We start from the raw sequence: 143,208 nt of genomic DNA on the forward strand, positions 1-143,208 counted from the left end.
CTTTTCCATCTTACTGCCAAACAACCAGGATAACACATTTCTTTCTACTCCCACAAATCACTCAGCCTCAAGGGCACTGGGCAAGGCAAACTAGATCAAAGTAGGATACCACTTGGCGAAAACTCCCTTCACATCTCTGTTTCAAAACCCCCTAGTAACTTTTGTGCATCTATCTCTAGTCCACCCTTCCCCCTCACACACACACACACACACACACACACACACACACACACACACACACACACAAAGCTTGGAAACCAACTATTTAAAGTTTAAAAGTCATTTAGTCCAAGATTTGAATCTAGGTGTTCCAACATCAAATTAAGGATTTATTTAATTTCTTTGGAGAATAGATGATGTTTAAATGTATTATCTGTGTCTATTCCAACCCTTCTGTTTGACAAGTTCTTTGCAAAAGACCCCAACCAAAATCCCACCCAATCTATCAGCTTCCTTATGCCTCAAAGGGCTCTGAACCAGTCTCTCAACTCTAGAACCCTGAGATTTAGAACACCCATCTTTAGCCCTTGCCATTATTCTGCATAAAAACTCATCATTCTGATTCTATTCTTCATTCTGAATGTAGAAGCATTTAGTAGAAAAAAACTATTGGAAATGTGGTCCTGATACGGGTCTAATGGTAGTGGAGAGGCGTGAGAATATGAGTTCGAATCCTAGCACTATCACTTCTTAGCAAAGTGACTACAGAAAATCATAAGATTCAATACCTGAATTAGAATCCTGGCTCTGTACCTGTGTAATTCCCAGCCAGCCTTTTTTCTACTCTGCACTTTAATTTCCTGATGGATTCCAAATCACTATTGATCAGAGAAATGCAAATTAAGACAACTCTGAGATACCACTATACACCTGTCAGATTGGCTAAGATGACAGGAACAAATAATGATGAATGTTGGAGGGGATGTGGGAAAACTGGGACACTGATACATTGTTGGTGGAGTTGTGAAAGAATCCAGCCATTCTGGAGAGCAATCTGGAATTATGCCCAAAAAGTTATCAAAATGTGCATACCCTTTGACCCAGCCAGTGCTACTACTGGGCTTATATCCCAAGGAAATACTAAAGAGGGGAAAGGGACCTGTATGTGCCAAAATGTTTGTGGCAGCCCTTTTTGTAGTGGCTAGAAACTGGAAAATGAACAAATGCCCATCAATTGGAGAATGGTTGGGTAAATTATGGTATATGAAGGTTATGGAATACTATTGCTCTGTAAGAAATGACCAGCAGGAGGAATACAGAGAGGCCTGGAGAGACTTACATCAACTGATGCTGAGTGAAATGAATAGAACCAGAAGATCTCTGTACACTTCAATGTTGTATGAAGATGTATTCTGATGGAAGTGGATATCTTCAACATAAAGAAGATCCAACTCACTTCCAGTTGATCAATGATGGACAGAAACAACTACACCCAGAGAAGGAACACTGGGAAGTGAATGTAAATTGTTAGCACTACTGTCTGTCTATCTACCCAAGTTACTTATACCTTCGGAATCTAATACTTAATGTGCAACAAAAAAATGGTATTTACACACATATATTGTATCTAGGTTATATTGTAACATATGTAAAATGTATGGGATTGCCTGTCATCTAGGGGAGGGAGTAGAGGGAGGGAGGGGATAATTTGGAAAAATGAATACAAGGGATAATGTTATTTTTAAAAATTACTCATGCATATATAATGTCAAAAAATTTATAAATAAAAAAAATTTTAAATAAAATAAAATAATTTCCTGATGGATAAAATGAGGCAATCCTTAAGGTCTCTTCTAACTCCAGATTTTATAATCTTACGACTTTCTAGGGCCTCAGTTTTGATGGAGTTAACCTAAAGGATTTCCAAAGACCCCTTCTATGGATGTAATTCTGTGAACCTTGAGAAAAGCACAATGAAGTTTCTCCCCAAAGTCTCCTGCTGAAATTCACCCTTCTGTGTCTAGAACTTTACTCTCCAAAGAAACCTTGTGACTGCAAGAACCTGGGCAATGTCCAGTTCTTGTCCTTTAAGCCTCCTGCCATCCTCCTGGCCAAGGTGACTCTGATTAATAATAGTGTCAGTCATCATAGCTAATCATTCTCACTTAGAAGCTAAGACAGAGGGAGCCTGTGAAGCAGAACAGAGGGACCTCAGAGAGAAAGACACAGGAACAGACAAGAAAAGGAAGCAAAGACATGGAGATAAGGGCAACTGTAGTCTTCCCAGCAAACCTAGTAGGGAAAGGGGGAAAGGGGTATCGGGGGTATCGGGAGTCAGGAGACCTGGATCCTAATTCTGAATCAGTCACTACTTAATTTCATTGCTTAACCTTGGGCCTTAGGCAGCCTACAAGCATTTATTAAGTATCTGCTGCATGCCAATCACTGTGCTAAGAGGAGGAAATATAAAGAAAGGTAAAAGAGGGTTCCTGATCTCAAGCAGGTCTCAAGCAGATACAGACCAGATTAATAGAGAGAAGGCACTAGACTTGATGGAGGGAAGATCAGGAAAGGCTTCTCATGAAGTTGGGATTGAGCTCATTTCCCTTATCTACTAAAAGCACATTTAAGGCTTGATGACTTCCAGCTCTGATAGTTTCTGATTTAAGAGAAAGCTTCCTTGCCTGCCTTTCTGAGCTAGCTCCGAATCTTGTGAAGGAGGCACATAAGTTACCCCATTGAAGAAGAAGCTCTCCGAGCAGATAGAGAAGTCTAGGAGCAGAGAAAGGGAGAGCAGGGCCGGGCTCAAGGGAGGGGAAGCAGGAGGTGTTAGGGCCACAGGGAGAGGACTTATAAGGGCAGAGAGAGCCAAGAGAGGAGGGATATTGGGAAAAGGAACAGAGGCCAGCCAGGGGATGACTAAGGGGCTCCTGGTATAAACAGGAGCAGAGAAAGGGCAGAGAGTGAAGGCTGTTTGGCTTGGCTTGGCTGGGGGGGGGGGAGGGTAGGAGGACCTGGACAGAACATTGTGTCCACTCCCCCCAGACTCCTGGGAAGAGTTGAGTCACATTCTCATTCCCTCTCTCCATCCACTGCACACACCCCAGCTCCCAAATCCTGGGAAAATCCAAAGAACCTACCTAAACTGGAGATTCAGAAAGGAACTGATCATTTGCATGTCTTTTGCATATCGTTTATATGCTTACTGAAATGCAGGGTCTCCATAATGTTCATCCCTCCTCCAGCCTAAATCCCAATACTTGGGTAAGACTGAAACTTCCAAAGTTCTTACTGGGACTACTTCAGAGCCATTTCTCTGGTGGGCAACCTCAGTTTATACTTCTAACAAGGGGTGTTGGTGATTGCAGATTTGGGGTTGAGAATGGAATATCCCCTTTACCTGGCAAACTGGCCCCTCTCTTGGGGTATAGCTGGCACAGGGAGGGATTCAGGCAGTGGCTATCTGATAGAGCTGCCCTGTTTGGGATAAGAAGTAGAATTTCAGTAGTTAGTAGAGGAGGAGTGTGATGGAAGAGATCAGTTCCCTGACCATATTAGTTCTGGGACCCCAACAGGGGGAATCTGTTGAACAAAAAATGGATCCACTTCCATCTGGGGGGGGTAGTTTCTGAAACAGAGGGGCCCCGAAGAGAGGGATAAATAGGGGTGAGGTTGTTTTCTGGTCTCTATGGTCCCTGCCCCCTCCCCCAGGTTGAGATAAAGTCCTAAATCCTGGGAGGTGACATCATCGCCAAAAGCTGTGGGGGGTGAGGAGGAGGGGGCCTCTACTTTCTACCCTATGTGTTTCTCTTTCTGTTTCCACAGGGGGCTAAGGGATAGTATCTATATCCAAAGCGTTTAAGAATCAGAAGATGGTGGGGAAAAGAGTCCCAGGGATACTTTTGGTTCTTTAGAAAAACTGCCTACAGAACCCCCTTCCCAGGATGGAAGTTTTAAAGGGCATCGTACTACAAGGAATGAAAGGTCACTCCCTGCCCCAACCTATTCACAGTTCAACTTAAGTCAATTCAGTATGTTAAATACAGCTACTGTGTTCTAAGCACTGAGTCCACAAAGAAAATTTATAACAATAACTAGCATTTATATAGCACTTTAAGATGGGTAAAACAAAATATATAATCTCTCTGGAAACATATATACATGTACACATACGTGTGTGTACACACATTATATAGTAAAAATTAATATAGAATTAATCTCAAATGAAACAATCTCTTCTTTCCCTCAATAGTTCATTCATTACCCTACAAGGAAGAGAGAAATCTCAGATGGCCAGATGTAAAGTCATCAGTCCTCAACTCTTGATTAGGGGCATTGGGTTTATAAAGAAAAAAGAAATACTAATAGCTAGCACTTATATTGCACTTTTAAGATGGACCACACATAATAAATAGACAGACTCACTTGGTGTAAATGTGTATATGTATATATATATATATATATACATATATACATATATATACACACATATGTACATACACACATATAAAGAGAAAGATAAGTTCAAATGAAACAGTCCCTGATCTCCTTCAAAAGTCCATTCCCCTGCTAGAAAAGGAGAAATCGGAAATTCTCCAATGATACCTGGACCTCGGCTCTTGTGGGGCTCTGGCCTGATAGCAGCCTCAGATTTAGAAAAACCGGATCTCTTTGCCAGACCTGGGCCAGAAAGCTTGGCACCTAGAATGCCTGGGTTCCAGCCCCAGCTGGCGCGGACCCAGGCATCTGGTGGCCCCGGAAGGCAAGGAGGGAATCCCAGCTGGCTGCATGCCAGGGGTTCCCCTTCTCTCTACAGCCCAAGGACTTGTCCTGAGGGAGATGGGAAGGGAGGCCCCACAAATCGAGATGAAGAGATTAGAGGGGGGCCCTCGTCCCCACCCCTCTCCACCCTGGCTCCCCCTACCCTCCAGAGGTGGTTTCTTTCCTCATTAGGAAATTCTCCTCTCCTTTTTTCCTACTCCTTTTCCTGTGCGTTTACGTTCTACTTCTGGAGGGGAGGGGAGGAGGAGAAAGAGGAGGAGGAGGAGGGAGTAAAGGAGAAAGCAAAAAAGGGGAGGGGGAAGAGCTCCAACGTACCCGGTCTAACCCGGTCCAGACCAGGCCAGTTCCACCGGGTGACTAGAGAACAGGGGAGCAGAGAAGAACCCCAGCTCTCCGGGGTGCGGGGCGTGGGTTCTGCGTTCCAGAGACCCAGGAATGCCCCCCTACCCGCCCCACCGGCCGCGGGGGGGAGGGCTCAGCCGGGAGTTTGGCAAACTCCTCCCCGAGTTGAGTCATTCGTCTCTGGGAGGTTTAGGAAGCGACTCCGGGTCGGTGGCCCCAGGACAGGGAAGACTGGGCGCTATGGGGAGCTGGACTCCTGGGCTCCTGTGGCTTACTCGGCTGCTGCGCTCCAGCCCGCGGGCCCGGCACCGGCCCCGGCAGCAGCTGCCGCTCCGCCCGCGGTTGCTGCTGCTCTCGCTGCTGTCGCTGCTGCCGCTGCAGTCTGGAGTCAGGGGCTTCAACTTGGACGGGGAGGCCCCGGCCGTGCTCACGGGGCCCGCGGGATCCTTGTTCGGCTTTTCGGTGGAGTTCTATCGGCCGGGGGCCGAAGGGTGAGTGCGGCTGCGAATTGGCGCCTGCTCCACTTGGAAAAGGGAGTGGAAGGAGTTCGGAGAGGCCAGAACTGGAGACCGGAGGGGCTCCGGCTGCAGGCTGAGGATGGAGGGAGGGACTCGGTTTGTTTGAAAGGACGAGGGCTGGAATTTGGAAGCAAAGGGGTCTGGGACCAGGGGAGCTGGGGCTGGGGAAGAGGATCTGAGGCTCAACTTTGGAGAGATCGCTATCAGAGGCGAGGCTCGAATCTGAATGGGGGGGCAGGGTTCCAATTTAAGAAACGGGAGCCAAATGAGCAAGAACCGGGGCGGATTTTGGAGAGCTGCGGCTGGAGTATGTGCGTGTGCGTGCGTGTGTGAGTGTGTGCTGGGGGGAGGGGCAGCACTTGGGTTTGGGGGGGTACCTCCGTTGGAATTGAATGGAAGGAGCAAGTTTGGAGGAACCGAGAAGTTTGAAAATGTGGGGCTAGAGCTGGGAATCCCCCGGGGCTGCGATGGGATGGGAAGAGGGGGAAGGGATGCAAGGAGACGGGGCTGAAGTGGAGCAGACTTAGGTCCAGAGAGTGTCCAAAGAGCCTGGAACTTGGGGGGGGGGGGTGAGGAAGCGGGGTGGGCGTCTGACGGGGTCTGGGCTAGGTGATCGGGGCTGGGCCACTAATGGTGGGTGGGGAGAGAAGCGGAGCCGAGGGACTGGTGTTTGGGACGGCTAGGAAGGGTGGTGACCAGGCTGGGCCACCGGAGACCGAGTTGTGGCGGGGCCGGGGGAGCGGGAGTGAGACGGGGCCATTGTGCTTGGGGGTTGGGGTGGAGGGGGCGACGGTCCGAGCCCGAGAGTGGGGAAAACTCCCAGGGGGCAGTCAGGAAGTGGCGGCTCGGACAGGGAAGGGGAGTGGTGGCTACGGCATGGGGCGAGGATAGAGGAGGCAGTCGGGCCGAGGGGCTCCCTGACTCCCCTTCTCCCCCCTCGCCCGGTCTGCCGGCAGATATCAGGCGAGTGCCGCCTGCTCCCGCCCTGTCCCCCAGAGCGTCCTCCGCTTTCCTCCAGCCGGGGCCGCTGGAGTCTTAGGGCTGCCGTTAAAGGACGTGGGTAGAAGTGGGGGTGTCCACAGGAGACTTGGGGCTCTGGGAGGCGCCGGGACCGGAGGCGGGCTCAGTCCCGGGCGGGTGTGTGTATGTGAGTGTGTATGTGTCGGCAGGCGGGGCGGGGGAGGCAGCTTCCCTTTTCCTCTCACTTTCCGGTGGAAGAAAGAAGCTGATTTCCTGTAAGCAAACAGTGGGAGCTGGACTGGAGGCGAGGATTCCTGGGTCCTTGTTGGAAAGCTGGGGCTCCAGACAACTGTCTTCCCAGGAAACCTAGACGGGAGGGGGGCTGCTAGAAGGCAGGGTCGGGGAAATAGGGCTTGGGGAGAACTACTAATTAAGATGACATGAAGTCCCCAGACCCTGGCTATCCAAAGAGCACTTTATCTTTCCCCAAACACGTTTCCATTGTGTTCCCTCCTGCCTCCCACCTGAGATGCGTGTGGAGAAGTCGGCATTCTTATCTTGTCTGCCAATGTGGATCCCAGCATGGTTTCTCAGGGACAGAGACACAGGAGTCTGGGATTTCCTATCCAGATTCAGAGAAAGGGCGTTATTTGAAGACACGTGCCCTCCTTCGGTAGACTCTTCTTCTGACTCAATTTGTGAGAGAATTGTTCCCCATTGAGTATAGCATGGAGTCCACCCAGCACACACTCACACACACCCGGGAAAGAAAGGGTTAATCCCATTTGGTGTCCTAAGTGGGGGCTTCCCTGGTGTCCATGGGAAAGGAGAGAGGGGAGGGGGAGAAAGAAGAGGGGATGCTTAGGCCCCAGCTGTTAGCTCTGGGCTAGTAGAGGTCCACACCCACCCCACCTCCCCTCTGGCCTCTTGCCCAAACCCCATTGCATCACCCTGGCCTGGGACCTCTGCCAGACCTGACTTCCCCCAGGCCCTCCATCCCCCCATCTCCAGTGGGGCAGGGAGATAGGGAGCCACTTTTCTGTGGCCAGGATTTTGCTGGGAGGGAAGAAGGCAATGGAGGAACTGGGAAGTTGTGTCTGAAGCTGTAGGGAGGAAATAAGGGAAGAGAGATGGTTTCCTGGGTTCTTCTAGGAGGCAAAAGATGGGGATGAGCTACATAATTCCCAGGTGTGTTTTTAAAAGGCCGAGAAGAGAAAAGGCTGAACTAGAAATCGGCATTCTTTGGTTCCTGTTGGGGTCAGGGGAGAAAGGAAGGGGAGGAGATCTCACACCCAGATGGCTTGACCCCCCAAGGAAATGACTTTTTGCTTCTCCACCTCTGTCATTCTTTAAAACCCTTTCTCAAAGCATGACAACATAGCCTACTTTCCTGTGAGCTTCCAGCCCAGGTACATACGCTCTCATGAAGAGCCAGATGGCTTCTGCCCTCTCAGGAGAGGGGAAAGTACCTCTCAGCCATACCCTCCCCTTCCCATAATCCTCTAGGCTCTTCTTTCCTATTGGACCTTAAGGAAGATCCCAGAGCTAGAGTTTGGGGACAAAGATTCTGACCCCATCCTCTCTGGGTAACTATCGGACCTGAGCTAGGGCACCTTTATTCTTTGCCGCAATCATCTCCCTGCTTAGATTATTAGGCTAAGTTGTGGAGAGTTCTGCTCCGAACCCCTACCTCCAGGGATTAGAGGAATGAAGTCCCAAATGCAACCAGGTGCTGGTTAGTATAACTCATGGATCCTCTGGGAGGGGGACATGCCCATTCTCTGGACACTGCCCAATCCCCTGACCTTGTTAAGGCCAATGGAGGTAAACAAAAAATAACTTTGTATTGAACAAGCTTGTTAATCAATAGCTTGGCTGGGGAGAGAGGAGAGATATGGTTTTGTGTTAAAGTGGAAGGAGAATTGGATTGGAAGTCTGAAGCCCTGGGTTTTAGCCTAAAAGCTCTACCACTAACTTAGGGGACCTGGAGCAGGTTTCTAAGATCTCTCTTAAGTGTGGGATTCTAAATTATGATCCTGAGAATTTAGGAGTTCTAGGGCCCTGGCATATAAGAAGCAGGATCTAGAGTAAGAAAGCAGTTGGGGAGTAGGGATAGGAAGACAAGAAAGCACCCGGGACCACCCAGCAACTCCATACTTGAGTCATTATGTGCAGGCTTGCCTGCCAATGACCTCGGGAGTCCATCCAAACCTAGGTCTTTCGTCCCTGAGTGTCACAGACTTTGCTGTAGAAAAAACCCTGGTTAGGGAGCCCACCCACCTCTCTCCTGCCTTGTCCTAAATTGTCTTCTCCAGTACATCTGAAGCTCTCTCTGATGGGGCTGCTTTACATAGTATGGAGGCTGAATGAATTGGTGGTGGAGATTATGAGACCTCATTACTCACTCTTTAACTTCAGTGGGGCTATGGGTCCAGACCTTATGTCCTGGTATTGCTCAGGCCTGACTTCCCAGCCCAGCTCATGCTGTTCTTTGGCCAGAATCAGGTGCCAGTTCTGTGGGAATCAGAGCCTGAACTCATGCCAAGACCAACACTCATCTCAGAGGGCAGGGCTCCAGGGTTCTCCTGAAAGACACTTTAAATTGCCCTTTAGTCAACCACCCTAGCAGCAGAGCCCAGGAGATCCAGACAGAGGAGAGAGGAAGGCTAGAAGACAAATGGAATAGTGAGAAATTGGAAACAAACAGGAAACAACCAGTAGTAAATATTTTCTCTCCTCGAAATAACCTGGCCCATCCCCTTCCTCCATTACCCTCCTTTGCTCCACCCCTTCTTCTGTCCCTCTCAGCAGTAATTCTAGTTACCTCATCCTCTTCTATATGTTCATTAAACTCTTGACCCAACTCTTAGACCCTTCCATGAGCAATGCTGTCCCTGGCATTCCTTTCGTCTCTATTTACCTTTGTGGTTGTGGTACACCTTTGAACTCATGCTTTTCTCCCTGGACCCCTCAGGACTAGAGATCTGAGCACTAGGATCTTGTCCCTCAGAGGGACTTTGGTTGAAGAAAGTGTGGAACTAGTCACTTATTGCCTAGGACAGAATGGGCAACTGGACCTCAAGGGAAAAGGTGAGCCAGGGAGAATTCCAGGAAGCCAGAGTGAGGAAATAGAGGTACAAGTGATAACAGGAACAAAGGTGGAGGGATGGAGATACAGCAGGCATAGAAGAGGAGACAAAGGTGCAATGACAGAAACCAAGAGAAATGGGGAAAAAATGGTAATGGGGGGGGGATGGTGGGATTACAAAGCCAAATGCCATATGGTGACAGATAAGAAAGGACAGGCAGGATAGGAGACGGAGAGCAAAGACACATGAGGAAAGACAGGCAGGGAGACAAGACAGAGAAGCAGGCAGGCAGGCAGGCCAAGCAGGACAGACAAAGGCAGGCAGGCAGGGCAGGGATTGGAGAGACAAAGGCACATGAGGAGAAAGGACAAGAAGGCAGGCAAGACAGACTGGCAGGCAGGCAGGACAGAAAGACACAGACAGGCAGAACAGACAGTAAAGTAGGCAGGATGGGGAGGGAGAAAAAGAGATACAAAAGTAGGAAAAGACAGAAACTGGCAAACGGGCAGGACAGACAGAGGCAGGCAAGCAGACCAATTGATACAGATAGACAAGAAGAGAAGGAGGGCAGAAGAATCAGCTTCAGAAAGGATTAAAAAAAAAAAACTGACAGAAAAACCACTTTGGTATAGAAAGAGACTAGAAAAATTCCTCTTTTCTCTGACCACAACTACTGTCCCTTGTCATCCACTTCACTAATAGATGGGAGCAAACTACAGTATAATTTATAGCCCCTTGGGAACACAAAAGGGCAGGAGCTGGACATAGACTCAACGATAGTAGAGTGTGAAGATAGAAATATAGCCCACAGATGAGATGGGAAAGAAGCCTTTGGAATTCTGAGCTCCCAAATCCAGAAGCTCAATGAGGAGTAAAATTGGGCAAGGAAGAAGCAGCTCTTTGCCCCTTTCCCTTCCCCTTCTTCCCTAGCTCCTCTCTCTGTATTCCCTCCTTTCCTATTTTCAGGACTCACATTTTCCTCCCAGTCCCCCTAGGCTGAGAAGCTGGATGAATCCAGGCTTGGGAGGGGTTTTGGCTTCAGGAGGGTGAGCAGAGGTGTCAGTGTATTTATACCAGTCATGGCTGGCTGAGGCCAGAGAGTTGGGTGTCCTGTAGGTTGAGAGACAACAATTCACAAGGGATAGTGGGTCCTGCCGCCCTGATCCCCAAAGCACTTTCCCTTCTTTTCAGGATTGAATTTTTGATTTCCTCTGGGAATTCTGGAGGAGGGAGTGAGTGCTGCAGGGACTGACCGGGTTGGGGAATAGGGAGGTATGTTTGTTGGTGGGGGAGAGGAGGAGAGGTTAGTGACAGCGGCACATGGGGACTGCCTGGCTCCATCCAGCTTGTGCCTCTGGCATCTGTGGTATCTCTCAAGATATAAATACCCCCAGTGGGTACCTGCCCCTCCCCAGCCCTAGGGTCTGAACCCCTGGGTTCTTGCCTTAGAAGACCATGAAGTCTAGAATTCTAAGAGATGGCTCAAGGAGCAGGGAGCCTAGGATAGGGAGACGTGGGGAGGGGGAAGGGAGATAAGATGGGAGAAGATAGGATAAGAATAGATAGAGACCAGGAAGCAGAGTGGGATTAGGAGTCAGAAAGCCTGGGTTTGTTCCTAGCTTTACCAGTAACTAATTCTTTCCCTTAGCAAAGAATTTCTTTTCTCTGGGACTTGGTTTCCTCTTCTGTAAAATGGGGATAATTAAAAAAAATTTTTGTAAATGACAAAACATTCATAGAAACGAGTCATCCATTTAAAAGAAGAAAGTCAGATTATAGCCCCCTTATTTCAACAATCTCTAAAGTCTGTTCAGCGCTAACGTTCTTAGACCTAGAGATGATAAGGGGAAAGACACAGGAAGTGGGAGGGATAAGGGTGAAGAAGAGGGGAATGCGGAGGGGCGCCACGGCCAGGGAACTGACCCACCCCCTGATTAGCCCCTTCCCACAGGGTCAGTGTTCTGGTGGGTGCTCCCAAAGCCAACACAAGCCAGCCAGGAGTCCTGCAGGGCGGCGCCGTCTACCTCTGCCCTTGGGGCCCCAACTCAGTCCAATGTACCCCCATTGAGTTCGACAGTAAAGGTAATGGGCTGGGCCCGGGCGAAGGGGGCGGGGCTTGGGTGGAGTTTGGGAGGGGAGGATGAGGCTGTAGAATGGGGCCTGAGGGAAGGGGTGGGGCCAGCCCAGCTTAGGGAGCTGTGCGGGTGGAAGGGGAGCGCCCCGAGGATGCCCCAGCTTGGCCCGGGTCAGACTGGGAGAAAGCATCTCCTTTCCGCCCCTCATCCTTCCCCTGGTTCCCTGTGTGGCTTCTGCCAGTGGCACTGACGATATGTTCCCAGCCCAGCCTTGGCGAGGCGGGGCGGGCATGATTCAGAAACATGTGGCTCTCATTTCCCCTGAATCACCCACAACTCAGGGAGGCCGGGGGAGAGACAGAGACCCAGACAGTGAGAGGGACCGGAACAAGGAGAGCCATGGAGGCAGGGTTAGCTGGGAAGAGAGTCAGCAAGAACATTGGGGAACGCTAAAGGAGCTGCTAATGATAAGGGAAAAGATGTGTGGAAAGGGAGATGTTGAGAGTGAGACAGAAACGGAAATGAGAACAGGAAGGCGGCAGATACAGAGATGCAAATTTAGGAGGGATCCAAAAAGAGCTGAAAGAGCTGGAGATGCTAGTTAGGAATCCGAGGCAGGAGAGAGATAGTGGAGAGAGATAGCGATGGCAGAAAGAGGTAAAAGAGACAACACACAAGCTAGAGAGTCAGAGGAAAAAGTAGAGATGTTGAATGAGTTCATGTTAAGAAATTCTGCCTGAAAATGTTTGCATCCACTCCCTTCTTTCATTATTTCTCACTCAGCCCCTTAATTGGTTTTCCTGCCTTCACATTCTCCCCATGCTAACCCTTCTCAGGAACCTTGCATATATTTGCAAAATATTGTTTTGATCATATTACTCTCCTTCTCAGAAACTCTTAATGGCTCCCATTTCCCTTTATGATATGAATAGAAAACTCACCTGTCCAGGTTTGTGTCCTGTGACTTGCCTTTATCTCCTTTATGTTTCAGCCTTCTCTCCCTTGAAGGTACTTTCCCTAAGGCATCCTGTGCTTTCCTTTCTCCCTATCTTTACTCAATATAGTGTTTGTTTCTCTTTTCTCTCCTCACCTTTTAACTTGTGTTCCCATTTCTTGCTGAGCATTAAAATCCTCCTCATCCTTTATGGCTTAGCTTAAATGCCACTTGAAGACTTTCACAAGTTACCCTAGCTTAACTATCTCTTTTCAACATTCCTATGGTTATTTGCAAATATGTTATCTTCACAATAAACAGTAAGCTCCTAAAGAGCAGAGAGTGACTTATTCACCTTCATATCCCCCACAGGGTGTATATATATGAATATGCAATACATATAACATGGCCTATAAATAAAAATAAATAAACAGACTTAAGAATGTATGAATATATAACATATGTATAATATATATAATATAAATTAAAGATAAATTGGCACAGATAGTTGGCAACAAATCCAATCGCACAGATCCCTGAGGGACTTTTAAATTGTCTATAAATTCTCACACTCTCTCAACCCTAACCCTAGACAGCTTGGCTGAATCAAGGCATCTTGATCCCTACTTAGTGGAGAGGTCATAGAAGCATGGAGGGCAATTCTGGAAACCCTTTCTGAATGAAGAGGGATGAGTCAGAGTAGGAAACTGTCTCTCAAAGATCCTTTTCCTCCAGGCTGTCTGCCAGTGACTCAGAAAGGGTCAAGGCTAGAAAGTACTTGGGGTTCCCCAGCCAGAAGGGATCTAGTGGGGAAAGAGAGGAGGGTTGAAATTATGGGCCCCAAACTTTTTACCTTTATGTCCATCTTCCCTTTAACTCTCAGGCTCTCGGCCTCTGGAGTCATCCTTGTCCAGTCCTGAAGGGGAGGAGCCTGTGGAATATAAGTCCCTTCAGTGGTTTGGGGCCACAGTCCGAGCCCATGGCTCCAGCATCCTGGTGAGGGGCACAGTGGGCATGTCAGGGAGGTAGGGTGGGAGCCACGATTGGTAAGAAGGGAGTTGAATCTTGGCTGAGCAGTGCCTATTGGTGTCTGCAGGCCTGTGCCCCTTTGTATAGCTGGCGCACAGAGAAGGAACCCATGAGTGATCCAGTAGGCACCTGCTACCTCTCTACTGACAACTTCACCCGATTCCTGGAGTACTCACCTTGCCGCTCAGGTATGGGGGGAAGGGAAAACCAGAGAATGACTTGAGGAGGGTGAAGTAGAAAGGGTGGGGACAGACCTGGGCCACTGGTATCCTCAAAACCTTGCAATGACTAGGAAGCAGTGGAAAAAATATTGTTCTGGATTCAAAAGCTCTGAAACCTTGAACAATTTTTTTCCCCTGTCTGGACCTTAGTATCTTGTTTTATACAATGAAGGAGTTGAACTAGATGGTCTTCAAGTCCCTTCTTTGTTATAAATACCTTGATTGTGCCATCTCTGGCCCCCCAAGCCCACTCCCTGCCTCCTCACCATCTTCATGTGTACGTTCTCTACTTGCCACACCTGCTTCTTTCTGCCCCTTCCCTTGTTGGCTAATCTATCTATATTATGTCTCTTTTCTCCCTGAAGATTTTAGCTCCGCCACAGGGCAGGGTTACTGCCAAGGAGGTTTCAGTGCAGAATTTACCAAGGTAAGGAAGATGTGAGAAGAAAGGGCACAACCAGGGTGGGAGCAGGTGTTGAGTTCATTTCACAACCTCTGTTCCCCATCCCTCTGCCCACACAGACAGGACGAGTGTTACTAGGAGGACCTGGGAGCTACTACTGGCAAGGTGAGCCCCAGTGCCTAACTCAAAGCTTTGCCCAATGTCTTTTTGGCCCCTTTGTCTAACTGTGTCCTGTCCCTGGTACTGAACTCCCTCTAGCTTTTTCCCCCCTCTCCCCTCTCTGATCCATCCTGCCCCTGCCCACCTTCCCCTTACCATCCAGGGCAGATCCTGTCGGCTACTCAGGAGCAAATTGCAGAGTCTTACTACCCAGAGTATCTGATTACTGAAGTTCGGGGGCAGTTACAGACCCGACAAGCCAGCTCTACCTATGATGACAGCTACCTAGGTGAGTGCAGAAGGTGGCTTGGGCTTGGACATAAGGAAAGGAAAAGAGAGGAGACACTCAAAAAACTGCATCTTCTCCAACCCTGGGGCTCTGATTCTCCCTTTCTATCTCTTCCATTCCCAAGAATGGCTGATTGTGGAGAGCTAACTCTTGAGACAGTTGGGTATCTAAGTGAATAGATTAGATTAGAATTAGAAAGACCATCTCAGACACTGTATAACTCTGGGCAATTCCATTTTCATCTCTACAACAGGAATGATAAAAACACCTACCACTCATATTAAAGATATGTGAAAAAACATATTAAACACTTCACAAGTCCCAACTATATAAATGCCAGCTATTATTCTTATCCAGTAGCTAGAGAAACACCTTGGTATAGTATAAAGAATGCTGGATTCAGGAGAGACCTGGGATCATCACCTAACTCCAAAATTTACTATGAACAAATAACTTTTTGGGTCTTAGTTCTCCCAACTTTAAAATGGACATTGTATTCACTACCATTGTACAAGCCTATAAGGAAAGTATTATTCAAAACTTAAAAAAAGAACACTCTAGTGGGGAAATCAATACCCAGGTGGGAATTAGGGAGCAATGGGGAGCTAGAGGAGACTTCTCAGAATAAAAACTCTAATCACTCTGACCATTGTACTCCCCAGGATATGCAGTGGCTGTGGGTGAATTCAATGGAGATGCCACAGAGGGTAAGGATGTCACCAGACTCAGGATTGAGGGAGGTGAATGGGATGGGAGTTAGAGACCTCATACCTAGAAGAGGTACTCCCTCTGCTTATCTCAAATGTTTCTTTTCTGCTTACAGATTTCGTGGCTGGAGTACCTAAAGGGAACCTCACCTATGGCTATGTAAGACTGGCCTTCACCCCATACTGTCCAATTTTTTTTATTCATTCATTCATTCATTCATTCATTTCCCTAACATTTATTATGTGCCTTCTGTGTGCAAGATACCATGCCATGGGCTGAAGAGGATATAAAGGCATATTCTCTGCACTCAAAGACCTAACAGTCCAGTAACAGGAAAATTGATAATGCATATAAATAGATATCAAAAGAATCAGGGTATGATTAGTGCCATGTTTATTTAAAAAAAAAAGATAGCAAGGGGAGAAATCATTTCTCTGTGTGGGAAGTTTAGTTATGTTCATGAGGGGTTTCTGGACTGGGCTCTGAAGGGTGGGTAGGAGTTCAGAAGATATGTGAAAAGATGAACAAGGGTCTGGATGTCTTGTTATTTTCTGTAAATAGTTACTAAGTAGGTTGCTTTCATTAATGTTTAATGTTCTTTCTAATAAAACATTTTTTAAAAAGAGACAGAAAAAGTCAATAGTCCTATTTAACCAGAATATAGAGTATGAGAATGAGAGTAGTATGAAATAAAATCCCAGAGATAAATGAGGAGTCTGAATTTTTTCCTGTAGGTAGTGGGGATTTCTTGAAGAAGTGGGAAATGAGGGAGTGAAATGATTACTTATGTTTTAAGAAGATTAATTTTATGGACATGTTTAACTAATGTCAGACTACTCCCCATAATGGAGAAGGCAGCACAGAAGAAACAGAGGAGGAAAAAAAAAGCAAATCAGAATCTTATAAAAGTACAGGTTGAAAACTGTCTTTACATGTAATTGGAAAAGATAAAATACTATTAAGTGGGAGTGGGGAAGAAAGAAGATTAATCTTAAAGGCAACATGAATCGAGTTGATTGAATCTAGACTTGGAGACAGAAACCTGAGTTCAAGTCCTGCCTCAGATACTTACTAAGCTATAGAATCCAGAGCACATCACTTGATATCTCTGATTTTTGGTTTCATTAATTGAAAAAGGAGTTGAATGAGCTCTAAGATCTTCTGGCTCTAAAGTCTACAATCCTATGATTTATGATGCTATAATCTGGCAATGAGGGGGTGAGATAAGTTGTTAAAATAATATAGGTGAACAGTCACAAGGATTTGAACTGGTGTGGCAGTTGCCGGAAGAAAAAGTCAATTTCCTTATCTGTAAAATGATGAGATTGGACCACATGATCTCTGACATTTGGTGATCCAATAATTGCCCTAGAGGCAGAATTACCAGAACTTGGTGACTAGATTGATGCAAGGCTAAAATATGACCTAGGTTTCAAGTCTGTTTACTAAAAAGAACGGGGATGCTATTAGCAGAAATAGACATTAGAACGAGAAATAGGTTTCAAGAAGGGAATGATTCCTGCTTTGGATGCACTGAAATCAATGGTCTAGTGGGACCCCTTGGTGGAATTGTCCAGCAGACAGTTGGAAATACTGATCTCAGCCTGGGAAAGATGCCAGGCTTAGATCTATTTTTGTCAGTCACTCCCGCCAACATTTGGGTGCCTGTCCCATGAGTCTTCTCCAATCTTTCCAGGGAACTTTGGATGTGTTAGAAGTCCCAATATGTATATGTTGAGACCAATGCAACTATTTCATTGTATCACCCAGGTCACCATCCTCGATGGTTCGGATGTCCAGTCCCTCTACAATTTCTCAGGGGAACAGGTGAGGGCAACTTTCTAATCATTTGCTTGCATCCCTAACTTCTGCTCTCCTTCCCCTAGTCCCTATTGTCCCCTATCTCTCCTTTTGGTGTTCTAGAAAAAATATATTTATTACCCAGTCTTATCCCCTTCCCCAGATGGCCTCCTATTTTGGCTATGCTGTTGCTGCCACAGACATCAATGGGGACGGGTAAGTGAAGGGGAAGAACCTTCATTAATATTTCTGGTTGTTGTCCTTTGTTTTTGAAAAGGACCAAAATGACATTACTGTGTTAGAGTCGAGTTACAGTGTGTCTGACGATTTCTGGGTCTGGGTAAGCACCATAAAAGTGGGTGGGAAATAGAAACTGTGGGATGCTGGCCTTTACTGTCTATGACTCTGGCGTAAATACTGGTCCAGCAGCATGGAGAATTGGGGTGCAGAAGGGAGCACATTTACAGATCAGCTTAAGGTTGGGGTAAAGGAGGTCATTCTGTAATAGCTTCTGACCAGATGAAAAGTGGATAATAATTAATCTGCCACTGAATTTCAGTACTCCGGAGCATCAACCCAGTTATCCTGACTTAGTTATGGCTGGGGCATAGGGTTGGAGTTGAGAGGGAGTAGGGATTGCTGCTTTCTTCCTGTCTTGGGATTTACAAAGGGTGGGTAAGGATTTGAGAACAAGCCTCTGAGTTCATCTGATTCAGCCATAGCTTCTTCTGACTCTGCCAGAAGAGGAGGGCTAGGAATTAAATATCACGGAGTTCGGATTTTTTTTCCCCTGGCCAGGTTGGACGACCTTCTAGTAGGAGCCCACTGCTAATGGAGAGGACAGCTGATGGACAAGCTCAGGAAGTGGGCAGAGTATATGTCTACCTCCAGCACCCATCAGGCATGGAGCCTACGCCGGATTTGACCCTCACAGGACTTGATGAGTTTGGACGGTTTGGTAGCTCCTTATCCCCCCTGGGAGACTTGGACCAGGATGGCTACAATGGTGAGAGCCTTGGGGCAAAGAGAGCCCACACACTTAGATTTGAGGAAGATGAGAGAACTTAGTAGGGGAGACTAAGAGTTAGATACCTGAATCTGGTGGAAAAGCAGGAATCAAGGGGCCCGAGGAGCCTGGCATTTGGATGGTGGAATTCTGCTTCTTTGAGTGGCAATATATGTGGATAGATGAGTATAGACCTATTCTAAGGGCAGTGAAGAAGAGGGAAGAAGGATGGAATATGGACACTTTTATTTGAGAAGTTATAGTGTCTGAATTCAAAGGAAGTGGAGAGAGAGAGAGAGAGAGAGAGAGAGAGAGAGAGAGAGAGAGAGAGAGAGAGAGAGAGAGAGATTTAAAAGTTTAAGCATGTGAGTCTGAGGGTCTGGATGGAGCTGGGGGCCAGATGCGCAGGACTTAAGGGAACAGAAGAGAAGGGATTTAGATCTAAAGGATACTGCTGAGGGCTAGTGTGGGCAGCAATGTTCAGTGGTAATAGGGCATGTCGTATGTATTTCAGATGTGGCCATTGGAGCCCCATTTGGGGGGCAGACCCAGCAAGGAGTGGTGTTCGTGTATCCAGGAGGTCCCAAAGGGCTGGGCTCAAAACCCTCCCAGGTGCTGTTACCCCTCTGGCAACCGGGGCATAGCCCTGATTTTTTCGGCTTTGCTCTCAGAGGGGCTCGAGACCTGGATAACAATGGATATCCAGGTGAATGCAAATATATCCCCTTTTCTAAACATCTGGATCCCCCCCATCTGAATTCAAACACCTAATGAAGAGCGCTTAAATTCTTTGTCAAAGAGCCAATATTACATCCTCATCTCCCAGATCACCTCTCCCCCTTGAGGAAATCCACCTCTCAAGTGCAATTTTCAACTATGGCCACCAGGTGGCCACATCCCCCAGCCAGAGCTCCATTATATTTAGGAAACAATTTCAGATTAGGGGGAACACTAAATCCCCTCAGTGAGGACCTCTTTATAAAAAGCTTAATGGTGCACGTTTTTTTTTTTTTGGTTACTTGCACATCTCACTGATCTTCCTGTATAATCCTCATCCTAACAAGCAAGCATAGAAAAACAAAATAAGGCAGATGCTTTGGGGTCACACATTCAGATCGTAACTCTGATGATGCTGTCTATATTGCTTAACCTGAAGGCCGCTTAGTAAGATTCAGTTAAGGTGGGATTCTCCCATTGGTCAAGGGGAGGCTCCTGTTCCCTGTCTCCATCCCAAGCAAGACAAATTAGTGCATTGTTCATATTTGAAAATGCATGCTATGTTTCCCACCCAAATTGTGCTACCCCTCTGCTGAAAAGTGGAAAGCATGCATCCCAGCTTCTGAATTCATAATTGGTCCAAGTGTTGAGCTATATTCTGATTCCTTCTTTGTTATTTTCCATTATGTGATTTTGTAAATAGCAAATTGTTGTATTCAGAAGCTCAGGGTTCACTCACTCTTTGTGTGTATGTGTGTGTGTGTGGTTTTTTTTTTTCCAGACCTGATTGTGGGGGCCTTTGGTGTGGACAAAGCAGTTGTATACAGGTATAGTAGGGAGATGGGGGACATCAGAAAATTGGGGGAGATGGGAGTCCAGGTGACTGGCTGGAGTACAAAGAGCCTAAAGTCCAGGATTCTGAACCCCTGATTTCAGGGGGCTGGAGAGCAAGGTAGAGATCTGAACATCCTTTTTTTTCTCCCTCATCCTGAAACTCCAATCAGGGGTCGTCCGATCATCTCTGCCAGTGCTTCCCTCACCATCTTCCCTAACATGTTCAATCCTGAAGAACGAAGCTGCAACTTGGAAGGAAACCCCATGTCCTGGTATAGTGCTGGGGGAGCGGATCCCACTTGGGCCTAGTTGAGAGGAGAAGCAGTTCTGGGGAGCAGATCCTTGGGTCTATGCTTTGGGGTGAGGTTGGATAGAATTCGTGACCAGTGTTGTGCCTTTGGGGACTGAGGAGACAAGCTGGCTTGGGGGGAGGGAAGTGTGAAGTAATTGGGAGGACTGTGGACCGGTAGGGCTGAGTCCATCAATCTACTTCTATCTCTCTACAGCATCAACCTGAGTTTCTGCCTCAATGCTTCTGGAAAACACGTCCCAGACTCCATTGGTGAGAATCCCTTAGGGCCCTAGAAGGCTGCTCAGTCAATAGGCGTTTGTTAACACTGACTGTGTGACAGACATTGTGATAAGTTCTGGGATACAAAGAAAGATAAAACACAGTTCCTGCTCTTGAAAAGCTCATGTCTAAATGGGGGAGACAACATGTAAATACTATTAATCTACAAGATGGATGCAACGTAAATTGGAAGTAAAACTAGAAGGAAGGTGATGGCTATGAAGGGATCAGGAAAGACCTCCTCTAGAAGGTAGATTTGAGGTGATCCTAGAAGGAAGCCAGGAGACAGACTTGAGGAGGAAGAACATTCCAGGCCTGGGGGACTGTCAGGGCACAGAAATGGAATAAGGAGAGGAGAGGAATAGAAGAAGCTCCTTTAGGGCAGAGACTGACTTTTGCCTTTTTTTGTATCCCCAGCATTTAGCACAATGCTAACACATAGTAGATAATTAATAAATGTTTAATGATTGGTTGAAAAGCCCATTGTTTTACTGGATTATGATCCAGAATATCTAGAGAGAAGTAAAACATTAAAAGGTAGGAATGTTGTAAAAGGCTTTAGAAGCTAAGCAAAAGATTTTATAGTTGATCTTGAAGATAATGGGGAACTGTTAGAGTTTAATGAGTGAGAGAGTGATGGGATCATTAGACCTGCACTTTAAGATCACTTTGGCCACTGAATAGCGAATAGGCTGCAGTGGAAAGCAATTTGAGACAGGGAAAACAACCTTTAAGTTATTGTACTAGTCCAGGTGTGAGGTGATAGGAGTTGTGCTAATTAGAGAGAAAGGGGGGCTTAGATGAGAGATATTGTGAGGTAGAAGTGATGAGACTCAGTGACAATTTGGGTATGTAGAATGAGTGCATGGGAGAAACAGGTGATGATGCAAAGGTTGTGAGGCAGAGTGACTTCAGGAATCACAGGGGCACCAGGGAGCATAAAATGCTTGGAGGAAAGAGGAATTCTGATTTGGGCATGTGAGTTGGAGGTGGCTACGGGACATTCAGTTCAGGAGATCCAATAAGCAGTTGGTAATGCAAGACTGGAAGTCAAGAGAAATTTGGGACTAATTAAGACTGAGAATAAGTCTTGATGATCATTGAATCTATGGGATTTGATGAAATCACTAAGTGAGATTGGATACAGGGACCCCAAATCATGCTTTGAAGGAACACTCCCTGTGAGGAGGTGTGACTCAGGGTAAAATCCAGAGAAAAAGACGGAGAAGGAAAAGCCAGAGACAGGGAAGAACTAGGAGAGCAGTGTCACAAAAACCAAGGGAAGAAGGGAAGAGAGAATATCCATCTTACAATTGAGGAAACTAAGGCAGATAATAGTTAAGTAACTTGCCCAGAATCATACACCAGCTACCTCTGGTGAGCCAATGGGATAGATACCACCTCCCTCTTTAAGAAAAGCAGCTAGGTGATGGACTTGGCTCTTTTCAACAATGAGGTGATTCAGGCCAATTCCAATAATCTTGTGATGAAGAGAGCCATCCTCATCCAGAAAGAGAATATGGAGACTGAATGTGGATCACAATATAGTATTTTTACGGTTTTTGTTGTTGTCATTTGCTTGCTTATTTTTTCCTTTCTCATTTTTTTTTCTGTTTTGATTTTTCTTGTGCAGCATGATACATGTGGAAATAGGTTTGGAAGAATTGCACATGTTTAGCTTATATTGAATTACTTGCTGTCAAGGGGAGGAGGGGAGGAAGAAAAATATAAAACATAAGGTTTTGCAAGGATGAATGTTGAAAACTCTCTTCACATGTATTTTGAAAAATAAAAAAGCTATTATTTAAAAAAAGAAAGAAAGAAAATCAGCTAAAGAAATTAGTAGATAGAAGGATCTGAATTCAAATGTGGCTTCAGACACTTATTTAGATACTGTGTGACTCTGGGCAAATCACTTAACTTCAATTGACTCCCTCCAAAAGCCCCCAACAATATAACAAAAAGAAAAAGGGAAATCAGCTAGCAAAGATGAAGAGGAGGAAATGACCCTCCCTTCCTCTACCTTCTTTAGGTTTCACCGTAGAGCTCCAGCTGGACTGGCAGAAGCAGAAAGGGGGCATTCGTCGGGCACTGTTTTTGGCCTCACAACAGGCATCCTACACCAAGACCCTCCTCATCCAAAACGGGGCCCATGAGGATTGTCAGGAAATGAAAATCTACCTTCGGGTATGGCCACCATCCAGAGTCCAATTCATAGGGGGTAATTAGAGAAGAAGGATGCCCTAGAGCTCTCCTTCTGAGGGCAGGACAAAAATTTTACAATCACAAAAATTGGCAGAGTGGATGCAAAAAAATAAATAAATAATCCTGTACATGAAGAAGGAAAGAAAATGACCAGAAGGCACTTAGGGCCGTTGGTGGGGATGGGAAGTGACTACTATAGTGGGAAGGAGTTAGGGAAATGAGATTGGTGTCTGGATTCTGAAGAAGAAATATCCTTCAATTGGAATAGACCTCTGGCTAATGTTACAGTAGGCTAGATAAGTTGGTTATGCTTAAGGAAAATACCCTAAGGATCTAGTGACTAAAACTGGAACCGATCCTATACTGACTCAGGCCTCCAGTGTCCCATCCCACAACAGGCTGCATGGGGAGGGAAAGGGAAGGAAGGTGCTATTCTTCATAACTAGGAGCTGAGGCCAGAATTCACATATCCTTATTCAATCCCCCACACTCTGGTCCCTAGAACGAATCAGAATTTCGAGACAAACTTTCCCCGATCCACATTGCACTCAATTTTTCACTGGACTCCAAAGCACCTCCTGACACCCATGGCCTTCGTCCGGTGCTGCACTACCAGAGCAAGAGCCGAATTGAAGACAAGGTATGAGGGGATTAGAGGCCTTCACAGAGAGCAAGTGGGAAGAAGAGGGCAGAAAATGGAGGAATTCAGTCATAAAGGTCTAGGTTCAAATTCCGACCCTATTACTTACTAACTAGGTGATTTTTGGTTTCCCCGTTTGTAAAATGAAGATAATAATATCTATAGCACCTAACTCATAGGATTGTTGTGAGACTCAAATGATCTCATATAGGGTGGCCCACAAGGCTCAGTGCAATTGTAAGCTGTTAAAGCTTTAAGCACTATGCTTTATGGGATGCCCTGTTTATATAAAACATTTTATAATTACATTACTCTATAGTATATATAATTATATCTATTTATAATTTATACATTACATATAAATTATATATTTTATATACATGTTATTGTTATATATGTTATATATCTAATGTATGATATATTACTATAATAAATAATGTTAATATGGTAAGTTTTATAACTATATAATAGCAGCATTATAATATATAACATAATTATAATTGTTATGGTATGATGTCAGGTGATATTATGATATATGCTTAATATAAATTATATGAAGTACTTTTATGATGATGGTGTTGGTGATGAAGATGATGATGAGGATGACATGGAAGAGGAAGGAAGGAAGAAGTGGAGTTTAGGAGCACGGCACACTAGAAAGGGAGAGAGCTTACAGTTAGCCTGTGGGAGGATGGGGCTGGGTTTTTCAGGGGAGAAATTCAATTAGAAGGGCCCATCCTAAACTTTCCCTCTTCCTTCCTCTTCCTTGTCCTCCTTAGGCCCAGATTCTTCTGGACTGTGGAGAAGACAACATCTGTGTACCTGACCTACAACTAGAAGTGTACGGGTAAGTGAGGCAGGAATGTCCCAACACCCGAGGCTCTCCGTGCTCTTTGGGGCTTTGGAAGCCAGAGGATAGAGCAACACCTTGGGGCTGGGGCTGGAGAAGGTGATGTTGACAGGCTTAGAAGGCCTTGGAGGCAGGATGCTTGGGTCCTTGCAGTCCAGGGTTTGGGAGGAGAGAGGATGGTGTGGATGCCGTTCTGGGGTTTAGAAGTTTTCGTTTCTGCCATTTGTGAGACAAGGCAGGCTCTTGTGACCTCAGTTCCCTTGTCTGTAAAATGACATCCAAGGTCCCTTCCAGCTCTAAATGTTTGGTGCCTTGTAAGATCCCAGTCCCAGCAGAGCCATAAGTAGGAGTTCTGGCCCCACTGGGAAGTGGGCTGGTGTTCCTTACACAGAAGGAAGTCATTGCAGTAGTGCTGGGAGAAGAGAAAGGAAAGGGAAATGTCCCCTTACAACAGCAGTTTCAAAAGTGTTCAAGTCTGGAGTTCACAAGGTCTCAAAACTATATTAATATTATTACATAGAGCTCTTTGGAATCCTCAATAATTTTTAAGAATATAAAGGAGTCCTGAGGGTGGAAAGTATGAGAACTGTTGTCTTATACTCCAGAGGCACTGCCCATAATCCCTGGCTTCCTCCTGACTCTTGAGGGGAGTAGAGGGAGCATGTCATTGGGGGAAGGAACAGAGATAGAAGTGGGATCCTTGAGGGTGACATTGGAAGAGAAAGCAGATCTGCCCTAGGTGGGTCTCTGAGTTCCAGATCTGTTGATAGATTGGACAGGCCATTTTCCCATCATGGAATCCAATTTTCCTCATTTGTGTAAAGATGGAGCTGGCTTAATTTGATTCTGCTCTGGAGTTGATTTCATGCCACCAGGAAGGACTATGAGTCAAGGCCTGGGTCTCTTGCCAAAATTTGGGGGATTTCCACTTGACACCCAAACCCTAATATGTTGCACTGCCATCTTCCCTTCTTCCAGGGAGCAGAATCAAGTGTTCCTGGGGGACAAGAATGCCTTGAACTTGACCTTCCATGCGCAGAACCTGGGAGAAGGAGGGGCCTATGAGGCTGAGCTTCGTGTCATCGCCCCCCCAGAGGCTGAGTACTCAGGACTGGTCCGACACCCCGGGGTGAGCAGGGCTCAAGGCAAGGGATCTGTGCGATGACCAAATGGGAAAACCAGAGCTGGGATGGAGCTGGAGGGACAGGATGGGGACCCCCCAGGGTAACTGGAGACGGTACTAGTGCTACGACTCTTTCCCCCCTAGAATTTCTCCAGCCTAAGTTGTGACTACTTTGCTGTGAATCAGAGCCGTCAGCTTGTTTGTGATCTGGGGAACCCCATGAAGGCCGGAGCCAGTGTAAGTGGGAAGGGGCAGGGACAAGGTCAAAGGTGACAAGAGCCAGGACCAGGGAGAGGTATACTGGGGAATGAGAGAGCTCAAGGGAAGAGCTCCAGCACAGTATTCTTCAGACAGGCCTCCTTTAATAAATGTTTGTTGATTGATTAGTTGGAAGTGGGACAAGGCCTGAGAGAGGGAGGGGATTAGAAATGGGAGTGACAGGCCTGACAGGAGGAGGAAAGGAGGAAGAAAAGGGACTGGAAGGAGAGTGGGATGATGAAAAAAAGGGATTGGGCTGGACATCTTTCTTTATTTTCTATGCATTGGACAAATGCATTGACATTTATGCAGTACTTTGAATTTTGCAAAAGGTTTTACGTGCATTCTCTCATTTGAGCCTGACCAATCTGACCCCTCCTTCTTTCTCTATGGTTACAGTTGTGGGGGGGCCTTCGATTCACTGTCCCTCATCTCCGGGACAACAAGAAAAATATCCAGTTTGATTTCCAGATTCACAGGTAGGATGGGGTCAGGGCCTGAGGATGTGAGGAAAGGAGTGGACTGAGCAGGGAAAGAGGGCTTCTGCTGGACCAAAGGCCTCTCTGTCTCCAGTTCACAATCTTCTGTTTTCTTTCCCCTCCCTTCTTTGTTCTTTGTTCTGCCCTCCTGCAGCAAGAATCTCAATAACTCTCAGAGTGAAATGGTTTCCTTCCTGCTTTCTGTGGAGGCTCAGGCCCAGGTCTCCCTGAACTGGTAAGTCACAGGTTAGAGATCCAGCTTGGTGACTGGGCTGAACCTTCCAAAAGTATCTGGGATTCATACTGACCTTCTTTCTCTTCTCAGGGTGTCCAAGCCAGAGGCAGTGCTATTCCCATTAAGTGGCTGGCAACCCCAAGATCTACCCGAAGAAGAGAATAACATTGGCCCTGAGGTCCAACATGTCTATGAAGTAAGAAAAGTAGCCGGGGGGCTGGAGTGGTGGAAGAGGTGGGGAGAAGCCTGGGGAAGAGCTGAAATCAAGAGTTCAAAGAGATCATTTAGTCCAAATATCTTCATTTTTTTTTCCTTTATTAAAATTTCTTTTCATTTTGACCTTAAACACCAAATCAAATGGGTATTTCCATATGTGCAGTAGAACTGAAAAAGATGAGTATGTGTGAAACTGCAGGTGTCTTATGAAGTACTTCTTATTCTTCTTTTTAAATATAAAAGTTCAACCCATAGCATACAGAACTGTTTTGCTTGACTGGGCTTCTTCCTGGCCTTCCTTCTCTGCATTAAAAAAAAAAAAAAAAAAAAAAAAGAATGACCTTTTATATGTGCAATCATTTTTAAATATCTCCTTATTAGTCTTATTGTGAAAGAAAAAACAAAACAAAAGGAAAAAACCCCGAGAAAGAAAAAACAACCCCCCCAAAAAAGGTGAAAATAGTATGCTTTCATACACATCAAAATATATATATTGAACCTACCCTCTTTCTGTCAGGTGACAGAAAGTCTCCTGCACTCATAAGTAGTCTTTAAAATGAAGGTTTGGAACTTGAGATGATCTCTATGGACTCTGATAGCTCTAAACTCCGTGGTCTTATAAATGGCACACAGAAGAGTGGTGGGGGTGACCTAGGGGGCCATGTGGATGACAGATGAGATTCAGCTCAATTCTACAGGCTACCCATGGGGGTTTAAGGGAGGTCAGTGCTCCTAGGAGTGGAGAGGAAGGGACAATGCCAGGAATGTCATGGATTTGAAGAACAGTGATGATAAAGTGCTGGAACAGGGGCATCAGAGAGAAGGAAACAAAGTTAATAGGAGTTATTTACATGATACTTTATAGTTACAGTTTTTAAAAAATGGAAATATTGTGTCATCTGAGCTAGAAGCAGTTGTGAGAAATCAGTTTTATCCCCATTTTATGGTTGAGGAAATTGAGACTCAGAGATGTTATAGGTAAATGTTCAATGATGTGAGGGCTTGCTGAGGTGTTTTCAAGACTGCTCGTCCACCCATTACTCAACTCTCACCTGTGGTTCCAAGAACCTGTAGCGTGCACGGTGACCACTCCAAGTAAATCTTTTTGGCAGACAGGCTAAACCAGGTTGAGAGTAACTGACCATCCTCAGATCCCTTGGTGAGTTAGCATCCTAACTACCCTAAGCATGTGAAGACATCCCCCTGGTGGAATGGACAGATGAGAACGATTCGTTTCAAACGCTATGACACTAACTGAAGCAGGCTCTGTGAAGCACTTAGAGCTTGAAGGTGAACACGACAAGGTCATCCAATGCGTCCCAGGCCATCCCCAGTCACCCTGATTTGGGACTTTTGTTTTATCACTGGACAGTGGTGACTCCAAAAGCAGCAGTGAGGCTGATGACTTCATGCAACTCTTCCTCACTTCAATTCAGCAGCTAATCAAGATATCACTGGTAATGACATTGATCCTTTTTGAAAACAAAGGACGACAAACAATATCACATAGGACAAAGAACATAGCCTCATCCAGTAGCAAGAGCATTAATTCATTGGATTTGGGCTCAAGAGACCTGGCTACAAATGCTGGCTTAGCCACTTACTGCCTGTATGGCCTTGGACAAGTATCTCATCTCTCTAGACCTTTCTTAGTTTCCTTGGCTGTAAAGTTTGGAGATTAGATGAGGGGCAGCTAGATGGTGCAGTGGATAGAGCACCAGCCTTGAATTCAGGAGGACGGGAGTTCAAATCTGACCTTCAGACACTTAACACTTCCTGGCTGTGTGACCCTGGCAAGTCACTTAACCCCAGCCTCAGGAAAAAAAAAAAAAAAGAGAGAGAGATTAGATTAAATGATCTCTAAGCTCCCTTCTAGCTCTAATTCTATGATCCTGTAACCATTGAAGTTGCAAAAATGGGAATCGAGTCTTATTGTTTATTCCACCAGTTGAATTTACACAGACCCCTAATGGATCTATTTCCATCACTAAACATTGGCATGGAAGCATTGACCTGCTCCATTTTTATATTTTTTACATCTATCCTGGCTTGGTTTATCCTTCCTTAGCCATGTTGATGCCCCCCCACTCTCCTGAGGGTCACCATTTTTGATGTCAGACGTGGTGGAAGCACCCTACCAGCTTGGCTCATTTCAGTTCATATTTCTTAAGCTCAACCACTAGCCTCATTTTCCTAGCTACCTTGGGCTACTTTGCACAGCAGAAATAAGAATGTGTAGGGGCCAGGTCTCTTTAGGAGGGAAGTCCTTTGGATTTGCTGAGTTTGAGCCAAAAGGCCATCTAACTGTCAGGCAACTAATGATGTGGAATTTGGACATAGACATACATACATACATACATGTGTGTATATATACATATATGTGTGAGTTGTCTTTGTAGAAATGAGACATGAACTTTTCTAGAAGGAGATGAATTTACTAGGGGAAAGAATGTTAAAAAAATGAATCGAAAGGAGTTCAGACCAAATCATTAGAGGAAACCTAAGTTTCAGAAGGAGATAAAAGATGCACCATCAAAGGAGGCTAAAAAGACCAGTCACAGAGGTAGATGAAAAATCAAAAGGAGCAGTGTCCCAGATGATAAAGAAGAGTGTGTTTTGTGCTGAGAGATGCTCAACAGTATTAAAATCTGCAGAGGTCAAGGTGGATGAGTCCTGAGAAAAGGCCATTGGATTTAGTCATGAAAAACTTGTTTTGTTGTTGTTGTTGATGATCTTAGAGTAAACAGTTTCAATACAGTGTGACGAAATTAGGCTGCAAGAAGTTGAGAAATAATAAGTAATCATGGGGTGAGGGAAAGAGAGACTTCAAAATATGTATGGGGCAGTGGTATCAAGATCAAGGGCTGAGACAGGATGATTTCAGAAAGGCCTGGAGAGACTTACACGAACTGATGCTTAGTGAAATGAGCAGGACCAGGAGATCGTTGTATACTTCAACAACAATAATGTATGATGATCAATTCTGATGGATGTGGCCCTCTCCAATAATAAGATGAACCAAATTAGTTCCAATAGAGCTGTAATGAACTGAACCAGCTACACCCAGCACAAGAACTCTGGGAGTTGACTATGAACCACTACAGAGAATTCCCCATCCCTCTATTTTTGTCTGCCTGCATTTTTGATTTTCTTCACAGGCTACTTGTACACTATTTCAAAATCTGATTCTTTTTGCGCAGCAAAATAACTGTATGGACATGTATACATATATTGTATTTAACTTATGTTTTAACATGTTTAACATGTATTGGTCAACCTGCCTTGGGGGGGAGGGAGGGGAAAAGTTGGAACAAAAGGTTTTGCAATTGTCAAAGCTGAAAATTGCCCATGCATATATCTTGTAAATAAAAAACTATTAAAAAAAAAAAAAAGATCAAGATCTAAGGTCAGTACCAGAACTGAAGTGTCCCCCACTAATAACTCCATTCTTCCTTTCCTCAGCTTATCAACCATGGGCCCAGCTCCATCAGCAAAGGGATATTGAAGCTTAGCTGCCCGCTGGCCCTGGATGGTCAACAGCTCATCAATGTCACAAGTATTTCAGGGCTTAGCAATTGCACAACTAGTCACACTCCCAACCCGCAAGACCTGAAGGTGAGGAGATAAGTGGGAGATGGGTGGTGGGGAGGGAACTGGAATCTGGACTCTGGGGAAGAGATTTAGGCCAGAGAACACCAAACCATTCATTCAGTTCACTTTGTGTTCATTTATTATTCTGCCTGCAGTATGTAAAACACAGTGATGGCTGTTGAGGAACATGCAAAGTTTAGGGAAAATGTCCTTGCAGGCTTGAGATGAGATCATGTAGATAAAGGATTATAGAATCACAGAATTTGAGACTTGGAAAGGACCTCAGGAATCATCTGTTATACACAAAGGAATTCCCACTCTATTTCCACTCTAACATACCAGATCTTGTTTCAGAAAAAGGGATCACAACCTGTTGAAGGAACTTATCCCAGTCTTGGGATATTGTGAGGAAATCATTCTCATCATCAAATCTAAAATTGCTTTTGTACAACTAAATAATACTAATGCCTAGCATTTATAGGGTGCCTATTATAGTCCGAGTATTTTATGAATATTATTTCATTTGCTCTTCATAACCCTAATTTCTACTTACATTGTGAATTAGGTGCCATTTTTATCTTCATTTGACAATTGAGAAAACTGAGCTAAATTGGGTTAAATGACTTGTCCAGGGTACCACAGCTAATAAATGCCTGAAATCAGATGTAAATTCAGGAAGATAAGTCACATTGACCGTCCTTCAAACATTTGAGCACAACTGTCATATAACTTCTTCAAACTAAATTTGTCCAGGGCCATCTATCCTGACTCAGACAGGTTGCTCTGGAAAGGATCAGACCCCAGGATCCTTTCCAGAGCAACCTCTGTTCTATCTATCTGTACCTCCCTCATCTTCTACTTGGGAAGGCCATACTTTATATTTATCTGCATAGAATTTCATCTTGTTAGATTCAATCTGCCAAGATTCCTTTGGATCCTAACTCTGTCATCTACGTGAGCTCTCCCTCCCAGCTTCAAGTCATCTACAGAGTTGATAGGCGTACCATCTATGCCTTTATCCAAGTTACGATGGGTTTGGAAGCACATGCTTAAAATCTTTGCTATTGAGGGAATCTGAGAGGGTGATGGAACTCTTGAGTTCTGGGGTCTGAATTAAACTGGCCTAGAAGTGGAAAGTCAGCTAAAGATAATAAATAAATAAATAGATAGATAATTTAATTAATTAATAAAGGACCAAGTGTAGAACTTTGGGGTCCTTCACTGGAGGCCTTCTGGCATGTTGACAGCAAACCATCAACAACTATTCTTGGAGTCTGACCATCCAACTAGCCCTAAGTCCATCCAGTTGTATTATCTCTAATCCAGACTTTTTCATGTTTTCCAAAAAAAAAAAAAAAAAGAGTATTGAGACATTTTATTAAATGATTTACTAAAATTGAGGTAACTATATCCATAGTATTCCCCTGATTAACTAGTTTAGTAATCTTATTTTTAAAAAAAATACATGAGATGAGACTGCCATGACCTTTTTTTTTTTTTTATTCTGGGTCTCCCTGTGTCACCTTGAGTTGGAAGTACAGCATTTATTTATGGATCCAATCCCACTGCTGTTCAATAATGAAGATTTAGCCTACTTTCCAATCTAGGCTAGTTGAGCCAGGTCAGGTTAACTCAGACCTTAGAACTTAAGAGTTTCCCCAGCCTCAGACTCCCCAGTATTAGAAATTTTAAGCATATACTAATACACTTATTGTGACTTGTTCTCAATGAAGTGATGTTGGTTCTTTGTCACTGTCACTTCCCTTTCTATATATTAGTCAATTTCTTTTAATATTCTTTCTAAAATCTCCCCAAGAATTAACATCAAGACCATTGGCCTATAATTTGTAGACTATTCTCTTCCCTTTATGAAATATTAGAATAAAGTTTGTCCTTCTGCAAAGTTGTGAGACATCCTTGTTGTCCATGATCTTCCATATATTATTGACAGTGGCTCCCGGTTCATCTGCCCATTGTTTTCCTCCCCTGTTGTCTATGATCTTACATATATTGTTGATAGTGGCTCCTAATCCATCTGTCCATTGTTTTAGGACCTGAAATTGTTTTTCATCCAAATCAGTTGATTTTAATTCATTAAAGGCTCTTAAAAGGCATTAAAGCGCTCTCTTGGGTATCAAATCCCTGTTTCACATTTTAATTCTGTCATTTCCAGTGAAAAGGTTCTCCTTTGCTGAAAAATCTGAAACAAAACAAATATTGAGTTGTTCTGCATTCTCCTAATCCTCAGTTATTGTCATCCCTCCCAGAAAAAAAAAAAAAAAAAAAAAAAAAAGAATTGAGCAGCTCTGTTTTCCTTCTGGTGTCAGTTATCACCCCACCTCCCATCCCTCTTTTGATCTTCCTTTTTCTCCCCAGATAACTTTAAAAGTTATTTTTATCATCCTCAGCTTCCCTCAACAGCCTTAGCTCACTCTAATACTTTTTACAGGTCTTATTTTACTTAATTTTTTTTTTACTTACATTTACACTCTTACATTTGTTGTCCATTTCCTGGCCTTAATTCCATTTTCTGTACATTTCTTTTCAAAGTCTCAGTCAATTGGTGAGTTTCCTGTGCATCCACATTGCTCTCTAGAGAAGTTTCATTTCTGTTCCTCATTGGAATTATTTCCGCTTATGTCTTTAAGATTTCCTTCCTGAGCATCTCTCAGGCCTCCTGGGCTAACTTTTGAAATATTTTAGTCTATGAGATCATCCTTGTTTTTTCTCTGAACCCAAAAAAGGCTTCTTTCCCAAATTCCCCTCTCATCTATCATTATTTCTAGGGTTAAGTGGTCACTTGCTCCCAAGTTTCCCAACCCCACCCTAACTATTATTTCCTCCCTGTCAGTAACACTCATATCCAAATTAGGATTTCCTTTTGATAGCTTCCCCACCTTTTGAAGGATGAAATTATTGCCAAAACCAGTCAAGAAAATAATAGATAAAAAATTATGTGGATTTCATGTTTTATTTTGTTCTATAGTTAAGCACATAACAGAAATACAAGCAAAGTGCATTATATGGGGATGGGGGTAAGGGAGTGTCTCTCAGGATGGGAGAGGAGAATCAAGGAAGGCTTCCTGCAGGAAGTAATGGTTGACTTTAAAAGGTAAATTCAGAAAGAAGGGAGAAAGAGAGGATATTCCAGGAAAAGACACTATGGGGAGGCTGGTAAGAAAACTGGAAAGAAGGAAGACATTGTTGAGGATCCTAGAAGGAATCAACAAAAGTAGTTAAGTGAATTATGCTCAATAAGATGCTCAACTCAAACAAGGCTCCTCTAGAACAAAGAACCAGACCTGAAAACTGGGTCCCTTCTATAGGGAAGGAGAATAGAATCTAACCTGAGGTTATCTCCCTCCAGCTGGATCCTGAGGAGCCCCAACACCGGATGCAGAGATGGGAAGCCTTAACTCGGGGACCTGCCCCTGGGCCCCGAGTTCTGGTAAGTTTGGAATTCTGGGAACCCTGGCACTTGGGAGCTTTGGAGGTGACTGGGAAAGTAGACTTGGGACTTGAGAACTGCTAGAGAACATGGAACCAGGGGTTAGATTAAGAGCTAAATGTTAAGACTCCTAAGTTCTGGACACCTTCCTCTTCTGAACCTTCCTCAGAAATGTCCCGAAGCAGAGTGTTTCGAGTTACGCTGTGAACTAGACCAGTTACACAGGCAGGAAAGCCGAAGTTTACAGTTGAACTTCCGAGTATGGTCAAAGACCTTCCAGCAGGTGAGAGCCGGATGCTTGACCTTTTTCTCCCTCCTTCTCTGTCCTTGCTTCTTCCTCTCCCCTTGCCCTTTCCTCTCTGTCCCTGACCCTCCTTTGCTTCCCCTCTTCTCCTTCCTCTCTATCCCTATCTCCCCTTCTCCTCCCTCACTCTTCCCCTCTCCCTCTTTATCCCTCTCTGTCCCTGATCCTTCCTCCCTTCCCCCTTATCCTTCCTCTCTATCCCTCTCTTCCCTTCTCCTCCCTCACTCCTTCCCTCTCCCTCTTTGTCCCTCTCTGTCCCTGACCCTCCCTCCCTCCCTCCTTCTCCTTCCTCTTCCCTTCCCCCTGCCTTTCTTCCTGTGATTTCACAGGTCCAGCTCCCAGTCAGGAACTTTCTCTCCCAATTACATCCTGGTACCTTCTCTGCAACTTACAGTGCCAGAGATTTGCCTGGGGCCCAGAGATGTCAAAGGGCCTGGGTCTCAGGTCTCCTAAGGCCAGCTCTCTGTGCACCACCACCTGCTGACCTGTATCATTACTTTAAAAAGTTTTATTGATGCACTGGCACAGTGGCTAGGAAATAGCCTTAGGGTCAGGAGGAACCAGCTTCAGGTCCTGCTGCCTGATTGTGGCCAGATCATTTAGCCCCAGAGTGCCACAGACTAGTCCCTAATACAATGACTTACAGACAAGTTGCCAGGATAAAGGAACATTTGGCATTTCTTAACCTGATGAAATAAAGGGTCCAAAGCAAATGCTCAAAGTTGATTATCTTTTTCCTTGTGTCACAGTGTTTTCCCATTGTGCTTCTCCCTGTATCACCTTCCTGTTGTAGTCCCCCAAAAGGTCAGGTAGTCAAAGTGGCAAGGTCCCATCTCTCTAGTAAAAGGAAATATAGTCCAAGATTCCAACTCATGACCTTTCACCTTCAACTAACCCCACCTCCCTAACCTCCAGCATTATCTTCTATCTCCAACCCCCATCTCTCCCTCCTTCTACTTCCCAGACCCAATCTGTATCTCCCCCCTTCTCCTGCCTATTGTCCGAGCTGTAAGCCCATGCTGCCACCTGGTGGGTACGATCGGCATGGCAGCCTCTTTCCTAATCTCTTCAGTGACAAAGAGCTAGGAGGGGACATAGAAACACAGAAATTCAGAGCAATGAGAGGGGGAGGGGCAGACCCTCCCCCAATTGGACAAAAAGACGCAGGCACAAGAGAAGCAGACTTGCTTTGGGAGACAATGCAATACAAATCTATTTTTACTGAACACCTACTGTGCATACGGTCCTGGAGGGCAGCCTTGAATATGTAAAGCATCTGAGATTCTGTCAGTGTGAGTGCTTCGGGACCCACTTGGCAGCAGCCCTCAGTAGATGGCCTTTTTTTGCCCAAAACATCATCACCTGTTGGCCAGCCAGGTCCCTGGATGAAGTCCCTCCATCGGAAGCTTTTCAGGTTTCCAGCTTGCTCTCTCTCCACTGGCACGATCTTCAGGGGCCCATGCTTACCTCCATGCCATAATAAGGTGCCAGGAGGAGACTTGAGGTGCTTTGGGGAGATGGAGGGGTCACCTGCAGCTTCGGTAAGAGAGGATCTTGCACTCTTGCTGAGGTTAAACTCTAATAGAAGGCACAGCTAGAGGTATAGAGCATCATCCCTGAAATCAGGAGATGTAGATTCAAACTTGGCCTGGGTGATCCTGGGCAAGTCACTTAATTCTGATTGCCTCCAAAGAAAAATATCTAATAGAGAAGGAGAATGCAGGTACAAGTAAGCAATTGTAGTACAAGATACAGATTAAAATGCCTGAGACTGAGTGAGGCAAGTTCTGAAGGAAGCCAGAGATGAGGAAAGACTCTCAGTAATAACTGAGAGTATTAAATAAGACTCTAGGGATAATATAGTGTGGATTTGAAGGATAGATTGATTGACAGAGATATTGTGAAGAAGGCTGGAAAGACAAATAGTTACTCAGTTTCCTCATCCACAAAATAATTTGTCCCTTTCATCTTGGGATATGATGATGCTAAGAGATTCACAAAACTACAGAGGAAAAAAAAAAAAACTATTAAAAAGCAAGAGATCTCTCTTCCTAGCCCCTGGAGGACTGAACTTACTGGGTAGGGGAAGAGCAATGGCCCTGACTTTCTCTTCTTATGCTGCAGTGGGAACATCAGCCAGCCACTCTGCAATGCAAGGCAGTATATGAGGCTCTGAAGATGCCATATCGAATCCCACCTCGACAGTTGCCTCGCAAGGAGCTCCAGGCAAGTCAGGAATCCCGTCCTCAGGTTGGGAAGCGCAGGGAGGACATCAGACAAGGCGGGCTTGACTCAGGACATCCAGGAGTTGGGTCGGCTTGCATCCCAGGCCTAGGGCCCAGCTGAGGGCTTGGGGGTCCTGATTTAAAATAATCCTGCATCGGGGCAGCTAGGTAGCGAAGTGGATAGAGCACTAGCCCTGAATTCAGTAGGACCCGAGTTCAAATCTGGTCTCAGACACTTAACACTTCCTAGCTGTGTGACCCTGGGCAAGTCACTTAACCCCAGCCTCAGGAAAATAAATAAAATAATCCTGCATCCCCTTGAGACTTTCTTCTCCCTTCCAGGTGGCAACTGCAGTACAGTGGATCAAGGCAGAAGGCAACCAGGGGGTCCCACTCTGGATCATCATCCTCGCTGTGCTTCTCGGCCTCCTGCTCCTTGGCCTCCTGATCTATGTCCTCTATAAGGTCAGTGGCAAGCTCACACAAAGTCCCTACGTCTCTCCGGCAGAGCCTCCCAGCCCCCAGGAGTAGTCTAACAGCACCAGTGGTGGTTATTCCCCCCCTAACAACCCTGCTCTCATCCTCTGTGGTGGGTTTCAGTTTCAGCCCCAACATCTGGAAGAAACCTGTCAAAAGGGCACTGACTTTGAAGTAGAATCTTGGATTCAAATCCTGACTCAGTGACTTGCTACCTTAATATTTTGGGGCCTCAGTTCCTTATCTGGAAAATGAGGGTACTAGGCTAGAAAGATGCTGCTGAGATCCCTTTTGGACTTAAATTTAAGATCTAGGATTGCAATCAACAATGAAATCATCGGGTAGTGGGTTAGCTCACATGTTGTGTCTTATCCTGGAACAGGTACTACTTCCACAGAGTATATAGGTGGGGACTTGGGGGGAGGGCCCTTGAAGCTGAGGGTGGGGGACAGGGACTTTGTACAACACTCACAAAATGAAGATCAGGAGGATCAGAAGGATAGACTAGAGTTTCACCAATTTTGTTATGGCTGCCTCCCCTGTCCCTCTGCCCATGAGATATTTCTGCCCACTTACCAGAAACCAAAGTGACTCCCCTAGGTAATTCTGCCATCTAATACAGGCAAGAGGAAGGGGAGCCATGCCGAGGAGAGATCCTGAGGGATTTAATTCATTGCTTTCAATACTCAATCTAAGATCTTTCCCCAAAATCCAGCTATCTTATCCCCCCAGCCTCAAATAGCTTATTGATGTGTTCCCTGTGACCCTATACAATTACCAAGGTCATCTCATCTTCATGATCTTCATTATAGGTTCCCAACTCTCCCTCCCCCATATCTTCCATCCCACCAGGCTGATGGGGCCCTTCCTAATTTCCATAGGCAGTCAATTGGGGGAAGAGGGAGAGAAGCTAAGGGTCCGTTGAAAGAGGGCTAGGAGGGAGATGACTGGATCCTCACTTCTTTCTCCTCCTATGTCCCCAGCTCGGATTCTTCAAACGTTCCCTCCCATACGGCACCGCCATGGAGAAGGCTCAACTCAAGCCCCCCGCCACCTCGGATGCCTAAGATCTCCCTGCCCCGGACTCCTTATCCCAAAAGCCCTGTCCTTCCTCAGCTGACTGGGGTGGAGGAAGGGAGCAGGTGCTTCCTAAAGGTGCTTAGCAAGGAGGGGGGATTTGGTCTTCCCTCATCCCAGCTCAGAGACATACTTGAAGAGTCAGAGCTGGGAGTGGGAGAGCAGGGATCCCTCTCCCCAATGCACTGTGAAGGACCCAGATTATGGGGACATAGGACCCTGCAACCCTAAACCCTTGGAGACTTGGGACAGAAAGTTCTTCGGAAATGGCTCCAGAACCAGAGCTGGGAAATCCAGTGCCAGATTCCTGGGGGCCAGCTGTAATTCTCCAGCTTCAAGTCCCCTAACAGGGGAGTCCTGTCCTTAGCCTTGTAACTGACCCAAGGGCCAGAGAATCTTCTGGACTGTGAACCTGGAACTCTGTAGAGGGTGGATGCTCTGGACCCTCTGAAGCCAGCCCCAGCTCTGGGTAAAGAAGAAACGTAGACCCAGGAGGGTGAGCCCAGGGGCTGATAGAGAACCGGGAAGTCCCGTTCTGTGGACTTGGCACCCGGCTCGAAATGGAGCCAGAATTCAGATGAAGACAGATCTCCAAAGTGATCTGGCACTGACTTAGAACCCGGGGCTTTCTAGGACTACTTGAGGATTCCAATCAGGCTAGGATTCCAGGTTGGACTGATGTAGCAGCTCACCTGGAGACAAGTCCAGGACCTGACTCAGGAGAAGTTGGAATCCCAGGAAGCCTGGGGCCTTGATGGGAACTACAATAGAGGCAGCTGCCAATTCGGAAACTTCACTTTGGCCTCATCCCAGGGCCTAGGAGCAAGAGGGCCTGCCTGCCCCGAGCCAGGCAAGAGTGTTCTTACAGCTATATTGATGCTGCCTCCTTCCCTGCCCTACCCCTATTCCTGGCCCTGGGGACATCCTGGGACTTATTTAAACTCTGTTGCAAGTGCAATAAACTTGGCTAGGGGCCACCACTGACCACAGGCCCAATTCTGTTGTCCACCACTCTGTTCCTCCCCAACATCTTCCCCCCTAACTTCCATCCTACTAGGGGTCCTGGTCTCACGATATCCTTCTCCTTGGGTATGGGATTTAGTGTCCAAGAGTTGATGGGCCGAGATGGGCCAAGAGAGAAACCACATGAGGAGAAATGAAGGAGAACCTTCTGGACTGAAAGCCCAGGTCAGGAGGGGGGTCTGTGCTTAGGTTAATCAAGAAAAGCCATTATCATTTCCTAAACATCAGGAGGATATCTGTTGGTAGTAACAAGGTGCTAAAAGTCCAGGCAAATATCAGGAGAATCTGAGCCAGGAAAGAGAAGGCTGAGGAGGTAACTGGACTTTTTAGTCCTCTAAAGCATTGTTAAAAGAAGAGAGATACTCTCTTTCCTCTTTCTCTCCTTTGGACCTGAAGCAGGAAAAGAGAAAATGATTTTAAGATGAAGTCGAGATTAAACTTAAGAAAAGCTTTTCTGCGATGTGTAGAAGACCCTAGAATTTGAAGGCAGCGGTCCAGAGCTGTTCAGGCAATTGGAGGGAACTAGGAGAGCGTCCTTCATAGTCTGAAGTTGCAGTGGCAGGATCTAGCCACAGGGGAGCAGCTTAGTCCCAAAACTATGGGATGATGACTCGAGGAAGGCTGTGAACCACCAGGTTGTTCTGTGATCTGTGACCCAGCTCCCGGCTGCAGCCCATCAGTATTTCCCAAGCATCCCTTTGGGCAAATCATGCTCTTTTCCTGCACCTTTCACATACTTTCCAACACTTCCCAGGTTCAGGAGTTCCTTCTCAATAGGTCTGGGATGAAGAAGAATTGTTACTTGGGGGATGTGGGAAGGAAAGATAACAACAAGGAATGGCAGATTACTTCTATTTGGTCCCCCTTGTTCCTTGTTCTCTTGGGGAGTCTTCTAAAGTATGTAAGGAAGGCCAATTATATAGTGAAATCTAGGCTCCGGAAACAGGAGGCCGAGTTCAAATCCAGCCTCAGACACTTACCACTTACTTTCTACCTGGGTGATCCTAGGCAATTGCCTCGCCACAAATTAAAAAACAACAAATAAAGTATCTAAGGGCAGGGGAAGAGGAGAGGCCTCCCTTCCTGAGGAGTAAGGAAATGTTCACACCAAAATGTGGGCTCTTCAGTAACCCAGTCCCTTACCCCCCTCTCCCAGTCTCCCAGATCCTATGGGTGTTTGTCTAGCACATCTCTTGATCCAAGCTGTCTTGTGTATGAGACTTAAGTGACTGAAGAGAGGCAGACATGAAAGTGCTAGTGGATGCCTGTATGCATCTGTGTGTGGCCTGTGTTAATCAGTGGGACACATTTTATTTATGAGGGACACTGTGTATGATGAAGCTCAGAGAACGGAAGATACACAGCATGTCATAACTGATTTGGAGCTCAGATCTAGGAGGGATCTCACAGATTGTCTAGTCCAGTTTCCTCATTTTACAGGTTAGGAAACTGAGGTAATGAGATTTGCCCAAGGTCACAAAGTAGAAAATTGGAAAGCCAAGATTGAAACCCACATCCTGTGGTTCTAAATCCTGCATCAAGTAATCAGAAATAAGAGTCCCGAGTTTAATCCAGTTCCAGGTATAATTACTCCATCCCTAAATGGAGAGTCCCTCCCTATCTGAGATTTAGATCTTCCCTTCCCAAGATCCCCAAACACTTAGAGAATAAGTGGGGCTTCCCATCCAGATGCCTGAATAAATCAAGAGAGGGGAGGAAGATAGGAGTGGGAGTTGGGGATGCTTAAGTCCCCATATTTTTTATGCCAGAGATCAGAGGAAGAACAGAGACCAGAAAGCTGAGTAGTCAAATGTTGGAGGGGTGCTGCAGAGGGAGAGCCAGCTGGCCGGCAGGAAGCTGATCTGGGGGTCTCGGGTTTCCCAACATCAATTAGAGCAGCCAAGCAGGCTCATTAGCAGCCTGGGGCGCAGAACTCATCAATAATAGATCTATCCCCCCCAACCCCAGCCACTCACCAAAGTCACCCCCTCCCACTTTCACCCTTTCTTCCCCCTGGCAATCATTTCTCCCTAGAGTAAGATGCTCTTCCACTTCAACAAGAGCTGTTTTTCATTGTCTCCCTTTCTTAGGGATTCTGATGAGGTGAGCATGGGTTATGAAGATCAGAGATCTGAATCTGCTTCTCTCTCTCTCTCTCTCTCTCTCTCTCTCTCTCTCTCTCTCTCTCTCTCTCTCTCTCTCTCTCTCTCTCTCTCTCTTTTCCTTCCTCCCCTTTCCACTTTAATCTCCCTCTTCCAGTCTGTCTCTGTCTCAGTCTCCCCTAAATTCATCTCTATCTCTACCCAGCAAAGCACCCCAGAATCCTGTGCCTCAGTTTCCCTTATAGAATAGCAATAGTTCATAATTCAGTGATACCTTAGTGTTTAAAAAATTATCTCCCTCTCAGTACCCATATTATGATCCCCATTTTACAGATTAAGAAGTTGAGATTCAAGGGTGGTGACACAACCAAGATTCAAATGCTCTCTTGGTCTTCTTACTCAGAGGCTACTGCCCTTTTCCTTATATCACCCTGCCTTGTTAGGAGCATTGATGTAATTCCAGTAAGAAGAAGGAGAATAGATTGAAGTGGAATCACATGGTTAGTCCAGAGGTGAGAAGGAGTGCTGAGAGAGCCTCTGTAAGTGGCCGTGGGCTAGGATTTACTATGTGATAGCCATGAATTTGGTGGGTCATTAGGGTTACATCATGAAGTTAGGTGATGTTAGAACAACTTCTCTGTAAGGAACAAGGTGGAAGGAGGAATAAAAAGCGATTCTGAGCTAATAGTTCCCTTTTCTTCAACCCATGAAACATAAGAAACCAAAATTTATTTCTTCCTGGAGGTTGGCCAACAGGAGCAGAAGTTAGTACTAAGCGAGGACTGGGGCTAAGATAACCTTGTCAGGCTCACAAGATCAGGAATTCAGATTTTCCAAGGTCTCTCTGATCCCTCTGGTCCCTAATCTTCAACATCTAAGAACCTAAATTCCAAGTCTCTGTTCCCAAACCTCTTTCATCCTCCTTGAAGCAGGACAGAATCCAGATGTCCAGGACTCCAGTTTCTCAGCACCGTTCCTTGTCCTTGAAATGGAGCCCTTCCATCAGGAAGGGGAAATAGATCTCTTCCCTCCCACATTAGATCAATGAGAGGGGCCATGGTGGAGATCAGAGTGTCCCAAAGAAAGGAACATGAGTAAATGATCTCCCATCGATCAACTTTTTGGGCCCTTTCCAGATCTAATTTGGTGATTACTACAGCATTGAGATCCCACGCATGCCCTTCCCTCCTTAAGAACCCAGGCATCTTGGCCTCTAGCCCTTTCCCCCCCTCTAATCTGTTCCCATTTCATCAGACTCATTCTGTCCCTTCCCAGTTCTCAGCTCTGCCCAATCCAGTCAAACTTTCTCCTTCTGGTTTTCTGATTCGGGTCATCCAGAGAATAGTCTCAGCATTCTGGGACTTTAGGGGCTAGATGGTCTCTTTTTGTATCTCCTTTACTAAGGGCAGGTAAAAACAAGTCCCAGACGGTAGACTCTACTGCCTCCCTGAATCTCTGCTCATATTGCAAGGCTTTCCCTTCCCAACCCCCCAAAACATGCTCATCTGTTCTATCCCTCTTTCTCCTCCCTTCCTCCAGAACTCAGGTGTACTGGGCCCAACTTCAGATCCTTTCTGGACCTCAACCTCCACTGAGAGCCAGATAATTTGCTTATGTCTTATCTGATCTGGGACCAGTCTATCAGACCCCGAGTACTCTGTCCTCCAACCCTTTGGGTGTCCTGTCACCAGTTTACCCCAATACACTGTAGTGTCACACACACACCCCTCAGTATCTTCTTTAGGCTCATCCTTTCACCCAGGACAAAAATTACCTTATTCCCAGCCCACTGTTCCTCGAAGGACCCAGGAATCTCATTCCCCAATCCATTCATTCAGCTCAAGGCCTGGGTAGGTGTCATCCCCAAAATCCAGGTTATACCCCTCTGACTCTGGTATTCTTTTGCTCAAAACCAGATCTCCCTCAGGCCTCAGGTGCTCTACCCACAACTATCCCATCATCCTCCCTTACTTTAAAACTCAATTATCCTATGGTTCAGCCCATTTTCCTCTTCAGGACCCAGGTCTTACTCTTCATTTCATTCATCACTCCCCTGCCCATGCCCTTGCCAGTGGCTCCCCAGCCCCAGGGCCTAGGTGCCCTCTCTCCCAGGCCTGGACCTACCCTCCAGGACCCAAATATCTTCTTCCTTAGGCCCAGGTCTACACACTTTTTCTCGGGCCTCAGAGACCCCAAGACCAGATACATATGTAGTCATTCCCAAAGCCTGCGCAGCAACCAGCTTTCCTGAACTTCAACTTACACTGTCCCAGGCCCAGTTCTCACCCCGGCCCTGGCCTTACCCCAGCTCCCCAGATCTAGGTATTCTATCCCCCAGGTGCAGACCTCTTTTTATGAACGGTGAATCCCATCCCCCAGACTCAGATCTTCCCTCCTCCCATCCAGATGTCCTGCCACCCACATTTAGGGCTCAGGAAAGAAACAGAGAAAACCTGAGAGACAGAGCGAGACTGAAAAATAGTCTGAGAAAGAGACAGTCGCCTGGAGAGATGGATGTGGAGCACTGGAGCCCCCTCCCACATAGCACCTCCTCCTCGCTCGGCCTCCCACGTCCCGGTCCCCTCCCCCTCTTCCCTTTCCTCCCTCCCTTCCTCACCTGCTCTCAGCCCCAGCCCCGCCCCCGCTCCGCCCTGGCCCAGCCACCGGCTCCGCCCCTGGCTCCTCCTCCCCCCCCCCCAACCCCGCCAGATCGGCCCCCGGGACGGAGCCGCGCGGAGCCCCGAACGCTTGGGTCCCCAGCATGATCCTCGGTGAGTGGCCTCCGTAGCTCCAGTCTCCGGACCCCTGGGTGTCCCCTCTGGATCTCCGTTCCCCCCAATCCTGGGCTTCGCGATGACAGCAGTCTCCTGTCAGAGCCTGGCTCCCCCTCCCCCTACATCTGGCTCCACATCTGTGCCCCCCTCCAGAGTCCCCTTTTTCCCTACCGTTCACTACTGGAGGAGATGGGGGTAGGGGAGAACGAGACTCCTATAATGAGTTGCTGCATATTCATGAGACTCATGAATATTCTATGAAGACAGTCAGGGATTGAGGAGGGGGATTGTTTGGGGGCCGGGGATTGGGGGGTGGGGGGGAGAACTGCACCGCCACTACCACCTCTCCAACCCACATCCACAGGGGCCTGAGCCAAAGTAGAAAAGGGAAGGAGGAAGCAGGGAGCAAGGATAAATTAAGGGAGATTAGAAAGGGGGGGGGGAGTACAGTTTGAACCTAATGGGGACAGGGCAGAGTGGAGAAAGGAGGAAACTCGGGAGAAAATCGAGTCTGGAAAGGCTATGGTAAAGGAAGGGGGACTGGGCTGGGGGGAACAGGGGCTAACAGTAATGGGACTGGGGCCTGGGTGCTGGGGGGGGGGAAGGAGCAGGGTTTGGAGGCCTGAGAAGGGGGTCACCAGGACTTGCAGGGTTTTGTGGGGTAGGGCCGTAAAGAAAGGGAGGAGGGGTGGGGAGCTGCCTATCCCAAAGGCCTGGGCGGTTCAGATCCTGTCTGTGCTCCTGTCTCAGCAACCGTCCTGGTCCTACAGGCTGAAACCTGCCCCATTCACTCCCAGTTCCTGGCGCTGGGAACCTGTACTCTCCCCACCCCCCTTCCCTTCCTCCTCCTCCTCCTCTTCCTCTTCTTCCTACAATGCTGCCCAGGGCTGGGGGAAGCCAGGCTTTGAGGGGGAATAGGGAGAGGGAAGGGGGAGGGGATCCTGCCTGGCCTCTGACAGCCCCATAGCCAACAACATCCCCATCCCTGGTGACCTACATCGAAAGGAGCCCTGGGGGATGGGGGTGGGGTGGGAGCCCGGCTCAGTCACCGTCCTCCTCTTGATCTCCGTTTCTGACTTTGTTTCACTCGGTTGCCTTCCTCTAAATTCCCGAAGGCTCTGCTCTGACCTCTGATCTCACCCTGACCAGGCTGGTTTCTGATGTTCCCCCTCCCAGGTTTAGGGGAGCCTGCCTCCATCCCCCCCCCCAGCCACCTGTAACTCACTCCCTAATCTACCCCCTACCTTAAGGACACCTGGACTCGTTGCTCTAGGCCTAACAGCTGCCCTTCTCTCTAGCTGCAACCTTTCTTCTTGCTTTTTCCCTCTCTGGCTCTTTTTTTCTAATCTCCTTCCTGTCTGCGCTTTCTTTTCCTCTAACTCATTCTATTCCTCTTTCCTTCTATTCCTTTTGTTCTGCCTACATCTCTCCCTCGTGTCTTCCCCTCTGTCATTTTTCTTTTCCATTTCTCTTTCTTGATCCATCGTCTACCTTTCCTTTTCCATTTCCCTTACGTCTCTCCATTTCTCACCTTCTTTCTCCTTTCCTCCTCTGTGTGGACTCCATTGGTGGAGGAAGGAGGGACTGTTATAGTCAGCAGTCCTGAAATTCCTCATCCTCTTAGGAGTACCTCTTTCCCCAAAGCTTAGGCCTTTGTCCAGAGGCTCAGCATTCCTCAGGCCTCTGTGACCCCACACACCCTTGACCACACTGGGAGCCCAGGGACTCTGTGACAGCAAAATCAAAATGTTTTAAGATAAAATTGGTGGAGGTGATTCTTTTATGCCCGATAGAGTCCCGGGAAACGTTCCCGAGCTCAAGAATAACATTAAAACCTGGGGCAGAAGTTTGGGTCCAGATTTCCTTAAAGTTCCCTTTCCTCACATCTCCCAGGAAGACACCATAATAACCCCTTACTTTGTGCCAAACATAACAACAGTGGAGGGAAAAAAAAAAAGGGGGGGGAGAGTGTGGTAAGGCTGCCACACCTGCCAGGAAGGAAAGGACTGGAGGGAAACAGAGAATCAGAGAAAGAGAGAGAGATACCCCAAAGTCTGAGTTATACATCTTATATTCTAGGCTCTATATTCTGGGTGGGTTTAGTTATGTTGGGACTGAATTGGAGTTTTGATCAGAGGGATTCTAGGTTTGGGGTCCAGTTCTGTTTCTTATTCTAAAGTACACATTGAGATCTTTGACTGCTCTTTTGTTCTAATGGGTCAAGAAGCCCCTCTGCCCTTCACTGTTTAACTTGATTCTCCCCTCTCTCCCCCACCATTCAAAAACTCATGGCCATCCCTCCCCCATCCCCATCTCCCTGCCCCCAGGGTGTGTATGTGGAGGGGGAAAGGGAGCTGTTATTACAGATGATGGTTTAAATAGTTGCTCATAATCATCCCCCTATCCCTTTCATCTTTGACTTCAAAGCATTTTCTAGCTCTTAATTTGCCTCCTTCCTGGAAAAGGGAAACTGAGGAAAAAGAGAAGTAGCTCTGGGCCTCAGACAAAGAAAGAATAGCCCAAGAGTTTACCACTTCCTCCATTCCCCCCTCCCCACACACTCCTTTGGCAGGAAATAAGAAAATTTGGAGAAAGAGAAAGGGGATAGGAAATGAGTTCAAATTCCCTCAGATTAGCATCCTAGACCTAGGCCTGCACACTTTAACCTTAACTATTGCCAAGTCTCTCAGGAGGTAATTGTCCCCTTGGGATCTTCCCTTTTGGGGCTCCTGGGGGCTACCCCCATCAAACTCACCACTCTGTCTTTTAAAATCTCTTTCTTCCAAGTCCAATTCAGACAATATTCCTTTCATGAAGTCTTTCTTGAATTGATTCTCCGACTGTACTCCCCTTGCTCTCTCTCCCTCCAAAGTGATTTCTTCTTCCTCAAATTTCTCTTAATACTTTTCACATTTTCTCTTAGTGCACAATTATTTATGTCCATGGCTTTCCTCACTATCAATATATAAACACGTTAATACCAATTTTTTTTTTTTTTGTATCCCCAGGGCCTGCAGGCTGATTATGTAGTAGGCTCTGTGTATATTTGTTGAACTGACAAGAAAACTATTTTTGCCCAAAGCCTTTTGACTTCGATCTCTATCTTCACCCTTTAACTTGACTGACCTCCGTTCCTACTGAGCCCCTAACTCCAGCGTCCGGATCTCTGTATTTCCATCAGCTTCTCCCTGGTTTGGGCTCCACCCCTTCCCTTAAAAAACAAACCTCTCAGTTCCTCCTTATCTCATCTTGAATCCTGCTCTAACCTGAGAGGTTCCCTACCCTCATTCACTCTCCATTCCAATTATCTCTGGCTCCTAAACTTCCATTTTGTTGCCCAAATGGCTGCTAGATTTTCCTCTTTCCCACCCCTCCTCATTCAAGACTTTGCACTAAACCATTTTTTCTCATTTGGAATGAATGGACCTGACCCAGGTCTAGGGGATAATAGAAGATGTTAAGGGATAAGGCCTTAATAACGGGGGACCTAGTGATTCCTGAGTTCCTAGCTAAGAGGGGCTGAGAGGTAGGTCTCAACAAGATTAAACAGGTCCCAGAAAGTCAGACTCAGGATAAAGATGGCATGAGGAGGGCCAAATATATCTTGATGTTAAAGAGAGAAATGAAGATAAAACAAAATTTTAAAAAAAAGATAAAAAGTAAAATTAAAATGAAGATAAAAAAGATTTAAAAAAAATTTTTTTAAAGGTTGGGGATAAAGAGACATCAAAAAAAAAATAATTGAGACTATTAAGATTGTTTTTAAATGCCCTTGTTGGGTTGTGTCTGACTCTTCATGGCCCCATTTGGGGCAAAGGTAATGGAATAATTTACCATTTTCTTCTCCAACTCATTTTAAAGATGAGAAAACTGAGGCAAACGGGTTAAGTGTCTTGCCCAGCGTCACACAGCTAGTAAGTGTCTGAGGCTAGATTTGAACTCAAGAAAATGAGACTTCCTGACTCCATCTCCTGCCATCTAGCTGCCTCTTTAAAGAGGGTAGGGCTCTCTCTGCCGGAGGGCAATTACTCTAATGAGCGTCTCTTCTTGCCCTAGCCTTGATCCAGTCCCTCCCTTTAGCTGCACAACCCCTTCTTCTCAATCACTGGGACACCTGGGTTCCCTGTCTCCTCACTCAGATGCCTCTAACCCAACCAAATATAATTCAATTCAACAAACACTATTTAAACTCTTACTTAGATGGGAGGCCATCCTCAAAATCAATCCTGGATTTGCTTCCTTCCTTCTTCCAGAGTTCTCATGAAAAGGAGAAGCAGTCCTCCAGGTAGGAGGGTCTCTTATTCTCCCTCCCCCAACCAAACCTGGAGGCTCTGGTTGGATGGAGCAAGCTCAAAAGAGAATGTCATGGAGTGGTAGAAAGAATGCTGATTTTGGAGTAATAGGACCTGCTTCTGAATCTCAGCTTTGTCACTAGTGACCTATGTAACCTTGGCACCTAGCCTCAAAGGGACTCAGTTTCTCAGCAAACTGAGAGACTATCTCACAGGCCCCCTCCAATTCTATTATCCTAAAAGGAGGCATTTCAGAGAATGGGGCCAAGCAAACCTACCCCACCCCCTCTTTATTTATAATAACTCCGGTTTCTGTAGCATGGTGAGCTCAGTTCTTTTTCTCACAACATCCTTGTCCAGAGGGAGCCCAGGCATTATTATTCCCTCTTTTTACAGATGAAGAAACTGGGGCTTACAGAGGTTAAATGACAATTATTAGATAATCTCAGTTTGTATCACAGCCCAAGTCTCATGACTTCAAGTCCAAAAGCTCCTTCTACAATACCTCTGTCTTTATTCACCCCCTAAATACCTAACTGTCCCCCTGTAGTCCTACACAAACACAACACAGCAGGGCTGCAATCTGGTTGAAAAATGGGGGGGTAGAATTGGATAGATACCACTCCTCCCCTCCTTGGGAAAGCATTGGGCATGCAAGACTGGCGGGAGAGCTGGAAAGCTCAGGGTTCAAGTTCCCTGCTGGGAGGGAGTGGTGTGGATGTGGGCACATGTTTGTAGCTTGACCTGAGCTTCCCAATCTAAGGATGCTGGAGAGAGGGAGGGAGAGGGGGAGGAGGGGGAATTACTGATTTCCCCTGTGTCAAGATCTGGAAGTCAGGGTAATGGGCATGGTGGCCAAGATGCAGCCTCCAGTTTCCATGTGTGTGTTGAGAGGGAGGAGTAGAAATGATAGCTCCTAGCCATCTGTGGTGGGCAGAGAGTGGGGAGGGGAGGGTGGCTGGGGGCTCTGGGAGAGCTCAGGTTTCTAGCACCATTCCCTGCTGCCACTCTAGGCTAGTTAATGCTGCCCAGGCCTGATGTACCAAGGGATAAGGGGGAGGGGGAGAAGATAAGCATTAAAGCACGAAATAGGGAGAGGAAGTCACCAAAGTATCTCCATGTCCCCCTATTCTGTCTTAACCTCTGTCATTTTCCCTGTCTTCTGTCACCATTTTTTTAGTCTGTCAGTCTCTTTCTCTATCTATTCCTATTTCTTTCTTTCAAAAATATTTATTTTAAATTTTGAAATTTGAAAAATTTGAAAATTTACATTTCAAATTTTGAAAAATTTTGAATTCCAAATTCCCTCCCTCGGACTTCTCCCCTCCTTCCCCCCCACCCCCACCGAGCCTTCTTATCCCTTTTTCTTTTCTTTTTTTTTTTTTCTCTCTTCAGATCTGAGATAGCCGGGGGCATAGAACCTGAATGTTCTGATTCCCAGCTGCTAATCTAGAAAACTCTTATATCCCAAGCATCTACTTTTAGCTCTTCAAGCCTGACCCCAGCCTCCAATAATCCCTGCTCCTCCTGAACCTCCCAGGTAGAACACCAGGACTCAAGGATCCTGGCCAAATAGCCCCACCTCTGAATGGAGGAGATGCCCCAGGACCCTAGGGACAAACTCCCCCCATACTCTGAGCTGTGCCTGAGTCTTCCCCCACCCCCTCTCTCTCTCCACTGCTTCCCCTAATCCCTGCTCCCCCGCCCTCCCCTCTGCCCCACTTTTCCAGGATCCTGATTGGCTGATTCTCTTGGCCAGGCTTGGGGGGGGTTAGGAGGGGAGGATAGGAGAGGGAGGGTGTCAGGGGCAGGACCCAGGAAAAGGGAATTTGTCAGGCCTAGAGCCCTAGGGAGGCTGGGGCCAGTACCTTGGGGCAGTGGGCACCAGTTCCACCAGGTATGAGAAAAAAAGAAAATCCTGAAAGAGGGAGGAAAGGAGAAATTTAAAAAGAACCCAGGCGATCCCTTTCCTCCTTTGAAAGGAAGAAGGGACAGGAGCCAGGCCCGCCATCTCCGATTCTACTTTGGTTCCTGGGAAAAAGCAGGTGGGGGTGGTCGGTGACCTGGCAAATGCCCTGGAGCTCCCCCAGAGCAGGCAGCCCAGGTCTGCTGGAAGCCCTGCAGGTCTCCCCAGAGTGGCTGCCTTGGTTGTCCTCAGTTGGGCTCTCCCGTTAAGCTGGGTTGTGGTGGAGGGGTGAGGTCTGGGAGGGTTGGGATTTTCATTTCCTCCTTTGGTTCAGACTTAGGCATTCCCCATTCTGATTGCCCTGGACATGCTTCCTCCTTCAAAAGAGAAGCAGGAGATGCCTGGGTGAGAGAGAACGCCAATGGAATTGGGGAGGTGGGGGGAAAGGAGGAGGGGAGGAAGGGAGGGGGGAAGGAAAGAAGCTGAAGAAAGATTTACAAATGTGCTACTTACACACCCTTCTCTGATTCTGCATGGTTTTAGAGTGATGTTGATTATTAGTTAAGCTTTGTAATGAGGAATGGGGAAAGGAACAAGCCTTTATTAAGCCAGGCACTGTGCTAAGTGCTTTATAAATATTATCTCATTTGAACCTCACAACAATCCTGAGAGGTGAGGAGGTGAGTGCTATTATTATCCTATTTTATAGTTGAGAGATCTGAGGCAGACAGAGGTTAGGTGATTTGCCCAAGATCTTACTGCTAATAAATGTTTAAGGCTGAATTTGAACTCAGGTCTTCCTAACTGTGATTGATCCCAGGGATTTCCCCATCCATTGAGCCAGTTAGACATTACTTAAGTGCTCTTCTAGACTCCTCATGCATTCTGTCCCTCTACTCTCCAATCCTGAGCCTCCACCTCTCTTTTGGATCAGTAGGCTGAATCAGCCATTTTTCTCCCTAATTAATTCTCTTAATAGAAGTACAAAAAGAGAGAGAAGATATTTCCACAGCTCCTACCTAGTCAGATCTCCTCTTCCTTTTCAAGTGGGAAGGATCCCAAGATCACAGAATTTTGAGTTGGAAGGGACTTTACAGGTTCCCTAGTCCCAGGCCTTGGATGTTACAAATAAGGAAACTGAGGCCTCCAGAGGCAAAATGACTTACAGAGCTAGGATTTAAATGCCACATCGCTGGCTTCAAACCAGTGACCTTTCCCATCCTACATGGAATATTGCATTCATTTCTGCAATGTTCTTATAAAGGGTATATTGTTAAGTTGGAGTCTATTTAAGGAGCTCAAAATCATATCACAATAAAGCCATTAGGGAAAAGGTGTTAGACTAGTCCTTCCTGGGTCCAGAAGGCAAAATGTGGAGGAATGAGCAGAAGGTGCTTCTAATCAGACTTCTGCTGCGTAGAAGGAAATACTTCCTAACAATTGGAGCTATCCCAAAGTGAGAAGGACTGAGTCACCTCCACCTCCCTCTTTCTGTCCCCATATACCCCATCCCTCCTCCCTTTCACTGGAGGAAAGGGTCACCTGGGGTAGGACCTTCTTCCGTTTCTCTTTTCTTTCCTCTTCTAGGCTTCTCCTTCCTTTTCTTATACCTGATGGGAACTTATGCCCACTGCTCTGAAATACTATTCTCAGTCCTTTCTTCCCCCCATCTCAGCGCCCCAAACTTGATAAATTTCCTTTTCCTGGGTCTTGCCCCTGACACCCTCTCTCTCCTGTCCTCCCATCTCCCCCCCCTCTCCAAGCCTGGCCAAGAGAATCAGCCAATCAGGTTACTGGAAAAGTGGGGCAGAGGGGAGGGGTTGCCTTGGGATGCAGTGAGTTTCTCATGATGGGAGGTCCTCCAGTAGAGGCTTGCAATGACCATTTGTCAGGATATTGTAACTAGGATTCATGATTTGTGTCGGGGTTGAACTAAATGACCTTGGAGTTTCCTTCCGACTGTGAGAATCCATGACTTTTCTTCCTTTGGGGTGTTAAGGGCTTTAGGATCCTTAGAGAGCATGAAAAGTTCCAGATTCCTGGAGGATAGAGCTAGGATAAGGGACATCTGGGTCCCATGCTTACCAAACATAGAGGATTCTTTCTGTGTCTAAAAAGTGCTTAGAGATCTTGGGGGATGGGAGAGATCTGGAGAAGAGAGAAGTGAAACCAGCCCCAGAGGGAAAGAAAGAGTTGTACCCTCCCTGTTTCTGTCACCATATATAGCATGCTTATAGCTGAAGTCCCATGGAGTGAGTCTGGAGGGGTGGGGGTGGAGGGGTGGATGAACAGGACAGACAAGGTGGCTGCAGTTGAGGAGGGCAGAGTCCACGACTGCCACCACTCAACCACCCCCCTTCCCCTATAACCTACCTTCTCCTGCTACAGGAAGCCTGAGCCGAGCGGGGCCCCTCCCTCTGCTTCACCCGCCCCCCATCATGCAGCCCCCCCTCGACCTCAAGCAGATCTTGCCCTTCCCAATGGAGCCAGCTCCCACCCTGAGCCTCTTCAGCAACTTTGGCACGGTAAGGATGGCCCTGCACCCTCTCTAGCCTCTGCCTCACTCAAACCCTCCCCCCTCCCCACTCTTCCCTTAGTCTCCACCTCTAACCCCCTTCTCTTTCTTCAAACTCCAGCACTTCCTCTCCCCTTACCTCCCACCTCCCACTCCTCCCATCCCTCAGACCCCACCCCTTCTCAGCACATTTTAATCTCTCTTTCTACCCCTCAAGCCCCATTCACACTCTCCCTTTAGACACATACTTTCAATTTCGACTCAGTGCTACTTTTATTAAAGACCTACTTAATAAAGATACAAAAAAAAAAATTATGATAGTATTTCTAGCTTGAAGCAATTTACAATTTAGTGAGGAGATGGGATATCCCCACTTAATTCCTGGGACCTTATTCTCCACTCTCTCCTTCTGGCCCCCCAGATTTTCTTCCTTAACTGTCCTAAGCCTCAGTGTCCTCAGATTGCCTTTCTATATTAAAAATAGTCATTCCTAGTTCTCTAGCATTGTAAGGTATACAGATTGCTTTCCTCACAATTCTTGAGAAGAAGGTATCACTGTCATCATTTAACATATGGGAAAACAGACTTAAGGAAGGTTAAGCAATTTGCCCATGAGCACAGAACTAATATACACATAGGACTTGGAGTTTGAATTCAGTTCTCTGGATCTAAAATCCATCACTATTGCTATTATTTGATGCTTATGATGTGCCCCGCCCAGAGCTGAGCATTGGAAGAGATATAAAGAATTGCAAGACAAGGGACAAAAAGAAGCATTTACATAAAGTTTTCTATATTTCAAGATCTGTGCTAAGTACTTAAAAACAAAACAAAAACCAAAAAACACAAATATTCCATTTGATCCTTTTCACTAGAAATATAAGAATAGATTTTGCCCTCAAGGAGTTTATAATCTAGTTAAAGAGATACAGTTAACTTAAATGAAACACTAGCTGTAATTAAGAACAAATAGTATCCAATTAAGTTACAGATTTTGTGATACAGGCTCCAAGTCCTGAAAAAGTTCAAAGGAAGGGGAAATCATGAGCAGTCAGAGAAGACTTCCTGGAGGAGGAAGGCTTTCAAAGAATGGATAACTATTGGTCCAGGAGGTGGTAGAGGGCATTCTTATTTGGGTACCATTTGGTCTAGACAGTCTCTGAGGGCCCTCACAATATTAAGGTTCTTAAAAAGCATAATGTTACGTATTGGTCAACCTGCCATCTGAGAGAGGGGGTGGGGGGAAGGAGGAGAAAAATTGGAACAAAAGGTTTGGCAAATGTCAATGTTGTAAAATTACCCATGCATATATCTGGTAAATAAAAAGCCATTTAAAAAAAGCATAATGTTAGTGCCAACCACATTATCAGGGACAGTTTCATAAGAATTATAATTTAAACAGGTGATCAGATTACAAGGTGAGCTTTTGCAATTTTAAGTTGGTATCTGGTTATATATAAGGCACAGACTTTTGGGACCCCCTATATAATCTCAGCTCATGTTTCTCTGGGACTTCACTTTCTGCTCTGTAAAATGAGAATTGAACTAGATGATCTTAAGGTTCTGTTTTAGACTTCAAGATTCTGTCGAGTTGAAATGTCCCGAATGGCTGCTGAAATTCCCCCCCTCAGAGTGGTCAGTGTTTTAAACTAGTGATACTCAACCCCAAGATATTTTGTAACACAAAAATTCAAGACCTTTGGGTTACAGTGTTCTTTTTGTTACATAGCAGATTTGATAGTCCTATACTGTAAGTAGGCAAAGAGACCTTCATTCTAATCTCTAGCACTTACTAACTGTGCCATCAATGAGAAATTTTTTTTAATTATTTTTATTTTTTTTTTTTATTTACCAGATATATGTATGGATAATTTTACAACATTGACATTTGCCAAACTTCTTTTTGTTCCAATTTTTCCCCTCCTTCCTCCCCCAGATGGCAGGTTGACCAATACATGTTCAATATGTTAAAGTCTAAATTAAATGCAATATACGTATACATGTTCAAACAGTTGTTTTGCTGTACAAAAAGAATCGGACTTTGAAACAGTGTACAATTAGCCTGTGAAGGAAATCCAAAATGCAGGCGGACAAAATTAGAGGGATTGGGAATTCTATGTAGTGGTTCATAGTCAACCACAGAGTTTTTTCATGGGTGTAGCTGGTTCAGTTCGTTACTGCTCTGTTGGAACTGATTTGGTTCATCTCATTGTTGACATCATATAGTATCAATGAGAAATTACTTTTATCTCTGAGCTCTTTTTCTCATCAGCAAAATGAAAGTGAAGCTATTTGTGAGGAAAGCACTTTGTAATCCTTAAAGGATTAGAAATGTGAGTTACATGATGTCTATGCAAGTGGCTAGAGTTCAGGAATGAATTATTATCTGAGTGACCAGGGCAAGTCACTTAATTAGACACATACACACACAAATATAATACATACATACATGTGTGTATATGTGAGCTATTTGTTTAAATCAGGGAAACATAGGTTCAAATCCCTGACCACTGACATTGGGTGATCCTAGACAAGTCATTTAACAGTTATATTCCTCAGGCAATTTGCTCGAGCTTATTAAGATCGGCATCTGTGTATTTCTGGAAGAAGTTCCCACATCTCAATTTCTCTATGTGGTTGAAACCACATAATGCATATTTTTATATTAAAGTTGAAGAAGGCAACTGTAAAAGGACTTGACTTATGTATTTATCTTTGTATGTGTCAGCTAGAGGCAACTCAGATTGACAGGCCTGAAAGTCAGGAAGACCTGTGTTTAAACTATGACTCAACTTACAAGCTGTAGGACTTCCAGGGGTCATTTAATATCTGTCTGCCTCAGTTTTCTCAGCTGTAAAATAGGGATAATAATAGCACCAGCCTCCTAGTGTTGTTGCTGTGAAAATCAAACGAGAAAACATTGGTAAAGTATTTAGGCACTTAATAAATACTCACCAACTCCTTGAGGATAGTGCTATATTTTATTTCATTTTTGTATCATCATCTCCTAATATACTGTTTTGCACAGAATTGATACTTCATAAGAGTTAAATTGTTGAGGTAATAAAGAGGAAGATGTCCAAGACGATTGATTATCGGTCTCCATCTTGAATGATGGAAACAATAGAGATGATAGGGAAGTAAGTTTGATTTGAGGGAGGTACAGTGATGTGCTTAGTTTCAGACACATTTGAGTTTGGGGCATGGAAAGGATATAGAAATAAAAAAAAACATGAGAAGTTCAGGACTGAGGACAGTGCTACAGAGGTCATGTGATATCTTCAATCTGAAATCATAAGATCATGAGACTTTTAAATGGGAGATCATTTAGACCAAACCCCTCATTTTACAGATTAAGAAACTGAGGTCCAAAGATGTTAAGTGGTTTGTCCAAGGTGACAACAGAGCTAAGATGACTTCAAAAAAATTCTCCTCCATGTATTTTTGTATTTTGTTTTTAAATCTCCTCCATTTCGAAATGCATGTCCTTCTTCTTCCATTCCCAGAGAGCTATCTCTTCCTTATAACAAGAAATAAAAATGAAAGAGAAAGAAGAGCAACTCACCAGAACTCACCAAGATATCTTTTAGCTGAGAGTATTGGGTCTATAATGTTCCATGCTTGTAGTCCCCCATTGCACAAATAAGGGAGCTGTCTTTCAGACAGCAGATCCTCTCCATTTCCCATTATTTTATAAGTTGGAAGACTATCTATTATCCTGAAACCAGTCACAAATAGTCTAATAGAGATTTGGAGCTGGGACATCTCTGAGCCTCAGTTTTAAATCTATAAAATGAGAATAAGGAGACAAGCACTTTCTATTCTGTAAAGCTTTTGTGAAAATAAAGATTTATATAAACAGAGGCATCAAGCATGTAGCCCATGCCATTCCTGAGTGGCCTGAACTAGATTAAAATGTAATTTGGAAATATACAATAAAAATATGATAAAACATAGATAATACATTTTTGAACTTACTCAATATGGAGATATTGGTATAATTATATAATTAGTGCACCCTCATTTCTATTTGACTTTGATACAAGTGGCAATATTAAATATATGGACATATGAATTATTATTGATTTAAACTACATGGAGGTAATAGTTAATGCCTGGAGCATAGAGAGTCTTCCAGAATAGCCCACTTAACAGAAGATGGACATAGGAAAAAGAGCCAGCTAAGAGGAAACAGAGAATAGAAAGATGGAGGAGGGGAATGAAGGGGCAACACCAGAAGAGAGGAGAGTCAAAGAAGACAAGGAGAGAGTTTCTGGAAGGAAGATATTGTCAGCAGTATCAGATGCCCTAGAGAAATGGGGCAGGGGGGAGGTTAGGAAAGATCTGTAGCCTTAACAATAGGGATTTTCTATTCTTTCCTTTCAGCTGTAGTCAACTCTGGAGTAGAATATACCACTTTTGTGTTAGAGCGAGAAGGTATCTTTGGCCCATCCTATCATTTTACAGATCCGGAAACAGACCTACAAGAGAGGAAGTAACTCACCAGGTCACTGGCACATAATGAGTCCACGTAGTTTATTATTTATTAAACACCTACTATGTGCCAGAGGCAGCTTGAATAGAGAACAGACTTTGAGACCAGGGTCCAGATCCTTTGATTCTTACTAGTCACGTCATCCTGGGCAAGAGCCCTTAAATCTCCCAGCTCTCCAGGCAAATCTTAAGACTAACTTGTATAGAGAAAAGGTTGGCCTGAGAGCTCTCTCTACCTATAAAACCACAGGTCCAGTCTCTGTCCCTCCCTATCCTGTGTGCTTGGCGTGTGGGATCCAAAGACAAAAAATGCAATAGTTCCTGCCTTCAGGGAGTTTATCTTCACAGATTAAGAAACTGCGGAGCTGGACTTTAAGTCTGGCCCCCAAATCCAGTTCATTTTCAGCTACAACAGCAGCCTGGAGACCCTTTTAGGAAGTGCATGTGGTGAGGTCACAGCCATCTTCAGAACAATACCAGGACATTTTAATTTCGAATCTAATAGGTAGATAGAATGTGAATAAACCAAATCTTTTTGAAAAGTCCACAAGCGTTTTTCACATGATTTTAATACCCCAAAGTTTGAGAACTGCTCCATTAGACCATACCTGCTCATTTTCCCTGACTGAGTTACCCCAGTTCTCTCTGCACACCCCACAAAGGACAGACGGTGTGCTGACACTCCTAGCCTAACTCCCCGCCCTTCCCAAAGGCAAGCTCTCTTCCAGCTCCTAACCTCTGTCTCGATTTAAAAGGTGATGAAATGAGATCCAAAAATACAGGTTAGGGAGACTATGATCGAGGCATGGGAAGGGGGAGGGGAGGATGAGCAGAGGGCAGGACTGGAGATGTGTTTTGGGGGAGGAAAAGAGGTCTTGGGTGACCTGAGGTTACCCTGTGTTGGTTCTGTCTCCCCCCAATGCGCCCCCGCCCCGCACCCTGCCATGTGTGGCCGCCAGAGGGCAGCGCCTGCTCAGATCCACCGGCTTGGTTGGGGACAAGGGAGCTCTAGCCCCTTCGCTGTCTAAGGTCTTCTGCGGCGTGGTCCCCCCAGTTCTGGGGGAGGGGCTCGGGGAGGGACCGGGGACCTGGATACCTGAGTTCCGTTTCCATCTTCCTCGCCTACAGATGAAGGATGGTGCGCTCCTTACTGTGCCTCAGTTGCCTCCAGTGTAACCGGGGAGAGCAAAGGGACCCCCCAAGGAGAAGCCGCGGCTTGCGTCCCCGTCCCAGAGGGGAGTCAGGGCAGGGCAATGGATGGGGAAGATGACAGTGTTGAGGAATGACAGACAGGGTTTGAGCATGAGAAACAGGGACGTCAGAGAGGAGCGCAGTGCAAGGAGGCTGGACGCCAGAGATCAGTCGGAGAAGGGTCATTTACGCGGGCGCTCAGGGCCTGGGTCCGCCTGCCTGCAGCGGACCCCTCTTCGGCTGAGATCTGGTGGAGAATGAGACCCCGCATCCCCATCTCCTTGTCCCGGGCGTCTGCGGTCCTAATTCCCGCCCCCGGCCCGGGTCCGCCCTCAGCCCCTCCTCCGGGGCGGGGCTCAGGCCCCGGCCGGTACCGCCTCCCTCTACCCCGGCCGGCCCGGCCGCACAGCCCCAAGCCGCACGGGCAGCGAGCGCCGAGTCCCTGGCCCGGCCCGGCCCCCCTCCGCCCGGGTCCTCCCACCCCGGGCCATGGAGTCGCGGCCCCCGGGGTCCCGCAGGGTAAGCGACCCCGGACCCCCGCCCCCCTCCGCTCCCCTCGGCTCCCGCCGCTGCCGCAGCCCCCGCCTGCCCCTCCCCTGCAAGCTGCCTCTCCCATCCTTTGAACCCCTGGTTCCCCACAGGCCCCCACAGCCCTGCATCGCTCCCCACCCCCACATCAGATCCCCCGATCCCAGAGAAGACCGCCCAAACTGCCCCCTCCACACCGGATTCCCCGCCAGTCCCCCCAAGATCTCTTTTGGAGCACTCCAGGTCTTCAGGCTGCTCCCACCACATCACCAGATTCTCTACCCTTCTGCAGAATCCCATGCCTTCCAGAGCTCACTGCATCTTCCTTTTCTCCCATCCCGGCTTCTCACCCCAACCTGCCCTCTTTGTGCCGGCTACATCTCCCAGGATTCCCTCCTATCCCTCCGAGTCTCCCACCTGCTTCTCTCAGACACCCCTCACCCATCCTCCCCTATCTCAAATCTGGATGTCCCTCTCCTCCAGGCCCCCGAGCTCTGGCCTTCTCTCTTCCCTTCCTATCTTCCTCTTTCCTGGTCTGTTTGTTTGTTTTGAATTCTGTGGGGGTTTTGATCTGGAAAAAAAAAAGGGTAAAGAAATCAATAGAGGGGCATCTGGCTTTATGAGATAAAAAAACCGATGGAAGGAAATATAATCAAAGTCCCCCTCCTCAATTTCTCTTTCTGGTTTCTCCCTGCTTCCTTCCCTCCCCCCAACCCCCAACACACAGAGCGTCTTTCCTGATTTATTCCTCCCTAGCTTCTCAAGACAATCCACATTGATTTTTAATCTTTGAGGGCATCTGGGGCAATGTATTTTGGAAGCCCCCATGGAGAAGGATCCTGTATTTCAGGAAGGGGCCCAGGTGTGGGGATGGCTTTGGGAATATTTAGAATTAGGAGCTGGATCACTTAAGTCCCCCTGACCTTGGCCTGAACCATTCCTTCTCTGTGGATAGAATTGGGCCCAGGCATTCTAACACCCAGGCTGACATTTATTCCAAGGAAGATACCCAGAATGGAGTTGTGTGGCTTGGGTAGCACTCAACCTTCCCTCCCCCCACCCCCAGCCCCAATCGGGTATTTACGGAGTTAAACTAGATCTTTCCCAGAACCTGGATGTAGGATAAGAGAGCTTCTGGAAGGAAGGTTCTGTCACCCTGGAGGGGAGAAAGAGAAATAGATGAGGCCAGTTGTGGGTCAAGAAAGGTCGGGAGAGGGTAATTGGGAAGAACAGTGTCAAAATCATTGTCTGTATGGTGGGGACTTAGGGAAGGAGGCAGGAACTGGGGGGATCATCCTGTCTCCTTTACTCCCTCTCCATCTCCCTTTTTGACACACACACACACACACACACACACACACACACACACACACACACACACCATTCTCTCTACCCCAGCTCATCCGACTTGGGTTTCTTGGCCCATATTGAGTTTCAGGTTGAGCTGAATCTCAAAGCAGAGGACTTGGGGCCACGGGGCCAGGATCTCCCCCCCAACAGGGGAAGGGAAGCGCTTAGGGTCTCCGGGTAAGATGGTTTCGGTTCTGGCGGCCTAGGTCTAGCAAGGAAGTCTGTGTCAGTTCTATTCTCTCTTTCTCTCTCCTTCTGCCTCTTTTCTCTCTCTCTCACATACACACACAGAATCACACACACACTCACTTACATGAATGCCAAATACACATTATACACATACCCAGATAAACACATATGTCGATTATACAACACAGCCGTTCACCCTTGTCTACAGTCCTGTACACACAGATAGATGTAGATAAGCAGCTGACGTATAAAGAGCACATGATACTCATTCAACATCCCACCCATACACAAAGACTCATCACAGCATGCTTAATACATACTCACACACACCCCCTTCTATTGGTTGGCTTTTCCATGGATGTGGGCTTGGTCTTTCAGGGGGGTAGGGAAGGTAGATATTGACACCTGTCAATCAAACTTTTTTTTTTGAATGAAGGCAAAATTACTAGCAATAATATTATCAAAACTTGGGGGAAGGCAGTGAATGGTGGTCATTGTCAGTGATCTTTCTCTCTAGAGATCTCAAAGCCCCTGTCCTAGCCATAAATTTCTTCCCAGGACTTCTGGCACAATTACTGAAGAGGGGTGGGTGGGAGCTTCTCTGATCATCTCCCAGTTTCACTTTTCAAAGCCAGAGTCTCTCTGGAAAGAGTGAAATCAGAGCAAGGGGAGTTCAGCCGTGGAGCTGAGGATCTTGGAACCCCCCAGCTACCCGCCCTCACTTGACCCCTCCATCTGGATGATTATGCTTCAACCCCAGCTTGGCCCCATTCCTATGGGTGGTCCCTGTCACCACCCATTCCTCTCCATCTCCAGCTGCATTCCAGACCTGCCACTCCCAGGCCCCCTAAGAATAGAGGGGCTAGAAACGGGGGCAGGGAGGAACAGCTATTGTCTAGTGCCAGGGGTCCCCTGGCTCCATCCTCTGGCCTCTCCTGGCCCCCTGTGGCAGAAGTCTTCACAGGAACTCCCATCTCCTCCCCTCCCCATGTGGCCTCTTGGCAGGCAGCTGAAGAGACATCTGCTGGCCCATCTCTCCCAGGCTAGGGAGAGATGCTTTTCAGATCCTGACCAGCACTACAGTCCTGGCCCTGGGGGCTGTGCTGCTCAGGGAGATGGCTCCCCAGATCCCTAACTTTCTTCTTCTAGCTAGAGGGAGCTTTGAGGAGGGGCTGGGCTCCTGAGTCCCCACTCAGCCCAGTCCCTTTGCTGAATTCCAGCCACAGCCGCATTTTAGGAGTTATCTCTGGTCACCAAGAGTGTTGTCAAAACCAGAAAGTCCCAGATGAGCTCATTAGGGACTTATTTTGCCACTCCATTACATGTATCCAAGACCCACAAGGTATTCCTTGTCCACAGCAGGACTCTCCTAACTTGGGCTCAGCGAGAAGTCTGCTCACCATGTCTGAGGGCAGAAAGGATGAAAGAAGGGATTGGAATGACAAGGTTGGGTATGTTGGGGTTGTGAATATAGGGCTGAAAATAGGAAAGAACATTGAAATTCAGGGTAGATGTAGTTGGGGGGCTGAGAAGGCAAACGTGGAAATTGTAGTGTGTAGGTGCCGAAGGAAGAGAGCCCTTTTTGGCCTTTGGAGACTGGCGCACTATGCTAGGGTTCATGACTCATCCCCTGACTCTGTCCTCAGATGGATCCCGTGCAGAAGGCTGTGCTGTCCCACACCTTTGGGGGACCTCTACTCAAGACCAAGCGGCCAATCATTTCCTGTAACGTCTGTCAGATCCGATTTAACTCCCAGGTGAGGGGCCCAAACTAGCCAAAGGGAGAAAGATAGGCAAGAGCTGAGGGGACGTTGACAGGAGAGAGGAGGGGTCTGGAAGAACATTGGGGGAATCTTGGGATGAGAGAAGCGGGAGCTGGGGGTACCCGGAGGGGACTGGGAGGACACTGAAGAGAGAGAACTGGGATTGGTTTACTTTGGACAATACACCCTTGATACACAAATGACTAGGCCAATTAACTTGCACCGTTTCTTGGTCCTGGAGAGCTGGTAGGCAAACTTCCTCTTGGGCCCCCTTCAGGCAAGCTGGCTTTTCCAAAGATCACCCCTCAGTTCCCTCTAACTAGCATCTTCCAGGAAGACCTTGACCTGGGGAATTTCCAGAATAGGAGAGATCAGGTTTGAAAAAAAGAAGAATCATACACTTTAAAGGCAGGGGGGTGGCTAGGATGATCCTTCAGGAATATGTCTGGATCTTCTTTTCTGATAACAAGGAGAATCTGTGACTTATGATGGACTTTTCCCAATATAATTTCCTTTTCTCCATCTATTCCCTCTCCTCACCACCCTCTCAAACTTACTAACACACGTATATAGACACATAAACACACACACACAATATACATATGTGCCACTTGCCCCAGGGACTCAGAACTACCCACAACCCAAGTGAATGATCTTTCCTGACCATCTCCTTTCTAAGTTTCTTCTGTGTGCGACAGAAAAAAGAATTTTTGCGGCATCTAGTGCTTTGAGATCTTTTAGAGGGAAAGCAGCAAAATTCATTCTGCTGAACATCTGAATGGTGGAAATTAGGCAAGAATGTTGAGTTTCTGTCTTTCTTCTGCTCTTCTTCCTTCTTCATGCTGCTTGGCTCTGACTTCTTACTGCCCCTCTAGACCAAGCCTGCTGAGCCTGCCCTCTCCTCCCCACCCCTTACATTCCTCCCTCTATCCCAGGGATCTTGTGGCTCCTGGGATCTTGTTCACCCAGCAGAATATTGCTGTATTGGGGGAGGGGAGGGAGATAGAGGGAATAGTAGAGAAAGTTCAGGTATGAGGAGTTCACTCACTTGGAGCCAGGTATAGGACCCAGGTATCCAATTCCCCCGAACATCTCGCCCCGGTCACCAGTAGTTTGTAGAGACCTAAGTGGTAGGGAAACAGCTCCCCTTTCCCCCCCATTGCCTTCTCCACCTCATCCTCACCCTCCCACCTCCTACTGTGGGTTCTGTTTTGACAGCTGTCTCCGCTTCTGTCCCTGTCTTTTCTGCTGGAGCTAGAAAGCTGATCCAGAGGGCCTGTGGCCAGGGTCCTCCAGGGTCTCTGCCATGGAGACCTCTGGGGAAACAAAACCTAGGACAGTCAGGACAAGGACCCAGGCATATATATATATAGAGAGAGAGAGAGAGACACTGAAAAAGGGCTAGGCAGCAGAGGTGAGGACATTTGGGAGTTGGGGAGGGTAGCAGCCAGGCTGATATGCAGGCCCTTCCCACGAATGGATTAGCATTCTGCTCTGGAGGAGACAGGTACCCCCTTCCCCCTTCTCCTAAGGGCTCGGGAGGGATAGTAGTCTGAGGCAGACCAGGGCATGGAGATGGGTAGGAGCAAGGTGGGACTGAGGTATTACTAACTTCTTAACTAGGGATCCGTCAATGAGGTGTGTGTAGATAGATGGATATATATGTGTGATTGTGTATGTATATATGTGTGCACACATATGTGCATGTGGGTACATTTAAGTATGTGTATGTGTGTATACACATATGTATTTGTGTATGCATAAGTATGTATATGTATGTATATATAATTGATTTCCTTTGTAATTCCATGTATTTTACTTTGTGCATTTTAAAATGTGATTCCAAGAAAGGGTCCAAAGACATCACTAGCCTGCCAGAGGGGCCTTAGACACACCAAAAAGGTTAAGAACTCCTGTTCTAGAACCTGAGAACCTGAATCTCTGGGAACAGGAAATATTTCTGCTTCTTTTCCATCAACTAAACACCCCCAAAATAATTGGAATAATTTGTTATTATTTATAAATACAAGAGATCGAAATGTTTCCCATGATTCTCTCTTCTGCCCCACGCAGTCCCCCAGCAGCGAGACCTCTGGGGGAGAGCGTTTATGCAGAGAGGGATGTTAGGGGGAGGAGAAGACTGAGGCTCTGAGGGAAAGCACCGATTGTCAACCTCTTTTCTGACTCTCCTCTTCTTCAGAGCCAGGCAGAGGCACACTACAAGGGCAATCGGCATGCTCGCCGTGTCAAAGGCATCGAGGCTGCCAAGACCCGGGGCAAAGAGCCTGCCGTCAAGGAGCCTGGAGAGCCAGCACCATCAGGCAACAGCCCTCCCAGTGAGGATGGAGGGGCCCTCCGACCAGGTCTGTCTGTCAATCCCATGATATACATATGCATATGTTACATACAAATACATATGATACACTTATATACATAGCACATCTATGCATATGTTTCTCTGCCATCTTTCTGTCTTCTACTAGCTTCTATATCTCAAATACAAGAAGGAAGAGACATTAGATCTGGAAAAAAAATCTGGGTATTTCAGTGGACTTCAAGCTCAATATAAAACAGTGTGATTTGGCAGGCAAAAAGCTAATCACTTATGTTCAGAGAGGTCTCTCTTCCAGAAAAAGGGGAGGTGATAGTGCTCTGTTCTCATCAAACCATAGTTCAAGTGGTAACAGAGGTTAGCATGGAAGCTGATAAGCTCAAGACCATCCAGAGAAAGACAAGGATGATGAAGAGTTTTGTGTTTAAGCCATATGAGGATCACTTGAAAGAACTAGTGATATTTAACCTGGAGAACACTGTCTTCAAATACTTGAAAGGATGTTAAGAGGGAGAGAGATTAAGCTTGTTCTGTTTGGCCCTAGAAGACAAGACTAGGAGCCATAGTTGGAAGGCTCAAAGAGGCAAATTTATGTGTAATAGTGGAGGAATTTCCTAATTGAGCTGTCTAGTAGTATAAAGGGTTTCCTTGGGAAGTAATGGTTTTCTCCTAACTAGAGAGCAACAAGAAACCATGTTTGGTTCTTTTTGCCTGTTTCTTTGCATTCTCTTGTTTTCCCCACCTTCCCCCATCCCTTCTTTGTTTCTGTCACACCCGCTCCCCCCTTCTCTGTTTTTTCTCTCCCTCTCTTGCTTCTATTTCTTTCTCCTTTTCTTTTTTTAAAAAATTTATTAATTTTATAAATTTTTTGACAGTATATATGCATGGGTAATTTTTTTTTTTTACAACATTATCCCTTGTATTCACTTTTCCAAATTTTCCTCTCCCTCCCTCTACTCCTTCCCCTAGATGACAGGCAATCCCATATATAATAAATGTGTTACAGTATATCCTAGATACAAATATATGTGTGTAAAACCAAATTTATTGTTGCACTCTCCTTTTCTTTTCTTCCTCTTTTCTCTTTGTTCTCTTATCTATGTTTTCTGCCCCTTCTATCTTTTTCCCTCCCTCACTTTATTTCCCACACCTCTCTCTCCCTCCCCTTCCTTCTCTCTTCTTCCCTTCTTTCTCTCTATTTCTCTCCTAGGTTCCTCCCTCTTCCTTCCCTTCTTTTTCTTTCTCTTTAAATAATACACATTTTGAGATAGGAAATTATGTATATATGTATGTATGTACAATGGTATGCAAATTGGGATGAATTAGAATAATAAAATTTATTGGTTTATACATTTAACTTTACAACTTTTTTACATTTTAAAAAATCTTTTAATATGCATTATAACCTTCCTTTGCTATAATCACTAGTTTTACATGATTCTGCAATGAGTGTATAAGATTTTGACACATATTCTTTAATTCTTTATTGCAAAATTACATTTTAATCATATTGAATCCTAAGTTTACCCTAAGAGAAATAATCCATCTCCCTAGGTTGAGCCTTAAATATAGGCCATCGGTTTTCAGTGGAATTTCCATTTCAGGTGATTTCCTAGGTCACAGAGACACATTATCTCCATCTCTAGGATTAATTTCTTATCCTTATTCCTCTTATCCTTGTCATAATACAAAGTTGTGCAAAGGTATTCCATTTACATTTTTAAATTTACATAATTCTAGAACAATTCTATTTCTTAAATACATTGGTATATTTAACAGAGAGTTAGTCATTCCCCTAATGGGGATAAGACTTTCAGGGCCTCTAGAAATTAAAAGTAAACAAACAAACAAAAATAACAATCCAAAACATTTTTGGTAGATATTTTACAATCTGATGAAGAAGCCTAGTCATGCAGGCTCACTTGAATTGAATTCAGTGAATTCATCCGTGAATGAAAAAGTAATTTTCATCAGTAAAAATCATATTTTCCCCCAATTGTCAGCATCTCAATCTTTGTATTCTCTTGCCCATGACGAATATTTTTTTCTTCATAGCAATGGTTAGGGTTTTTTGGTTTTGTTTTTTTTTAACTTGTCTTCTCATTTTTTTTTTCTAAGTTCAAGAAGCCTTCAATGCACTATAGAAGAAATCAATAACAGCCCATCCAGCTACCAGGTCTCTCTGAAGGTCTTTGCTTGTTTTTTGAGAAATAATTAGGCTGTTTCACAGCAATGGTTTTTCCATTTCTTAGTGCTGATTTTTTTATTGTTGATCTCACCTCCTTTTGTGCTTCAGTGCAACTGGTCTTGTTTCATTCTGAGCTTGAATAAACCTTGGAATGCTTGGCTTCCCCACACCAACAGCTTGCTGTAATATCTCTAACAGTCACTGAAGTGTGCTCATTAAGAGTGACACTTTTGCATGTTTCCTTGGAGTGATATCTACTCTTAAAAACCATAGATTTAAAAATACAACAAAAGATAGCAACAAAACATGTATATGTAATATGAAATCTAGCATTCAGCTTTCAGAATTAACTAAAGGTGGGGGAACCAGCCCAGTTTGGTTTCATATGGTCAAGGTTAGGTATCCTGAGACAGTCTAGAACCAGTAAAAGAACCCAAGAGAGATCAGTTCTGTCACAGAATGAAAATGTCAAAATCATTGCTTGTCCTGAGTAATTTGCACACCATTGCACATATATGAGTGATTTATCCTCTCTTCATTTCTGTTTCACTCTCTCTCCATTTCTAGCTCTCCCTACCTAGGTAAGCCCATGAGCTAAGCCCAGAGACCCCAGTGAGCTAGACTTTCCATCCTGTCACCCCCTAGCCCCACCACACCCCATTCTAGCTTTTCCTAGCACAGAGTCCCTTCTGTCTTCCCTGAAGCCCAGCCCAATGACTCAGAGGAAAAGGAGGAAGAATTGGCAATGTCTTGACCTGGCTCCCCTCCCCAAGAAGAGAGGCCCCTTCACAGGAGAGGGGAAGTACAGGAATTCTGAGCCATCTTTCCCCTGTACCCCACTCTTCTCACCGGGAGACCTGGATTCTGGATCTGGCTCTTCTCGTAACTAGCTGTGTGATCTTGGACAAGTCATTAGTCTGTGAACCTCACTTCCTCATCTGTTAAAACAAAGAGGTTGAACTAGAGGTCCCTTCTGATTTTAACTGTATGATCCTTTGATCTCGAAAGTCTCTCTCAGTTCTGCCCTCCAGCTGACGTTCCAAATCCAATTCAGAGCCAGAAATCAGAGAGAGAGAGGAATGGGTCAGGGGAAGGAGGCTCATGGTCTGGGCATCCTCACCACCATTATCCTGCCATCATGACAACAAATATCAGTCATGATCTGATCCCTATACCGCTTCCCTCTCTTTGACTCAACATCCCCAATCTGGGGGTGCAGAAGGGATCCAGTTTAGAGAAGAGAAAGCAAAGGAAGGGAACAAAGACAGAAGGCCAGCACTAAAACCTCATGACCTTGAACTTCACTTTCCCTCTCTCAGCCTCAATTCTCTCATCTGTTTAAAAAAAAGGTGCGGTGGAAGGACATGGAGAGGGAGATCGGTGCCTTCTTTGTATTTCTCAGTACTGTGGTGAAGATCAAATGAGGTCATGGAAATAAGCTTTGAAAACTATAAAGTTTGATCCGAATGTCAGCTATAATTATTGTTATTATTAGATGAGACAACAACACAGAGAGAAGGGAAGAAACAATAGGACTGATGGACAGACTCTCTTTAAAGTATTGGTTCCCTTCACTCAGCCGCCCTCACCCCTACTCCCGGCCTCCCTCTGACCCGGAAACTGGATCATCTGCAGGAGCTGGAGTTTCCCCAGTTGAGAGTTGAGAGGCTGGAGCCCAGACCCAGGACTAGACCCTGTGCATCTTTAATGGAGCCATGAATTATAGAGCAGCTCAGCCATGGTCCCTGTTCCTTCACTCTCTCTATCTTTGTCTATCATGTCTCTGTCTCTAACTATCCCTGATCCCATCTCTATCTCCTTGATCCTTTTCTCAGCACTTCTGGGTGCATCTCCCTTCCCTTCCCCCTCTTCCCCTCTTCCTCCTCCCCCTCCTCCCTCCTAGCTGTCCTTTGTGGGGGTGGGGCAGGGCCCTGGGGATCAAGCAGGCCTGGAGCTGAGTGAGGCCAGGCCGGGCGGGTCCCGGATCAGCCGTGCTTCTCCAGCCTGGCCAGGCAGCCTGCCAGGATTCTGCTATGCAGGGAGGGATGTGCTCATTCCCTGCAGGGGAGAACAGTGAAGGGGAGAGGGGAACCACTTGGCCATTACCAATTAGGAGGCCAGAAACTTTGAAATGTAGGCTAGGTGCTTCCCCCAGAGAGCTGGGAGCTTCAGCCCGGAGGTGGGGGGCTGGCTTCTTTTGCCTAAAGAGATTCTGGGTAAACTCAATTTTTCCCTGGTGTCAGAGGCTTTTGTTCAGAGGCAAACCATTTGTGACCCATGTGTTCTTTTCCCATCCTTCCAGTTGTGGTGGAAAACGGGCTGAGCCTGGCCCCCAGATCACCTGAGAAGCAACCTGGTGTCCCCTCCCCACCCAATGTCCCAGAAACTGGACGGGCTGGAACCAAGGGCGACGGGAGGACTCCAGCCCCAGCCACACTTCCAGGGGGCAGCAAGGAGGAGGAAGAAAAGGCCAAAAGGCTATTATATTGTGCTCTGTGCAAGGTGGCTGTGAACTCCCTGTCCCAGCTTGAGGCACATAACAAAGGTAATGAGTCCCCATGAACCCTTTGACTTGGCATCAGCTGACCCCGGTCCAGGACCCTCCTCCCAGCTTAGGACCTTGGTTATCACATCTGTCCAGCCTTATCCACGGCTTCCCCTGTATTATCCTCTCCTCACTTCTCTTATGATCCTGAAATGTCTCATGGTCTCACGCTTAACCCTCAACATCTCTCTGGCTGTCAGAATTTCCTCTAGTACAACAGTTAGTTAATAAACAATTTATTAAGCACCCAAGATGTGGCCCCCCCCACCCTAGTGCAAGCCTCAAAATTGAGGGACTTAAGGAGTTGGAGCCTGGAGGGAGGTGTTGATTAGGAACCTGTATGCCTGGTTCTCCTTGGAACTTTAAGGGTATAGGAGAAATCAGGGGGCCTCCAGGAATCCAACCTCCAGTATCCTTTCTCCACTCTTCAATCCTCAACCTCAAATTCAGGTACCAAGCACAAGACAATCCTGGAGGCACGCAGTGGGCTGGGCCCCATCAAAGCGTACCCCAGGCTGGGGCCCCCCATTCCTGGGGAACCGGAGGCCCCTTCCCAGGACCGGACCTTCCACTGTGAAATCTGCAATGTTAAGGTCAATTCTGAGATCCAGTTAAAACAGGTAAGTTAGTCTTCCTCTTGTCTGGTGTTACTTCCTGGGGCTCCTTAAGAAGGACTACACCTCCAAAGCTCCACCAAAGGAGTTTGGCTGGCCTCGGGCTCCATCCTCAGGGCCAGCACCTTTTCTCCTTAGACAATAATGAGTGGGTGCCTTGGTTCTCTCCACATCCCAGCATTGTGAGCCAAAGCCTCCTCCTTCATTCTCATCACGCCCCTATGTCTTCTTGAATTTCTGACCTACCCACTATAACACCCACTTCATTTTTCCTTCAGCACATCTCCAGCCGGAGGCACCGGGACGGCATGGCTGGCAAACCTAACCCCCTGCTGAGCCGCCACAAGAAGCCACGGGGCGTTGGGGAACTGGCGGTGAGTCTGGGTGTCCATCCCGAGCCAGAGGATGTGGAGTGATGGGAGGGCTGGGGGGAAGAGGTCCCTGAGGGGAGGAGCAGAGAGACGTTCTGAAGCCTGAGGAAGGAGAGGATAGGGAATTCAGGGGATAGATAGGGGATTGGGGGGGGAGGGTGCCAAGGCTCTGGCTAACCTTTGCTTCTCTTTCACACAGGGCACGCTGACTTTCTCAAAGGAGCTGCCTAAGTCCTTGGCCGGTGGTCTTCTCCCCAGCCCTCTGGCGGTGGCGGCAGTGATGGCGGCAGCGGCTGGCTCTCCGCTGTCCCTGCGCCCAGCCCCTGCTGCCCCGCTCCTCCAGGGCCCCCCCCTCACCCACCCCCTGCTCCACCCAGCGCCCGGGCCCATCCGAACTGCGCACGGACCCATCCTCTTCTCTCCCTACTGACCCCAACCCTGAACCCCCAGCCTCCCCCCATTCCTATTGGGACCCAGGCTCTGGGCCCCCCCAAGCCCGCCCCCCCTCCTGGCTTTTCCTGGGAAGGAGTCTCTCTTTCCTCCCCCAGACCACCCCGAGGTACGGGGTTCCAGGAATGGGAAGGGGGAAGCGGGGGAGGGGGGCTTCAGAAAGGGGGGCACCCCAGATCTCAGGGAACCCCATCCCTGCCCCTCCCTCTCCCTCATAAAGGGGGGGCATCTCATCCCTAGCCCTTTTGGAGATTACCCCTCTCCCAAAAGCCATGTCCATCCAGACCCTACCCCCAAACCTAGCACAAAAACGGGGTTCACAAGCCATGTCCAGGGTCCGGGTCCGGGGTGAGGGTCAGGAACGGATTTTCTTGGCAATAATCGGACTCTGGGACTCCGGATCCCATACCCCAAACTGAAGCGCTTCCGTGAACATCCCCATGGAGGGGGGCAGGAGGGATCCGGGGTCCCTCATAAGCACTTTGGCATTTTGGCCTGCAGCCTCACTGTGTCCACCTGGCCCAACCTTCACCCTACCCCAACACTGTTCCAACCCGTACTGGGGGCAGTATTTATGGGGGGGTCACACCCCCACCCTCCCCCCTTCCACAAACACCCAGTCCCTAGCCTGTACTCTCTCCTCCAGCCCGGGTTTCCACTGTCTTCTCACCAGCACCCATGGTCCATGGGGGTACTGAGGGGGGCAGGGGGTGTCCGTCCAATCCGAATCCACCCCGGCCCTGCCTTCCGCAAAACTGTGAGCGAGCAAAAAGCAATAGAAGCCCCTTCCCCCTGCTCCCTGCCGAAGGACTCGCACCCAGACCTGTAACCCTGCCCCCTGCCCCCTAGCCCAGTTACCTCATTCCCCTCCCCACCAGCCCCCTCAACTGCACAACTTGGGCGGGGGCGGGGCCTCTGTGTTTCTCTGTCCTCGGTGTTGTCGAATTCTTGCAGTCCTGGGGAGGCGGCCCCCTTCTGCACCACCACCATCACCCGTTTCTGCTTGATGATGTAGCATCTTCCGCCTCCCAACAATAAAGTCCAGATTCGTTTTGCCCTTCGCTCCCCAAACCTCAGTCTCTAAATTTCCTTCTCTTACCCCCAAGTACCTCCGGTACCTTTCTCAGAGGGGCCACAGACTCTAGGGAAGTGGGGGGTGGTGAGCTTCTGGGAGCCAGAGGTGGGAGGGGCAGGGGGGGTCTTGTTGTCTCCAGCGGAGCACTGGTGAGAAGCACGTCCCCCTTTCTCCCTACTCCCCACCCCCCCCAACAATTTCAAGTACTTAAGCTCAGCGATCCAGGAATTTAGCCGGGCTGCTTTAAGAGACACAGAGGTTCCACAAGGCGGCGTCAGAGACACACAAATAGAGACGAGCTCCAGCTACCAGGTTTTGGAGATGAAGCAAAACCGTTATGTCCCCATTTTAGCTGAAGCATCCCTCCGGAGATTCACAACTTCCGACACTGAATAGGGGCTGCATGGGTGATTGGGCCTGTTGTGGGAGACCCGATGCAAAGGCACCTACATCCGTCTCTACCTGATACAATGAACACACTTTCAGACATTACATTGTTACATTGATACACTTGCAAGCATTGAGATTTTGTGGGAGAGAACACGCTAGGATTTAGACCTATCTTCTCACCGCCCTCCTTAGGTCCCTTTATCTAGACCAGGAAATCTCAAACCCTTTGGCCTCAGCATCCCTTTTATTCTCTCAAAAATCCACGGAGACCCTCCTTAACGCTTATCTTTGCGTTAAATTGATAGGTATTTTTAATACTGGAAATTAAAACTGATCATCAAAAATGTTTGTCATTAAAAATTAACAGTAATAAACCCTGTTATATGTCGATGTAACATTTATATGAAGAATAACTTCTCAAACAAAAAGATTAGTGGGAGGAGAGGCATTGTTTTTACATTTTGCAAATGTCTTTAATAACTGGCTTAATAGAAAATAGTTGGATTAGTTACTAATACTTGCTCCTGCTTTCAATCTGTTGCAATGTGTTGTTTTGATTGAAATATGTGAAGACAAGCACACAGATATGTAGTTGGAAAAGAGATAAATATTGTAATAGCTTTAGTATCATTATGAAAATAGTTTTAACCTCTAGGACTCCCTTAAAGGGTCCAAAGACCGCACTTTGAGAACCACTGGGAAGGGATCCCAAATATCTTTGTCTGCTTCTTGGCTTTCAGTAATCTCCCCATATTCTCTCTTCAACATGAAAGGAATGCATTCCAGAATTTACTATGCATATGCACATAAGTAAAATGAAAAGATTGATTTCAATGAGTTACCAAACATTCCCTAAAACCTTTTGATAAGTTTCTTGGCCTGGCTTTGGGATACTCCGACTATAGATTAAGAACTCCTGATCAAAACACTGATGAGGGAGATCAGAAACAGAAAGCCTTAGCTCAGAACCGTACAAATGCTTGTTTACTCATGTCTTGGTCTTGGGGAAATGGAAATAGGATCAGCTAGATAAAAAGAAAAAAAAAATGGGGGAAAGAGAAAGCAAAAGGGCAACTTCCCTGTGCTGGTGAGAGAAGGGAGCAGAATAGATTGAAATAGAGTCCAATGATGATCTTGATCAACTCCACAATAAGAACTAAGATCCTGGAGAAAGATAGGAAGTAGCTGGGGGAAGAATGAGGGACAAGAGCTGGAGAGCTTTGAGGTGGCGATGAAGAGAGGCAGGGCTGAAGAAATGCCAGTGGGATAGAGGGCAAGAGTTTGGAAATATGCTGGGGAAAGATGGTAGGACACTTCCAAGTGAGGTTCAAGTGTGGGCAGTGGGAGTAGAGGCAATTCTGTACACTTGGCTTAGAGCTTACACTGGTGTATAATGAATACTTTTTGATTGTGGAAAGAAATCCCAAATTCCTGAATCTTGCTTTAGTTTACCATTTTACTGGAAGGACAAGAGGAAGGATTATCAGGAAAAAATATCACAAATGCCTCCTGGTCTCAGAAAAGTGTAAGTCTTCCTCAGAAGAGGAACCTATGATGATATTTCAGAATAATGGACAAAGACGGGGATTTGGAGGCATCAGTTTAGTCATTTTTAATTGTGTCTTAACTATGTTTGGGGTTTTCTTAGCAAAGAAATAGGAGTGATTTGCTATTTCCTTCTCCAGTTCATTTTACAGACAAGGGAAACAGAGTTAAAGGATTTGTCTGGGGTCACACAACTAGTAAATGTCTGAGATTAGATTTCAGGAAGATGAGTCTTCTTTACTTCAGAGCTGGCATTATGCCCACTGGGCATTGTATCCAATTTAACTCTTCACTCTGCTACCTATTCTTTTTTTCTTTTCTTTTTTTTTTTTGGGGGGGGGGCTGAGGCGATTGGAGTTAAGTGACTTGTCCAGGGTCACACAGCTAGGAAGTGTTAAAAGTGTCTGAGGCCAGATTTGAATTCAGGTCCTCTTGACTTCAAGGCTGGTGCTCTACCCACTACACCAACTAGCTGCCCCTCTGCCACCTATTATTTATGTGACCTCAAATAATTCACTACTCTGAACCTCTGTTTCTTCATACATAAAATGAGATGAGATATGATCATCTCATGTTGGAAAGAGACTTAGTGAGCTTGATTTTCTGGTGGTCTTCAAGCAAAGGCCGGATGACCGTGTGTTGGGAAAGGAGCTGTAGAGGGGCCTCTCACACAGATATAGGTTGGACTAGATCACTCCTGCTACTTTAAAATGTGATTGAACTTAGGAGTCCTGCTACATGAGGCTGAGGGAGAGGGAGAAAGTAGAGATGAAAGCAATGGGCAATCTCCTGGGGCAATAAGAAGGGAACAGACAAAAATTGGAGGGGTCTGGAGAAAAGCAGGTATGGGGATTTCAACAGAAAGGCCAGCTAGTACTTCATCAGCTCTACCGGAACAGAGGAAAGAGGCCAGAGATGGGGGAAAGAGGAAGGAGGATGTGACCAGAGAATTTGGCAACTTTGGAGTTTCTAGACACTTTTCTGAGTATAAAATCAGTCATACGCTGGAGACTAGACCTCATTCACTGTCTTTAACCACCTATAACTGCTTATAAACTAGGTAAGTCATTTTTACAATTATCTATATAGATGTAAAAGGGAACGTATACTGGGATATGGGAGCCAGCCAGGTAAGATCTACATGTCCCTTTTTTTCCCCAGATTTTATTCACCAAGGAGGGACACACCTGGGCTTGTTGAGGCACTGGAGGTTCTGATTCAGGGGAAGCAGAAGGCATCCTGACTCTCATTCCATTGGATGCAGTTTTGAGGGAAGGAAGTAAAAAAAAAACATTGGAATTAAAAAAAAAATGGGAAGTCTTTGAGGATAAAACTGAGAGGTTTAAGGATCTTGGGAGAATTTAAGAAGGTTGAAAAAAAAAAGATCAAAAGGACTAGGAAGAGGTGTGAAGGAATTTTTGAGTTGTGAAATTTGGATAAAATGATGGCTAAAGTCCCTGAGCAGCAAAAGGGGATATACCCAGGATGAGAGCTTGTGCCCCCATAGCTCCTGATCTCGTCTCTATTCTGTAGGTACCCAGGCTGACCCTCTGGCTTCTCAGCTATGTTGAACACCTCTGAGGATTCCAACTTTTCTTGCTACCACCCATCAGTAGTGAACTATCGCTATGTTGCCGTAAGCTGGGGTGTGGTGGTGGCAGCCACGGGCACTGCTGGCAACCTGCTTACCCTGATGATCCTGGGTGCCCAGCCCAAGCTCCGTACCCACTTCAACCTTCTCATCGCCAACCTCACCCTGGCCGACCTCATCTACTGTGCTCTTCTGCAGCCATTCTCTGTGGACTCCTACCTCTATCTGCGTTGGCGTACCGGGGCGACTTTTTGCCGGGTCTTTGGTCTCCTCCTCTTTGCCACTAACTCTGTGTCCATCCTTACCCTCTGCCTCATTGCCTTTGGCAGATACCTTCTCATAGCCCACCCAACCCTCTTCCCCCGGATCTTCACAGCCAAAGGGGTGGCGCTGGCATTGGTAGGTACATGGGTCATAGGGCTGGCGAGCTTCGCCCCACTCTGGCCCGTCTACATCCTGGTGCCTGTTGTCTGTACGTGTAGCTTTGACCGAATCCGGGGCCGTCCTTATACTACCATCCTAATGGGCATCTACTTTGTGCTCGGGCTCAGTTCTGTTGGCATCTTCTATTGCCTCATTCACCGACAAGTGAAGCGGGCAGCCCAGGCGCTGGACCAGTACAAGCTTCGCCAGGCCAGCGTCCGAGCCGGGCACGTGGCTGGGACTGGAGAATCCCTGCCTGGACACTATGAAGAGTTGGACAGTGGTCTGGCATCAGGGGTAGCCAGTGAGGGGACATCATCTGAGCCAGGAAGTACTGCCACCACCCAGACTCTGGAGAGTGACTCATCTAAGCTAGGAAGCCAGGAAAACAAAGTGTCTAAGGTAGAAAAGGGCAGCCAAGGGGTGGCTGCCCCCATGCCGCGGGCTAAGGGGACTAGGAAGGCCCAAGATGGCTCGTCGGAATTTGGGAAGGTGACACGGATGTGTTTTGTGGTGTTCCTCTTCTTTTCCCTCAGCTATATCCCTTTTCTGCTTCTTAATATATTTGATGCTCGGGTTCAGGCTCCACGAGTTCTGCATATGATTGCAGCCAATCTTACCTGGCTCAATGGCTGCATTAACCCTGTACTTTATGCAGCCATGAACCGGCAGTTCCGAGAGGCATATGGGTCCGTCCTGAGGCGGGGACCCCAGAGTTTCCGAAGACTCCGATAACACTTTACGCAGCCACAGGAAATGGTTCCACCTTCATGAACAACAAACTGGGTATCATGGCCATGGGCACCAGCTGGACATGTGGATATTGGGTCCCTTCTGTGCCCCTCTTTCTTGCTTCCCCTTGTGCAGCATTACTATTAATAAACAGGCTTGGGGTTTGTCTCTTCCATTGGGCTCCTGACAAAGAGGAACCAAGACGGGGGCTCAAGCTGGACTGAAATTTAGGAAGTCCGACTTTGAGACCTGACCCTGAGACATTACTCTACCTTTCTTTCATTTATATAATGGCCTAAACAAGCTCTAAGATCTCTTCCAGTTTTAAAATACTATAATCTTAGGAAGGCTAGGGAAAGACAACCAGGATTCATAGCTGGAAAATTTCAAGGCTAATTAAAGCTAATTTGCATGCTAATTTGCATACGGTTGCAAGGTTTTTTTTGTTCAAATTTCTGGAATGTTTTACCTTACGGTTCTAATTCCATTTCTCCTAAGGTCCCCCAGCTTCTCTGGATAGATGAACATGTCCTGGAAATATCGGTCTCCTGCTCCGGTGCCACTGGCTACAATCACAACCTATTCAGAGCGACTCTAGAGTAATATATCTCTTGGGTGTAGAAAGTCTAAATTATGTCTTTGGCTAGGAAACTGAGCAAGAGATGATTAGGTAGAGATATCGAGGGCAGAAACATCAGGGTTAGAAGGCAGAATGAGCGCCAAGCTTTCAGCCCTTGCTCTGGCCTTCACATCACCACTCACCCCACCCCCATCAGCTGCAGTCACAGTTCTGCCTTGTAAAAGAGGAACGACTGGGATGATAGGGAAGGAACCTTAGGGGCTCCAGAGGGGCTAGGGCCTCCCATTCTGGGAAGAGGGAAGTGGGAAAGTAGAGTGTCTGTGGAACACATGGCCACTAGGTGATGCTGGTTTCCCATTTTCCCGCCTACGAGGTTAGGGTGGGGGTGGGCATCGGCTCAGAAGTTCCATCACCTCCCTCAATTCTTTCCCTATCTCCCAAATACTGGGAAGGGGGGGGGGTCCCCATTCTGGGACGTGGAGGAGCTGAGGGAGAAGGGTGATCCCTACAATCAAAGCAAGGTTAATCAGACACAGAGAAATCCCTTTCTTTTAAACATCCGCAAGGCCCCCTGGGCTTAGGAAGATTTGAACTCGGAGAGAGAGAAGCTACTTCAGGGAGAATGGAGACAGACACAGTCCTTCCTTTCTTCTCTTCACCCCCTGTCCCTCCTCCCAAACACATGGACAGGATCATATCCGGGAAATTCAAGGATCTCACCTCCCCGTCTAAGGCTTTATCTTCTTAGGTTCCCCCTTCTCAAAATAAAGTGCTCAATCATGTAAACACAGCAGAATGTCCACTCTTGGAAAAGGAGCGAGAAAAGGAAGAGGGAAAGGGAAGAAAAAAAGGTGGACGGGGTAATTATAGAGTCTCCAAAGGGCTATTCGGTTGAAACTAGAGAACATGATCTTCCATTACAACAACAGGCTTTGGTTAGACAAAAAAAAAAAAAAAAAAAAAAAAAAAAAAAAAAAAATCTCACTTAGCAGAGAGAATCTGATACAAGATGGGCTAAGAAAGTAAATTGAAGGGGATAGAAGTACCCCTCCACCTCTTCGTGGGTCAGGGCTGAAAGGTCTCGTGGTAAGGCCAAAGGAGGGCGTCTAAGAAGCCTCCGATGGCCGGAGCCTAAGTGACCAGAGGGACTATATGGATGGCCGTGAATGTGTGTGTGCACGCCTACGTGTAAGCGTGTGCAGGGGCAAATGCACTCATTCACTTAACTCCGTGCGGCTCTGCGTTTCTGGGTGGAAGCACGAGTAGGGTTTTTGGTGAGGTGCACGTTAATGCCTCTTTGTCTGTTTCTTATTTGGGCAGGAGTTCTGCGTCTTTTCATCAGACTCCTCGTGCAAGGATCACTTTTTTCTGTGTATGTTTCTCTCTGTCCCTGCATCTCCCCCCACCTCCTTTCCTCCCCCTCCCTCTTTCTCTTCCCCTCCCTTCTACCCTCTTCCCCTCTCTCTTGCTGCTTTCTCTCTCTCTCTCTCTTTCTCTGTCTCTCGATGGCAGATTTATGGTCATTTAAGGGGTCGCCATTGGCTAAGCTCTGACAGAGCCTGATTTAGCGCCGTGCCCCATTGGCTGAGCCTGACAGGCCGATTTACGAGTTGTTCTGCCATTGGCCAAGCTTCCCAGGCTCTGATTTATGGTCCTATGGCTGCGGGGTGGGGGGTGGAGGTGAAAGAAGGGGGGCTGGAGAGAGGATGCTCCTCCTTTCTTCCCCTCCCCCTCCTTTCTCCCGTCTCGCTCCTTTTTCCGCTCTCCCCCTCCTCAGCTCCCTCCTCCTTTCTCTCAGGGAAAAAGATGGAAGGATTTAGGAAGCAAGATTGGGGGGCGGGGGAGAGAGACGGGGAACTGGGGAGGTGGGAGCTGGAAGGAAAAAATAGGAAGAGTAAAGGAAACCTGCAGGAAAGACATGAGAGAACTGAAAAGGAAAGCTAGAGATTCTAAAATGGGGAAATTAAAGACGGGAGATGAGGAACAGAGGAAGAAAAATGGGGAGACCAAAGGGAGGGATTCTAAAATGGGGAGATTAAAAAAGGGGACACCAGGGAACTGAGGGAAGAAAAATGAGGAGACCAAAGGGAGCTAGCTTGGGGAAAGAGGAGATTTCAGGGAACTGATGAGGGAGAAAATGGATTTAGAGGGCGGAAGAAGTACCCCTCTCCATTCCCTAGAAATAGCCTGGGAGATTGGCACTTTCCTTTTTGGATCTGCTACTCTCCCTCTGAAAAACAAGAGTCAGAGATATATAATACAGATAGGAGGAAGAAATTGGGGAGCCAGAAAAGGGAGAGACACATGGAAGTGAAAGAAAAGAGGGAGGCAGTTTGCTGAGAAAAGGTAACATCCTAAAGGTTAAATAAAGTCCTAAAGGAGAATTCCCCCACCCCCAAACCATCTCCCTTCCCCTTCTTTCCCAAAGACTGGGACTGTACTCCTCTGTTCTGGTCCTCTTCTCAGTTATGTTGAGTCTTCAGGATTTGGGAATATTTGTGTTCTAGCAATCACAAGCATTTCTGGTTCACCTCAGTCCTAATTTAGAACTACAAAGAACAGTGTTCACCCTCAAGGAATTGGCAGGAAATAGGGCAAATAATACGTACTTATATGAGAGCTTACAGAATGGTTACCAAATGAGAAAGGAAACCTTTGATAGCTGGAGAGTTCAGGAAACGCTTGAGTTTTAAAGGATTTCCAAGAGATGGAAGTGAGGAGGGAATCATCTTAATTGTGAGGGCCAGCTAGTACAAAGGCAGAGAGGTGGGAGAGGGGGCTTCATCTTTAAAGACCAAATAGGGGTTTTCTATCTGATCTTAAAGGTAATAGGAGCCCCTGGAGATCGCTGGGGAGCAGGGTAATGTGGTTAGAACTGCACTTTAGGAAAAATCACTTTGGCAGCTGTGTGTCAGATTAAAATTTGAGATTGGGAGACCAAATGGGAAAATAAGCCTCCTTATTGTAATAAATAGTCCAGGTGAGAGATGGTGAGGGCCTGATCCAGTGGCACCTGGGTGAAAAGAAAGTCTGGATTGGAGGGATGTGGTAGAATTTGAATGAAAAGATTGGGAATTCTGTGGGTGGAAATCTTGATTCAAGGGTAGGAATGTAGAAGACCAGAAGGCTGGTGAATCCTTGAACAGTAAAGGGAAGTTTAGAAGAGAGGTTTTAGAGGGGGGAAACCGTTTAAATGTGGTAAATTGGAGATGTCTCCAGGAGACCCATTTTGAAATGTCCAGTGGGAAATATGGAACTAGAACTCTGAAGAGGAATTAGGGGTGAAATACAGATTTGGGAGTTGTCAGCATAAAGAAGATAGTAATGATGATGTCACCAGGTGTTGAGAGAATAAAAAAGGGCCTAGGATACAACCTTGGAATATACTCACATATATAAGGAATAACCATTTTGGCTGTATCTGGGCCTTAGACTCTTGGGGCACATATCGAGAACGACGTGTTCCAACAAAAGGAGGCAGAGAAGGAGCAGACGCAGGAGAAGAATCAGGAGGGAGTGTCATGCAAATCCAGACAAGAGGAACCATCCAGAAAGATGAGGATTAAGAGACCATTGGTAATTTTGGAAACCGCAGTTTCAGTTGAATGATAAAGTAGGAAGCTAGATCCAAGATGGTTCAGGAGAGAAAGTGGATGTATTTGGAGTGGGCTGCCTTTTCAAAGAGAATGCGATCTGGAAGATGATAACTATGTGTTGAGGGATGGGGGTGGGGGTGGTCAGCGCTACAGGAAAACAAACAAGGGCTCCAGCTGCTCTATCCTTCTTCCTCCTCTCTCCCTTCCCCTGGCCAGAGAAGTGAAAACTGAGGCTCATTGTGGGGTTGTGGAACTCTAGGAGAGGAGGGCACAAGGGCCCTTCTTTCTAAGAAATTACCCAGAGGGATACGGGAGCTCTTGGAACAACAAACTCGAAGGTAGAACCAGAGACTTTCATGGTCCCTCAGCACGTCTGGGGGCTGATGACTCAGAGAGCCCAAGCTGTCTAGTTCCCTTCTACTCTCTGAGCTATGGTTGCCGATGAGTGAAGAGGCTAGAAATACACTGTCTTTTCTACTGTCACCCCTCTCCATAAGACAGGAAGATTTGAAACTATCCTTCACCTCTCCTGTGGTCTGGTCCCTGAGAAAAGAATGTGGGGGCCAAGGGTTTGCATCTCCTTACAAATCTCAGTTCCCTCCCCAACCCCAGATGACACCCCATTATCTCTTCCTTGTCCCAATACACCAGGGAGCCAGGTTATGTTTCTCCAGCCCTAGCTCAAAACACGTCCAACCCCAAGCCGTTTCTGTGTCCAGGTATTCTCTCAATCTAATCCAGCTAGCATTTGTTCTGGGATTGGGGAAATACAGAGCAAACGGTGGTCATAGGAGGTGGAAAGATCTGTTTAAAAAAAAAAAAAAAAAAAAGTGCAAAAAGAGCCTGTTCAGACAGGTCCTACAAAGAGAGGCACGGGTCCAGAAAACGATCATACTGACCCCTCACCCCTAATCCTAACCTCCTCATTCCCTGAGGTAGGTCAGTACACACAAGAAAGCTGGTTTACTAGGGGAAGAGAAGACAAGAGTTGGGATCTGGGCTGGCCCTTTAAGAGCCACTTAGGGTCAGAGAGCCTGGGCTACAGGGAAGGGAAGGAGCTGATGTCAGAAGATAGATGGGCAGCAAGATGGGGATTGATGCTAATGGGGGAGCTAGAGATAAGTACCCAGACACTCTAAGGGCAGAACTGCAGATTTGTCTTCCTTATGCTCACCCCCAGCCCACTGCAAACCAGGCTGTAAATCTGCTGCTTAGATTGGGGAGGGGACCAGACACGTGGCCCTCTCTCCTTCTCCTTTCCTATCCTCCTCCCTTCTTCCCCTCAACTTCCTTTGTCTTTTCCCGGCCCTCTCCACTATCACACACCCCACTCCATACTCAACCCTACTTCCACTGAACTTCCTAGGCTCCTAGCAGGGGGAGCGCTTACAGCAGAAAGGCTGGAGGGTAGACTGCAGGGAGAACCGGCCACCTGGAGATCTGCTGCAAGATGAAAGACGAGGACTTCTTCCTCAGGGAAAAAGAACATAAAGAGCCCCGGGGTGGGAGGAGCTGGTGAATTCAGTTACCCCTGCCTTTCTTCTCAGGCCATTTTGGCCGGTTCACTAGCAGCCTTCCTCTCCTCCCTCCACCCCCAGACTCTCCATAGCTCGGCTAAAACCTGGGGGGAAAGGGCCTGGTCCCCAAGGTCAAGGGCCAAGGAAAGGGGGAGGAGTCTTCAGGAAGCTGGCAGTGTGTGGAGGGGGCAGGGAGCCTCAGATCTGCTCAGTCATAAAAGGTGGGGGAGAGAAGGTGTACGTGTGTGTGAGAGAGAGAGAAACATTTCCATTTTCAAGTTCTGGAGGGTGTGGGAGGGACTCCAGAGGCCGGTTTGATTTGGGAGCCAGCTCGGGAAAAGGCGTGAGCTGTCCAGAGAGAGATATATAGTCCAGTTTCTTGGAAACTCCAAGACCAACCCATCTCCCTCCTCCCCGTCCCACTCCACTCCCACCCCCACGCCCCCCACCCAGCCTGCTGACAAGAGAATATTCAGGCCAATGGTCTATTTACTGTAAAGGCAACAGACATTCCAACGGCTCCTTCCCACTAGCCTAGGCTCTGGGGGGACTGGAAATCCTCATCAAAAGGGGTGTTTGTGGGCCGCTTGGAGGTGACTAAGGTCTGTCCCACAGGGCCAAGTCTGTCCCTTTGTCCGTGTCCAGGCAGGACTGTCTCTGAGCTCTCCGGGGGAGTTCCCACTATTCAATTCCCTCCTGCTCCCTACTGTTTATGGCATGCTCAGAAACCTCGCCCCCAACTTCTTTCTCCCCCACAGCTGTATTAGCCCCATTTCCTTGGACAGCCCAGGATGGAGCCGAAAAGTGTCTCCTTGCTTTGCAGTGGTGCCATGCTCTGGAGGCTGTGTGATGCTATTACTTCCCCCTCTCCCCCATTTCTGCCACCCAGTCTGAAATCACTCTGTCACCTTTGGCTTTCTAGCTTGGTTTCTTGTACACACTGAGTCATTTCTCCCCATCCTGCTCCCCCAGACTTCAGGAGCAAGGGAGGGAGGGAGGGAGGAGGCAGGAAGGGAGGAGGAGGCATCAAGTCTCCCAGTACCTCCACCAGTTTCCCCAGCCCCAGTCAGGGTCACTGCCCCCAACCCTTTCCTCCAGTCCACTTCCCCACCCCCAACAATAAATCCTGCCTTTGTCTTTCTCTCCCAGCCGCCCCGGTAGGCTGGGGGTCAGAGGTTGGGAGAGAGTGTGTATGCAGAGGGGGAGGGGTCAGTGTGTGTAAGAGAAATAGAAGCAAAAGAAGGAAGGGGGATCAAGAGGGAGAGATGGTCAGGAACAGCTGGTGGGCAGGCACTGAGGGGCTAGGGAGGAGAGGGGGAAAGGGAAGTGCACCCCCTCCCAGGGGAAATGGGGCCTCTCTCCTTCATTGATTCAGGCTGCAGCATTTGGCCTGCCAACATTCCAAAGGAGCAGCCCGAAATTTCTGGGAAGAGATGGGAAAACATGGGAATGGCCCCCACGACATGAGGAATGCCAGGGAGATGGGGGAGAGGGCTGGACTGGAGGCAAGAAAGCTAAGGAAGGTCACCAGATAATGGGGATACTGTGGGAATGTGCTGCCCCTTCCCCCCAAATACGCAGGATTTATGGGCCATCAGAACTAGCCTGCCCCAGGAGCCGGCTTTCCCACTGGGCCTTCAAGCCCCTCTTTAATAGTATCTTTTCTGTCTTCTTTCTCAGACTTCCCCTTTCTTTGGTGTTTCAGTCTTCTCAATCTGTTTCTTTCTCAATTTCTTTTGTATTTTTTCTCGCCCCTCTCCCCCCTTTCCTCCTGTTTCTCCATCTGGTAGTCTGTCTCTTCCTTACTCAAACCAACCCACTAGACGCTTTCTCCTTTATCCTTTTTCAGCCTTCCCTTCCCCTTTTCCCTATTCTAGAACCAAACCTACAGCGTCAGGGAGACTCCAAGAATAAGGTACCGTAGGAGAACTTTCATGTTTGAATCATGGAAGGAAGGGGCTCAGGCCAGAAGAATCTCGATTGGGAGACTCAACCTTTCTTTGTGTGTTGGTGAAAGTAACGAATACTCTCTCAGAATCGTATTTTTAAACAATTAAAGGAAATGCTAAATTTCATTTTGCAATTATTGAAAAGGAAGATTTAAATTATTCCCCCCCCCATCTTTCTGGGTCCATGGAATGACTATTCTAGTGGAAGATACTAAAGTAGAAAGGAGGGAGGGAGGAGACTGAAAACTAATGTTAAAAAGAGCAAGCTTAGAGAGGGTAAGAAAGAGAAGTGAAATGAGAGATGAAGCAGAGGCAGGGTCCAGTGGGGCAGGAGGAGGGAGGCCCTGGTCCCCTGGAGATAGTGGCTGAGAGAGATCTTCTGAGCCAGACTGAGTCGACAAACACAAATAGAGACACACAAACCCAGACTCTGCTAGGAGCCAGATGCCAGGTCTGAAGAGAGGCAGGTTCTGGCTGGGTCTGGCTAAACTCCAGACACCCTTGTCTCCTCTGCAGACAGAAACTAAAGCTGCCTGTCCCCTCCCAGACTTCCCCCCTTGCCCTATCCTCCCTCCCCTCCCCAATGACATCAGCTTTGGCTGCTATGGCCCCAGTGGCCCACAGGCTTTGTTGATGACACATCACTGGGGTGGACTGCAGGCAAAGGAAGGACTTCACTAGGGAAAAGAACAGGGGTTTGGGGGAGCCTTTGAGGGACGATGATAAAAGGGAAGAGGTGCGAGGAGCACTCTGTGCAGGGGGACTTGGGACTAAGGGACACTGGAGAGAGGGGAAAGGGCTGCAGGGAAACTTGAGGAGAGAGATCTAAGGGGTTTAGGGAACACTAAATCACCCTGTGGGGGGGATCACCCTGTCTGTGCTCAGTAGGATGGGGAAAGGGTAGAACTGGGGGGAGAGGAGATGAATGGGGGAATTGCCACATCTGGCAGGCAGGTGTTTGGCACAATTAAATCTGCAGTTGATTTCCCAGCCAAAAAAGCTGGGGGTGGGGAAGAGGACCTGCCAGAGTCCCCTCAGGGTTGATGGAGGTTTAAGTTTGTAAAGCTGAATTGAGGAGGGGTGAGAAGACATACACAGAGACAGAGATGCAGTGAGATGGAGTAAGAAAAATGACAGAAACAAAAGTCAGACAAAGACAAACTGAAGAGGAAAATCATTTAGTGAGCTGGGAACCCAGACATTCTATCCTCCAGTCTCCTTCCTCGATCCACTGTGGACACAAGCATTTTGGGTAATATTGCCAGGTAGAAGTAAGACATCCGTGCCACAATACTGGGATTCCAATCCTGGCGAGGGAGGGAGGCAGGAAAGGAAGACAGACTTGACTAGGTTAGGAAACTGAGGGAGGGTCTGATCAGATGTCTGGGTTTGCAGACCCGGTCTTCTACAGCCATACGGGGAGGATTGGGGGGGGGTGCTCTTAGCAAATAGGGTAAATCCAAGAATGGGGTTGGCGGGAAGTTGCATTTCCTAAGCTCAGACAGGAGAGGGCACTGGTAGCTAACCATCAGCCCCGTGGAGTGGCGGCTATCCCATCTCGAGCCCCACATTTCAGATGCAGGAAGGTAGGGATGGAAATGGGAATTGGTCCAAGGCTTCTTCAGCTTGCCCCCTGGCCCAGCTACGAGGCTCCAGAAGGGGCAGAGTCAACTGCCCAATAAGTAGTGAGCCCAGATAACCAGGGGCACCCGAGGTAGGCCTTGCCCAATATCCCCTACTGCTGCTCCCTACGCTGGCTTTCACAAAGCTCCCCAAACCCCAAAATTCAGCCAGCTTTGCATACTGTCACCTCAGAGTTCCTGAATGGGGATGATGCAACTCTACAACCCAATTAGTACTACAGCAGGGGGGATGGTTCCCCCAAAAAACAGAAGAGGGAGAATAGGAGTGGGAAGAGAAACAAAGCTTACTCTGTCACCGAGGCAACCATAAAACCTCCAGCTAAATCTATCTTGTGAGCTCACCGCCCCATTAACATGCAGGGCCAGGCTCTGCGCCAGCCCAAGCCACATTCATTTGTGCGAAATAAAGGTGGGGGGAGGGGGCTGCCGAGGAGGGGGAAGCAGGGCTCAGGAGGCACAGGGGAGCTTGTGAGAAGAGGTTATTTACACCGCCGTCCTGACCTTCTGGAGCAGTGCTGGCTCCGATAAATAACCCGCTCAGCACCGTTTTAGGGGGGGCAGTGGGCTCAGGGAAAGGGAGGAGGTGCAGGAAGGGGAGCCTGTCTGCTCCAGCAGCCCCCATGCAGGTGCGTGTCTCCTGGTTACTGATGGCACAGGAAGGAGGCAGCTGGGGGTGAAAGGGGGGGGACCGGGTGGGGGGCCAGGCAGAGTGGAGAAGGGAAGGTGGGAGGAAGAGAGATTTCAGTTCTTTGGGCTCCGGAGAGAGGAAAACGCCAAATCCACCCCGTCCCTCATTTTCTAGGTGAAGGGCTGCCGAGGAAAAAAACCTCGTAAATTATGTTTAGAGAAAGGGGTAAGGAGAGGTCCTGAGGTGGAAGAAATGTCAGAGTGAGGGCTGGAAGAGTGAGCACAGTAGTTACCAAGAGGGGCACCTCCCCACAAAAATACACCAAAGGCAATTGAGGCTGGGGAAAGATGCTTTATTCCCAATGGCTAGTGCAGACTAGGGTCCATGGGCAGCTGCCCTCCATTTCCCACAAGCCTGCCCCTGTCCCCATCTCTTCCTTCCAGGTCTTTTCTGCTCAGAATGTGGCAAACTGGGGCTAGGAGATAGGAGTGGGCAGCTGTGAATGGTTCAGACTCAGGACAATGGCATGAGAGGGAACAGAGGAGTGTTTCTTAAGGGGATGGTATATGGAGTCAAGGAGAAGAGTCACATCAAAGGGTAGTGGCTGGTCTTCTACCTTCCCAGGGAAGCTCAAGGCTCACTGATTTAACCAAAGGTGACTGTATTTGACAGAGGCTTCACAATAGAACAAAGCTCCAAACTAGCCCCCTCTGGTGTCCTTGAAGATAAATCTTCACCTTATCCCAACCTGAATCTCACAAGGGTAATTCTAAATTTTTCTTACTGTGCCTTATCCCCACCCCCACGCCCAAAAGAATCTATATCCTGCTGCCCAGCAGGAGTGAGGAAAGGCCAGCAAGATGGAGAAAAGGTTAAGATCAGGGTCTATAGACACAAGGCTGAAACATTTATCTTAAATGTGCAGGGCTGTGATTGGGGACTGAAGGAACCCGGAGAATGGGGCATAAATCTAGCCCTCACCCAAATTCTAAGCAGAAAACTCTTCTTCAAGAGCCTGGAAGTTGAGCTTTCTCATCCAGGAGACTGGCTCTGTCCCAGAATTGGGGAACATGGTGTACAAAATCCCATTTGTGGAAAGAATGGAGATTTATGGAGGACTGACTAGGCGACAAGACCCCCAAGATGTACTCTTTCCCAGGCCACAGAATAGCTTGGGCCTATAAATCAGGCCTGAAATTGGGATTAGGGAGAATTATAGTGAATAACTGAGGAAAAGCGATGTCCATCTCCGATGCCACCCTCCTCTCCCAACCCCTCTTTCATCCCAATTAGAGAGTCAGCAGTTGTCTTGCCTCTCCCTCCCTAAGCTTCTTTCCTCCTTTTTCTACAAGGTTGGGGGTAGTAAGCAGTAATAAGAGGAAATACTTGAGAGACTGATAAAATCTGGGGACCTCTGGATAGAATTATTCCTCTTCCTCCTCCATTGGGCTGAGGGCCAGGGTACATGCAGGGTGAGACCAGAAGAGGAAAACGGCACATTCTTCCTCAAGTTTTGATCCGGGTGTACCTTTCTGGCCCCCCAGTCTGTTCCCAGTTCTACTAAAGCCTGGGCCACTTACAGGAACCTTACTGCTTGAATGATGGGAGAGATGAGAAAGCTGGAAAGGACATAACCCCTCTCTTTGTTCTATCCCAGTTTTTGGTCTTCAGGATAATTTTGGGAAGAAGAGAAAAACAGGACAAAAGGCAAGAAAAGTTGTGAAAAGAGAATGCCCTCATTCCCCTGAAATGGCCCTGAAATCATCAGTGCAGAGCAGGAGGACTTGGGGATGGGAAGTGGGAGCATCACAGGAAACAAATGGCTCGGGGAGCGATGAGTAGAGCAGGGGAATAATGGAGTCTTCATCGAAGCAGTGACCACTTGATCTGTTCCTTTGCCGACTGCAACACCTGCAGACACAGGAGCATCTCACAGTGAAAACTTAGTTGGTGAAAACTGGGTTGGATTTCCTAGTCTCTTTACCTCCCTCCAAAGTCTAAGTTTATAAAGAGATATTAAAAATACTATGGGGGTTATGGAAAGCTCTGAGACGTAGGGCAGTTGGAAATAGCCTGTTAGTTTTCTGAACCCCTTCAATGAAAAAAACTTGAGGAAAAAGAACACATACGCAGGGAACACAGGAAAAAGCCAAGAAAAATGGGCTTTAAGGTACAATTCCTGTTAAAGAATTCCCAGCAGGCAGAGAACAAAGTCCCTTCCCTGTATCAGGTAAGACAAGTGATAGCTGAAACCCAGGAAGGATGGATCTGTCAAACCTGCACATTCTGGAATGTGCATTCCCAGCTTTGCCCTCATTTGAATAATAAGAGAGAGAGAGAGAGAGAGAGAGAGAGAGAGAGAGAGAGAGAGAGAGAATGAATGCACAAAGACCATCTGCTTAAAGCAAGCCTCTGCTGGGAGTAAAATCACAGAGTGAAGCTGCAGGCAGGGAGGGCTTGAAGGAGACAGGGAAAGGTTGAGAGCCATCAGTCACAGAAAACTGGGGTGCAAATTGTAGAGGAAGGAGACTGGGCAATCCTAGCAGAAAACATGTCTCAGGTCTCTGCAGCGCTGGGAGCTGAGAGGCGTTTTACTCTAGGGAAGATTCTTCACTCCCATCTTTTACTCTGGACTGGTGAGTGGGAGATATAGAGTGCCTACTCCTAGATAGATGGAGGAAAATCAGAAACATACCTGAGACACGGTCTGCTCCGTAAGGGGGACATCTTCACCCTATAATGGAGAAAAGCTGTCAGAGTAACAAAGCTACAACAAAACCTCCAAGGGAAAGGAAGCTTCACAGGTTTTGGTGAGAGGAAGAGGATAGGAAGAAAGAATATCCTTAAATTGAAGTCTAGTTGGAAGATAAATAACTTTAGACTGTCCCCTCCTGCTCCCATCCCAGATAAAAGGGCATAAAATAGGCCGTACCTTCTCATAGGGCCAGATCTGATTAAAGGAACTTTAACTTCCCCTTGCTTTAGGGGCAGAATGACCTTATAAAAGACCCAGCCTACCTGGATACTCTGATTTCCCATTTCTCTCAGCCTATGAGGGGGTGCTGACACCCCAGCTAGAGAAAATTTTTCCATGAATATCAATCTCACAAGAGATGGGAAGGATGAGGGAAGGGCTGGAAGTGTGTGTGTGTGTGTGTGTGTGTGTGTGTGTGTGTGTGTGTGTGTGGTAGTTTAATGGATACTGCAAGGCCTAATGGATAATGACAGCATGTTAATTTGAATAAACTGCTGCAACAGCAGCCCAAAAAGGGAAGAGTAGGAGTGAGGGTGGGGTGTGGGAAGACCCTCCCTCTTTCCACATGCAGACATATGTTAGAGAAGAAGATTAAACTATGCAAATGGAGCCTGTAGCAGTTAAGGGAGAAGACATTTCCCATTACCCAGCACTGACAGCTTCTGCTTTGTGGAGGTCAGAGCTGGGACATTCCTAGAACAGGGAGTCAGAAATTTGTCTCCCCAATCTCTCCATTCCTTCACTATAACTTTCTATTGTGATGTTCTTGCATCTGCCCCCAATGTGAAGTACAAGCACTCCCTCTCTACCATAAATGTCCCCTGTTTAGGATTTCTAGCAAAATGAAAAATGCAGAGAAAGACTTCTTGCTAGAAAGATTGAAAAAGATAATTCAGGAGGTGATTCTGAGTTTGTAGCTCAGATGATCTGAAAACAAAGGGAAAGTTCCCATCTATCTGAAATAGTTGGCATCAATTCCATCTCTGAGGACTGAGATTACCTGTCAAGCTCCTTTTAGCTCCAAGGTTCTGAATACTACAGTTTTGCTCACCTTTTTAAGTATTCTTTCAGCAGCTAAAGAGAAACTCCTTCCTATTCCCTTCTAAGTGACACTGAAGAAGGGGGGAATTGAAATGTAGGGAGTTGGTTTTTTTCTTTTAAGTCTAAACCCTCAAAGGGTAAACAGAAAGTGTTCAGATCCATATAATGAGTCTAGCCTGCTGGGCAGGAAGGCACTTACCCGTAATGCTACTCTGTGTACCACTTGCTGGGGGTCACTTTCTAGTATCACCCTGTGGAGATAAATAGTAAACTTTTACCCACCAGGTCCGACTCGGGAGAGACATTTCCCCAATACAATGCTTTATGTCAGAAGAGAACTTGGAATCTCCAATTTCAGAATGAGTACAATCCCCTCCTTTCCAGCCCAGAAGACTCACCCTCCATCAACGATTTCATCTACAGCCAGGAAGAGGCCTTCCATGTTCTCTAGCAGTGCTCGCTTCTCAACATTCTTCCTGGGCCCAAAAGAACAGAAGGAAGCCAGGTTGTAGAAAGGAAGAAGCTGGGAACACTAACTGTAAGGAGGCCCCCAAACGAGGCTGGCGCATTCCTCAATCTTTTCAAGACGAGCAGAGAAACCCCCTTCCCCCAGAATGCACATCCTCACAGCTGAGCAAGCTAGTGCTTAGTTCTCCCTGCTCTTTCTCAGACTTTAGGACCATAGGATTTAGAGCAAAGAAGGACTTTGACAATCACACAATCAATTCCCCTTACTCGGGGCAAAGTTCCAAACAGCTTTCTAGAATGGTTGCACCAATTCATGGCTCTACCAACTGTACATTAATGTGCTTATTTTCTCAAAGCACCTCCAACATTTGTTATTTTCCCTTTTGGTCAACTTTGCCAGTCTGAGGAGAGTTGCCTCATTTGCATTTCTCTACTTATTAGTGATTTGGGGCATTTTCTTCTGGTGGTAAGAAAAATAGTTTGAATTTCTTAAGAACAGCCTGTTCAAGGACCAGGAGATCATTATATACTTCAACAATACTGTATGATGATCAATTCTGATGGCTGGCTGGAGGTTGGGTGCCCACTCAGAGCTCTCCACAGCGCCTTCTGCTTTCCCTTCTTTCCTTTCAGGGTTCATCTTGTCCGTATTTCTGAAGACGAGGCTAACTCCTGAGGCTAACTCAGCCTCTCTGCCCCAGGAATACCGACATCACTCAAGATCCCTTCTAAGACATTTCAGGAAGATAGTTGTTTGGTATCTGCTCAAACATTCCTAGAGTCTGAGGCTCCAGTTATTTGAGTTCCTTGTGCTACCCCCAAATCTGCCTCCCTACAACTTCTATTCCTATTTTTACTTCTGTCCTCTACAATTACAAAGAGAACCCCGGGTTTCTATCTGCAGATGGCTACAATAGTGCCCTTAATCCTTTGCTTTTCTATGCTAAACACCTCCAAGGCATCAACTCATCTTCCTAAGAGAGGATTCAGGGACTCATAATCTCAGATTGTTCTGATGATATTTTCATCAACATCAAGTCCAGAACAAGGAGATTACAGGTTATTCATTTTCCCTAGTCAAGTCACATCTGGAACATTATGTTTGGTTCAGAGGGCCACATTCTGAGGATGCTGACAAACTGAATTGTGTAATAGGGGTCTGAAATTATGAATCTCTGAGCTCATGTCTCTACCATATTGAACCTTCTAGTTGGCAGGTCACACTGTGGATTCAGAGTGAGTTTGCAGTGACCTTAAACCTTAAATGGACATAGAGAGGATATAAAAGATGATCCAACTTGAATAGGAAATAAAATAATCATCTATTTACAACTACTTCCCTGATCTAGCTTCCCAAAGACCTCATTTAAAAAAGCAGAATCTCAAAACTCAAACCTCTTAGCATCCTGGCCAGGTTTGCACAAAATATGAAGTGAGGATTCCTGAGTCCTCAGGTCCAAGACCAGAGGGAGGCCCCCCATTGATCTGAATTTGGCAATGGGTAATTTGGTCAATAACATCAATCTAATGAATTCTGTTTTTAGGCCTTTCCTCATCTACTCTTTCACCTAGAAGCTGAATCATCATCTTCCTGAACAAAGGGAGTCACATATCCCCCTGCTTTTTCTAATGGACAAATATGGAACTGAGAGATGCAATGGATACAGTACCAGCCTTGAAGTCAGGAGGACCTGAGTTCAAATCTGGCCTCAAACATTTAATACTTCCTAGCTGTGTGACCCTGGGCAAGTCATTTAACCCCAACTGCCTCAGGGGGGGAAAAAAAGGAACTGAGGATTCTGGAGATTTTAGGGGAAAAAGTCAGTGTCTATTTCTACCCATCTACAAGGGAGACTACTTGATAATAGGGACTGAAAAGAAATGGAGGCTCTCTACTAAGGAGAGAGATTGGTAATGGAAAACAAAGAGTCCTGGGTTCTAATCAGATCATTACCATTCTCTCCTCATAAGTTTTAGAGTTTCTTCCTTTACTACACCCCAAACTACTACCTTAAATCTGATCTTCCTTTAAAAAGCTTCATGTCCTCCACATGAATTCAGCTAAACAAAAAAGAAGAACAAGGCAAAGGGCATCCCTAATTCCACTGAAAGTTCAGAAAGACATTGTCAGAAGACAAAATAATACAGCCAAATTAGGATCAAGGCTCAAAAGCATCAATTCCTTGTCCATTGATGACTTTTTTATGACAATCTTTCTTTCCCCCAGATATTCACAGGGTAGAGACTGATAGCCAGAGAACTTGAGGCAGCAGGTACTATAAAGAAAACTGAAAATTGATCCAACAGAAAATGTGGGTTCAGAGACCTGAGATCCAAGATAATGAACAAATCCCACAATATGAACTTTAATTTCCTTGTTTGTAAAATAGGGATTCTAATTATATTACCTCATTAAGAGTGTGAGGGAATGAGAATGTGTGTAAAACACTTTGTAAAGCATTACAGAAATGTGAGTCATTATTCTTCAGATTACTACTAGGAACTCTGATTGGGATACACAGAGCATGACGCAGATTCGGCTCACTGCCATTCTTGTCTTCATATGGAAGACTTTTTCATAAGAGAGGACACTCTTGCAATCTGAATCAATGGGGTAGATCTGCCTCATCCCTTGGGGCTTTGGCTGAAACAATTCCCAGGAGAGCCCACTGAGTCCTAAAGGGCAATCACATGCTTCCTCCCAACCCTTCCAGAGATGGCCTGGCTTACCTCAGCATCTGGCTCAAAGAGTCAAAGAGGCAATTCAGAACAGCCATTAGCATCAGCTGTGAGAGCAAACAGAGTAAGGCAGAAGTTTGGTGAGGGATCCAGAAACTATCGGCTCTTTCTGAGAACTAAATCCTCTAATGCTGATCCAAGAGAGAAATGGTCCATATAGAGACGTCCCAAAGCATGGGGATTAGGTAAAAGGATCAGAGGGAAAAGATTTTGTGGCCTTTGCTATTCTTACCCAGAACATCTAGTCAGAACCTTTCAATCATGCCTTTGCTTTTTTTTTTTTTTTTTTTTTTTTTTTGGGGGGGGGGGTGGAGGAGGAGAAGAGAGGGAGAGAGGCACTCAAAAGGGGTGATTGGATGAAAGGTCTGACCTTAGCTTGTGAGGAGCAATGAACTATTTGTCCCTGTCTGCTCCACACATGAGATGATATATAAAGTGAAATATCATCCTGCAACAATATGGGAAGGGTTCAACACCAGCATGAGCCAAAGAATGGACAAACTGACCCAGATTCCAACAAATATGATCCTTCAAGATTGGTAATTTCAAAACAGACTCATTCATCACTTTCCCTTTCCTTACCCTTATAAGGCATGCTGATGGCTACTCACAAGCTTGTATGTTGTATATAGAAGTAAATGGTTAAAATATGGGCAATGCTTCCCACTTGGCAGTGACAGATTGTTTTGAGAAGAGCTTTCTGATGGGTACATTTATTTATGAGTCACATTTGGACTACCATTTATTAGCTTTGTGATCTCTGAACTCAGTTTCCTCATCTGTAAAATGGAAAAAATACTGCTTGTATTCTTATACCTCCAATGGATCAAATAAGAAAATTAAAAGTACTTTATAAACCTTAAAGCTGACATAGTGATAGTTATTAATAAAGACCATTCCAATGTCTCATTCTGGTGAGGAGGTAACTTCCAAAGGTTATATTATAGTGGAGCACAACCTGGGGGAAGTCTGGGCTAGGAGGTGTCTTACCAGACAAAATTTGATTTTGGGGCCAGTGTGATGAAATCTGTCTAATTAATTTTGAAGAGGCTCATTATCAAAAAGTTGGCTGTGGCAATTAATGAAGAACACACAACAGTTATAATTTAAGAGCTCACACTTCTATGACACTGAAGGTTTACAAATTTGTTTTTCTTACAACAATCTCATGAGATAGAGAAGATCAATATGCCTGTTTTACAGATGAGGAAACTGATATTCAGAGAGGTTAAGGGACCTGCTCAGGATTCCACAGCAAGGATAGCGTCTAGGTCTCTAGGCTCCAAGCCTGGCAGGCTCAGCTCCCTGGATCTACTTGTCTTTCCTAGTAAAGGTTACCATCTCAACTGGTGAGCACTTGCCACCAGGAAATCAATGATATTTCAAAGTATTGAAGGAATTGTGAGACTGGCTGTGAATACTGACTTCATTGGCCCTGTTAAACATAGACAAGATATCAAAAGTGCCACACATTGTCTCTTGGGTTGGGATGGTCCAACAGGTTAGACTCAGCATTAACAATCCAGGGACTGAGGAACCTTACCTCATTTTCATAGGAGCTGCCAATCACGTAGAAGTAGAGGTCAATACTACCTTTGTACACTACAGTCAGTCCTTCCAAGAGGGCAATCTCACCTGGAGAACAGACAGAGGATTGACTCAAAGACCCAACACAATAAATGAAAGGAAGAGCTGAGAGGAGCCCCAGGCAGGGACCCAAACAACTTATAGGCCTTGGTGTATGATTGCCTCCAAGGCAGGGGAGGAAAACCTCCTAAAATCAAATTCTTTCTCCCCTTTAGAAATAGGGTTGGGGGTGGGGAGAATGGAGCAGAGGAGAGTTTGGCCAGATCCTCCCACTGCCGCCCCCATATTTCCTTCCTTGTGGATGAGGTGGGAAACCAGTCAATCCTTTGGAGGTGAAAATGCAGAGCGGTCACCTTTACAGACTTCCATTTACCTGCCCTAATGGATGCGGTACAATAAGCAGAGCTGCAGTTAAATTTGTCAAGTGAGGCTCATAAATCCAGGGAGCAGACAGGTAGCTAACAGCCAACCTTCCAGTACAGTATTCCCGAGTGAGGTACACTCACCTCCCCATTCCATTTCTGAAGAGTTTATTATTGGGGAGGAATTGGGAGGGGGGGAAGGCCCAGAGGAGGGAGAGTAGAAAGAAAAACCCAGGAGGCTGAGAGCAGCTTCCTCTTCTCCTGATAAGGCAGCCCAGCCTCTCTGCCACTGCTTCCCACCCTGGCTGCCCAGGGGAAGAAGGGAAATGACCTACTGTCAGTCCGATGGGTCTTGTTGAAAATGTTCTTCTCAAAAGCCTTCTGCTCTTTGACACTGGGATAGGTGTCGTCATAGTACTGTTGGGAGTAAAGAGGAAGGGGCAGTCAGATAAAATGGGGGAGGGTGCCTAGGGAAGACTGCCCGAGAGCTGCCTCCTTTGCTTTGGGGTTCCTGTACTTCTCCAGTTTAACACCTGATACTTCTATCTCATGCCTCCATTCTACCACCTCAGCTTAGGAGGAGAGTAGCACAAGAAAGAGGACATTGGAAACAGAAACAGACACATAACCAAAAAAGGAGGGGAAAAGAAAAAGCAGTGATTGTGTATACTTTTGCTAAAAGATAAAGGGAGAAGGGCCCTCCACCAAAGGCTCCAGCCCACAGGTTCCACCAGAAGCAATAGCTTCGTGAGGCAGTTGAAAAGCCTTGGCTCCTTCCCACACCCTAAGCAAGTGCTCCTGGGACCATTCCAGTCAAGTTTTTCCTAGGAGCTGCTGCAGAGTCTGCAGAAATGTCAGCCTGTCCCCTTCTGATTTCCAGGGAGCTCAATAAACATTGTGCCTTTGTCACCAACAGGCACAAAGACTCTGGGAGATAGTGATGCATCTCCTTCTCAGATCTGAGTTCCCACTCATCACTGCAGGGAGCTAAAGCTTAGGGAAAGGCTCCGATAACCTTCTGAATGAGAAGCAAACGTTCACTTTTTTCCCCCCATTTCTCCACATCTTGACTTCTAAAAGCAATTGAATCAGGAGCCAATTTGACACATTACTGAGTCCACTTCAGGCTCTCCCTGACAAGAGGGCAGGGACCCGCACTGCTAAATCGTTCTGCTCTTTAGGGGCCAATCCGTCGCAGTCAGCTGAAGACCTATGACAGATCTGGCATTTAGTAACTGGATAACTGTTTCAAAAGGTGTCCTGCATAGTTACATCCAATTACAGGATGGAACAGCTGGTGAATTCTAAACTAATCTCTACCTGCTGATTGATTTATGCTGTGCTCACCCAGAGTTAATACACCAGGGACAGAAGGAATTTCTCCAGAAGGAGGAGAAAAAGGCTGGGGGTGGAAGAAAGGAAGGGGAAATGGCATCCTTTCCCTTTCCATTCACCAGGTCGAAAACACTATACTGGGGTGGTTAAAGGGCACAAGGCTGGAATCTTGGGCTTACAGAAAAAGGGTGGAAAGCAGGGACAAGGACCCTGAGGTTCTGAGCACACAGTTTCCCCTTAGATGATTTTTGTTCAGATTATGACACTTTATTCCATTTGGGAAAACAAAACAAAACAAGACAATAAAGATGCAGCAGCATGCATTGTCTCCAGTGTTCAAGGAGAAAATAAGCAGGTTTAAAGGAGGGGACAGAAAAAAAAAGGGCAGAGAAAATTAAGTGGAATAAGAACACCTGCAAGGATATATCTGGCGGGCTACAAAGCAAGGAGAGGAAAATGCTCAAAAGCTCTGATGCCTGAGAGAGTGGGAGGAGCTGGCAGGGGCAGTACTCTCCACATATCTAGATCTGCTTGTGTTCTCACCTTGGCAAAGAGCCGCTCTCCATCATTGTCCAGGATCAGGATGGCTTTGACTGTGTACAGAGAAGGTTCCTGAAGAGATAGGGATTGCTTTTAGTTGGAGGGGTTCTTGCCAGTGCTGACAGCCTCAATCTCTTCCCTCTCCCCTAGTGGTGTGTTGATGGAAGATTTTAGTGTCCTTGCAAGTCTGCTATCCCAGATTCCTCCACACTAAAACACTCCAGATCACAGAGCCAAGGAGTCAGGGATAAAGATTGAGCATGATTGAAGGCTATATATACAGAGTTGAAAATTGTGGACGACAATTTTATAAGAAAGTTTTCAATAAGAATTAGAAGATCACATTTCCTCAGGGAAAAGTCCAAGGCAGGTCCCCAGTCACCACTAAGCAATAATGAAGGCAGGTCAGAGAAGCTATTCTAGTCATCCCTTTTCTCAGGGTCCTACCACCCTAACCTACTGCCCAATACAATTGCAAAAGGCCAATCAGATGTGTTCTTTGCTGTGGGATTAACAAGGGCTGCAGAGGAACAATTCAGGGATGAGGTTGAGCATACACAGTTATGTTCTGGCTTCAGCAGCAATGCAGACCTACAGTGCGGCAGCACTGCGGAGGAGGAGGAAAGAAAAAGCTTTAACAAAGCCACTTCCATTCTAAACTGAGGGAAACGGGTGTTCCTGTGCTTTGAGCTCAAGCAATCCCCAACTGCAGTGCTGCCACATTCTCCCCCATTTGCCCCTCCTCTCACAGACATGCTGCTGTTCTTCCCCCCCTGCCCCCCAGTACCATAATGCTACTTGAGATTCTTGGGACAGTTTCTTGGCTCTCCTATCATCCCTATCTTTAACCGGGACCATGATCACCACTACCCAAAAGGCAGATATAAAGACTGGTCTGCACTTGTGGGATTATGAAGCCAAGACCTCGCTGAGGAAGACAGAGCTAGTAAGAAGAGAGAATTTCTTCTCCCTCCAAAATGCCAAGCTCTAAGTGCACAAGTTTCTTTGTGAAGGCTAGCCAGCCGTGATGAAGGCACCCAAGGAACCAGTACTCCTTTACATAACATAACTCCTTTCCCATCTTACAACTCCCCACAGTTATAGAGGCCTGAAACTTGCTCCCTTGGAGGTTTCATAAAACAGGCTCATCAGGCACAGGGCAGAGAGTACATACATCCATGGAAGGGGCTCCTAGATTCCTGTTAGTTCACTTTCTAATAAGCACTTTTTCATGTTGGTGCTTTGGTTTTTATAAAGAAACTGTTAATGACTATGAGGTAAAAATAAACAAATAAATAAAAGGATTCAATAAAACTAAGTTAAAAAAAAGTTTATTGCCTGGCCTTGTCTAGAAAATCTTCATTCACTACTAGAAGGGGCCAGGCCCATCATCCAATAAGCCTGGCTCTTGTCAGAGGCTAACAATAACTTAATGCAAGGGAGGGGGAAAGATACACCCAAGAGCCTGAAGTCTCTGAGAAGATAAAGTGATGAAACAGAACTCCCTAAGGGCCTCTGGGTCACTTCTGTAGCATGCCTGACTTGAGAGAGAGTAGGGAGCACCCAGTCTTTAAGAATTCACACTAAAAGAGTTCTGAGGGACCTAAGGAATCTTTATACACTTACATCTCTAAATTTAGACAGATTTACCTGTTGAGATAAATAATTAGCAAAAATTTACACCAGTCCCAATTTTAATCCCACGGAACAGGCAATTGCTCTCTATCCCTGCACAAACCCCTGCAACAGCCACTTTCCAGTCACTAATTCCTATGGTAGTAGATATAGGAAACAAGGGAAATCTGTGAATGGTGGATTCCTAAAATCTTACAGCACTTGACCCACTCTTTATCACCCTTGAATCCTATCTATTGTTTTTAACCATGGGGGAAAAAAGCCTCTGTAATTGGATCCTCTCTTAAAAGAGGCTGCTTCTCCGTGGCAAATTAAGAGACAGGGCTAAAAGGGAAGGAGAGGAACTGTAGGCCAGCTGGGCCTGGCAAAGCCAACCACAATCATCACAGCTTCTGGGTCCTCCAGTCCAGCTGCTCACCTGGCTCAGCTGACAGTGACAAGTTTCTGTTCCTGGCTGTTTCCTTAAACTTGCTAGGAAGTTTCAGCAATGTAACATTTGAAATCATATGTATACTTTGTGCTCTACCATAAACAACAGGAGAAAGATAAAGAGAGCAGAGGAAAAAGAATATAATTCCTCTCCAAAACTCTGCCAATAGACAAGGTCCTATGAAGAAGAGAGCTTACTCAAACTAAACCAGAAGTTGAAACAAGGCAAGAAACTGAATCCTTCAGGTAATTCCAGGAAAATGTCTCCCAGTGACTGAATCCCCACTTTAATTCTTGACTCTGTTTTCCTCTAAAAGCACTTGCCCTGATTCTTTCCTGATGAGCTCTCAGAGCAGAGCCTACCTCCACCTCCACCAAAATCCCTTATTCTGGAACAGCAGAAGGACCCACAGTCCTTCTGCCATAAAACAGATCATGCTAAGCCTCCAGAAGTCATTACTGATAATGTCATTTCATATAAAATTTTTGCAAAAGGGCAGGTTTATAAATAACTGCTATCAGGAAGGACTGCACTTCCTGCACAATGGACTGGGCTTGACCTTTGAACAGAGGCTAAAGGATGGCTGCTGAGATAGCACTGCTGGCCTGGGGAGAGGTTTGCAGGATTCAGAAGTCTGTCCTTCCACTCCGCTCCCCCCAAACAGACAGCCGCTTGAAAGCTTTCGAGACAAAGTTCTGTGATGCACTGACTTTCAGAGCCACAGTCTGAGTGTATAACAGAACTTCGCCTCAAATGCTAATGATGTCTGGAAAATGGTGGGTGGGAGGGAGTTGAGGGGGAGCCCAGGAATCAGAGAGCTTTCCAGCCAAGCACGTCCCTCTCATGGAAGAGTGCTATCTGCAGCAGAGCTGAAAGGGTGAGAAATAAGGCTTGGCTCTCCCCCGAAGGGCTGCTGGAAAACATCAGCCCTTTCCACAGCGGCCTTAGCGCTGCAGGAAGGCCAGGAGGTCAGGCTTTCCCAATGCTGCCCCCTATGGGCAGCACTGCCCACCTACAGCCACACTTCTAAGCCCTTTAGCTTTAATAAGCAGAGTAGGTGACAGTCACAAGAGACACAAGAGCCTACAGAAACACTGTGAGATAACCAGAGAAGTCCTTAGTCGGACAATTAGGGAAGTCTGCAGAGGTACTTAAATCATTTTGCTGGCCCTCATTATGTGGCAGATGAAGGGAGAGAGACAGAGAGCTGAGGGGGCTGGCCTAAAGTTAGTGTTGGTCCTCTCTGTAAATACTCAGAAAACACTGCTGCTGAGTAAGGACCTCAATGTGACAGCCCAGAGACCTCGGGTCCAGAGACAGTGAACAGGATGATCTACAATCCAGAAGGAGAGAAAGCAGTGACTGAGAAATGTGGGGATGCCATCCAAACACCAGGGGAGAAAACCTAAGGCCTGGAGGGAAGACTGAGAAGGCAGGCCCTCAACACGCACACATTCTACTGCCACCCACCTCTTCCTTCGAAGGAAGCCTGTCAAAGCAGGAGAGAGGCGGGGAGTCCTGCACCCTGCTCCCAGTTCTGGGTGGCAGCCAAAGCCTTTCTTCTTCTACTACACAGAAGCTCCCCCAACTCAGGCAGGGGCAGATTTCACACACAAGAGGCCATTGCCCAGACCTGGGGATCCCAGAAATGGGAGTCCTCATGCAACTTCTTCAAATGCTACCTCCTCACATCAGACCACAAACTGGCAAGAATAGGAGAGTGAGGAAAAGCCTGAGGAAAATGAACACTGATGAGAAAACACCTTCCCAGGTGGGGAGCTGACAGTCACTCACCCAACTGAATTTAAGTCACAGATGACAGATTTAGAACTGGAAAAGAACTCCAATTATCTAATCCAATCCCTCCATTATAAAGCTTGAGGAAACTGAAGGCCAAAGAGAGAAAAAAAACTTGTTTGAGATCATACAGGGAGTAATGGGGAAGGTAGGATTTGAACCCAAGTTGGACCCTGACTAGAGAGTATTTTTGCCATACAGCATTTATTAAGCACCCAGGTGCCAGGCTTTGTGCTAGTTAGTGACTGATAAAGACAGCAATGAATGAGTCCTAGTCCTTAAGAACTTAAACTGAATTTTCTTGGGGTGGGAGTGGAAGATAAAATGTAAATACAAAATACATACAAAGTAATTTTCAGGGTAAGGACAAAGATAAAATTCCTGAAAAAAAGTATCACCTGACAGGAAGCCAAGGAGTCTAACAGACAAGTGCTGAGAAGGAAGGGGGGTTGGGGGAGTTGTACATACATGTGCTCTCACTCACAAACAAGCAGTCCAGGTGGGTGAATAATTAAAAGTATAAGGGAGACATACCCTTTAATCCAGCCTGGATCCCAAAGAGAAAAGAATCTGCATGTGCAAAAATGTTTGTGGCATCCCTTTTTGTAGTGACAAGGAACTGGAAACTGAGTGGATGCCCATCAGTTGGAGAATGGCTGAATAAGTTATGGTATGTAAATGTTAACGAATATTATTGTTCTATAAGAAACAACCAGCAGGATGATTTCAGAGAGGTCTAAAAAGACTTACAAGAATTGATGCTAAGTGAAATGAGCAGAACAATAAGATTATGTGATGATCAAAATGTGATGATGGAATTGGCTCTTTTTAATAATTAAGTGATTCAAGGAAATTCCAATTGATTTGGGATGGAAATTGCCATCCACATTCAGAGAGAGGATTATGGAGACTGAATGTGGATCAAAAGATAGTACTTTCATTTTTTGTTGTTATTTGCTTGGTTTTTCACGTTTTTTCACTTTTGATCTGATTTTTTTTGTGCAGCATAATGAACATATGTTTAGAAGAATTGCACATGTGTAACCTATATCCAATTGCTTGCTGTCTTGAGAAAGGGAGAGGAAGGGAAGAGGAAGAAAAATTTGGAACAAAAGATTTTACAGAGGTGAATGTTGAAAATTCTTTGCATGTATTTGGAAAAACAAAATACTATTTTAAAAATATTAGGGAGAGTAATGTGCAATAACTGGATATAATAATGTCCAGCAGGCTGGAGCTATAGTGTATTCTAGGCTGAAGAGCCACAGGGAGTCACTATAGCATCTGGGGGAGGGGGGATTAGATTTGTTTTTTAAAAATACCACTTTGGCACTGTGTGGAAGAACTTAGTGGAGGCAAAGAGGCCAATTGGAAGGTTATTGCAATAAACCAGACAAGAAATGATAAGCATCTGAATTGTAGTAGTGATTGCATGAATGGAGAGAAGGGGACATATGCAAGATATAGTGTGGAGGCAGAAAAGACAAGCTTCAGCAATTGGAAAGCAATTTAGGGGAAAAAAGAGTTATAATGGAGGCCACAAATCTGAGTGGCTGGAAGGACTATTAAGTTTGAGATGCTTGTGGTATATCTCACTGGAGTTACAGGACTGTAGCTGTGTCTATACAGACCTAGATGTCATCTATGTAGAGATGATAACTGATGATAATGCAGATGATTAGATCACTAACAGTTGGGGGGGGGGAAGAAAAGAGACAAATAGTGGAGTGAGACAGAGACAGACACGGGGGAGGGGAGATAGAGACAGAGAAAGAGGGGGGGGAGGGGAGAGAAGAGAGAGGGAAAGACAGAGACAGAAAGACAGACAGGGAGAAGGAGAAAGAGAGAAAGAGAGGGAGAGAGTGAATTCGACTGCCCAGGAGGAGCAACATGATTCTGAAAAGAAGACCAAAGAGCAATCAGAAATGTAGATAAGAGTCAGGAGAAAGAACCGTGATGAAAACAGTGTTCGTTTATTCAAAAATTTGTTGAATGAGTATTATTTGTCAGGAGGTGCTAACAAGACTTAAAATCCCAGTGCTGCTACTTACTATGTATATGATTCAGGGTTAGTCACTCAGTATTGTCATCTTTAACAGTTTCTTAAAACTGTGGGTTATGTATGATCCTATATGGAGTCACATAACTAAATGTGTATGGAGGAAGGGTTGCAAAATAATGATTATTATCAGTAAATTTTGATATATATATATATATCCAGGGTTGTGTAAAAATTCCTCAGGTGAAAACAGGTTGTGAGTGAAAAAACTTTAAGAAGCCCTGATTTATAAAAGGAGGAGTTGGAGTACAGGAAGTACCTTCCTGCTCTAAGACAATGACCCCATCACATTATAAATTCTTTTGGAATAAAGAATATGTTTTATTCACCATTGCAGAGGCGGTAGAAGAGTCACCATGATGACTAGTACTCAGAAAACCTGAGCTATGGTTCCCAAGTGACTAGTTGTGAGACCTAAATAAGGTAACTCGCATCTCTGTGACTCAAAGAAGATAACAGTATCTGCATTATAATGTCATGTGGCAGGACTGTGGTTAGAAAAGTATATGTAAACTTTAAAGGGCTACAATGTTTGCTGAAGGAAAGAACAGGAGGAATGAAGAACGGAGCATCAACCAGCAGAGGGAGTAAAAGCCAAGCCCAGATCCAAACCAGAACACCAGAGCTGGGAGCTGGGGGCTCTGTGCTTCTCCTTCCCACAGGCACTAGGGCTCTACGTTGACTTGTTTGCTCTGGACTACTTGAAGTGAGACCACTTGGAACAACTCAACTATTATAAATTTGCATAAAATAAAAAAATTGGATGATAGAAAAAGGTGAGAAGAGATAGGACAAATTAGTTTCAAATGCAACAGGAGTGACTTAGATTTCATAACCTGGTGATTTAGAGAGGTTTTCTGAAAGGAAAGTCTATCCAACAATGGAATCGAAATGAGATACTAGAGTAGAGAAGCTGTTCTATCTGCAGGTAAGAAGAGACAAGATGATTTGGAGGGCCCTATGTGCCCATGGATATGATGGCTGACATGCATCCACGAGCCAAATCCATCAACTATCCCATGGGACAACGATTCAATTTCTGCCAAGTCCTCTGTCATTCCTACTCGAGACAGGAAACCAACATGAGCATAGGAGGGATTCATTCATTATCTTTCTAAACCACTCATCAATACTTCCTAGCTTTCCTTGTTAAAAACCAGAACTCTTAATGATCATATCTAAAGAGGAGTAAAATGAAAAGCAGTAGTGAACATGGGGATAATTTCAAGCCCAAATTTGATGTTTTCTTAATTACTTTTTCACTCTCTGCTTTCCTTGTTCTCTCTAACTAGCTGCCCCTCCAATACCTTTCCCACTAACCCTGGATAATTCAGGCAAAGCTAACTATCTTAATTAACCAGATAATTGCCTCTATTGCCTAATCAGTAGACCAAGCCACTTAGGAGTCTGTTTTTCCCCAATCTAGAGGTCTCTCTCTCTCTCTCTCTCTCTCTCTCTCTCTCTCTCTCTCTCGACCATGTGACTACTTCCCTGGACCTTTGAGGTAATTTACACCTTGCCAGGGACTGGCTCCTTCCCACCACAGTGAAAGAGAGGGGAACAAAATATATAAATACGTCGGAAATCTATAACGAGGTCTTCTCGGAGGGCAAGGCATGAGGAGAGTTAGAAGCTGCATCAATTGCTCTTCAGGGGCTTTAGTTCAAGCTGAGGTCTGCTTCCAGCAATCAACCATTAAAACAAGCCGGCCAGAGTAACAGCACAGTTTATTCTGATCATTTAATTTGAAGTGTCAATAAATTAAACTTCAATCAATTAAACTAGGTGTGCAATAACCCAGATGGACACCCTGACACCAGCATAATCACAATAAAAATTTTTATGGCTGCCAGGGACCTCACCGGGGGCAGTGCTGGCACCGTTCTCGCCCCAGCCAAGAAATATATCTCCACGGTGTGAGAGCGAGGAGATTACTTCTAACTAAATGGAAAGGCCAGGCAGCAGCAAGGACACGGCTGGGAAAGGGGTACAGGGGGCTGCCAGGAAGTAGATGGGAATGCTTTGGGGGCTTAATGTAATTGATACCTTTGCTGGATCAGGGAAAGGGGCATTCTAGGCCAAGTGCCTCTGCTGTGAGTGCCAAAGGAATCGGACAAAATACCCATTAAGATGATTCAAGAACTAAGGGGCACAGACTAACGTCAACCCTTAGGTTCACCGGGTTGTTTTCAGTTTCCCTTCTCCCTATATAACACATCTTCACCATCCTTAAAGAGCCTAATTTTCTGAACAAAGTCTGGAACTTGGTTTTGTTAACTGTTTGGAAACTAAAGGGCTGTTATAGGGAGAGAAACAGTAAATAGCTCCGGAAGTCTAGACAACCAACACTAAAAGAGAAGAGTGAGGATTAAATACAAGAATACAAAAGATGGCATGGTGCAATAGAAAGTGTTGGATTTGCAGCCAGAGACCTTAGTTGAAACCCTAGCTCTGCTACTTACTACCTGTATAAATCAGAGCAAGGCTCTCTGAACCTCGGTTTATTTGTTTACAAGTTTAAAGGCCTGGACCAGATGATCTCTAAGACAACTTCCCAATCTAAACCAATGACTCTAGGTAGGATCTATAAGAAAGATGATTCATTGCTTAGAAGCAAAGGGTGAGGGAGACGAGCAGGAAACCGAACCATCATCTTTAAGGTTCTGATGGCAAGTCACTAGATCTTTCTTCCTTTCAATCAGAAGAAAAAGGAAAAGATTACATTAATAGCTGAGTGATTATTCACAAGATTGATTTAGCCAATAGGACCATTAAGAACTGGAATTGGGGGAGGATTTTCCTTCCTAAGATGATCTAGTGTAAGTTAGACATATACCTACAGAAAATGAGGAGGGGAGACTGTATTATTCAAGAATTCTAGAAAGCTTTGATTTCTACAACGAACAAATGAAAATGCATTCATTAAATGCTCACTACGTGCAGAACACTGCACTAGCTGCTGGGAATACAAGACAGTCTTTGCTCTCAAAAATTGACTTTGTGACAAGGAAAGACAACACAGAGTTCACAGGAGCCTATTAGGATTCAGAAATCACCACAATCAGGGCAGAACCATGGCCCATGACAGTGCTGACTCTAGGTCCAGAGTCCTTCCAAATGAGCAAACGCTATAAAAACAGTGGAGGCAGTGAGGGAGTGCAATGGATAGAACACGGGCCTGGAGCAAAAGACTTTCTCAAGAAATCCTCAAATGGGTCCCAACGAGTTGTTCCCGAGTGAAACAACTGAACAGCAGCATTAAAAGCTGGCTAACGAGGTACAGACCTAAGGTTATACTTGGCTTAGGCACCAGAGGTTTCTCTAGAGGTTGAGTTGGGGCTCTCAACAACCAAACAGGAAGTAATGTGAAAGAAAAAGAGACAGAGGGAGCTCGGAGGGCAATCTGCCCTTCCAGGGAGGGGCGCACTGTCCGGTTAGAGTCATTTAGTTCAGCACATTTAAATAAAAGAGAGAAGCTGGGTCTGGGAAAGGGACGTGCACGTAAAACCGCAGCCAATTCGTAATTTTATTTTTGTGCATTCCCTGGCTAATTTCCCTTTTAGCCTCTACCACATCGGTACGGATCTGAAAAACAAAAGGAGCGATTCCCGGAGTGGAGTCCGGGGATGCGCACTGCTGCCAAGCACCAATCAAGAGAAAGGCTGCCTCAGAAAAACAACTACCGAGTGAGAGGCGCGAGGAGAATCAGGATCCAAAAACAATTCTTTTTTTCCCTGAGGCTGGGGGTTAAGTGACTTGCCCAGGGTCACACAGCTTAGAAGTGTTAAGTGTCTGGGACCAGATTTGAACTCGGGTCCTTCTGACTTCAGGGCTGGTGCTCTACCTACTGCGCCACCTAGCTGCCCTGTCCAAAAACGATTTCAAGCCCCTTATTCAACCCTACACTCTCCTGAAAGGACCACTAGCATAAGCCTGCTCTTCTCCCCTTTTGGCAGAAAAGTAGTTTGAGAGAGCCGGGTCCTTCAGGTAAAAAGGGGACACACATAAAGGGAGAAGAAAGGAGCGTATGGGAGCAGGAGGTCCGAAATCAGGGCCACAGGGCCCTCGGGAAAGATGCGGAAGTTCCATGAAGTGGAAAAAGACCCAGACCCGGTTCGCTCGGGTATAAAAGTCCGGGGGAACCCGGGGTGACAACACTTTTCTCCCCAACTCCCCACGGCTCAAAACTGCTATTAGGGGGTGAAGGAGTGGGCGGGGCGAAGTGGTCCCCCGCAGAGCAGAGCCCCTCCAGCTTCACCTTCCCACATCACGCCTCCCGATTTACCCAGGCCCTAACACAAGTGAGTCCTCCTCGGACGGGGCTTGTACTCGAGTCCGAGGCTCTGGTCAGGGCACTAGGCCGCACACGCTGTGCCAGTCCCCCGGAGGTGGTTCCTGACTAGCCCTTCCCACCGTCGGCTCTCACCCCCCCGCTGTCTAGAACTGGCTCGGACTGCAGGCCTCCCGAGAGATCCCAACGTCCCGAGTGCCTCCCCAACTCCTACCAGGATCAACGCCTCCATCTTGCCCCGCAGTTGGTGCCGACGTGGAGCCACGGAGCCGACGAGGTCGCTGATTGGTTCCCGTCCCCGGCTCTTCTGACGAATCAAAAGGCAACGCTTCCCCAGAGAAGGGAGGGCTTTTAAGCAGGTCTTCCCAAAACAAGAGCGGGTTTTTGAGTGTCATCTCGAAAAGTCAATAGCACAACCGAAACAGACCACCGAGAAGGTGGGACGTTTGGAAAGAGGCGGTGATTGTTTCCATGGGGACCAGGGGAAGCGGCAATCGCTAAATTTCAATTGGAAGAAATGGAGGCACGTGATTTCCAGGAGGCAATTTCCTTCCTAGTCAACGCGGGCGGGGAAGAGGGAGGTTGTTAACTTAAGAAGTTTTAATACTTCCTACTTCCTCGCTGAAGGGGATTCCCGGGAAGTGTTCGTTGCACCTTTTATTGGAGGGGGGCTCTGATTCTTCCCATAATCCTCCAGTTATCTTGCGTGTCTGCTGTAGATTTCAAACAAATGAAGGAAACCTACATTTTAAAATGTGGCTTGAACTTTCCCTTCATCAGTTCATCCTTCGCGGAGGCGGGAGGTGCACACGTGGGGAATGTTGCAGCTATGCTGAGTCTTTTCCATATGTGGATCACCTAGGCTGGCTATTGATTTGGTCTGTTTTTATGACTCTCTGAAAGGGAGAAAATCATAGTAATGTCAAAAAAAGACATCAATTAAAATTTAAGTCCCAGGGTCTTAGTTAGTGATGTTAAATATGAACTTAATTGATTTTACTGTTTCCTAGCTTCGTCTCCATATTTTTCTCAACTCCCATCATAAGCCATTATGATAAAGCAATGTGTCCAAAAAAAATGTTGAACGGTACTGGGCGGAAGGCGGGGCACTTACATCACTTCCTGAGGGAAACTGAGACCCAGAGGGGCTGTAGGCGAATTGCTAGATGATCTCTGTATTACCTCTCAGCTCTAACATTTCATGATTTTTAAAAATTGTACGAATTTAGAGGATATGTAGATTATTGTAGAGGATACTTGGCAGGAATTGGCCAAAAGTGGGGAAAAGAATTTCAGGTGGGCATATGAGATGAACAAGCACATGTTGGATAGATAGTACAAATCGTGTAGAACAAGGCTTCTTTTTTTTTCTTTCACTTAAAAAAAAAAATTAATTTTATAATTATAAATTTTTTTGACAATGCATATGCATGGGTAATTATTTACAACATTATCCCTTGTACTCCCTTCTGTTCCGAAATTTCCCCTCCTTCCCTCCACTTCCTCCCCTAGATGTTAGATATGTTATATTATATCCTAAATACAATATATGTGTGCTGGACCGAATTTCTTGTTGCCAGGAAGAATTGGAGTCGAAAGGTAAAAATAACCTGGGAAGAAAAACAAAAATTCAAACAGTTCCCACTCAGTGTTCCTTTTCTGGGTGTAGCTGATTCTGTCCATCATTGATCAATTGGAATGTTGAAGATAATCCACTTCCATCAGAATACATCCTCATACAGTATCATTGTTGAAGTGTATAATCCATGGACAGCTTTATAACAGAAATCGACATAACTTGGATATCTGACTTTACACAGCCTGCCATGACCTCCTCAAGAGGAGCCTAAATTGATCCCTATCAGTGCCCTTCCCTTCCCTGCCTGCTCTATCGAGAAGTTCCAGCAATACTCCATTTTTTGTCTGTCAACCACACCCAGTTACTCAGGAATCCATCACCCAGGATGTAAAGTATACACAAATCAAACATCCACTGATAATAAATCACAATTTTGCCATCCTCACATTCGGTTATGAGATCTCATTTGAGGTAAAAAAAAGAAGCTGGAATGGGGCAGCTAGGTGGCGCAGTGGATAGAGCACCAGCCCTGAAGTCTGGAGGACCCGAGTGCAAATGTGACTACAGCCTAGCTATGTGACCCTGGGCAAGTCACCTAACTCCAATTGCTTCAGCAAAAAATCCCCAAACAAACAAAGAATATAGAGGTATTCCTCTTGACTCAAACAGAAGATTCACTTAATGAAATAGCCAGAGAAAAGTCTGGTAGTTTCTGAAGTTAACAGAGAATCAATGAAGAAAGAAGAGGAATGTGACTGTGAAAAAAGTTTCTTCTAAAATTTAATCTTCATGCCTTGCTTTATGGTGTGGAAGAGCACAGAAGAGGCAAAGAGAGTATAGAACAGGAGCCCAGACCATTTGATTATTGTAGAACAGAGAAATGCCTCAGCCAGGATACTCAGCCAGAATGGTGGAAAAAATAATTGCTAGAATTTTGTAGCTATCAGTAGAAGACCTAAAGAGAAAGTAATTAAAGATGCCATGAAGTATGAGCAACTATGAAAACAGAGATACAGTTATCTTTTTCACATCTCAACTTTCCCCATTCCAATTCTGATATATCACCGGTTGGCATAAAATTTAAATGGGAATTTTAGGGAAGTTTTGCAGAAATAGTAGATGACATGCAAAGGCCAGCAGGCCACAGAAAGAGTTTAGAAATTTACAAACCCATAACATATATATAACATATGTATATATAAGTATATATTATAATATAGTCTATGATAAAATATTTAATTTAAATTTTACAATAAAGTGCTGTAAACACCCCGTATATGAAAAAGAATAATCAGACTTCTTTCGTAAGAAGGAAGGGCCAAAAAATTTTTATTCAGATTTTCCAGGTTGCTGTGAGGGAGGGGGGATTAGGAGGAAGACACACCCCTAATTTTGGAGATGTAGAAGGAATAACAATACTTAAAACAGAAAGAATGAAATTAGAGAGAAGGATTGAGGTGGAGAGGGGTAGACATAAGTTTTGTTCCAAGTGAAGAGGTCTTACAGATCACTGGAGATAAGATTCTAGTATTTGGGAGAGACCTCACCTAGAAATTCAAGAATATTTTGATGTGGATGTCACTAACTTACATTTCTTTATTTAAGTTATGTTGTGCTTATGTTTTCCCTCGGAGAAGAAAAGCAGCAATATACTGAGCCTAAGAATCTGTCCTCAAATTGTGGAAAAGGTGTCTTGGCCCTGTCCTTAAATCCAAATTAAGGTTAACAAAGAACCTAAATTTTAAAACTGGAAGAGACCTTAAAGATCATGGTCAATTATTTCAACAGTCCATCCCAGAATATCACCAGTCCTCTTGATTTTTGTCCTGCTACTTGACTCTGGAAGAGAGCTTGAAGCTAATTCTGTCTCATTCAAATCCAGTTCATGAGCAAATCAAGATATCACCCTATGATGTCATTGTTCCTCTTGGAAAATGAACAATAAACAACTGCAGCAGCAGCAACAGCTTTTGCCAACATCCTGAAATCTATTCTCCTTGATCTGCTGTTATATATACCTTGCCAATCCCCAAGGAGAAACCTCAATTATCCCCCTTTTTATGTCTCTAAGAATTCTGAACAATGCTAGAGGAAGTCTCAGTATCACAGTGATAGAATATACTATAAATTATATAACGTAATATCATCTAGGTCTTGTTGTTGTCCAGCAATATTTTAATTCTTCATCTATTGACTCCCTAGCAAGCTTTTGAATAAACTTTATCCATTTCCTTAGGTCCCTACCCCACAAACTTCTTTACAGAGTAATAAAATTACACCATTTATATAGCATAATTTATTCAACAATTCCTCAATTGTTGAGTACTTTATTTCTAGTTTTTTATTTAACAAAAAGTGTTTCTCTTTTTCTCTGCCTCTGTCTCTTTTAGTCCCTCCTCTTTCTCCCTTCCTCCCACCCTCTTCAAATATTGCTTTTTTAAAAGCTCATTTGGTATTCTTTGAGATTTTTCATAAGCCTTAGCATTTGTGACACAGTTTTAAAAAATTTATATATTTTGTATAAAATCATATATAGCTAAAATTAGTGTTGAAAAAAATTCTTAATATAATACAATATTTTAAAAACAGTGGTAGCTAGACAGAGCTAGGGTCTCTTTAAAAAAAAAAAAGGTAGTCTGTAAAAGAAAACAGATGGATCAGAGATGGTTGCTATGGAAACAATTGAACATAAATTTTATTTTTCCCTGTTAAACTATTGACCAGAAGAAAAGCAGGAACCAGATTTCCATTTAAATATAAGAAAACAAAAACAAGTTAAAATGTAGCTAGCAGGAAACTGATGCTTGGGAGGTTACTCTTAGAAATTGCTATTTGGTTACTTTAGGTGAGAATCACCCAACCACATAATTCTCTTTCCCCCACCTCTTCATCTCTCTTCTTGTCGTAGGGCAAGAAAGAAAACAAGAAAAAAAAAAAAAAAAAAAAAAAAAAAAAAAAAGGGAATACTCTGTCTCTGTCTCTCTCCCTCCCTGTCTCTGTCTCTGTCTATGTCTCTGTCTCTCCCTCCTTTCCCTTGTCTTCCCTCTTTTCCTTTTCCTTACCTTCTCTCTGTCTCTCCCTCTCTTCTCCCTCTTTCTCTTTTCTCTTTCCCTTTATCTCTCCCCTTTTCTCCCCCTCTCTCCCCCTCTCTCTCCCTCTTTCCCCCTCTCCCCCTTTCCCCCCTTCTCTCTCTCCTCCTCTCCCTCTTCTCCTCTTCCCCCCCTCTGTCTCCCCCTCTCCCTCTTCCTCTCCCCACCTCAGTCTGTCTCTCTCTTCCTATCTATCATGCACACACACACACACACAACAAAATTATTTTTAAAAACCTGGAAAAAAAGAGTCTCTCAATGCATAGCCACTCAATTCAGCAAAGCAATTTCCTCCATTAACTGTCCAAAGATGCATACATATCTCTTTCTGCATTTTAAGTTTATTCATCTCTCAGTCTGGATGTTAGTAGACTTTTTTCACCATTCTTTTGGCTCATGATTTCCAAAGTTTTTCAAAGTCAGTTTTTCTTTTTTCTTTCTTTCTTTTTTTAAAAATAAAGTTATCATTGTATAAAATTTTCTCCTAATTTGTGTCATTCTCGATCATTTAGTTTCCTTTGAAAATGTTTGTTTAATAATTTCTTACAGCACAGTAACATTCCATTAAAATCATATGCCTTGACTTGTGCAGTCATTCTCTAATAAGAAGATAGATCCTGAAGTTTGGCTTCAAGTTTGCATTATCATGAAAAGAATTGCTATGAAAATTTTTGTATATATAGAGCCTATCCCTTTTTCTTTGGGGTCACAGTAATATAGTTGAGTCTAGTCGTAGTATAGTTGAGTTAAAAGTTGAAACAAAAAATATGCATAGAATGATGACCTTCTGGGTATAGAAACATATTTCTTTCCACAATGACTGGACCAATTCACAACTCCATTACAATACTGCATCAGTGTCCCTGTTTTCCTATAATCTATTCTGCACTTGGATTTTTCTCTTTTGTCATCTTTGCCAGGCTAATAGGTATAAATTATAACCTCAGAATTACTTTATTCGCAAAGTTTTTCAAATCAACTTATGCTTTTTCATACAGCTTTGATTTCTTCTGAAAACTGCCTTTCATATCCTCTGACTATTTATCAATTAGAGAATGACTTTTTAAAAAAAATTTTGCTCAGTTTCCTATATATTTGAGAGATGAGACCTTTTTAAAGATAAATTGAAATAACATTTTCCTCTAATTTCCTACTTTCTATCCCATTTTGGCTGCATTGATTTTGTTTGTGAAATAACTTAAATTTAGTGTAATCAAGATTACCCATTTTATTTTCCAAAATCCTTTCTAATTTGCATTTAGTCATAAACTCTTCCCTTATCCATAAATGTGATAGGTAATTCCCCTCTCATGCTTCCTTAATTTACTTATGTTATCACCCTTTATGTCTAAATCATGTACCCATTATTCTGAAGAAGGTCTGAGAGTTTTAATACAAGCTCAATATGAGCCAGCAATCTAATGTGGCCTCCCAGAAACCTCATGCAGAAGCATTAAAAGAAGAATAGCTTCTTAGGGATAGGGATGTGATAGTCCCACTGACTCTACCTTTGTCAAAACTCATCTAATATACTGTTTAGCTTTGGGTGCCATGGTTTAAAGATATGAATAAATTGGAGAGTGTCTATAGGAGAAAAATCAGTATTTGAGTCTAAATTGGATGAAGATCACGTAAGAAAATTAGGCATGTTATAGGCATAAACTTCTAGGCTTCTGATTCATGTGCATTCACCATAGTAACCACTCAGATCTACCATTGCTGGCTTCCAATTATCCTCATGCTATGCTGAAACATATATACTCAACTCTTTGTCCTCTAACTCTGGAAGCAGTAATCAAATTGACATTGCTATTGCTGGAAAGGGAATGTAAATCAATTGCTACTCACCATTCCTTTAACTCCCCTGGCCAAAATATCCTTTACTGACTTCTTCAGAAGTTTCTATTTTGGGGTTCAGAATAAAATTTTCTGTCTCATTGGGCCAGAAAGCTGCAAGCCCAACATAGCTCCTTTCCACAAAGTACTAGTAATGGGAAAGATAATCACTAATAATGAGCAAATATATTTTTTCATACAAACAGGATATAGATTAGGGTAAATGATAGAATACACAAGAGTAAATAATTTGACTCTGAATCAAGATCAGGTCTCAGTTCAATCAATGAACATGGTTTCTCTAAGCAATCTCTGGGATAGTTGGTGCTGGGGGATTAAAGGACATCTTAGGGAAGCCAATTTCCCAAATTGGGTGAGGTCTTTCTTTCACCATTCAAAGTTTTCACCTTACCTTTCATCTATCATCTCTTCGTGATCCTGTAATCTCTCTTCCTCCCACTATATCCAGAGTCATGGGATCAGAGGTTTCTCAGCTAGTCCAGTGTCACATCTTTCTACAGTTAGACAGCAACATAAGACTGTTCAACTCTTTGGCTACTGTGGTCTTATACAACTGCGATTTAAGTGTGAATGAGGAATTATGCAAATAATTTTACCTATATATTCTTTGACCTAAAAATTCCATTACTGGGTATATGCCTTCAGAAAGTTATTGATGAAAGAAAATGCTCACGTAAACTAAAATATCTATAGCAACATTTTTTTGTTGTAGTGAAGAACTATAGATTAGAGAATGGTTCAACCATGTAATTGAATATTTCTGTACTGTAAAAAAGATACGTGATGAATATGGGGAGTATAGAAAATCATAAAAAGATTTGCATGAACTGATTCAGAGTGAAGTAGAGCCAAGAAAACAATTTGGTCAATGACTATTATAATGTAAATGGAAGGAATAACGTCCAGTGAAGTTAAGTCATCAAGCATCTCTTAAGTGCCTAATATGTACTGGGTACTTGCTAGGGGCTGAGGATGCAAGGAAAATAAAAACCAGACCCGATCCTCAAAGGTCTCTCCATCTAATTAGGGGAACCAATATGGAAATATACTGTGTTGAACAAGATATATATTGGATAAATTGAACATTCTCTCAGATAGCACTAACATTAATACCAAGAAAGATTTCTTGTAGAATGTAAAATTTTAGCTAAGATTTGAAAATGACTAAAAAATTCAAAAATAAGTGTTGCAAAATTACAAAGAACAAGTATAATCCCAAAGAAGAATTATGGGAAGATTTCCCCATCTCGTTCTTTGCAAAGATAGAAGACCCACAGGTGTGAAGTAGTATACATATTTTTAGCTTTTATACTTGTAGTAATCAATTTTGATAATTTCCCCCTATTCTTCATCTTTTTCTTTTTCTTTATTTCTCTTTAAAAATATTTGTTATGTGGGATGCCCCTCTGGCAAGTGAGGTACGGACCTCACTTGCCAGAGGGGCATCCCACATAACAAATATTTTTATACCAGATGAAACTCCACTAATGTAAAAAACAAAATATATCAACAAAATTTATTTCAAAAAATAAATTTAAAGGTATAAATGGAGAAAAGGGGACAAATATAGGAGGTGTTGTAGGTATAAAATTGATTGGAGTTGATAATTAATTAAGGATGAGGATGAAGGAAAATGCAGAACTGAGAATGACTCATAGAATGTTTGCCAACATTTAGCAAGATTTCTAGTCATAGAGTGCTTAGTAAATGTTTAATGACTGATTAGACATATCATGGTGCTCTATATAGAAATAGGAAAGTCAAAGGAATATATAGGCAGGAAGAGAATGAATTATGTTTGGACATATTGGTTTTTGAGTTCTTCTGCAACATGTAAGTGGAGGTGTCCAGTGGGCAATTGGTGATGTGGTATTAGAGATCCAAAGGCTAGATGTGGAGATAAAGGAGTCATCTTATAAAGGTGATAGCTGCAACAATGGAGCAGAGGAGATTTCCAAGAATATAAAGAGTCGTGATAGCTCAGGATGGAGGCCTGAAGAGCATCCACAGAAAGTAAGATGAGGTTTCTTGAGCCAGAAAGGAGACTAATAAGAAATAGATGAACAGATAGGGAGAATTTCAGAAGATAGAAGAATCAATATAACCCAAAAATGACAGTGGGTTCAAGAGAATTGGTTGGTCAATAGTGTCAAATACTTCAAGAGGTTAAAAAAAAAAAAAGGATAAGTACTGAGAAAGCCCTTGGATTTAGGAATTCAGAGACCTTTGGTAATATGAGTTTCTTGCTTTTAAAAGAGAATTTTATCGATAACTTCTATTTTGTACAATCTAATTTGTATTGATAGCTTTGTAATTTTTTTTATAACTAAGAGAAAGAAAGAAAAAGAGAGGGAGAGGGAAGGACAGAACAAAGGAAAGAAGGAAGGAAGGAGGAAGGGGGGAAGGCAGGATGAAAAGGAAAGGAAGTAAAAAGAACAAGTCATCAAAGCAAGAAATACATCAAATGGATCTGACAGGTTATGAAATATTCCATAGCCAGAGTCTTTTATCTCTGCAGAGAAGGGGGAAAATGTGTTTTGAGAAAATTCCTATTAAGTGGTGAGGTCAGATGCTAGGTTGCAAGGGTTTGAGAAAATGGAGGCAGGGAATGTTGACAGCTAGAAGTTTGGCTATGAGAGTGATGGAAAGAAGAAGGGACAATACCTCTGAGGAAATAGTGTGGAACAGATTAGCAACTCACCTGAATATGATAATTTTAAAGTGTGGTTGGGGGTGAGTGGGTGAGAGAAATTAATTGGCTTCATCATAAACACATTAATATGTGATTACTTGAACTTGGGTCTTTCTAACACCAAGGTGCCAATTTGTATGGGTGCCAAATACTGAACCTGGAGGCACCAGACTTGAGCTTCCATCCTGATTCTGCTTTTTTCTAACTATGTAAATTATATAAATCACTTGATCTCTCTGGGCTTAAATTTCTTCAGCTGCAAAATGAGGAAGTCAAGTATCCCTTAAATTCTTACCAGTTTTAAACTGATCTTTTTATCGCTCCCTATTTTACCCATCCTCATCCCCTGGGGTTCATGAAATTTCCCACTCAAGTCCTATTCTCATTTCTTATTTTGTTATAGAAGAGGTTCTAACATCTGAAAAAATAATGACAATTGGCTGCAACCTCTGGTATCTTTTCCCTCCCCTAGAATTTTCAGTTTCAAAGTTTCTTGATTGTATCTTTAAGCCGAGCTTGGTTTAAAGACATCAATTCTTTCAGGGAAAGAATATGCATGCAGAACATTGTGTAGCTTGTCAGATGTTTTTGGAGTCTTAACACATGGTTCAAAGAACCAAGTCCCATTCTGTGACACCATCTAGTAGCCAAGGCCCTTACTCTCCACATCTCATTTTCCTTCCAAAGTCTCAATCTTGCAATAGCAGAACTAATCCTGATGTATGATTGCAATGGGATATTCTTACACCATAAAAATCAATGACTATGAGGAATTCAGACAAACTCAGGAAGATTAGTTTGAACTGGTATAATGTGAAACAAGCAGGGAGAGGAAACCAACTTGGACAATAAGTACAATAACATAAGAGAAAAGAACACTAGAATGAAGCTTTTAATATTGTTTAACTGCTATGATCACTCTTGACCAAGATGAGATGAGCAAATATATCTCATTATTTTCCTTAGAGTGGAAAGATGCTGAGTGAAGAATGTTGCCCCAAATTCAGATACAGCTGGTTTTATTGAATTATTTTTCTTTGTTCTATACAAAGGAAAGATCAAGACCACAAGCAAGAAATAAATCCAGAAATGATTGAGATGTTAAAAAGGCATCTGTCAAGTTAGAAAGTAAAGACAAACATAAAGCCTCAGTCCTCCCCAGACCAAGAGCTGAAATCACCACAGAGGGTTGTAAACAAAGAATTTGAAAGAGATTTTAGAAGCCATGTGGACCCACACCATTTCCCCCCTTCATTTCACCCATGAGAGAAGTGAGACACAGAGCAGGAAAAATGACTTACCAGAATCATGCCAAAGCATTACAGGATAGAATGAGAACCAATGGGTGGAAGTTATAGGTAGATTAATTTGAGCTTAAGTTAAAAGAATTTAGTCCAAAATGAGCTGTCCAGAAACAGATAAACTTCCTCCCCCAAAAAGACTCAGCATCTCAGAGTAGGAAGGGCCTTCCCTAGGGATTACTTAGTCTAACAAACACCTACCTAAAACAAAATTCCCCTTTATAATCTCAGTGATGAAGCATCATCCAGCTTCAAATACTTTTGGTAAGGGGAATCTACTGTCTCCCCAGGACCCATTTGAATTTGGGTCAGTTCTACCAGTCAGGAATGTTTCTTTTCATCCAAAAGATGTCCTCTTCATGTTGAGAAGACAACAAATGAGATACTTCTGAAAGAATTCTGCAGAACCCTGTAATTTCAATAGCTCTCCTCTCTAGAACCAACAGAGCAATTCTTATGTCAATGCTTCCCATTTTTGAAGAGACCAATCCTGAGCCTTCCTTGAATCCCACCCCAATTATTCTGCTTTTTAGACCTTTAACCTCTGAGCACCTTCTTTCCTTGCACATGTTCCTTGACTGAGTTCCTGGTACCCCAGGCTTCCATTCCTTTTTACCTCTCAGGAGAAAGTAGCTGATCTGGTTGAATTTGGTCTTCCTTAGGTCAGTGACAAGTTTACAGGCAGCTGCTGCAGGGAGCATGTATCTAATTCAAAAGCTCTAATTACATACATCCTCTAAGAGGAGATTATCACACCTGTTGCACAACTTCAATTGAAGCAAGTTTGGTTCTTGTCAGTGTGGTTTTGCCTTGGTCACTGTCTTCAGTTTTCCTTTCAAAAAGATCTTCAAGTTTGAATTGGCCTACACTCTCACAGAAAGTTACCTCCAACCTACAAAGAACTGGTTGGTGATCCAACCTCAAGTGTCCCCAGTTCTTAGTTTGGTCAGTTAAAATCTCAAGAAACAGTTATCCTGTCAAGCCTTAGAGTGGCCAAGAAGCAATAGACTTATTAAAACAGATTTACCACCCTAATTGCCAGAAATTGTTAAGCCACTTTGGGGTTTTGAGGGTAGAGCATCAATGGTATCAGAGATATGGAAGGATGAAAAAGGGACCTAAAAGGATCTAAAATAGGTCCTTGAAGCTTAAATGACCCTTTATTGTAACCCCATCTCAGCCGTCAAGACAAGGGCACGTTCCTACCCTTCCCTAACCTTACTCATTGTGTTGTCAATGATTGGTTGTTTGGTTTTTTCATCTGTAACACGTTTGTGTCTACAACACCATAACCCAATCAAGTAGATTTTTCTCTATCCTGGATGAGCATCAAGGACTTTAGGAGGAAATTTAAGCTATTCTGTTTTTAAGCAGAAGGTTTATCCCTCAATATGCCTCTGTGTGTGTGTGTGTGTGTGTGTGTGTGTGTGTGTGTGTGTATGTGTGTGTGTGTGTGTGTGTGTGTGTGTGTGTGTGTGTGTGTGTGTTGTAAAGAAAGAGTTAAATGATTTAGCTATTGAGGACCCAGGTGAGAAGCTTTAGTCATCAGTGGTTGGGCTTAAAAATTGGAGGGTTTTTGAGGGCAGATTGTATAGATGAGATGTGAGAGAAGACTCAACTTCTGAGATTTTTTTTGTTACTCCTCTCATTGTTTTGCTATTATTTATCAGAGACTGTGAAGAAATTGTGTTTTTGATTGATTCTCTTTGTCCTGTTGGAATGGCTAGGCGATTTGAGAACCAGAAATCAAAGCTGGAAGATACATCACCTATGAGCTCAACAGAGGCTGTGGCTGAACATTCAGGGGTCAGTGTAGAAGATGTTACAGGGCCACAAGAACTATCGTTTTCAGATCGACAGGTACCCCTAACTAGATCATTGGGAAACTTGACATCGGAAGACATTTCTTGTGATGTTGGGAATATCCAAGAACCTTTGATAACCATGACAGGGCCAACTCGACCGTCTTCAACAGTCGTGGCTGTTACCACTCAGTCAAGCTTGCTACCTGTGGCTAGACCATCTCAGGCAGCTTGTGAATCTGTGGAGGTACCAGCACAGCCAGATGTGGGAAGGACAGAACAATTTGGTTTTATATCCACGACAGCCAGTTCTAGCCCTTATGAAATTAAGGAAGCAAAAGTATTCCCATCAACTCGGGGAGGTTTGGGATCTGTGACAAGAAATACTCATGTAACCTCAAGGCCTAACTTAAGGCCTTCCCGAAGGCCAACAGCCCAGGAAGCCCCCCAGGGGTCCAGCCGGGCAAACCCAACAGCCCGGAAAGCCCCCCAGGGGTCCGGCAGGGCAAACCCAACAGCCCGGAAAGCCCCCCAGGGGTCCGGCCGGGCAAAGCCAACAGCCCGGAAAGCCCCCCAGGGATCCGGCCGGGCAAAGCCAACAGCCCAGAAAGCCCCCCAGGGGTCCGGCCGGGCAAAACCAACAGTCAGGAAAGCCCCCCAGGGGTCCGGCCGGGCAAACCCATCAGGCCGGGAAGCCCCCCAGGGGTTCGGCCAGGCAAACCCAACAGGCTGGGAAGCCCTCCAGGCGTCCGGCTGGCCAAACCCAACAGGCCAGGTAGCCCCCCAGGGGTCCGGCCAGGCAAACCCAACAGGCTGGGAAGCCCGCCAGGCGTCCGGCTGGCCAAACCCAACAGGCCAGGTAGCCCCCCAGGGGTCCGGCCAGGCAAACCCAACAGACTGGGTAGCCCCCCAGGGGTCCGGCTGGCCAAACCCAACAGGCCGGGTAGCCCCTCAGGGCTCCGGCCAGGCAAACCCAACAGGCTGGGAAGCCCGCCAGGCGTCCGGCTGGCCAAACCCAACAGGCCAGGTAGCCCCCCAGGGGTCCGGCCAGGCAAACCCAACAGACTGGGTAGCCCCCCAGGGGTCCGGCTGGCCAAACCCAACAGGCCGGGTAGCCCCTCAGGGCTCCGGCCAGGCAAACCCAACAGGCCGGGAAGCCCCCCAGGGGTCCGGCCAGGCAAACCCAACAGGCTGGGAAGCCCGCCAGGCGTCCGGCTGGCCAAACCCAACAGGCCAGGTAGCCCCCCAGGGGTCCGGCCAGGCAAACCCAACAGACTGGGTAGCCCCCCAGGGGTCCGGCTGGCCAAACCCAACAGGCCGGGTAGCCCCTCAGGGCTCCGGCCAGGCAAACCCAACAGGCCGGGAAGCCCCCCAGGGGTCCGGCCAGGCAAACCCAACAGGCTGGGTAGCCTCCCAGGGGTCCGGCTGGCCAAACCCAACAGGCCGGGTAGCCCCTCAGGGCTCTGGCCAGGCAAACCCAACAGGCCAGGTAGCCCCTCAGGGCTCTGGCCAGGCAAACCCAACAGGCCGGGAAGCCCCCCAGGGGTCCGGCTGGCCAAACCCAACAGGCCAGGTAGCCCCTCAGGGCTCTGGCCAGGCAAACCCACCAGGCTGGGGAGCCCTTCAGGGGTCTGCCTGGGCAAACCCAATAGATTGGAAGGCTTCCCAAGATCCCATTTTGATAAACCCAGCAACCTTGGGGACCTCTCAAAGGCCAGATGAGGCATCCTGGAATGTTTCAACACAGAATATTCTGATAAATTCCAGAGAAAGAATTGGATTATTTCTTAGGAAAGAAGAGCACGGGTTCTGTCAAGAACGATCTCAAATTAATACTCAATGGCATTATCAATTCAGATTTCCCATGAAAAAAGGATCTTTAATAACCATTTTTTCACTAACAGAAGCAGGACTTTTAAAGGCAGGGGAACAGCTATATGTGTGTGAAAAATTCCTAATGGGAACATGCCAGAATGACTCATCTTGCCACTCCTATCACACTTTGTTACCCTTCCACTGGCAATTTCATCATAAGGATGATAACTGTTGGTACAGTGTTCCCCTTGGAACCCAAATGCACTTGGAGATGATTCATGCTAATCCCAATAATAAAGCTGCTAAAATTGTGTAAGTATGGTTTAAAGGATCCTTTCTCTAATAAGGTGAATGATTGTGAAGTCATTGACTGAAGACAGGGTGGGAATCTTGGCTAGGGAGTAGTTTAGATGTTTGACCAACGATTTATGGAGGAGTTTGCAATGCAATATTATGGCATGTAAGCTCTATCTTCAGAGTCAGGCACCTAGATTATGGTCCCCTTTTTATTTTTACATTTTTTAAAAGATATTCCTTCCTTCTTCACTGAGTATTGTTTTTCATTTAATTCTAGCTGCATTGATTTTGTTAATGCAAAAGTGGTTCCATTTTATGTAATCAAAATAATTCTTTTAATCTTCTGTGATCATTTCTGTCCCTTATTAATTCTTCTTTGATTTAGTTGTCATAGTTGTGAAATAAACCTTTTAGCTTTAATAATTTATAAGTTCAGGGAAAAGAGAGACCATGTTGGATTGGAAGAGGGGGGCGACTTAGGCTTGGGTCAAGTTAAAGGCTAGCTAGGAATTGAAAAAGAAGAGAACCTTGGGTAGGGAGCACAGAGCAAAAGCATGGAGCTAAAACTAAGGGGTTGTTGTGTTTTGTTTTGCTTTGGTTTTTTATTGACATTGTCTAGACCAGTTTTACCTAAACTGAAGAACTGGGCATGGTAAAATAAGGAGATAATATTTTATTTTCTAGGTTATAGGGAGCCAAAGAATAGTGAAATAATAATGATGGCATTTTATCAAGATTAAATGGATAGTGTAGAAGATAAATGGGAGGAGAGGGTGACCAAGCTATTCCCATGGTCCACATGTAAAAAGATCCTCAACGGATGAAAACTCTAGAATAGTAATAGTCGCAGATAAGTTTCAGGGAATCAAATAACAAAAATGGGGAGAGAGGGAGATGTCAAAGATACCAACGATGTTTTGAACCCATGTAATTAGAAGAATGGTGAGTAGAAATAGGGAAATCAAGAAGAAGCAGGATTTGTTTTGGGATGGTGGTTTATGAGGGAGGAGAATAAGGAGAGAGAGGGAGATTAGTTGATATAAGACATACAAAGAACAGTTTGAAGTAATGTTGGGCATGCAAGTAAAGATATCTCATAAACAATTGGTCCTGGCATTTAGGAGAGACCACTGAAGGAAAGGTGTAGGTCTCACTACAACTAAAGCTATGGGAATAGTTGTGATCCCCCAAACTTGGATCGTTGAGAAGGATGAGCTCAGGATTAAATCTTAGGAGGCAGAAGAAGAGGAAGCTCTTCAAGGGAACTTGGGGAAGAGGAGGAAGAGTAAATAGAGACTGAATATAGCAAGAAAGAGACCACATTATCCTGAAATCCAAAAGATGAGTGGGTAAATGAGGGGAAAGGAGAATGACCCACTATCGAAAGAAATGAGAATTAAGGGGGGGAAAAAACCTTCTGGATCTGGGAGCATACAAATTTTTGTAATTTGTTACTTGAGTATTCCCTAAAGAAGGAAAAAAAACCAGTTTATTGAAGTACTGAACCTCTGAAAAATACGCTGAAATGTCCTTCCTTGAAAAAGAGGCATACTGTTCCTGTATGTTTGTCATGATGTAAAATTTTGTTTTATTTGGAGAGGGGGGGAATATCTGGAGAGCTTGAAATTTTCTGACTTATTCTGCCGTGTTCCCAGAATCCTCTCCCACTGATTTTTCTTAATGCAAAAATTGTTTCATTTTGTGTAATCAAAATCATTCCTTTAATTTTCTATGATCATTAATGTCCCTTACTAATTCTTCCCTTAGCCATAACTGTGGGAGGGGAAAAAAAAAAGCCTTTTCTCCTTTTCCTTTATTACTGTTTTTTTCTTTTTTGTTTTGCTTTATGATGTAACTTTCTATATTAAGGTAATATATTCTTTAGGGAGTTATTGTAGTATGTGATGTGAAATATTGGCCAAAACTTGGTTTCTACCAGGCTACCTTTAGAGTTTTTCTAGTAGTTTTTATCAAATAGAGAGTCCTTACCCCAGTACTTGGGGTCTTTGGGTTTGTCAAACACTAGATTATTTTGGTTGCATCTGAGTCTCATTTATCTTGTATGTTCTCTTGATCAGCTTTTCTACTTTAACTAAAGCCATATAATTTTGGTGATTATTGCTTTGTTGTATAATTTGAGATCTGATAGTTTTTTTTCCCTTTTCTTTTTTATTCATTTCCCTTGAGAGGTTTGAACTTTTATTTTTCTAGTTGAATTTTGCTCTTATTTTATCTAGTTCTACAAAGGAAACCCTTGGAAAGGGTCAAAGTGTCAATTGCATGACACTAATTCTGTAAATTAGTTTAGATAATATTATTTTTGTCTTGTGTTGTCATGACTCAATCACAAACAGTTATTATCTTCCTAATTATTTCATCCTGTCTAGTTCTATAAAGAACATATTGTATTTGTATTGACCCTGAGCATCTCTTGATTAACTACAAGATATTCAGTATATTTGGTAGTTATTTAGAAATACTTTTTCTGTCTCTTCCTTCTATTAATAATGTACAGAAAAGTTGATTATATTTGAGGTCATTTTCTATCCTGCTATTTTATTGAAATCATTTCAAATAATTTTCTTCAAAATTCTTTAAGTATTCTCTAAATAAACCATGTTTTTGAAAATAGAAATACTTTTGTCTATTAGTACAGGCATTTTTATGACTTACTGTTGGAGCTAACATTTCTATATCTATGTCAAGTAATAGGGGTGACAGTAGATAATTTTGTTTTGTCCCCTTGATCTTGTGTTCTATATTACAAATGCTATCTCTTTATTTTAGATAGATATTTTAGTAAGTTTCTTGTATTGTAGATAGGGTCTATTTAGTCTGTTTCATAGTATCTTTTAAATGAATGTTTTATTTTATCAAAAGCTTTTTATGTTTCTGTTGCTCTACTCATGAGTTTAAAATTGTCATCACTATTATACATCTTCCTAAAGTTAAAGCATCTCTGCATTTGTGGTATCAATCTAATATAGTCCCAGGGGATAATCTTTTAATATATTAGTACAGCCTCTCTTGCTATAAAACCTTGTGACTTTGTTTAAGTAATTCTAAATTTTGGGATCGATTCACAATTCCATTAAAAATGTATTAGTGTTCAAATATTAAAAAAAAAAAAAAGACCCAACTCCTCTATTTGACCATTTCTGAGGAGGTAGAATTGATTGTTTGCATTTTAATTAATCAATTAATGAATTAAAAGAATTTGGAGCAGCTAGGTGACAGGATGGAGCACTGGCCCTGGAATCAGGAGGACCTACATTTAAATGTGGCCTCAAACACTAGCTATGTGACCCTAAGCAAGTCACCTAAACCTGATTGCCTCCCTCCCCCCCACCAAAAAAAAGAACTTATTAAAAGTTGTTTTTATTTACATTGCTCTTGGAGGTGGAGCTAAGATGGTGCAGTAACAGGAAGTAATATAGTGAGTTCTTTGTCTCCCTTTCCCCCAACTCCAAGCAAATCTAAAAAACATATTGCATTAAATTCTGATGGTAAAGTCCACAAAAAAAGTGACAAGGAGTAACTTTTCCAGCCAGGGCAGCAGAAGGAACTAGACTGAAAGGTCTGCAGACATTAGGTACAAAGAACCCAGAAGCTCATGGTAACCTAAAGCATTGCAGAAACCAAAGAAACACTATGAAACAGGGCAAAAGAGGGTCCCAGACCCATATGAGGGCATTGAATTCAGGGTTCAAGAACAGGTGCCAGCTGGCATGTTGCCTATTACTCAGTTCTGGATCATGGAACCATAGTTGAAGGTAGACAACCAACTCTGGGTCCTCGGTCCTGGGCTATGTACCAAGCAAGGAGAAAGCTCAGAAGCAAATAGACATGGTATGGATTGGATCCCAGAAACAGATGGAGGTCTCAATTCTAGTTTCTAGCCCAGTCTCAAGCCTGAAAAGGAATAACAGGCTAGAAATCCCAAAGCAAAAGAAAACCTGTGATTCTATCATTTTGAAACCAACTAGCTAATAGTGGCTGTGTTAAGTATCAATTTCCTATAGGCCCAAACCATGGGAGCAGTGCTCGAACTTTGCCTTATAATAGACCACTTTTGGAGCACTGAAAGCTTGCAGATTCCCCAGCCTACTCTGTCTTTGAGATCCTGGAATAATACAATACCCAGTACCTCAGAAAACAGCAGTTAGGATCAGCCCAAATCTTCCCACCAGCCATGCACAGAAATTGGCACTCACAAAGAAAATAGGTTAAAATAGGATTCTACTACTAAAAGTTACAGTAACAAAGATGCTCAAGAAACAAACCTAGAAAAAGAAAATTATTTCAAAACATCTACAAACAAAACCTCAAAGAAAAACACAGCTTTGACGTAATCCCAACTAAAAGACTTAAAGAAAGACTTAAAAAATTCTTTTAATAACTGAAAGAAATGCTAGTGGGGGGGGGAAATGGAAAAGAAATGAGAGCTGTGAAAGAAAGAATTGGAAAGGAAGCTAAAAGCTTGGAATAAAACTTTGTTCAAGCACCAAAATCCTTGAAAATTAGAGTGGACTAAATAACAGACAATGGCTCTATGAAGCAATAAGAAATGTGAATTTTCTTCTATGTTATTTTATTTTATCTCCTACTTCTCCCCCCCCCCAGGTAATTGGGGTTAAGTGACTTGCCCAGGGTCACACATCTAGGAAGTGGAAAGTATCTGAGGCTGTATTTGAACTCAGGTCCTCCTGCCTTCAGGGCTGGTGTTCTTATCTACTGCCCTAGCTAGCTGTCCCCCATCTCCTACTTCAAACTTTTTTCTTTTTTTTTTTTAATCTGGAAAATATGAGAAAAAAATTAAGAATTATTGTTTTGCCTAAAAATCATGATTTCCCCCCAAAAAAAAGACATTTTTAAAAAGATAACTACCTCAAACTCTTAGAACCAGAAATTAAAATCAAAATAGAAAGAATCTACAAGTCATCTTCTAGGAATAAGAATAAAAAAACTCAAGGTTTAAAGGTAGAATGGACCACTACAGTAAGATCTAGTAAAAACCTTTCATTTCAAAGGTAACTGAAGAATCGAAGAAAAGTCAAAAGAATTTGCTCAGACACAAAGCCAACTGATGATAGGGTTGGGACTTAGAAAACATGCTTCCTGAAATTTAGTACATAGTATTCTTTCTGATTTGATACATATTTAACAAGAACTTTTTTCATGTTGTCAGAGAATCCTATATCAGCAACAAAGAGAGCCTATCCAAACTCTCCCCAAGAACTGTCTAATCCCTATTTATTTCCTGGAATCCCATACTCTTCCACTTCTTATTTTGTAGATTCTAAACAGAACATCCAGGTGGCACAGTGGATAGAGCCTGAATTGGGAAGGTTCATTTCCCTGAATTAAAATCTGAGTTCAGATACTTCCTAGCTGTGTGACTCTGGGCAAGTCATTTAATCTCTTGTCTCAGTTTTCTCATCTGTAAAATGAAGTGGAGAAGGAAATGGCAAACCACTCCAGGATCTTTATCAAGAAAATCCCAAAATGGGGTCACAGAGAGCCAGATACAACTGAACAATGATCACAAAGATTATAAATAATGATTGGAGGTTGAATGATGGGAAGGGATGAGATTTCCAAGGGATAAGGTGGTGAAAGAAGGTTCTTTTTTGGGGAACTGTTTACATGTTGATTTCCTTTCCTAGGTATTTTGGTAAAACCTTGTACTTGGACATGTATTTAAAGAAATTCCAGTCATCCCTTCCTTCCTGCTTTGATTATGCCCGGAGGATCTGCTGTAAAAGTGACAGCCCATTTGCCTCATCCTATAGAGTTTTTTGGCATGATGGCGACAAGTGGATTTCTTACGACCAGGTAAAGGAAATAAAATATCTGAATTGGGGCAGAGGAATGCATACTGGAAAAAAAAGGAATTCTCAGTAAAGTTATATTGCTGCATAGGATAATAAAGTATTTCTTAGCAATATGGATTTGATATGCCAAGTAAATAAAAGGCTAGGCTTGCCTTAAATGGCTAGAAATATCAGGTGACTTGTTACTTTATCCAGGCATAATTGGTGAAATGTTTTCTTCTGGGTCGAGAGAATATTCCTGAAATATTCCTATGCAAAGCATTAAAGGAGAGACTATTCTAAACTAGTAGACTTGGTAGAATATAAAAATCAAAAATTCAGTTAATGGATATTTAGCACTTCTATTGTATGTCTTCTGTTAATGTTTCATCATTATTAGAATAAAACTCCTTGTTTGAACTTGAAGGGGGCTCCAGGGGTGGTGTTCTAGTTACTGTACCACCTTGCTACCCCTGAACTTAAGACTCTTAAAATTAATTTTTAAAAATTATCTGTTTTTATGTCTATCCTCATTTCTAAAGACATCTAGCTCTCAACTCAAAGCCCAGTGAACCATATCTTAATTTATATTTTTATTTTTTTGCTGAGGCAATTGGGGCCAAGTGACTTGCCCAGGGTCACATAGCTAGGAAGTATTAAGTGTCTGAGGCCAGATTTGAACTTGGGTCCTCCGGTACTCTATCCACTGTGCCATCTAGTGATCCCCCAAAAAAATTAAGAAAAAAGGGGAGGGAAAATTGAGCAAACTAAAAAGTGAAACAGGAGGATCAACCACTGAAGCATTATGGCATAACTAGCACTGTGTTAACAGCTCAGTACAAGATGCAGAAGATCATGGGTCCTCAGTCCTCGGGTTTTATCAAAATGCCTGGGAAAGAAAATGAAGTCTACATGTAAATAGTTCCCCAAAATAGAACCTTCTCTCACCACCCTATTCTTAGGAAATCTCATCCCTTCCCATCATTCAAGTTCAGTCATTGTTTAGAAGCTTTGTGATAGTCACTCATGACCCTTTTTGGGGTTTTCTTGATAATGATACTGAAAGGGTTTGCCATTTCTTTCTCATTACAGATGAGGAAACTGAAACAAATATGGTTAAATGATTTGCCCAGAGTTATGCACCTACTAAGTGTTTGAGGCCAGATTTTAACTCGGGAAGACTTTCTAACTCCAGCCCTAGCATTCTATGCCTTGGCCCATCTAGCTTCCCCTCAAACAAGACAAAGTATCAGTGCAATAAGTGACTAAGGGTCATATAAGTGCTCTCTAAATTAGGCGCTATGGGAACTTGAAGGTAGGACAAGTCCCTATTAGTTAGGATGGGCAGTGAAGGAGGTAATGAGAGAGCTAGATCCCAAAGGAAGGGTAGATTTTTTTTTTTTTTTATGGGAGATGGAGACTGTAGATGAGAAAGTTAACTCTGACTCAGAAATACGGACAGTAAGGAAATAATCTATGATTGTTTTCCTACAAGAATCTCTTTAAGCAAAATTGCAAAGCACTAGACCATAGAGAGCTTTAAATATCAGACTGAAGAATTTGGTTTTTGTCCTATTGACCATGGGATTCCACTGAAGGTATAGATAAAATTTTTGGGTTTCTAGGGCATAAGGGAGAATGCATAATTCAGAGTACTAAATTGAGTCTAAAGACCTAAAAGTAAGATCCAGCTCTCTCTGATTGCTGTGTGTGACCTGGTCTAGTTCCTTTAATTTTTTTGGAGCCTCTGTTTTTTCCCTTTATAAAAGGTAAGGGTTAACTCTAAATTACAATTCTAATACCTGATGGTTTTGAATGGATGGAGATAGTACTAACACAGGGAGAAACTGAGTTATATGATGGAGGGAGGACATATAAAGCAAGTAATGAAGAATTAACAAAGAGGGAACAGAACTAAGAAACTTAAGCAGAGGCAGGAATCAGGAAAGGTGGGACCCAGCACTGACATGCAGTGACCTCTTTTTACATGTCGGGCAGAGAGAAGTCAGAATGTTTTCTAAAGGGGAAATTGGGGAGTTAGAGAATGGGACTACTCAGATTGGACTTTGGGGCTTTTCTGGGTGCCAACTTATAAGGCTTTCCTTGAAAGTTCAATGTTAACCCAATATTTCTCCATTTCTTCTCCAGGAAAGTGGGAATCCATTTATCAGTCAGCAGAACCTGTATGGGACAAGGGTCAAGCTAGAGGAAATGTATCTTCTAAAAACTAGTCGGCCTATATACGCTCCTCTTTACCAAAATCTGGAAAAGCTCAGGTGAGGAGTCCTGGCTTTGGACATTTTATTTTGGAATGGTATTTATAGTTCTACTTTACTAAGACTTACTGATGAGAGGTTGAAGGGACCTTAGAGACCACAAAATCTAATTATCTATATATTATTCATATATCCCCACACATCCATGTTTTTATATATATATATATATATGTGTGTGTGTGTGTGTATCATAATGCTCTGAATACATACCACTGAGTCATAAAACTTTAGGTGTCTTATCTCTATCCTTGCTGAGATAATTCCCCCTCTGAGCATTGCCCCTTGCCTCACTGTCTCTTGCCCTCAACCTTCTTATCTTGATTCTTATCCTGTCAGGACTGTTTGATCCTTTCACTGGAACTATGGCTTGTTCGCTCACCCAGTGTCCTCCCCCCCTTTATCTGCTTTTATTTCCCTTATAAGATTGTAACTATATAACTTCCTGCCTTAGTTGCTCACTGCTGAATGCTTTGGACAGAGTCCCATACAGCTAGCTAGCCTCAGTCTAAAACTCTCCACAATTAAGATTAAAAACCAATCTGTCCTGCCTCAGTTTTTCTGGCATTACTACATACACACACATGCATATGTGTGTGTGTGTATGTGTGTGTGTGTGTATATATATATATGTGTATGTGTGTGTGTATATATATATATATATATATGTGTGTGTGTGTGTGTATATATATATATATATATATATATATATATATATATATATATATGTGTGTGTGTGTATATATGTGTGTGTGTGTGTGTGTGTGTATGTGTGCTTGTATATATGTATGTGAGATGACTATCCAATTTTAAAGAAATGTAAATTGTCCTTTCAGTTCCACTTGGTTTTTAGTCTCCAGAATAACTGGATAGTCTCCAACCTCCAGGGCCCTGCTCATTGAGATGGGGGAAAAAGACTTTGTGTGGCTTTTCTATTCAGTTCCATAAACACTGATACACTAAGCATTTCGGTTCAGAGACAAAAAGCAAACAATCCTTGTTCTCCTTTACATTTTACTAGGATAAAGGACAGTATTAGAAGAGGGGATTTATGTAAGATGTAGGCAAATAATCATAATCTGTGCTATTAGACATTTCCTGGCACCCTGTGGGCCTCTATTCCCTTTCTGTAAACTGAGAGGAAGGTCATCTAGATGGTGCAGTAGATCTAGTGCAGGGCCTGGAGTCAGGAAGACTCATCTTTCTCACTTAATTTCTGACTACTTCAGTTTCCTCATCTACAAAATGGGTTGGAGAGGAAAGGGCAAACTATTCTAATGTCTTTGCCAAAAAAACCCTAAATGAAGTTGTAAAGAATTGGACATGAAAGGACCAAATAACAACAAATTAAGGGAATTGGACTCAACTTACATGATTTCTTCCAGCTCTAAATATATTTTGACTTTTGTTCACATCTTTACACAAGCTCACTTCTAGAGGCATACCTTTTTCCTTTTCTCTTGATATAGGGAGGCTAACTGTAAAGAGAACAGAACTTTCCTTTGACTATCCCTACCTAGTTCTAGGTGTATGACTAGGCCATCTTTTTCACTTGTCAATTTTTTGAATTGACACCTTTCATTCTTCTTTAAAATTGAGCCTACTCACACCATAAATACTTCTTCGTCACCCTCATTATTAATTCAGAGATCATTAACAGAGAAAATGGTGTTAAATATTTATCAACCATAGGCTTTCATTTCTTAGAAAAGCTTGGAAATCTTTTAAAAATTTTTTTAATATTCCTAAGGCTATCCAAGTTATATTTTACTCAGTTCTGATCCCAACCCATTGTTCATTTTGGTGTCTGTTCAACGCATGTCATATGTATACACCACATATGTATATACGTATCACACACAGTGTAATAGTGTATAGTTTCCATATCTAAAACATGTTACATATATATACATGTAGACACAAACATACCGAAGAATGTATTTATCTGAAGATTATTGGCCTTCTTCTTCAAGAAGTATATTTGACTTTTGTACAATTAGATTACTTAAGAAGGCAGAGAGAATATTAACTTTTAGATCAGGGCTCAAATAAGACTTCTGGAACAAGATAGCACCTGGATTGGTTTTCAAAAAGCTAGAGATTCTAGCTTGGGGCAGCTGGGTAGGTCAGTGGATAGAACTGAAATTGGGGTCAGGAAAACCTAAGGTCAAACCCTATCTCAGATATTTACTAATTGTGTGACTAAGCAAATCACTGAACCTCAGTCTGTCTGTTTCTTCATATGTGAAATGGGGATCATGATCACACCTACTTGACAGGCCTATTATAGGGATCAAATGATCAAAAATTAATTTATATAAAGAACTTAATGATACTTGCAAACTTTACAGTGATATATAACTAACTTTCACATATGTATATATGCTTATGTGTCAGTCAGATAGGAAGGGAAATATTAGAGTATTGTAATGAGACTTGGACTACACAGACCTAGCTGTGTATCCTGCCCCTAAAACTCGCTAGCTTTGTGACTAGAAACATTTCAGCTCCCCCAAATCCTTGACCCTCATTTAATTTTCCTAACTTATGAAAGAGGGATCACAATAATGGCAGTTACTACTTTTCACAGTTGCAATAATGTTCAAATGAGTGAAGTATAGACTTTCAAACCTGAAAAAAGCTAGAAAAGTTCTAATGTTTATTTTTATTCCTCAAGCATTTGTTTTTGCATTTAGACATATATTGCTGGGAGAAGGGTAAAGAGTCTTCCATCTGCAGTGAAGAGGCAGAAGGATGACTCATGTAATGCCTTTCTTTCCTGTGGTCTTTTCACAATGATATAGGATTCTGTGTCTCTATCTCCCATGTCATTGAACATTTCTTGTCTTTCTTGGCTACTTCTTTTGCTTCCCAGGATATGGCATTTTGAAAAGTCAAACACCCTGTGGGGAGAAGACGCATCAATCGTCTATCTGGGGAATCATCCATACGAACATCAAATGACAATGGCACCTGGAGATTATTTCACAGTGATGGAAATATCACCTTCAGAGCCTGCATATCAATACTGTTGTCAGTTCTTCCACAACTCCATCCCCCCTGATCAGGCTGTGGTGTTAAGAATCTACCGATACTACAACCCTTACTTCTGGTTTCTATACCAAAGGTGTGTTCAAGGTGGGAGGTAATGAAGGGGGCAGGGGAGGTACCAGGCCCATGATGGATGAAGGTACAGAAAACGGGGAACAAGGATTCATTTTATGTAGAGGTTGGATTGTTACCTTGGGTGCTTTCCTATAGTTATACGGTGTGCACTGAAGGAATAGGTATTGTTGGCTTTTGGGAAAGGCACAAGTGATGTTGGAAGTTTTGTGTGTACGTGTGTGTATATCTGTGTGTATACATATATATGTATGCATGTTTATAAACATACAGATATAGGTGTGTGTATACACACACACACACACACACACATATAAAAATGAAGTTATTCCTTCCACATCATGGGAGTTAAGGGAAGAGTACATTTAGGGTTAGGTTTAGATACTTCAATCTGGAAAATCCACATAACATTTTTTTGGCCCTCATTTCATAGTAGAGAAGAAAACTAATTTTTTTTTCTTTTTCTTGGGTGTTTACAGATCTTATTGTAAGATTTGGGTGAAGTATTTGATCATAGGATATATTACATAATACTATACATATATTTTGTGCATTTTTAAATTTCTAAATGTTTTCTGTCATCTGCTGATCTTTGAATGTTGTCTACTGCTTCTGGAAAACTCCCCCTATTAATTAATAATTAATAAATTTAATTAATATTAAATTTCTATTTAATTTCTTATGTCAACTGCTGATATATTGAAGCTGGTATGGGGAAAACCACGATATAGAAGAGATAACTGTACTTGTTATAATTGGATATATTACCAAAGAGAGTAAATGATAGGCTGAGGAAAAAGTCATAGTGGAAATAATTTGTAGAGAATTGGGCCGAAATAAAAAGAATACATTTAAACAAAATCTTCCATTCTTTTATCCCCCACAGAGAGAAGAGGAGGCTAAAAAATCTCCGAATTCCTGGTGCTCAAGAATGCCACCTTTTTTGTCAAACTCCCTTTAGCTTGGAGGATCTGACAATGAATGGCCTGTGCCCTAAAAAAGGGAGTATAGATGGCATCTTAGGCCGTGGACTCTATTTCTCCCCGAATACTAGCGTTTTAACTTCTAGAAAAACTATTAATTCTGGATATATGACAGTGTTGGCCAAAGTGCTAATTGGAGAAAGGACCCTTGGTAATTATTCATTTTATTCTCCACCCCGTAAGGAAAATGGCCAGGAGTATGATGCTTGTGTGAATAATATGAACATGCCTACCCTTTTTACTGTGTTCCAAAGAGATCTTACCTATCCCTACTTCATCATATTTTTCAAATGTGCTGAAGACACAGTTCACTTAGTCTACTAACTTGGAAAATAAGGGAATTAAAGGGGAATGAAGAGCTGGGCCCCTTGTTTTAACCTGCTTGGGCTTCATGCCTCATGTTCAGTTTGCTGCTACTTTGGGGGTTATTCTATCAAGCCTTCCATTCTCCACACAATCTTGCAATTATGTTCAATTCTGTCTCCTTTTTTCCTCTCATTTCCCTTTCCCTTCCTGTCTTCACTGATTCTCATCTATGCTAATCTCTAACCAGGGTACAAGTAAAAGGCAGCTGGAAGTGAAGGGAACTCCCCCAATATTACTGTGATCTATGATATTTCATGTAATTTGTCAACTTTGATTATTAACATTTCAATAAATATTTTTGATCTTTAAAAATTAATTAAAATTACTTAAAAAAATTGAAGTGACTCATTATATTCTGAGTTGTTAAAGGGGAGAAGAAGACTTAGTCTTTAGCTCCTTGACAATCCTAACCCAGCTCTACAATGAACTGCTTTGAGAGATGTCCAAATTTATTCTTCACAGACTCTAAACTTGCTCGTGGGAAATTCTGCCAGGCCTTCTGTCATTATTGAACTGCTCCTTGGAAAAAAATACAGTAGATGCTGTCAAAATGGTCATGTACACAATTGAATGGAAACCTGTACTTGTGTCTGGCACAGTGGTAGACGCAGATGTCTGCCCACACCTCAGGATGCTATTTTCACACTAGAAGGATAGAGGGGAGTTCATTCACTTGACAATTTTGAGCGCCTCTTAGTCTCCCAGTCTCCGCAGAAGTAATCTTTCTTCCAGACTGACCTGCTCATATGACAGCTCCATCAACGAATCTTTAGTAGGATTGTGCTGTCTTATCAGATAAAAGCTGCTTAGCCTTTTTAAAGGCAGCTAGATGGCACAGTAGAGAAGAGAATGCTGGGCTCTTAGGAAGACTCGGGGTAAAACATGATCTCTGAGACTTAATAAGATAATGTCTACTGTCTTCCTTAGTTTCTTCAGTTCTAAAGTGGGTAGTAATAGCACCTAGTCTCCAGGATTTTTATAAGGATCAAATAAGATATATATATTTTTAACAATAACTAAATAATTGCCTGCCATACTACCTAGTCTACTCTCACTTCTCTTCCCTTCCCTACCCCATCCCTTTCCTTCCCTTCCCTTCCCTTGCTTTCCCTACCCCGTTCCTTCCCTTTTCTTCCCTTCCTTATCCACCTCTTTCCCTTTCTTTGCTTTCCCTAACCCCCTTCTCTCCTCTCCTCACCCAATTGGATTAAGACTGGACCAAACCAGGGAATGAGTTTGGTCAAAGCAAAGAAATAAATTTTCCTCAAACATGGAGTAGTTTCATTTGGTTTCAGTAGAGGGAGTTCAGAGCAAAAACAAACAAACAAAAAAGTGAACATAGCATGTATTGATTTGCATTCTGTCAGTTCTTTGAATGTAGATGGTATTTCCTGCCCAAAGTCTACTGGTATTCTTTGGATCACTGAACTACTAAAAAGACCAAGTCTTTCATAGTTGATCAAACATTCTTGCTGTCATTGTATATATTACATTGTATACATACGATATGTTGGTATTTCTGGTTTTACTTAGTATCAGTTTATGTAAATCTTTCCAAGTCTTTCTAAAATCAGCTCATTCATCATTTTTAATTGAGCAATAATATTCTATTACCTTCATATACCACAACTTGTTCAGCAATTTCCCAATTGATGGACATCTACTCATTTTCCAATTCTTTGCTCCCATGAAAAGTACTGCTTACTAATATTTTTGCACATGTGGATCCTTTCTTTTTCTTTTCTTTGTTTAAAAAAAAATCTCTTTAGGATACAGAACTAGTAGTGACATTGCCAGGGCAAAGGTTTGCTCTTTAGGTATAGTTGCAAATTCCTCTCCAGGATAGATGGATCAATTCACAATTTCACCAGTAATGCGTTAGTGTCCCTATTTCTTCACATCCTCTCCAACATTTGTTAATTCTTTTTTTGTCAAATTGACCAATCTGAGGGGTATGAGGTAGTATCTCAAGGTTGTTTCAATTTATAATTCCCTAATCAAAATGATTTGTAGCACTTCTCATTGCCTGTAGATAGCTTTGAATTTTTTTCATCTGAAAATTGCCTGTTCATAATCTTTAACTTTATCAATTGGGGAATAGATTGTATTATAAATTTGACTCAGTTCTCTATATATTTGAGAAATGAGGCTTTTATATAAGATACTTGCTGTAAAGATTTTCTCACCATTTACAGTCATATGAAAAAAATGCTCTAAGTTACTAGTGATTAGAGAAATGCAAATTAACACAATTTTGAGGCACCACCTCACACTTCTCAGATTGGCTATGACAGGAAATGATAACAATAAATGTCGGAGGGGTGGGAAAATTGAGACTCTAATACATTGTTGGTGGAGTTGTAAAATGATCCAACTATTCTGGAGAACAATTTGGAAATAAAACTGTTTGACCCAGCAGTGCCATTACTCCAAACCTCTCCAGCTCTTTTATATAGGGACAACCAAAGAAAGTCCATTTTCCTGCCGTATCAGCCAATGTTTTCTAAATTTGAAGAGAATGATTCTATCCATGAAGATTGTTCTTTTTTCCACACTAAACTCTCATATACTCCTTCAGCCTTTTATTGAATAATAAATGCCAGCCCTTCCTGGTAGACCCCTAAGCTTTCTTCAAGAGCTATGATGGGGGGATCCCTTAGTCCTTCTGGGTACAGTTCCTCAGCCTGCCTAAGGAGCCATGGTGGGCACCTCTTAGCCAGGCTAAAAGAGGCTCAGAGCTCTATGGGGAGGATATTTTCAGATATGCTATTGGTATCAGAGTAGGCACAGGTTGAGTTCTAGGACCAGCACTTGGACCACTTCTGATTCAAAGGACAAGACTAGAATGTAAGACAGGAAAAAGAAGGAATCAGATGCACAGGAGAAGCCATCTCCAAATAAGTGAAACACTGATTAAATGACTTCTCCCTCAGGCCATGGAGGAGACCCAGACCTAAACATAGTCTCTAAAGCAGAAAAATGCAGGATCATTTCAGGAAGAGAGAGGAGGTATCCAAGCCTGGTCTTTCCCAGGAGAGCAGAACGACTTTGGACCCATGTCAAGAGGGTCTCCAGGATACAATGATAGAGAAACCATTGCTAGAAGAAGGTAACCAGAACCCAAGGAAAATATTGCAAATATGTGAAGAGATGTATCCAAGGTCCCTCCATTTTTATTTCTTAATCATGAAACTTAGACAGAAAGGAGCTATAGTGAACATTATGTCAAAAACAGAATCAGAACTTTTCAAAATGGGGAAAAGTCAATGTGAATGATAAATTCCTCATGGGAATGTGCCAGAGTCCTTCAGCCTGCCCCCACTACATACCTTGCTAGGCTTTCACTGGTAGTTTTGTCCTAAGAATTATGACACGCTACAATGTCCCCATTGGAACTCAAATACACTTGGAGATGATTCTTGCTGATCCCAATCATAAAGTTGCTATGTTTGAAGAAGAGTGAATACAATTTGAGGGATTTGCTCAAACTACATGCTCAATGTCTGAAAGCAAGGCCAGAATCTAGGCCTGGGGATGACTGGATGTTTGGCGATTGGCTCATGGAGGAAACAGTCAGCAATGTAATATTGCAGCACATGTGCTTTATCTTCAGTCAGGCGCTTGGCCTTTGGTGCCTGTTTAATCACAGATTGGCTACATGACTTTGTGCATTTACATCTCTGGGCCTAAGTTTCCTGGGAATAGCTAAGTGATTCCCTAGCTCTAATCTTCCAAGAGTCATGGACAGTAAAGAGACCAATACATCCTGAGTTAAAGAATCAAGTAGGATAGTAGTGGAGATGAAGATTAGAAAAGTAGCTTTGTGGAGGGCTGAGGAGATAGCATTTTTATTCTATAGACAATAGTCAAAGCTAGGTAGCAGAGTGTATATAGTGCAGACCTGAGTTCAAATCTAGCCTCAGACACTTATATACCTGGGCAAGTCACTTAACCCTGTTTGCCTCAACATCCTCCCCTGTAAAATGAGTTGGAGAAGGAAATGGCAAGCAACTCTAGTATCTTTGCCAAGAAAATTATAAAAGGAGTCATAGCAAGTTGGATATCACTGAACAACAGCAGTTTTGAAAGTTTTGAAGAATAGTAATATTTTAAAATAAATAATATATATATTCTGTTTATTAAAAAAAAAAAAGAATAGAAAAAAGAAAGAAAAGGAAAACAAAACAAAACAAAACACTGTCACATGCCCAGCAGAATATCAGGGAGGATTCAAAATACATAACAATAAATTTCCAGTTCAAGAAAGGATATGTAATAATAGAAGAAATTATATTCAGATAGTAGAGGTATTTTGAAAATAGCATTGTATGAATATTAAAGGGGTAATATAGAAGAACATAGGTGGGAATGGATAGAGATACCAAGTTATTTATGTCCAATTGTAGAAAATTATTCAGCTATAGAATGCCCATAATGCAATAGCTACAAAAGAGTTTCAAGAAATAATTGATTTAGAAACAAATGTGGGGAAAAGAAAGAGATGTCAACTAGGTTTTGATCCTTTGTGATTAGAAGAATGATAATACCATGAATGGAACTAGAAAAGCCAGGAAAAGAAGCAGGGTTTGTATTGAGGAAGATTAGTTGAATTTAAGATGGGAAAAGTTGAATTTGAAATAATGGTGGAGGGGCAGCTAGGTGGCGCAGTGGATAGAGCACCAGCCCTGAATTCAGGAGGACTTGAGTTCAATTTTGGTCTCAGACACTTAACACTCCTAGCTGTGTGACCCTGGGCAAGTCACTTAACCCCAGCCTCAGGGGGAAAAAAAAAAAAAAAGAAATAATGGTGGATACATAGTCCAAGATTCCCCCAGGCATTGGAGATATGGGCCAACCACTAGAAGAGATGGACCACAAATAGGAACAGGATTTACTTGTATAAAAATATTTATAGCAGCTCATTTTGTGATGGCTAAGAATTGAAAATCAAAAGGATGACCATCAATTGAGGAATATGATTGCAATGGAATACCATCATCCTATAAGAAATACTGAGCAGAATGATTTCAGAAAAAACTAAAAAGACTTACTTGAACTGATGCTGAGGGAAGTCAGCAGAACCAGAACATTATGCACAGTAACAGTAATATTTTATGATGAAGAACTTTGAATGACTTAGCTATTCCTAGCAATACAATGATTCAAGACAATCCCAAAGGACTAATGAAGAAGTGTATTATCCCCCTTTAGAGAAAGAATTCATACTGTCAATACAGAATGGAGTATGTTGGGTTTTTTTTTTAATTCTTTAAAATTTGAGTCATCTTGTACAAAATGACTAATATGAAAATGTTTTACATGATTGAACATGTATAACCTATATTTGATTGTTTACCATCTCAAGGAAGGAAAAGGGGAGGGGAGGGAAGAAGGAATTTGAAACTCAAAACTTTAAAAACACACAAATGGTAAAAATTATTTTGTCATATAATTGTCACATATATATATATATATATATATATATATATATATATATATACACACACATACATATATATACATACATACATATTAAACAAATAGTTGTATTATCCAAGACTGAGATTATAGAGAGAAATAAGCTAAGACCTGGTTCTTAGTTGGGAAGGCCATATCTGGAACTTGGCAAAGCAAGACAAATGCAGAATTGATCATCAAACACACACATACACACACACACCACACACACACACGGTCTCTGGCTCCTTCTCTCTCGGTCTTTGTGTGTCTCTCTTTTCTCTCTCTCTCTCTCTCTCTCTCTCTCTCTCTCTCTCTCTCTCTCTCTCTCTCTCTCTCTCTTTCTGTCTCTCTCTGTGTGTGTATGTCTATCTTTCTCTTTTTCTTTCCTCTCTTTCATGTCGCTGTCTCTTGCTATCTTTGTTTCTCAATGTCTCTGTTTCTCTGTCTAGGTCTCTCTTTCTATTTCTTTCACACATACCCATACTCTATTCTATAAACTCTACCAACTTCTTATCACATTCAGGATAAAATATAAAACCCACAATTTGGAATTCAAAGACTTTTACCACTTGAACCCTTCCAAACTTTTCATAATTCCAGGGCTGATGTTTTACCCACCACACCATCTGGTTGACTGACACACACATACCAGAGCTAGCTCAATGTTTGGGAGGATCCAAAGAAAAGTGTGGGACAGAGAAGGTCTAGAGAGTTTGTGGGGTGATCTCATTGTTGTATGCCTGGATAATCTGGGTTGTATACCAATGCCATGCCAGGAAATTGAATTACTTCCATCTGAATTATCTTAAGAAGATCCTGTTTAGGATGATTTCAGAAAGGCCTGGAGAGACTTACATGAACTGATGCTGAGTGAAATGAGCAGGACCAGGAGATCATTATATACTTCAACTACAATACTATATGATGATCAATTCTGATGGATGTGGCCATTTTCAACAATAAGATGAACCAAATCAGTTCCAATAGAGCAGTAATGAACTGAACCATCTACACCCACTGAAAGAACTCTGGGAAATGACTATGAACCACTACGTAGAATTCCCAATCCCTCTAATTTTGTCTGCCTGCATTTTGGATTTCCTTCACAGGATAAATGTACACTATTTCAAAGTCCAATTCTTTTTGTTCAGCAAAACAACTGTTTGGTCATGTATACATATATTGTATTTAATTTATACTCTAACATATTTAACATATATTGGTTGACCTGCCATCTGGGGGAGGGGGGGAAGGAGGGAAAAAATTGGAACAAATGGTTTGGCAACTGTCAATGTTGTAAAATGACCCATGCAAATATCTGGTAAATAAAAACTATTAAAAAAAAAAAAAAAGAAAAAGAAAAAAGAAGAAGAAGATCCTGTTTAACATATATTTTAACATGTATTGGAATACCTGCCATCTAGGGAAGGGGGTGGGTGGAAGGAGGGAAAAATTTGGAACAGAAAGTTTTATAAGGGTCAATGTTGAAAAATTACCCATGCATATGATTTGTAAATTTAAAAAAAAATGATCCTGAAAATCACCTGGCAAGATAAGGTACCAGACACTGAGATTCTTTCTTGAACTAAATTACTGCCAATCCCATTGGGCTGGCCACATTGTACAAATGTCATGTGCATGCTTGCCAAAAAGACTTTTATGGAGAACTCACAGAGGGCAAGCACTCACAAGATAGTCAAAAAAAGCAATACAAGGACACTTTCAAGGTCTCTCTTGAGGACTTTAGAATTGATTTATGACTTGGGAGACACTATTACAGGACCTGCCAGCATGGTGTGCCCTCATCAGAGAAGGTGCTGTGCTCTATGAGCAAAGCAGAATTGAATTAGCTTAGAAGAAATGGGAAATAAACAAAGTTAGACAATCCACCCCAAATGTGCATAGGGCCTATGTGGCAAACCTGTGGCAAAGCATTCCAAGCTCCTATTGGTCTGATCAGTCACTGTCAGACACACTAACTTGACTCTAACATAGTGATGTCATTTTAGTCCTCTTTGAGAATCAAGGACAACAACAGTATGCCTGGGACATAATAGGTTATTAATAAATGCTGAGTTCAAAGAAAAGAAGAGTAAACTGTCTCAAAAGCCAAGGGACAAAGGTTTAAAGTGATTAGGAGGTGAGATGCTGTTCTACATTTAGATTCTGCAAAATAGCTTCCCAATTTTCTCAGAAATTTTTGACATGAATTCTTCTGTATGTTGTATGTATGCATCAACTTCTCTATTTCTGAATTGCTTGTGTTTTTTTTTTTACTTTTAATACTTTTGATATTCAGAGTTTTATTTTTGTTTATTTTGTGTTTATTGGATTTTTAATATGTTGTTTTTCTGGTTTTTAATTTTCATACTCCATTCATTGACATATTCTCTCTATTGTAGAAAAAGTTCAAGTATAAATTTTCTCTCAATGACTTCTTTGACTACATCCCACAAATTGTGTTGTAATTGTTGCTATAAGTTTTAATGAAAGACCTATCATTTCAATGATTTGTTCTTTGGACCATTAATTCTAAAGGAATAAGCTATTTAACCTATAATTAATTTTAATCTTACCTTCAATAACCCTTTATTGAATATAATCTTATTTCATTGTCATCAGTAAAAGATTTACCTTCTAAATCTTCTTTTCTGAATTGTTTTATGAGGCTTATATATTATAATATGATCAATTTTTATAAAGGTGTCATACACACTTTAGAAACATTTGCTGTTGCTGCTTTTGTTCAGTTTGTTTTTTCAGTCATATCTGACTCTTCATGATCCCGTTTTGGGTTTCTTGTCAAAGATACAGTAATTCGCCATTTTCTTCTCCAACTCATTTTACAGTTGAAGAACTGTAGTTGAAAAAAGGGTTGTGACTTGTTTTCTGAGGCTACTGTCTGAGGCTAGATTTGAACTCAGAAAGATGAATTTTCATGATTCCAGGTCTGACACTTTGTCCACTGTGGCACCTAACCATCTTGTCTTCCTCCTTCTCTACTCATAAACACACACACACTCTTTCTACTCTTACTTAACAGTTGGCAAAGTTCTATTATAGCTAACTTTTCTAAAATCCTATTCAGACCCTTAATGCCCTAAAAAAATTTTTTTGGATTTATCAATTCTGTTAAACATTGAGATTCTCAACTATTAGTGTTACTATATATTGCTTTCTATTGCTTGTTTAACTTTTCCTTTAAGTATTTAAATACATTAGATGCAAATACATAGTTTTGAAATTAATTTATTGTCTATGGTGCCTTTCATCATAATCTCTGATTATTGATTTTTAAGTCTATTTTTGCTGTAGCTTTGTCTCAGATCATGATTACTGTTCCTGCTTCTGTAAGTTCAGATGAAAGATAATAGATTCTGTTCCAGCTTCTTATCTTATGCCATGTGAATCTTTCAAGTATATTTCTTTTAAACAATATATTGCTGGATTTCATTTTCCATTTCTGTAGAGAGCTACAGATAGTGGGGGAACTCTAGGAAAGGTATAAGATCCTTCAGCCTAGAGGGAACCTGCTGAAAATGTCTGATTCGGCTCCCCATCTCATCCTTCCTGAGAAGTCAAAGGTGGGGGGGGGGTGACTACCTGTGTTCTACTTGAAGCAAGGGATACTTACAGTAAAGAGGTAGTGTCCGGATAGTACATTTTGGCACCCCAGCATGGGGTCTCTAGAAAGCACACTACACATGTCATTCTGTTGTTGTCTTCTGTTTTATAGGGGGCTCATTTAATTCATATTCAGAATTATGCTTTTGATTTTATATTTTTATCTATCTTAATCTTTTGTATTTTTCTCATGGGTCCCTCCCTACTCCCTTTATAAAGAAGAAAAAAGTTATGAAGTGAAACAGGAATCATTTCCATACCATTGCCCTATATTTGATGCAGTCAGCCTCTCTT

The 143,208-nt window shown here is 44.3% G+C and overlaps 4 protein-coding genes across 8 annotated transcripts; 3 read left to right on the forward strand and 1 right to left on the reverse strand.

Annotated features, from left to right (window-relative positions):
- Positions 1-5,052: 5,052 nt before the first annotated feature.
- Positions 5,053-38,501, forward strand: ITGA5 (integrin subunit alpha 5). Its single transcript, XM_074270123.1, is given in 31 exon segments — positions 5,053-5,555; positions 11,583-11,713; positions 13,524-13,636; positions 13,737-13,857; positions 14,256-14,317; positions 14,413-14,458; positions 14,616-14,741; positions 15,404-15,448; positions 15,565-15,608; positions 17,220-17,276; positions 17,413-17,465; positions 18,048-18,067; positions 18,070-18,255; positions 18,770-18,961; positions 19,754-19,799; positions 19,977-20,078; positions 20,313-20,368; positions 22,410-22,564; positions 23,085-23,222; positions 24,002-24,069; positions 25,051-25,201; positions 25,340-25,432; positions 25,853-25,932; positions 26,087-26,167; positions 26,258-26,363; positions 29,846-29,998; positions 33,342-33,422; positions 33,592-33,705; positions 35,851-35,952; positions 36,294-36,416; positions 37,412-38,501. Coding segments are annotated over 31 exon segments (3,327 nt in total). The 5' UTR covers positions 5,053-5,157; the 3' UTR covers positions 37,496-38,501.
- A 4,837-nt stretch (positions 38,502-43,338) lies between these two features.
- ZNF385A (zinc finger protein 385A) lies at positions 43,339-71,203 on the forward strand. 4 transcript variants are annotated; one of them, XM_074270125.1, is made up of 9 exons: positions 43,339-43,401; positions 49,937-50,007; positions 51,991-52,127; positions 61,516-61,626; positions 63,833-63,995; positions 68,455-68,697; positions 69,148-69,317; positions 69,590-69,685; positions 69,882-71,203. In XM_074270125.1, the coding sequence occupies exons 3-9, from the start codon at positions 52,041-52,043 to the stop codon at positions 70,110-70,112; spliced, it is 1,101 nt and encodes a 366-aa protein (XP_074126226.1). In that variant the 5' UTR covers positions 43,339-43,401; positions 49,937-50,007; positions 51,991-52,040; the 3' UTR covers positions 70,113-71,203. The 4 variants fall into 4 exon arrangements, with proteins under 4 accessions (XP_074126226.1, XP_074126225.1, XP_074126229.1 ...); XM_074270124.1 differs by lacking the exon at positions 49,937-50,007 and having other exon boundaries at positions 43,341-43,401; XM_074270127.1 differs by lacking the exons at positions 43,339-43,401; positions 49,937-50,007 and adding an exon at positions 49,513-49,741.
- Positions 71,204-74,102: 2,899 nt separating this feature from the next.
- On the forward strand, positions 74,103-76,306 carry GPR84 (G protein-coupled receptor 84). The gene is made up of 2 exons (XM_074270129.1): positions 74,103-74,202; positions 74,676-76,306. Exon 2 carries the CDS (start codon positions 74,707-74,709, stop codon positions 75,889-75,891), a length of 1,185 nt encoding a protein of 394 aa, XP_074126230.1. The 5' UTR covers positions 74,103-74,202; positions 74,676-74,706; the 3' UTR covers positions 75,892-76,306.
- Positions 76,307-86,132: 9,826 nt separating this feature from the next.
- COPZ1 (COPI coat complex subunit zeta 1) lies at positions 86,133-107,228 on the reverse strand. 2 transcript variants are annotated; one of them, XM_074270141.1, is made up of 9 exons: positions 107,055-107,224; positions 96,632-96,700; positions 95,089-95,170; positions 94,348-94,439; positions 92,796-92,851; positions 89,996-90,073; positions 89,797-89,848; positions 88,497-88,535; positions 86,133-87,712 (listed from the first exon to the last, which is right to left on the reverse strand). In XM_074270141.1, exons 1-9 carry the CDS (start codon positions 107,070-107,072, stop codon positions 87,665-87,667), a joined length of 534 nt encoding a protein of 177 aa, XP_074126242.1. In that variant the 5' UTR covers positions 107,073-107,224; the 3' UTR covers positions 86,133-87,664. The 2 variants fall into 2 exon arrangements, with proteins under 2 accessions (XP_074126242.1, XP_074126243.1); XM_074270142.1 differs by lacking the exon at positions 88,497-88,535 and having other exon boundaries at positions 86,133-87,730; positions 89,774-89,848; positions 107,055-107,228.
- Between the last annotated feature and the right edge of the window lie 35,980 nt (positions 107,229-143,208).

Source organism: Sminthopsis crassicaudata, chromosome 5 (genome assembly GCF_048593235.1).
Source record: "Sminthopsis crassicaudata isolate SCR6 chromosome 5, ASM4859323v1, whole genome shotgun sequence".
Taxonomy (NCBI): domain Eukaryota; kingdom Metazoa; phylum Chordata; class Mammalia; order Dasyuromorphia; family Dasyuridae; genus Sminthopsis; species Sminthopsis crassicaudata.

Bases quoted from the DNA above. Each gene is read 5' to 3' on its own strand.
- ZNF385A (XM_074270124.1), top strand. The intron at 68,698-69,147 runs GTAATGAGTCCC...CCTCAAATTCAG, and splicing joins GCTTGAGGCACATAACAAAG to GTACCAAGCACAAGACAATC. The intron at 69,318-69,589 runs GTAAGTTAGTCT...TTTTTCCTTCAG, and splicing joins CTGAGATCCAGTTAAAACAG to CACATCTCCAGCCGGAGGCA.
- COPZ1 (XM_074270142.1), bottom strand. The intron at 95,171-96,631 runs GTGAGAACACAA...TACTCCCAACAG, and splicing joins GAGAGCGGCTCTTTGCCAAG to TACTATGACGACACCTATCC. The intron at 87,731-89,773 runs GCTAGACTCATT...TTTCACTGTGAG, and splicing joins AGTGCCTTCCTGCCCAGCAG to ATGCTCCTGTGTCTGCAGGT.
- GPR84 (XM_074270129.1), top strand. From the start codon at position 74,707: ATGTTGAACACCTCTGAGGATTCCAACTTTTCTTGCTACCACCCATCA.